The sequence below is a fragment of the Haemaphysalis longicornis genome, unplaced genomic scaffold (genome assembly GCF_048455015.1).
Source record: "Haemaphysalis longicornis isolate Haplotype H1 unplaced genomic scaffold, Haemaphysalis longicornis Haplotype H1 scaffold_9, whole genome shotgun sequence".
Classification (NCBI taxonomy): domain Eukaryota; kingdom Metazoa; phylum Arthropoda; class Arachnida; order Ixodida; family Ixodidae; genus Haemaphysalis; species Haemaphysalis longicornis.
Window position 1 is genome coordinate 122,717,995 of NW_027526460.1, and position 144,179 is coordinate 122,862,173.

Sequence of the window (144,179 nt, forward strand, 5' to 3'; positions counted from 1 at the left end):
TTCGCGGGAGCGGTATCCCGAACGAAGCAGCAGCGCCGGCCACGCCCGGGCTAGAGTGGCGGACACCGCCGCTAGAGCTCGGGCGTGAGTGCGGAGATAGAAACAGAGAGGAGCGTCTTTCGAAGGATGATTCAGCAGAACCTAGCCATCCCGTATAATAAAGTAACAATAAAGTAAACATGTCTATCGATATCCGAAAGGAAGAACGAGCAGAATTAGAAATAAAAAGCGCCTGGAATACCCTTTTCGGCGTGTTTGGGGGAACTTCTCGCGAGAACTGCGTCGAGACGGAGGTAGGTTTAGCGCACCCGCGGGATGTCGGGACGATAGTGTTAGCGATATGATAACGCCTGAGCGTGCACTAAAGGTGTTTTTCGTTAGATTAGCAACAAAAAGAAATAAAAGAAATTAGTAAGTGGAGGATGCCGCTTTCCGGCGGCGCAAAGTAAGCGTATTCTGTTATAAACGATGCCGCGGCGAGTTTTACCGTATCCCGACGTGCGCTTCCTTGTGGGCAGGTTATCATCTGTAGGTGAACAGTTTTTGGGGGGATAAGTGATCGTACTATGCACACAGTGTAGTCGTGACATGATATGAGTACATTAATTCGAAAACGTGGTTACCCCACTTCGCAAAGCGAGTGCGTGTTTCAAGAACAGTGGTTAGTTTGGCTACCAGCCCCTTCGTTGCAACTCATTAGGCGCGATGTGAATCACCTGGAATTGGTTTACTTTTACAAATGAAGCAGTAAGATAACCAAAACAACTTTCACAGCTTTAGTGCACGATCGGCACCTCAGCCCTGGTCGTCAACGGGTGTCGGCGCGCTCAACAAACTCAAGGCCATTCAGCGGGTCATCGAGGGGTTAGCCAGGCAGGGAGTCGGCGAGCGTGAAAAGGCGAGTCGAGACAGTTGCAGGCGTTCCAAGAAGACGACGGAGGGCGCGTTTAAAGCGCGCGCCCTTTACTGCAGGTCAAATAAACGTTTTTCCAATCCGATCCAATGCAAGGACTTTCTGGCTTTTGCTTTCGTTTATTTTTTCTGCGAAGTAACATTTCTATACAATGAATTTCACAATTTTCCCCTCAAGTGACTTCAGCAGACTTTGTATGCTTGTGTTTGAATGAAACTGCACTTGTTGTGAAACTTCAACTGTGATTTTCTCTGCTTCACGTTTTTGCATATGTTCCTACCATTACAGACGTTTTTGGGTTCTTTTGTTTTCAAAGTATTTTTATAAACGTTATACCATTGAATTCGAAATGAAATGAACTTCATGTTGAGGCTTTTTTTATTGGGTCGATGTGTCTCCAAAAAATGTTATAATTATGTTATCACCTCATTAAGCTTTTAAAACACTGCACTAGGCCTGATTAGAGTAATTTCACTTACTACACTCTCTTGACGGGAATATGAATAGCGTCAGCGTGCATGGCAGGTCTTACGCTACAAATCTGCACAATGTATTTTAAAAAGTTTGGTATACAACGCCTATGAATGGCCTTTTGAAATTACCTAATTAGGGTTCAGTATTTTCTTTAAAGCTCAGGAAATATATATGCCTCATGAAAATAATTGCACATTTACAACGAGGAAGACAAAACAAATATGGACAACAATCCCCAATATGATAGATGAACAGTTCATTTTGTGCTCCTCTAATTTGTATTCTCCTAACAACTCGAAGAATACACAGGCGGCGAAGCAGCAGTCAACAAATTGGTGTGCGCCGGCGAGCGTTGGCGAGTCGAACGCCACGGTGTCTGCTCTGTAGGCTTTCATATTTCGGCGCAAGTGTTTCTTGGACCGTCGATTCGCATCCACAACATTGTAGATCTAAGTAGATTACTGTGGGCTTGTGAAGTTAGTGCGAAAAAGTTTTCTTATCAGAAAGAGATAATCTGTGCGGCATAAGAGGCGCTTTGCTTGGGACACAGAAAGAACAGCCAGGCGCGGCCGGGTGGTAAAAACCAAACATAAACAAACCCAATACAGTGTTCCCCGCAATATATTCTGGAACAGTGTAGCGAGGTGCTGATACGAAAGTCAACGGGCATCTGAAGAAAACTGCTGTAAATAAAGCGCACATCGAGCCATTGCGGAATTTTCGGCGGGCCGGAACCTGCTGAAGATATCACCTGAATTCTCAAACAAGGCAAAACGGAAATGAGGAAGAACCTTGCTTCGTGTAGCCTGTAGCCATCCTTACCTCATTTTCGGCTATTGCATTCTGTCGTTAAACCTAGTCAGTGGAAACGGCCCGCAGGTCTCTATTGTTACTCATAGCGTCGACATTGTGCGCTACCACGAAGTGGAAACGCCACATTTCTGGTAATTTTGGGCAGCCTACACACGACTTTTGGAGGATATTAGCAGCACTGACTCCGAAGACAACGTTTATGCATCACATGTAGTAAGGAAAGCAAAAGTATATAAAACGAGCCTGGAACCTGATAATCTTTCCTCGACAGAACCCCAGAAAATGCAAAATTATTGAAGCTATAAATTGTGCTAAGCACAGAAAGAGGGGAGCAGGAAACCAATGTTGTCTGCATTGCATGTGGGCCCAACCTATTTTTCATAAGAGTGAAGAACCAGTTCACTCGCGGCATGGAAGCCACTGGGCCTAACTGGTTTTTTGTTACGCAGAAAATGTTGGAGTGAGGAATTTTATAATTGCAGGAGTTTTGCATTGCTACTGTGTGTACAATACGTGTGTATTCGATTTTTTGTTTTTGTGTGTGTGGAGCAACACCGACGCTTTGATTATTTTTGTGTTTGTTACAAAATCTTTCCATTCAGTTTTCCCCCATACCGTCGTAAATTTGCATAGCATGCCCTTTCTTGCGAGAGGGTAAGAATAAGGGACAGAGTACCTGATGAAGCGGTTGTATTGCGGCACTGCTGCAGGCGGTACTCGCGGATGGCCAGCCACTCTTGCAGGTTCCGCTCCTGCCAGAGCAGCCGCCGCAGATCCCCCTCTTCGGACCGGCACGCGTTCGGCTCTGCAAAGCAGCATTCCCGGACGGTCATTGGCCCTGTCAGGGCAGGGAGCTCACACTCCACAGGGTTACTCATCTCCTGCACCCTCCAGGACTGTGCGATCAAAGCCCAGGACTTTAAAATGCGGGTTTTGCTCCCCACCGCCCTTAGCGAAAAGTAATACGTTTGAAATACGTACGAGTACGCTTGAAGTACATTTCAAATATGCTTTGTATTTGTAAATGTATTTTAAGTGCATTAAAAATTGCATTTTCTCAATTTTTAGTAAATATTGAAAATACATTATTAAAAATGCGGGAAAAATAGAGTGCTTTTAAGTACCCTCCAAATAGATTAAAAATGCACTGAACCTCGCGAATGTGCGCTTAAGGCATTCAGAATATATTGAAAATGTATTTCTTACCGCCAAACGATCATGGTGCAAATGCACTGTAAATATTATAAAAACACACTTACCTAACTACATTTACAACAGCACTCTGAGTATACTTTAAAAGTGTGCTGAAGCATGGAAATATACTCCGAATATATTCGAAATATATTTCAAATGCCTTTTACGTTTGTGGAACGAACATGGTAGAAATACACTCTCAATGCATTAAAAATACTTATTGAAAATACATTTTAAATGTATTCATAAAGCTTTGCCGAAATACATTTCGAGTACACGGCAGGTGCTGCTTCAGTTGCTGAATTGTAAGATTCACGTAAAGCATATCTGAAGTGCCGGATAAAATACATCTCAAATGAATAAACGTACTGAGAATTTCTCCTCGATGTTTCCTTATAATAAAAGAAACTGACAGAGATACTTTCACTTACTGCGCTGTCTACATAACTCTGCGTATTAGAGAGAAACTCGGTGTACAAATATGTAAGCGGCGGTTTTCCAACGCAATCGGCAAAGCAAAAACATCGAATTCAACGAGTTGTACGAAAACATTTGCACTTTGCCAGCGTTGCTACGACGGTATCGCTCTGGAGGCTTGGAAAATTTTCTTTTTCTGAAAAATATTCGCCTTAGATGGACAACCCTGGCTATGCTTGCGAGGGCGAGCAGCTCGGCGCCTCTCACTGCAGCTCACTAACTCCTTCTCTGTGCCCGGCACCTGCGGCGCGAGTTGAGCGGCGCACCCCTCTTTCACGCTTCGTCTGCCTGCGCTGCGTTTCTTTAGCCTGTCCTGTGGTGTTTTGGGACTCCTCAACGCGCGGTCGTCGGGTGGACGCAGTCTCTGCTTGGACGGCGCGTTGCAGCGGCGTTGGCCGTCTAGCCAAGGTAAGCACGATATAGCGACTATTTGCGTGTACGGTGTCGCACTACAATTAATGTACGTATGTTTGCCTTGCAATCGAAGAGTGCTAATGCCCTTTATGAAATCCGCACGTGGTTGTTAAGCTTACCTCCACCTGCGAGCAAGATTTCCTACCGTAACTACGCCGTGCAAGGGGATGTACTCACAAATCAACGACAGCAAGAAGACGTAAAAAAAATGGATTTTAGTGCTTTCCTTTTAGCTCGGGCCCTGCTCAGTGGACGGGGGACTGTTGCTACGAGTTTCCTTGTAGATCGAGTTATTCCGTTCTTAACTTATTGAGGACTAAAACTTGCATTAAACACATAACAGCCAGGAACGTTTTTAGCACAGCCTGTTCACAGAAAGTCCGCCGTCCATGTTTACGCGCTTGAGAAATTTGCGAAGTGTATCCAGGGACGCAGCTTTCTTTCGTTTTCTGTTCGCAGCAGCCGCTCACAGCTGCGCATGTTCACAGCAGCCGCCGTACGGGGAAATAACCCAGTTTGGGGCATACATGCATCCGAATGATGCGCATTGCCGGGCCTACGAGAATCCGAGCAGCCTTCGCGATTTTTGTCGGTCGCATGTCGCCATTCTGTCAACTAAAGCCATGAAAGAGTTTATGCTGTCTGTTTCGAAGTGACCAAAAGTGTTAAAAGCGACCCACGTAATCTTCGGTGCAAGTGGCAGTAGCGAAAGTGTTTCATGCCCAGGGACTACAAATGATTTGTCCATCTAAGACAAACTGTATGAGAGTAGCCGCTAAGTTACAATCAGTTTCTGTTCCTACCGCCACCCAGAACCAAGAACCAGCAAAGGAAGGAAGGAGAAGGAAGGCGGGTGGGGAGGGGGACTTCGAGGGAGGCAACAAGTTCCCCCGCACGAGACCCCTCGGTTCTCGGAACGGGTCCCCGGGCGGGTTCGTCTCTTTTGTTCCTTGGATTGCTCCCCCAAAGCTTCGCGAAACGTCAGGACGTTGGACGCTTCCTCTTTTGTGTTTCCTAGCAACTTTTTCCCTCCTTGCTGTATTCATTTCGTAGCGCATTCACGAACACGTGTGCGCGTTCCGAGAGGCCCTTCGGCGCGCTCGTGGTCGAGTGACAGACACGCGGAACCCGACGCGCTACCGCTGGACCACGCCACCTGAGAATTTCAAAAATGTGCCCAAAGGCACCGAAAACAGCCTGGGCTGCTTGGCGGTTGTGTGTGTTTAGAAGCGGCAATTGCCCATTTGCGTCTAAAGGGTGTACTTAAACGAGTTTCTTATAGGTGTCACGAGTATTTATGAAGGAAATACTTTTTACTTGATGGTCCCTGACGCTAACAGGTGTTTATCTCTTTTTTGTATGTTAAAGACGCGAGCATTTACAATTATTTTCCGCGTTGCTTCCTAATTAAATGATGACGTTGTCTGTGTACAGCAAAAAGTATAAAATTACCTGCCGGTGATGTGCGGCGGAGAGCAAAAATTACATGTGTGTGCAAGCACAAATACACGTTTTCTGGCGTTGCTTATTTTAATCGCTTCGGTGAGGTGCCTACGATATGAGAGCTTGTGATTTTAAGGACGGCGTGAAATTTTTCTTGTTTTTCGAAATAACCTTGCTTTGCCGTTCCTTTGAAAGCATTGTTGAGGGCACACGCCAATCTAATGACATTTATGTAAGCTTTCTACTGCAATCCTGCCCATGCATTTTTAAATTGTTTCGCTGCGCACTATTTTTTTAGAACGTAATCTCCGAAGAAGGTGACGCTGAAATATGCAACACATAACAATAATTGTAGTTAATAAGATTACTGCTTATCTTATTTTATTAGCGTCCTGTGAGGTCACAGACCAGTTTTGTCCAAGTTTGTTTAAAAACTAGAATTGCCACCATTTCAAGTTAACTCAAGCGCCTAAGTAAGAGAAGTAGCATAACTTTAAGAACTCTGTTGCATGTTTGGTAACGTTGTTATCTTAGCTCTGTCTTTTTTTTTCCTAATTTTCGCTAATTTTTATCCGTAGACAATGTCCAAACATAAACCTCCACCCCCCCCCCCCCCCTTCCACCATTCTTTCTTAAAAATGGTATTGAAGATCCGATGCCCCATGACAATATAAACTATGCTTACCATTACATAAATTGTCTTACGTCCTTCAAAGGGGCATTGTTCTCACGGAGGGCTTTTTTTTCTCTGAAGGGGAAACTAAAAAATTCTTGCTCGCGAGGTACGTTGGCACGGCTAGAGAAAAGGCCTGATTGATTTGACATTTATTTGCCTCTAAAAAAAGTGTTTCACTAATATTTTCCCATTTTCTTTTCACTGCATGTGCTGGTGAAATTTCCCGCGTGGAGAATCCGAAGTACGAGGAATCTGATGCACAACGCTTCATCTGCGCTGGCTACCGAGGTGGCTGAACGGCATTCATTCCTGCTGCTTAGTAATGGTGAAATTGGCCGCTCGACTGAGGTGTACAATAAACAGCTTTCAAACTGCCAATTTGTGCGCATACATGCTGTTCTTTTCAGTCATTTGCTGGCCCGCATTCCGAGCATGGCCGGTTTACATTTTCACAATGGAGTATATCTTTAGCCTAGTGCCTATTAAACTTTTTTTGAAACTACAATATGATAGTTTCTAGTTGAACGGTAACAATTCCCACTAAGACACATTGCCATGGTATCTCTCAATGTATTTAGGTTTTATTTAGTATACACTAGTAACACATTTTGAGTATATTTGAAGCACTATTTATTGTGCATTTAAAATGCATTACTAATACATTTTGCACGTATTTAAAATTACATTTTCTGAGAATTTTAATGCATTTCAAATGCATTAAATATATATTTTTCATGCACTGCTTATGTATTTTTGAGGTACATTTTAAATACATTGTAAATGTATTCGAAATGCATTTCGAATGTGGACAAAATAATGCAGAATAAATACAAAGTTAATATCTGTATTAAATGCATTCAAAATACATTAAAAATACGGCATCTTTTCGCTAAGGGCGGCTTTTCTCCCATATATACTGTCAGAAGGTGTGGGCTTGAGGGTACGCCCACTGGAAAGGGCCACCTTGGCCCGTACAGAGCGCAATGGCCAGAAACACCTTCAGATCCCCGGCACACGTCACATAGTTTGTTGCTACGTTTCCTGTTGCCGGCCAACACAATAACAACACGCACCCCTTAAAACGCCCCAATACCTGTATTACCAGGGCAGGAGCTTAACAACGCCAGCATCAGTTCCAAATGCCCAGCGATGAGAAGTAACACATGTGTGGAGCGGTGCCAAACCCCAAGCTCCGAAATTTCAAATTAGACGTTTATATCCCAGCATGCAGCGCGACATAACAATGGCAGGATCCACGGAAACGGCGCAGTGCAAAGATACCTTTCTCGTCTATTTACGGCATCTTCCAGTTTCTGTGAAGCAACGGTATAGATGCCGAACCGGAAACTCAGTATTCCCGGGTTATATATTCGCCTAGCGGGATAGTGATCTTCTTTTTACAGCATCTGCTCGGGCTGAGGAGACCGTTTACGTGAACGGGTGACCAGTGTCAATCGAAAATGGAATCTTGACAACACCAAGACGGTTGGCGTCACTTACACAGAAAGGGGGCGCCCCGGTCGGTAAGCCTCACCCACTCGTTGACAGATGGCGCCACAGGAAACTGATGATGATAATATGCCGCGAACTGGTTTCAAATTTCCCCCGCAGGTCCCGGCATGCAGTGCGTGCGACCACAGTTTCAAATTTTCTGCGCACGTCCCGGCATTAGTGCGTGAGTTTGACGATGATGACTGCGATGGGGTAGAAAAAGCTGTGTCACGAGGTCACTTGTTAATCTGAAGCTACAATGCTCCCGAAGGTACCAACTTGAACTAATCACGAACATTAGGTAAGGGAAATTTTGATCCCGTTGAATCAGGTCAATCTTTTTTTAGCACGTGCACCACAATACAGAACGTCTCAACAATTTCGAAACTGAAACAAAACTGAGCTCCAGTTGCACTGATAGAACCTGCGTAATAATGTTCTAGGGCAGATGTCTGTGCTTTCAGATGCAAAGAATCTCGCCCGGGGTATGCCCGGCGTCCGTCCGTTGTCCGCACCGCTCCCCCTACACTATGAAAAGAAATAAATCGTTAGCGGCGCCCGGTTTCGATCCCATGACTCTCTGGCCGCCACTGGAGGTACGCGACGCTCTTCCCACTGCGCTACAAAAATGCTTTTTTTTAATGCATGGAAATTCTTGAAAACTTCAAAAGACAAGACACTTAACACACAATATAAACACTAACAGACAGCAAAAAGCAAGGACATCAGTCGAACAAAGATTAAAACTCAGGCAAGCAAACGCACGCATCCAAAAGAGGCCGCCACTCTGGTGGATCACTCTACGCAGCATTAACGAGACAGGAGCAAGTGCTACGAACGCGCCTGATGTCCTTGACTCATTCAAACTACATCAAGAAGCTTCTGATACAACGAAGGCACGCGAAGCTGAACGTCAATAGAAACGACGAACTGAAAATTTTAACGGAGGGTGTTAGCGTCTTTTGCTCGGGGGGACGCCCCGCGTCCGTGCCCCGTCCGCAGCGCCTCTGATGATGATTGTGGCAGGATGCCCCTAGGGGCTGGACAAGCAAAGAATCCATCACAAGATAGCTTCGCGTTCAACGACCGCTGTCATCTTCCCGTAAGGAAACCCCTGAAGACGAAGAAGGAGAAGAAGACAAAGCTGCGAAGACGAGGGCATGTACGTTGCTCTCAGCCGGTGCACCAACGTCAACAACCTTTACCTCACCAACGCTGACCGAGAGTACCGATTCTAACACAGAGACGACAACATCAACAAGAAATTGATTGGCGAGTTTTGGCGCCTCGAGCACCACCGCCTACTCACCGTAACACAACATTACTTGCGTGCCTTTGCCACCGGTGTGGGCGCGGACGTGGAATTCGCTTTGGCGCTACTAAACACCTGATCACTCAACATAACGGCAACACGCCAGCTGCGCGATAAGCGCGCATGCGCGTCTCCTCTCTCATATCATCCTCTCCACTCCATCTGCTCTATATAATAAACCCGGTCCGCGCGCCGCTTCATCAGTTGCTGCTTCGCTTGAGACACGCTGCACCGCCCGATGAGCTGAATGGACGACAACAATTCTGCTTTGCATCACCACATAGTTCCCTTCGGCGAGATGGTGTAATTTTTTTCAAGAAACTGGCGGAGCATAAACTACTCCTGCAAGGATCTGAAAACAGCAGAAGCGATGGCCTCTCTCTGTATGTCGGAGACTGGGCTGTTGCACACCACAAGTATTTCCGAACTAGCCACTGAATGCTCCCCTTGACTGGCAGGCTAAGATCGTTTTGTCCTCAGCCCAAAGCGAACATCTCTCCAAAAGTGAACCATTTCAGCACGCGCTAGACTTGTCAGCAACCGGTTTCGTGAACTCGGCGTCTCTACCCGTTCTCCGCCGAGGCGCGAGCGTACGAGATCTGTTAAGCAGAAGAACAGGCAAGAGATCATGCCAGAAACGGTGGTGGTGGTCATTTATTAGGAAGCCGGAAAGAGAAAACAACTGGGGATATTGTTGAAGTTAACCGGAAGTTTGCCCTCATACAACCTAGTCCAGTGAAGTGAAGGGGGGGTTTCAAATGATAGAGAAAGAGAAACACCGGGAAGAAGGAGGTGAGTGGGGGACAGTGAATGTCACGTTCGTCACTCCCAAAGCTCGACAGCTATAAACCCTGCACTAGTCCTGTCACATCCAGGAACTTGAGGAGGCGCTGGAACACCTCCAGCCGGAAGGCGTCTGATCCCGTGGAGAACAGAAAATATTCCAGCTTGTGTATTGGTGTACCGCGTCGCCGGAGTGCGCCCCGGATTTCCTCCATCGTGGGGTCTTGCTGGCGGCAAGACCACAGTAAATGCTTGAGTGCTTCGGGCTATGGGCAGTCGGTGCAGGTGGGGGGCGCGGGGCACTCCTGGTGGTGCAGGCGGGCTCCCACGTCGCAGCAATCAAGCCGCAGGCGAAGAAGGAGCGACCGGACGTCTCTGCTGATGCGTGCGGGCAGGACCAGTGGGGCCTAACCACTGACCACTCCGGAATCTGGATGCAGGGCCTCCACTTCTCGGGCAAAGACAGTCCTTGCCGTGCCGAATGGCACCCCATCCTGGGAGTCTGGGACGCCTACCTGGCGAGCAAGTATTGACCAGGGTGTCTGGAACATCGTTTCCTACATTGCCCACGTGCGATGGCAGCCAGAGAATTCGCAGTGAACACCCCTCGGTCTTCACCGCACGAAGCTTGTCCGCCAGCGACTGCACTACATAGCCGCAGAAGCTGGCCGGGTGGTCGGCAGCTTGCAGACAAAGGAGGGCAGACCGGGAGTCAGTGAGGATGACAGCCCCCCGGACCTGGTTCCCCTGCACTAGAAGAAGATCGCACCCAACTAGAGTCCATGCAGCTCGGCGTGGGCGGATGAGGCCAGGAAGGGCAGGCTGCACACCTGGCTGGTGCCACGTTCCAGGGCTGTGCGGGCGTCTCCGGCTCTGCCCGTGGACTATTACGCGGAGCCGTCCGTGTACACTAGCAGAAGCCTAGTAGCGCATCCTGCAGCAGGGTGGCACCTCTTGGTAGATGGACTTGGGGTGGAATGGACATATTGCAACGGACCCCCGGCAATGTTGTGGCGATGCGTAAAGCCTGCCCCGTGGCTAGGGGTGGTGGCTTCAGGCGGGGCCGCTCCGGAAACACTATGCGGCTCTCGTGTGTAGTGAGCAGCATGACCATCCTAGAGTTGGGCCGGCTGCAGTAGCGCTAAAGGAGTGCCGCACCATCCGTTGTGCCCTGGAGGCGGTGGATGTGGTGGAGCCCCACCTGCAGGGCCCACACCATGATAGGCCAGGAGCCTGCCTCCATGTATGTCGCCGCACCGGAGATGTACCCGGATGGCCCAGGCAAAGGCGGATAGCCCGGCGCTGATCCACCTCTTGCTCCTCCCCCGGGGCGGCTTGAGTTGCACCATAGGCAAAGAAGAGAACGGCGGACGACGCCATCCCGTGGAGCACCCGCCGGTCCATGGTTTGCGTGCAGCCCTGGCCACGCGACAGCAACCTCCGAAACCCCTGGTGGACCCTCGTCTTGCGTTGCCAGAGCGCCTTCACTGCAGGTAGCCAGGACAACTGGCACTCGACCAGGACCCCCTATACTTGCACTAATGCACCACCGAAGGGATTGGTCATTCAAAGTGAGGGGCGGTGTCGCCTTTCAACCCGCCTGTGTTACCGGGGTTACGATTAAAGCTACTGCTGAAATAACTGAGCAGTCGGCATCCTCTACGTCGACCACAGCTTCGAGGAAACAGGTTTCGTGCTCTAACAGGTTGCCATGGCAACCAAAGCTGCCAGACAGCATCAAAATACAGCAGCAAGAGATCGCCTTCCAGCGACGCTAGCTGAACTCTCTTCAGAAACAACTTGACCTAGCCCTTGCTGACGAGAAGATGGGAAGCGAAGACCAAACGAGCCAGACGTTACAGGAGCGCTGACCCTCTCGAACACAGAGGACACGCTATGCTGCAGCCTCGAACTTTTCGTGCAATGACCTTCCCATGCTGGTGAGATCCATATTACGGGAACTTATCCAGTATCCAAACCGAAAAGAAGTTACTGCTATTAAAACAGAGCGAAGGTCGAAGTTACATAATGGGGCGAACAACAATGTCTAACAGCGATAAACTGTTGCTACTGAGGTGGAACTGTCGTGGCGGCCACGCGGCGGCACCCGAACTAAATGAGCGCATCAAAAGCACGGATACGAAACCATTGGCTATTTTTCTCCAACAAACACAGGGAACAGGGCACAGTTTGTATGGCTACAGAGCGTGCAGGGCACCCCGTATAATACGTTCATTCCGGTGAGACCCATCAGAGTCTGTCATCGAATGCCAGACAACCATTTGCGTTTTGAAGACTGTAGCCCACTGCCAGATTTTAAACTGCCACTTTTGGTACAGACGCCCAAAAGGTGGCGGCTGTTCGGCTCCGCGTTGGACGCTGCAACTTCACTTTTGCGTCTATACACGTGCGCCTACGCACTGCCCAACATGCTTCAATGAGGGTGAACTTCTCCTCGATGGGGAGCCTTCACCCGTTTTACCCTCATGATGCAGCGGTATTCGTTGGTGATTTCAATGCCGAGCACAAGGCTTTGCTGTATCAAAATTTGCGAAGTCGAGGATTATGACTTTTTGAAGAGGCTTATGAGGCGGAGCTATACCTTGTTAATGACCTTAGTCAGGCAAATGGACGAACTCATAACCCTGGACAACGTGGTACCGTCCCAGACTTGACATGGGCAACAGCAAATGCTGTGGCCACCTGGTCTAGCGAGCCGACACCGTGTAGCAGCGATCACTACCCCATCTCGCTCCACCTCTCCGGAATAGAGAAGAAGTGTTGGAAACGCGTGCTCTACACGAACTGGCAGTGTTTCAGAAACATACATATCGAGCCCATAGGAGATGACTGATCAGACAAACCCTGCCCACAATTCGTAGATCGCATTCTGAGGGCTGTGGAATCCGCAACTAGCACTTCAGAGTTTTGAAGGAGACTAGCCACCACCGGTTCGTCACCTGGTAAACTTTTGGAAGTACAGGAATGAACTGATGGAGAAGTACTTCGCCGGTGGCCGCACGTACCACGACTTGGGGAGAATTCAGCAACAAACCTCGAAGATCCGCCGCCACGCAAAACTACTCGCTCGGCAGCGCTGGCAAGAGTTTTTAGAAACTTTTTCAAGACAGTCTATCGAGTCTTTGTTAACGATTGCCGTACTTGCGGCAGCTTTGAAACAAATCAATGTTCCTCGTGCACCAGGGAAGGACGATGTCACATGAACAATGCTTCAGAACCTTCTCGCGACTTTAAGGGAGGAGCTTCTTGAGAACATAAAGTAAATCTGGTTTCGCGGACAGCTGCCGCAACTCTAGAAGTTGCTATTAGAAGTCCCATTCATAAAAAAGGGAAAGACCCATCAGATATGGCCAATCTTCGTCCTATCTCACTTACGTTAGAACTCCCATTCTTAAACAAGGGAAAGACCCATCAAATATGGCCAATCTTCGACCTATCTGACTTACGTCTACCCTTTGTAAGATAATAGAACGGATGGCAGTGACCAAACTGAATTACCACATGGCGGAAGAAGCTGAGTATTTCGAACGCTGTCCAACTGGGTTCCGGCATAATCTGGCGACGCATGATTCCCTGTTTCTCCTGCGGCGTATTCTACGGAAAACAAAAAACAAGCGCCCGCACGTCATGACTGCGTCGGATCTACGCAAAGCCTTGCGTTGGATCTTCGCAAAGCCTATGACACACTCACTCTTGAGGCGATGGCGGACGCCTACCCGGGCAAGAGATTGAACCAACTTCTTCTTCATTATGGGCAGGTGAGAGGAGCAAGCCGCAGCTGCTCTCACCATGGCGGTTCAAACTCTTTAACGTGACCCAGAACGGTGAATCAGAGTGGTGGGCATTCCAGTCAACGATTCCCGAGGAGCTTCATAATGGCTTCGACAGTTGAAGGAGCAATGAACCTCTCTGCTAAGCTTAATCTGAAGGATTTCTAATACCTTCGGTGGAGCATTCCGAAAACGTCGCCCGCCGACTAGTTCAAGTCATCCCGGTGAGCAAAGGCTGCTGCGGGGCTCTGTGCTTCCGTCTCACGAAACGTGAGAGGGAGCAGCTCGAGACGCTTGACAGGTCAGCCCATCGTGTCATCACGGGGCTTCCCAGACACACGAAGGTCACTGAGCTGTAGCGCTACGCTGGCCTTCCTACTCTCGAAGAGATGTTCCTTGCCTGGTCCCGACGAGACAATGATCGCCACGAACTCACACCGTAAGGGAACCGATTACTGACCGCTGATGGCCACATTCCACCGCCGGACACGCCGCTTATACAGAAGCACAACCCGCCATGGGAGGACACGCTTGTTACAACGCAACCACCTGCACCCTCTAAACTCAGCGTCGGAGGCACACGTCGCTGTGGACCTCGCTGGTTGTCGCCGGTGCTACTTCTTGGAGCAGTACAACACTTAAGATTTCTGTGGACACGTCTTTGCGGGTCGAGTCCTGAATAGCGGCAGAGGCCGCTGTGACCAAACCCTGTGGCCAGAAAAGCATTCGACCTATTTCAATGGACACCAACCCCGATATTAAGGAACTTGAGCTTTTTGTTACAAAGGAAGGTATACACCTCGCACGCGTGGTTGTTCACAATCACCCAGAACGGCGTTACAACCGCGGTAAGTATTGACTGACTGCACTCAGGCACTCAAATGCCTAATTGGTCCATCGTGGAAAGATAGCCCCACCCGTGCAATCAAGTAGACATGCGAGGAACTCAGGGCTGACTCTGGGGTACTGGTAATGGTACGCTGGATTCCTGACAACCAAAGACACCCAGGAAACGAGAAGCCTCTTAGACTTGCGAGCGTGGCTTCTTTACACGGTTCCCAGTTTATGCTCATTGTAAGACCAATTACGCTGCTTACTGATCCAGATGTGGCGCGCTGCCGTCGACGTTATCGATGGAGGCAGGAATCGGCAACTGCTATTCCCCCATGGGACGACCCCACACCCCCTGGTCTACCCCGAGGTGCTCAGGTGTTCCTCAACCGAGCGCGGTCGGGGTACGCGTATACAAACTTCGTGGTTACTAGATAGCAGAAGTACCCTCCCGAACCTATATCCCACGATAGAAACATCTCTAACCGTGGTTCCGCTGCTGCGTTTCCTAGTCCAGTGCGATGCTTAGCCTGCAAAACAGAGGTGATTCACACAATCCGCCATCTCGTTTGTGACTCCAGTGCACTACATCGGCTTTGCGCAAAACATGGAATGGCGTGGGTCCTGTCCTATGAGGACTGAATCAGGCCACGGGATCGGCATCATGATACGTTGGCCATGTTCTGGCACTACGCTTGTGAGGCAACCATGGCTGGCCATTACTAACCGCCTCGTTCAAACCGGTGGCCTCGAGCCATCCCAAATCAAAATATTTGTCTGTGCCTGTGTGTCTCAACTAGCCGCTCTACCAAGGCCTCCTCGGTGATGCCAAGCAAAATGGCGGAGGCCCGCAGAATGCGCCGGTTGTTGATGGCAGGCTGGAGCAAGGCCCGGAAGACTCTGGAGACTTTGGCTGGATCACACGGGAGTCCATTATAGAGCACAGGAAGTCCCGGCTCGGCCTGCGCCACTGCTTGGCTCTCCTCCTGTACGGAGCATTCACCTGCCGGTACGCCGTCCAGTCTTCTGGACGCCTGCGCTGGATGGCCCACCGTTGCAGCTGGTTGCCCCTGACCCAGAGTCTCAGAAGCTCCAGGTACGTCAGTGCCGTACAGAGCCCTCTCCCCCCCGCGTACCTACCCCTGTATCTTCCGGTACAGTGGCCTTCTAGGCGCTTCGCACGACAGCTGCCAAGATTACCGGCTCTGGCTCCTCCAGACACCTTGACATCTCCTTGAGGTAGTTTCACTTTGTGACGGTGTAGACCCTGGCGTCTGCTCGCCTGCAGTCGCTTCTATGCATGACCAGGATAGGGTAGGGGTCCTACCAACCAGGGTGCTGGTGGCGGTTTCCCATGTGCAGGAACACCGCTGGGACACCTCTGTAACGTCAATATGGGACATTAGAGTTTCTGTTTGGGCTAGTTAGTAACGGAAATCCACGACTTCGTTTACCGCCAACAAAACGACAGAGGACAAAAAAGCGCTTGTGCCCGTCGCCTCCCTGTGTCCTCTGTCGTTTTGTTGGCGCTACACGAAGTCATGGAATATGGGACAGCTGAACCGCGCCCAAAGGACCAGTGCGGGTGAAAGTAAGGCTTCCTGTGTTGGCCACAAGCAGGCTGCAAGCTGTTGTAGCATCCTGCAGCTCTCGTCCCCTACAGGTTGTGTGGGGGCGTTCCCAGGCTTGGTTTGGCACGCTAAAATCTCCGAACGCTACGCAGAGTGTTATAGGTACGCGAGGCATGGCTCGGCCCTCGCGGCTAGGCAAAAGTGTACCGCGCCTCGCTCCGGAGGAGTTGTTTATTTTTTAGATGCAAAGCATCGCTTAGTCGACGCTCCATTGTCCAGTGTCCGCACCTCTCCTCCTCGTACCACTCTCCACGCCAGCGGTGATAACGCCAGTCTCCTCCTCGCCGCTCGGCTCGTCTCGTGCAGGCTCAGTAAGACACCGGCAACACTGTCGCTCCAGGAGCCCTAACCAGCTGTGATAACGCTGCTCTCCTCCTCGCCGCTCGGCTCGTCTCGTGCCTCCGAAGACAAGACAGCACACAGGAGAGCTCGCGACGCCGAACGTAAACGGCAGCGTCGAGCAGCGGATTCCTCGCTTCGAAAACAAAAAGCCGCTTTGAAACGCCAGCGGCGAGTAGCTGATCCAGATGGCGTCCGGCAACGTGACAACGCTTCGAAACGCCAGCGTTGAATAGCGGATTCCTCGCTTCGAGAACAAGAAGCCGCAAAACGTTGCCCACTACTCGATAAATAAAGAAGACATTTAATACGCTACTACAGGTGTCTTTACTCTAAAAACCAATTAACACGCTACTACTTCACGGCTTTGCATCCCCTCAGGGTTCCCACGTGGGAAGATGATATAATGTTTTGCTATTTTTCTGCAAACGCCAACTGACCAAGTTCAAGCATAAAAAGCTCTGATTTAAAATGGACAAGGAGCAGAAGTTCTTTTTATGCGTTTATTTACATTACTTGTATCTGCTTCCCTCATCTTTAATAATAGCGGTTTCCCGCGGCTCTTCCCCAATATCTTACTCTTTACACGTCTTAGTGGCACTTTTTATAGTATAACGAGCAGATTGCTGCCGTTTTGTACTCTATCAGCTCTTTTTGCTTGATGTTGGAACTCCTGCTGCCGCAAACGTTGGCAACAGTAGTCACGACGCGGTAGGCCACTGATAGAGCCGAACCTATAAACTTGGTGTGGCAGTGCCAACTTATTCCCAGCTTCCCTCTAAGCACCAGTATTTGCTTAAACAAGGATGCTTTAGTGCTTTTTGTAAGCGCTTTCACTCTTTCCTTCGAGTCCGGAAATATTATGATAGCTATGGTTATTGCTAACTCAGAGCGGCAGTTTTGTGATTTCTTCGTAGCAGGAGATCTGCTTTGGGTTTATGCTGTGGTTTTGGGAATTTGTTTTTTGTAAAGTGGCATCCCAATGCGCTGATTTCTGCAGGTAAGTGTAACCGGCTAATAACTGCTACACTGCTCTAATGATGCTATTCGAGCGCTCCGAGAAAGCCAAGTCTAAGAAACCAAAACAACATCTTTTGAGCAGGTTCAAAACGTATCTGGTGATGCCCACCAGATATATTTGGAGCAATTTTTGAAGCAGCAATTTTTGGCTGGGCCCCTATGTTAAGTAGTGAATGTGTATACAGGACTACGTTCTTAGATAATTTCAAAGATCTGAGCACTGATCAGATCATAACACTGAATAGCTTTCTTGACTACTACGACCCCGTGGCGAAGACCAAACCTGATCAGAAACAAAGAATCTACCACCATGCGACTGCTGCAATGAGCGTTATCTATATTCTGGATTTGATATGTTGAATTGTAAGGGCCGTTGCACGACCCCTACGTCACAGAATGAAAACGCACATGATTGGTGGGAAGAGAATATGACGTGTTATTACAGCGTCGCTACGCAAATCACGGTGCTGTCTCTAGTGCGCGGCGCAGCTCTACGGCGAAGAGCACGCGGCGTAGCCCGATTTAATGGTGTAGAAAGACGCCGTGAGTGGCGAAGGCTACAAGCGACCCAGGAAACAGGCGGTGGTACAGAGGAGTATAAAGTCCGTCTGTAACCTTAGCCTTTCCGTAGTTAGCCATTTTTTACTGCGCTACCAACAATTTGGGAAAGCAGCGTGACAAAGGCAATTCTTACACCCATACTGTTAAAGTGGCTTCACCTCTAACACAATGTCAGAGCAGGGACGATGTCTTTCCAGACGTAACATAGGCCATTTTATAGTAAAATGTTGAGGCTGCGAGACCTCCACATTTGTGCGCGTTATTAGGTGAGCCTTATCGGCGATTCTGTGGCCCACAGAAAAACGTCCACACATTGCGGTCCACACGTTGCGATTGCCTGGGGAAATAGATACGTATAGCTTCACTGTACAATACCCAGCCCCCAGTGGAAGCCTGCGGATCCTGGACTAGAGTGGCCGTCTACCAGCTGGGTGCCATAACATCAGCACCCACCGCTCGACTGATCAGTTAAGTGAGTATACCGTCTCTGCGCTCAAAGGTCGGCTGTGCTTAGTCACGCCAGCGCGGCGTGGCTGGGCACCCCGATGTGTCAGTATTGCTATATTTTGCCGTGTATCACAATAGGCTTCACCCGTGAACATATGCGCTGGTAAATATCTCGTCCTTGTGTGGCCACACGGGCGGAGCAGTCTGCAGTAGTTTTTGTTTTCTTTTTGGCGTGGCTTACTTTCCCTGGCGCACGTGACACTTAGTTCTTGTAACTATAGAGATTGCTGTTCGAGTCATGGTGCGTGCATAGTTTCGGCTTCGTGATGACATTGAGGGATACACTCTCCGGTGTGTTGCTGAAACCGATGGAGGTAAGCAGTTTAAACTTCCGTGATGCCGTATAGAGCCTCAACCTATTACTGGTTGCAGAAGTGCCTTCAAAATCATAGGATTTGCACAGAAAAGAAAATAGATTACCGCCTTTATACTTCTACGGAGCCTTTGTTCGATTAATTGTTTCGAAATGACAATAAGGTGTCTGTACTGCACGTGACGGGAATTTTGTCTTTTAACTTTGAAACATCTTATAACTGGTGTTACAATCACATTCGCTGCTTGAAGTGTCGTGTGGGAATGTCAGTACGTTTTCTTCTTTTCTGCTTTAGTCGATTCATAGGCTGAAAGTGTTGCCTTTTCCCGTTTACCGGGAATGCATTGCAATGGCAGAGTATGTTACTTAGTATTCAGTATTCCTATGGCCCGGCACAGGTTCCCCGAAATAGTGCGGAGGTTAATTTGCTGATACACCGGATCATAGGAGGCTAATTCTATGAAACAACGTTCCGCACAAACGAGAAATCCAACAGTTTAATGTAAGGGTTCATGTTGGAAGCTCTAGTGTCCAGTAGAAATCGAAGTTTCAATTTTTCACTAGTACATTCCTTTTCCGTTTCCGAGGTTTCCACGCGAACCCGTGTGTGTCACTGAGATAGGGCTAAATCGGTATTTACATTTGCCAAAAAAAAAAGATGACATCAGGTGGCTTTGTGCGTGAACTGCACAAATATTGCAAAGGCACTTGCTTCAGAAAAGTTTGGTATAAAGCTTCATACTAACTATTCGCAGTAATTGTATTAGGATGTAGCCTAAACCAGACTGTGATGCACTGGACGGCCAGAACTTCAACACCAAGTATATATTTGGCATTCAAGTTTGTAACAGCCTCAAAATGTGTAATGTCTGTAGGAATTTTTATGGGACTCAAAATTTTATTTCGAGTTGTGATAATGAATAAAATTGAAAATCAAAAATGAATACATTTATTCACAATGATAGGTTGAAAGATGTCTTGTACTACCCTTTCGGTTGCTTCGCCACACTTGTGACTTGAAGCTGTATACATGAGGATTTAGGCGTATCGATGCCCTCAGAAAAACAAAAAGAAAAATATGACAACATGTGCAGCAAAAAAAGTCGCATGGTTGCTGCCAACAAAGAAAGTGGGAGGAAGTGGCCTCTGTGGAAATTGACGAGTGGTATCGCAGAAACTTGTACCACAGGATCGAGGAACCGTAGAAGGCGTAATTGACAACCGCTTCTAGCGCGGGAGTAGACGTATGCTATACCGATCATGCTAGATCGTTTGTAATTCAAATGTTCCGATGAGAGGGAGTGTGTTTGCGTCTAAAGTATGTTGGCCGATAGCGCTAGTTTAATCGAGAAAATGCGGTAAACTTTTATGGTATCGAGAATATTGGGGAGGTTAAAATGAAGATGACAGAAATTGGCTGTAGGTAGCGGGAAGTTTCATGCGAATTGGATTTACTGATTAGAAATTTGTCGACGAAACCTTCGGCGTATTGTGGAGGGCATGAAGGCACTGTAAGTATACAGGCGGGGGGATGATGAAACCCCACCAGATTAAGAGAGATTAGGATGAAGAGGGGGAAGAGTCGCTCACGGGGCGTTGTTTTTTCTTTAAATACTGCAAGTATTTTTAATTGCTCTTTTCAAGTGCTTTAAAATTCGGCCGCGGACGTAAGCCTTTGCAGACAAATAATTAGATATTGTTCTTCTTGCTCTAATTAGTATGTAGAAAGTAGACTCCTTCCGGAAGAATCAAACTGTTCAATTTTAAATTTGATCAGTTGTAATTTATTAGAGCAGCGTTTTGCTAGAGCCCTTACTGAAATTTGTCACCCCTTACATATATGCCCAGCATTTTTGGTGCTTTGTAAGATTTGAACTAGCGGATTGGGGCGGCTGTTGACCTAAACGGGGAGTCAAGGGAAGGTCACTAAGGTATAAGCTTGGGCGTGCTGGTACGACATTCTTTTGAACAGCACAAGTACACGAGGACGAGAAGTGGACAGGACACAGCGCAGACTAACAAGAGGCGATTTATTGCACGAAAAAACCTAAATACATATCTCCGTTGCAACAAAGGAAGAGAAGGGGGTGGGGGAACATACACATGGGGGAAAGGGGGTAGAGGAAAGATACACATCCATTTTTTTCGAGCCAACTCGGCGGATTACGTTCCCTAACAAGATAAAAAGGCGATTTCCTTGTCGGTTAGCATGACAGAAGGGCGGCTGACTCCACACGTCTTTGTTGGAGAGGATTTCGTAGGCTTCAACTATCTCTCTCGTCAGTTGATTATTGCTTTTATAAATTATGAAGAATTTTTTCAGGTCAGGGTAGCAACCACATTCTTTACAGTGCGCGCCTAGATGTCCTTTATCTTCTTTCTTCACATTATTGCAATGCTCGCGTAATCTACCATTTAGACATCGTCGTGTTTGCCCTATATACTTCTTCTTGCACGTATCTAATGGTATTGAATACACCACGCCTGCCGAACAATCCACAAACTGCATGCGATGCTTTGTGGTGCAAGTATCGGTGAACACGGAGCACTCATTCACTTTTTCGCAAAGTTTTGATAGCTTTTTAGGGGCCGAGAAGAGCACGTTTACGTCAACGCGCTTCCCAATCTTTTTCAGATTATGTGAGATCGCGTGAGTGTAAGGGATAGTGGTGCATTTCCTTTGTTCTGTATCTCTTGGAGCATCCTGCCTGCGTCGTTCATTCAGCATCTGTTTCAAAACATTCTCGGCTACAGAAGTCTGTAAAAGCAACGGATATCCGGCGGCAGTAAGCCGAGCCGTCTGTACTTCGAGGCTGGCTCCCATCAGGTGAACCCACGATTTGTTAAGCGGATTTGACACACAGAGCTTTACGATTCCACGCTTTACTAATTTAGAATGCGCGGAATCATATGGGAGGACGGGTTTCAAGCACCGAGGCTCTTAGGCCCAGCATACATGGCCATCAGAAAATTGCAAACGAAGATCAAGAAATCTGATGCTATCATGATTCAAGGTTTCATGCGTCAACAAAGTGGATGGAAATGATTCTGGAAGACACTCAGGATATCAGAAACTGCACTTTCTAAACATTCTTTCGTAGTGTCAATAAGGAGAAGATAGTCATCAACGTACCTGAACGTTTTAACCACTTTACATTGGGGGAGGCGGTTAGCGACAACCCTGTCAAGGGAGGCTGAATACAGACCGCTCAGTCCGGGTGCTACGCAGGAGCGTATACATATACCATTATTCTGAAGATATACGTTGCCTTCCCAAGTTGAGAAGGTAGACCGGAGGTACAAGGCGAGCAGTTCTAAGAACTTGTCAACGGGAATGCCTGAACTATTTTGAAACAGAGTGGCCCCGTAACCATCTATGCACGCTTCAACACAGGAGAGTAGCTCGTTGTGGGGAATAGAATAATACGGGTCTTTTATGTCTACGGAGCAGGCCGACAGGCTGCTATTACTGTTGTCCTGAAGATGAACCACGACTTCAGAGGAACTTCTAATTAGAAAGGCATCACCAATCGGAAGTAAGTCAAGGTTGCATTTTAGGTACAACGCTACGGACTTTTGCCAAGACCCATTCTCTGAGACTATGACGCGAAGTGGGTTGTCAATTTTGTGAGTCTTAAAAGTGAAAAACATTCAGAGGCTGTAACTAACACTCTTTTCTATACCCTTTACCACACTACACAGTTCCAAATCTTTACACAGCCTCATCGCTTTCAATCTGACGTCGGACAACCTCACGAAGAATCAGTGGCCTCACGTGCTTTCCCATGGAACAGCTCTTTCGGTAAGACGGTGAATCCACCTTCCTTATCCGCCACCAGTAAAGTCAGAGACTGTTCTTTTAGGTAGGACACTATGCGTTTCAGAGGCAACTTGGACGTACCAGACTTCCACCGAGTGAGGACGTCCATACCTTCGGAAATGCAGCGCTCTTGCTCAGATTCCGGAGCAAACCGGGAGACCTGCCTCACTAAAGACACAAGTTCCGGTGCAGTCTTAGTCGGTGCCACTGCGAACTTCGGGCCAAGACCCAACATGCGAAGCACATCAGGTGGAAGCGGGTTCTCACCTAGAACGTGAACTTTGCTGCTCGAGGGTGGAAGCCTTCTCGGTAGCATGTCCCGAAGTTGAGTTATAGTCTGTTGCCACACAAACTCCGTAGTCCTGTCGGCGATGGCGCTGAATTCCCGGTACCTTTGTGAGGCGCCTTGAACTCCTCCTAGGTTGTGCAGCTGTAGGTACAGCCCTTCCCGGTACAGGCGTGCTTGATGCTGCCATTCCGAGCGGAGAATCCGAAGTATTCTATTCCTGTGCCCATCAGACGGTGTGAATATGCCAAACAGTAAGCGGACGTCGGGAGGGACGATCCGATGGCGCAAGCAGAAGCCCAGGGAGCGGGCACGGCAGGTCGCAATTACGATGAGGGCAACCAGGGAACAAGGCTGAAGGGAGGAACATTGAAAAGGGCCCTTTGTAGAGGAAATGAAGTTCACTAAGGTTTAAGCTTGGGCGTGCCGACAAAGAAATCGCCTTTTTATCTTGTTAGTGAACGTGATCCACCATGTTGGCTCGAAAAAAATGGATGTGTATCTTTCTCTACCCCCTTCCCTTCCTTTGTTGAAACGGAGATATGTATTTAAGTATTTTCGTGCAATAAATCGCGTGTTGTTGGGTCTGGGCTGTGTCTTGTCCACTTTTCGTCCTCGTCTACTTGCGCTGTTCAAAAGAATCAAGGGAAGGGTCCAGTTATGAGGAAGGCTTGAATGCTTGGTTCAGAGCTACCAAGTACTCCCTCCCACTGTTGGTGAGAAATTAAAAAGCTAAGGGGTCACTAGGGCTGTCCCACATACAATTGGATATACGGCCCGTTCGTAATGTCGCATTTCGTAATGCGCGGCTTGGTAATATAGGCCGGCTCGTAACAGCGGTGCATTCGTCATAGGCAGGTTCGTCGAATGATGAAGTACGGCACATGTGGGACAATACAAATGCCCACGTGTTTATTTTTTTTTGAAGGCCATATAAGCCTCAGCGAAGTAGATAGGATGGCAAACAATTCAAACGAAGGAACCACAGGAGGCAGGTAGCACAACTAAGGAAAAATCCAGGAATAAGAAAACTCTCCGCGCCTTATTGACTGCTGTGCCCGCTTTGTACATCCTCGAGTCCGAGAGTAGGACGCAAAGGTATACCACGAGGTTTTTAACACTATACATTACGTAGAAAGGATTGTGAGAGTCACGTGGCTTCAGCCCAACCTTTTTTTTCTCCTTCCGGCTGTATACCGGCGCACTTCAGCAATGAATGGCTGTCGCTAAGTACAAGTACGCCACGTGGTTGACACCAAAATGTCGATACAACGTTAACGACCCTAAAGTGGCAAGGAGTCACGGACCTACTGCAAAATCTAAGGGCAAAACCTGCAAAACCCGCAAAACCTGCAAAACCCGCGCCCCTTTTTTATAGTTGCGGACGGCATGTTTGCTGGTGATCGTTGGTTTGAGCTCATGCCTTCACCTTGTAGGGGCCACTTCGTCATCGACCGCAAGCGCCCACTATCATCACCCTGGGCCGCTGTGCCAGCTTCAGCAGCGCGTGGCCGCTGCACGCAGGACGAGCCATGCGCCAGAACAACAGCCAGGCTTCTGCTCTGCTCGGCTGCATTCTACGGGTGCTCCCCGACTCGCGGACTCATGCTGCCTATCGAATCTCCTCTGCAAATTAATGTAGGCCCTGCCGCACGACTAAATCAGCTCCTACCACTTCACATTACGACTTAAAGATGCAGTACATCATCGGAAAAGATAAGCAACGCGGAAAAAATCAGGCTCACTGCATCAGGGCTTCAAACTATGATCAAGCGCTACAACAAAGCCAATAGGTCAGCGACGTTGCGAGAAGCCGCCATAATTATTGCTTTTTTAGTTGCAAAAGTTGGAATAATGAATGTTTTTTTAAGTGTAATTATGGGTCTTTTCGTTGTGACTCCTTATTGGTTTATTACAAGCGTTGTGGGTAAATATTACTAACCATTGAGGAAATTCCTTCTCATTACCAACTTTTCTATGGAGCATATACATGGAAAAACGAGTGATGTGTTATCACCGCTTTTACACTTCTCGAAAACACCAAGAACACAATTCTTGCCTTGTTAAGAACTTTCCTCAATGACAAACTGGCGTGACATATGATTCTATGATACCAAGCAGCCTATCGCAAACCAAGCTATGACGAAACGCCATGCCGCCAGCGGTCCCACACCTATAGGATTGCTGGATTTGGACACAATGAGTGAGTACTTGAGGGCTTTCCACGAGCGTATTACGCACCTTGTTACCATCTGGACAAGGCAATTATAATCTTTTGTGTTGTGATGTCACGGATGTTGACGTGTCAGTAAAGGGATTTGTTCAGAGCGTATAAGCTGTGTTTTTGTGAGTTTTTCCGTCCTCTTGATGGAGCACTGACCGGGCTGAGAGCTTAAAAAATGTTTGAAAATCGGGTTTGAGCTTGATAAGGTCGCACAAGTTTTGCAGCGTGAATGTTGTTGTTGTTGTTGTGTCTGTTTGTTTTAGACAATTCAAGGCAAACTGTCTTAAATGGCCAGAGTCAAGGCAAACAAAACTGCCCGACGTGGCCCTGTCACTCGTAACAATCAGATGAGCAGCGGGATTACAAGGACCACCAGCTAAAGAAAGAAGATAACAAAAAAAAACAAAAAACATAAAATGCAAAAAGCGAGCTACACACATCCACAAAAAAATTCACACTGGCGTTATCGTAACTGAACAGAAATTTGAACACACATATGATATCGGAACCAACAAAACAAGAAACAAAAAAATGTCAATGCACACATCCTTCAGGCACTGGACAGTGACAACCATTAAAAAGCTCACAACTGCGGTCACCGGTAATTTTCAATGGCCTCAACAATTTTTTAGATACGAAGCTTCTCTTGCTCGGGGGGGTGTCCCGCGTCCGTGCCCCGTCCACAGCACCTCTGATGATGATTGTGGCAGGATGCATCTAGGGATTGGCCAACCAAAGAATACATCACGATATAGCTTCGCGTTCAACCAACGTCGTCATCTTCCCGTAGGGGAACTGCTGAAGAAGAAGAAGGAGAAGAAGACATAGCTGCGAAGAGGAGCGCGTGTACGTTGCTCTCAGCCGGTGCACCTACGTCAAGCAACCTTTACCTCACCAACGCTGAAGGGGACTACCGATTCTACCACAGAGACGACAACACCTACAAGAACATGATGGACGAGTTTCGGCGCCTCGACAACCACCGCCTACTCACCGCAACGCAACAGTACATCCGTGACTTTGCCACCGGTGTGGACCCCGACGCGGAATTCCCTGTGGCGCTACTAAACAACAGACCCCTCAACATAATGTCAACACAATGGAACCACACGTAACCGTCATGATGCTTCGCATCCTCATCGGGGTTCCCCACGGGAAGATAGTGTAATTTTTTCTTTCATAACTTCTGACACTTTGTTTGAGCTACGACATTGAATGGTATGCAGAATATCCGGGCACTGATTGAGGATGTAAAGATACCGCCATTTTACCCTTTGATCCCCATAGCCTGTCGGACAACGGCATTTTTCTACCAAGCACGTTATCAGTTCATACCGGGCTTCTATGACCATAATATTCAAGTCAAACAACGTTTGCTTAGTATTACAGTGGCGCAGTACTTATGGAGATAATTTTCGGGTGTAAAGTTTCCGAACTGGTAATATTTTATGTTGGTATAGTATTCTTTGCAGCCAGCAGAATGGTGTAGGTTTGCAATAGCTAGTATGGCTCGTTTTTGAGTAACGTACGGTTATTTAGGCTTGCTTGTGTTTTATTAGACCATACTACAACGCAGAAATTAATTCGCGAATGAAAAAGCGCGTAATAAACTTTACGTTTTGTACTCCTAGGCAGGGGAATCTCAGCCTGTTTAATGCACCCTCAGCTCGACAAGTGTTTTTTCTAAGGGAAGCTATGTGTGGTGTCCATGAAAGGTTTTTATGAAATGTTACACCAAGAAAACGAATTATCTCAGACTGTAAGATAAACATGCCAAAAAGCTTAAAATCAGGTTTGTAGAAATTTGTGTCTATTTTGACCTGAATAAGAGGTATTTAGTTTTATCTACATATAATTTTAGCCCATGTGATCTAAGCCAAACACGTGAATTTACCAACGAATCATCCAGGCGCGATTTCTAGAAATGTCCGTGGTGGCGAAGAAATTGTACATCTTTTGAAATACCTTATGTAAGGTAGGATTTCATAGCGCAAAAAACTGCTCAGAACGTTTTAAGCAGGCCAAACACAACTTACAAAATTTTGTTGGGTTTTGTTATGAATGTGACGACTAAAACAAACATTACTTACCTTCAACGGTCTCCGTGGAAAGCTCGCCCTGATGTCGTGGTCGCAAAGAAGAACGGTTCTCAACAGAGGACGGGGATGTTTTTTCAAAATGCTCACTATTCGCTGCGATAACCAGAGGTGACATGACCAAAAATACCGTTATTCCTAAACCGGCCTGAATTATCATATTGAAAATTCAGCCGATGTGAGAAAGTGTACGAGCCTATTCTTAAAACGCTTGAATATGTTTGCGTGGAAATTTAGATTTGAATTCACACTGGAGCTGTTTACGCCGACTTATTTGAGAAAACTAGGCTTTTTCTTTGGTTAACAATAACCCAAATCAAGCCTTTTTAACTCAAACCTGCATAAAGAGAGCCTTCTTTTTCACCTCTTAGTCATTACTAGCGTTATTACCTATTTCAAAATGATATGTAGCATTATTGGGGTCTTGGTATTATTGCTGTTGCACGGACCGTTCGCCGAAAGAAAATTCGTAATTGGGCGTTTTGTATTAGTGCTATTCGCCCAAGGGCAGTTGGTAACGTAGGGCAGTTCGACATTGGGCTGCTCGGTAAAACACTGTTTTTTTTTTATTTAAATCACAATGAAATTTTCAAAAAAGAGCATCGAATGTGTTCTTGGAAAAGACAAGGTTCAGACGCCTTCCAGAAAAAAATTGATTCACCACTGATCGGATGGCTGCGTGTTCACTTGGCAAACGTTTCGAACAAGGCCAGAAATTAGTGGTTAAGTGACTCCGCAGCTTCTAGAAAAAACTTTAGAGACTAACAATATGAAGCTAACCAGCCAAATGGTAAAAATTTAGTCATCCACGCCTGTCCTCACGGAGGCTATGGAAGTCACTAGGACTGAACGATGCGAGAAAATGCTTGATCTCGAAGGATTTGTATTTTACTTGAAGCAGAGGACTGAACAAAACATCTTCAGGATATTTCGAAGTAGAGGGACTTAAAATACAAAGATTACGACTGACATCTCTAATCTGCACTTTGTGTCACTCGGACAAAATGGCAGTCATGCTCAAAACCCAACCGAGGTAACCTGGTGGAAAATACGTTCAGAAATGAAGGCGACCGCAAGTAGAAATGCACGAACATTTGTTCATGTGTTTTCGCACGAGAGCACAACAAATAAATGCGCGCTGAGGAAGCGCCTTTGCATTAGATGGGCTGACGATCGCCTGTGGACGTCAGTATTCCCCTCTTTGACGCTTGGATATTTTTGAGTTTCTGCGGAGCACAAATTCACACCAATAAATTTTGTTTCTGAAAACACCCTGCGTTATCCTTGGGTACGGGGCAATAACAGCGCGATAGCTCTTCTTGATCTTGGACAACAGAAATAAGAGTGCTTCGTGAGATGCTTGCACCAACGCAGGATATATGTCGTCTCCTTCTGTTTCTCGGGAATTAAAACGCACGACGCGTTCATTCTGGGAAGGCGCCAGGCATTGGACTGCTTTTATAGAATGTTTGCTCCTCGGTAAAAGTGGGCTTTAGTCTGTACTGTGCCGTCGTTGTGTCTGCCTCAGTATGTCGTTTCTAGCAACTGTAGAATGAACTAGTTCCTATTCGCGAAGTTAACAGTGTTTTGAACGCGGACGTGTTTTATGCCCGGCTGCAACCATACAACCAAGATCTGGGCGGCCTCATATCCAGACGGTAATGACGTCGCCAGAAAAGTTCAACTGACGCGGCTACGCCCGGATTACAGCCACGAACTCTCCCGCCGGAACGGGAAGTGCACAGCGCTATGGCCACTGCACTAAGAATTCAAGCGCAAGTAGGTTTACGAACTCGCCTTATATCTTTCACCCTATTTTCTTCATTCACAAGCCGCCTAGAAGATGCTCCCGTCTAGGAGAATTGAAACGAAGTAGTTCATCATGACACTAATGAGCGCGGACAGTTGACGTCTCGATGCGTGTACGTGGGACGCGGGTGAATTGCGGCACCCTCCACCACGTACTGCTTTGCATTTCGGTTTCAGTTTAGTTTCCTTCGCACGTATTTCAAGGGCCTGTGATTTCAGTCGGATTTACGCAATGTTCGGGCGTGTGCAATCCACTGTTTAACGCTGATCCGTCTAACGGTGCCATACCGACGTAATATAAATAGCGACGTGCAAGTTCATATGGATGCACAATAAATGCTTTCCTGAGGGTACATTTCACTTTCGTGTTTTACCGATTCCTGTGAAAGAGTGATCAACCACATTTTTGGCAATTTAACATATTCGCCGGAGCGACGAATCGTCATTGCGTTGCACTATTACGTAGTGCCCTCAGCGACGAATTTCCCTGTTGCGAGTTCCCCTATTACAAACGTCATTTCGACGAATAGTCCTGTAGTCGTTATTCGTCATAATCAAACAAATCCTGTTTTTTAGCGTCGTTTCTTTTTTTTTTTGAATAACGTTTTCTTGCACTCTTTGTAAAAATAAAATGGGAGCTGTATTTCTGCCGGGTACGCGACAATTCCTCGAACAACGTTTCGTCGAACATGGTTTCATCGAAGGGATGCCTGTTTTATCGAAACATGTTCATCGAAATAGCGACGCCCGTTTTATGGAATGCTCTTTCGAAGTTGCGATCAGGATTGGAATTGCTGCTCAAAACGTGCGCCTTTTTCTTCGAGAGTTTAAAAGACCTGCGCAGCCTTGTTCTCCTCAATGGCAACCAGAGCAGCTTTCAGCGCAGTATGGCCTACATGAGTCGCCTATTTGAGGAGCAGGTGGGTAGCCAATCTTGTTTATACGCTCAGCGTGGGAATTCTAGAGGTATACTGCTGCTCCCGCGCCGATGGGTTCTTTAAAGTACTCTCCGAGATTGTGTGAATGTAGCCCTTTTGTTGCTACATCGAGGCCAACCCTGATCCCCCCAAACCTCGATGCCTCACTGGATCTGCCTGATTGTCTTTCGTCTAATGTTCAACTGTTTACTGGAGATTGCGGTATTTTTGCGAAATAATAACGATAACGACACTAACATGCTTCGGAGGGATAGCGACATGGTATCCGCATGGGTTAGGACGTGGCGCATGGAACTAAAAACTACTAAGTGTAGAGCTATGCACGTCTCGCGGGTTTCAACTTCCCGCGCCCTTTATCATCTCTACAATGTTCGCACGAAGCCGTAACTTCACACCGCTACATAGGGTTTCACATATCTTCGTCGCTTTCATGGTCACTGCGCATTGAATATATAATTAACAACACCAGCCGCATGCTTGGATATCTTCGTCGTAACTTTTCATCTGCTCCTATTTTCGTGAAAACTCTTTTGCAGACAAATTTAGTATAGTATAAATTAGAATAGGTAGCACCAATATAGGATCCTGGCACTTGAATTTTGATCAAATGTCTTAAACTTGTTCCAAACAACGCTACACGATTTATTTCAGGCAACTACAGTAGAGCATCCAGTGTAACATTCGTAAAAACGTCTTCGCACTTGCTTCAGCAGACCCATCAACTTCATTATTTTCGTCTTTGTATATTTCGTAGAGTATAATGTTACAATCCTTACTCGCATTCCATCATGGTTTATGCGCCTTCATATGTTTCTGCCCGCGTTGATCACGGTCATAAAGTTGCAATTATACCCTGTGGAACAAAATCTGGTTCTCAGCCTTTAATTCCTCGCACAGCGCACGACTGGAACCACCTTTACGGACCAATCGCCGCCATTGAAAACCTTCACCTGTTGCGCATAACGTTAGCTAATGTTGTTTTTTTAGGGTAGATATAAAGTTGTCATACAGTACCTTTTTGCTGATTTGTATGACCTGTTTTTTGCCTGTGTAACCCACTCCCCTATGTAACGCCTCTTGCTTTGAGAGTAAAATAAATAAACGAAATAAAATGAGGCTTATTCAAGCTTTATTAAAGTGAGGGTAGACAGTGAGAGATTGACGGCAACATGTTACTGCAACAGAAAAAAAAAGGTTGTAAAAGACTGACAGCGCCTCCCGGTAAAGCCGTATACGACGACAGGAAAGCGGGAGCTGTCACCGTCTGCTTATGGTAGAGCCTGCCATTGCGTGTACTGGTTCTCTATATGTGTTCAATGCCTGCTTGCTATAGGTGTATTGAATGACCCTTTTCAAGTACAGTGAAGTCTCGTCGGTACGTTTTTCACAGGAACCGTAAAATAAAACGTATATCCGAAAATGATATTATCCAGAGAGGTTAAAAACCGGAGGAAAATATGCATACTCTGGCAGAAAGTCATTTTTACTGAGTAACGGTGAAGTTGCTGGAAAATTTGTGCGGCGTTTTCTTCTTTTCAGCGTCCACGACTACATTCATGCGCAGCGTAAAACAAAAGTTAACGGTATATATCGCTTCGCCGGGTGCTGTTTTGTACGGCAATTCGTGTCGCACCTTAAATCGTTGAATCCAGCCGGCAGACGTTTGGAAATCTTCAGTGTGCATGACGAGCGTGGATATGTCGACGTCAACTTTTTCGCGTAGAGCTGAGACTTCGACGTTCACTCCTGGCGCTGTAACTTCCTTGAAGCATGTAAGAGGACGTCTTCCGGTGCGATTATCATGTGTTTCAGAAGATGGCCCAGTGTATCGCCTGACGTATTATCATCATTGCACGGCGTGGCAAGACCCGGTAGGGATGTTTTCGCCGCACAACCGGCACTGCTGTGGCCCCACCGGCTGCTCAACGTACAGTTCGTGCCTTTTTGCAAAGTGGTTCGAGCTGGTATAGTGAATAATAAATGTAAGATCTCGAGAAATGTCGGTTCAGATCCACTTTGGCGACCGTATTATTCAATTATTGGCCAGAATGTGATCGTATGAACCGCACAAAGACGCATTATTTAAAAGTGACATTGGCCGGGAATAAAAAGCCGAACCTATTCAGCCGACAAACTTATTATGCCTAATCGTACCAACGAGATTCCACTGTAATACTTATAATAGCCTAATGGAGATAATTGGTTGGATAAATTTCCCCAAAAATGCTCACGCTACACGAAAAATGTACCTCTTATTCAGTTCACCCATAACTGAAGAGTAAACAAAAAAGTTCGAGAGGAACTTTGAAAACACAAATAAACATTTCAACATGGCGACCCCCATTTCCACAAAAATGCAGATCTGGCGGGAGTAACCCCTTCAATGCCTAAGAAAACGTGAATGGAGAATTAGTAGTAAAAATTTAAAAAGACTAACAGGAAAAAACTCCCCAAATTCTCACAGAAATCATCCGTGAAAATTGAAAATTCGCAAAGTGTGGTATTGGGCTAGTTGGTGATTCATCTTAACAATACAGCGCAACAGAAACAAAGACTTAAGCGAGGTACACAGCGCTCGTCCTGTGAGCCTCGCTTAAGTCTTTGTTTCTGTTGCGAGGTATTGTTATGATGAAAATTCGCACCTTACATGTCTCTCTACCGAACCAAAAAATTACCCAAAAAGTCCGCAAGACCACGTTGGAATAGCGAATATTCATCACCAGCCCACTCAGGTCCACTTCAGGTGAAAAGGCTCTCCACTGACATACAACCGCTCCTGCCTGCGCTGCTACAGTCCACAGCTTACGCCCGAAGTTGCGTACCTCATCCATCCATCAGTTTAATGACCTTCCCCGGTTTCTATACACACCTCTTGGTTCCCTAATTGCCCACCAATTGTCGGTTCTTCTCACCGAATGGCCAGCCCTAGTCCATTTCTTTTTCCTTATTTGAACGATGATATCGTCAGCTGTAGTTTGTTCTCTGATCCAGGTAGCCCGTTTCTTCAGCCTGAGTATTACTCCACACATTTTTCGTTCCACGGCTCGTAGAGCCGACATAACTTTGCATTCTAGTATTTAGTAAGGCACCAAGTTTTGACTACGTATATTATCGCAGTCAGTATGCACTGGTTGTATTTGTTTAAGTGACTAAGGTAGCTTATTTTTCATTATTGAGTGTGAGTTGTCGGTGTTCCCCGGCCCATACCTCTACTGTGCCGGATTTCTTTCTCGTAGTTGCGGTCAGCCCTCACCATCTGTACGAGGTAGTTATCTGCTTTTACTTTTTTGTGTTTCGTTTCCTGACTGGAAGAAGACGTTTGTGGCGCGCTATTTCGTGTTACTTTACGTTTATTCATATTACGTTTAGCCCCGCGGCCGTGCTTCCTGATCGTAGTTCCTGAAGCATTATTTCAGTGTGTTCTGCAGTGTGACTCTGCGAGACTGCTTCGATCGCAAACCTTAAATGGCTAAAGTAGTCCCCGTGTGTCCTTAATTCTGTGTCTTCCCAGTCAAGCTTTCTAAATACCCACTCCACATATGCTGTGAAACGATTTGGAGATCACCCTGTTCTACTCCTTTCGAATCGCAAAATTATCGCTTTGTCTGTGGATGGTTATAATTACCGTGCATTTATGAAACGTGTTCTCTAGAAGTCTTATGTAGGCTTCCTGTATGTCCTGGTTTTTTATTCTTCGAAAACGGCTGCGGTGATAACAGAATCAAATGCTTTGTTTTAGTCTATGAATGCCATGTGAAGGGGTTTAGTGTGCCCTGTAGATTTTCTTATCACTTGGTTGACGACATGGATCGATCTGATCCATGGTTCAGTACCCTTTCCGAAACCCAGCCTGCTTTCTGCGTTGTTAGGAATTATTGCTGTCACCTAGGCGTCTAACTATACCTTTCGTAAGCAGCTTGTAAACAACTGAGAGTAGGACGATGTGTCCTTCTGATGAATCAGAATAATGTTGGGGTTTTCACAGGCTATGGGTACTTTTTCAGTCTACAAGCATTCCGAAAATAGTACAGCAACATTTTGCAGTACAAAATCTCCTCCCTCGTTCAAAGAATATACGCTAATTGCCGTCGTCACCTGCATCTTTTCTTATTTTCATGCCTTTGAGAGCCTTTTTAACTTCCTTTTTATTTACTCGTGGGACATCGCAAGTTAAGCTTGTGATCTCACTCTTTTTGCCTGGTCTAACGTGGCCGGTATACAGCCTGATGTATAATCGTTCTGCTCCCTTCATCATCCCGTCCCCGTTCTGCGTAATGTTTGCCTCCTCATCTCTCAGTGCGTACATGCAGTCTTTGCATTTGGCTGGCTTTCTCTTATTGCGGTAAAGCTTCCCCCTATTTTCAGCGTTTCCTGCATCAATTCCATGTTGTGGTTTGTGTCGTTTGTTTCCAAATGTCGTTTGTGTTACTTCTGTTCATCAGTTTTAGCAGATCGGCTAATTATTCGTATCCCCCGTTTTCATGATGTTACGTTTTCATGTTGTTTTCATGACATTTTCATGTTGTTAGGATGGCAATTAGTTCCTTCGTTTTCTTACTTATATTTCCAGTTTCTTCAATACATGTTGTTTCTACCACATATTCTGCTGATTCACTTACTGCCGATGTTAGGTTCTTATTTAGCCTATCTACACGTACCTCGTTGTTCAAGTTGAAAAACGGTAGTTTTTGCTTGAAGAGTTATATTGAACTCCTGCTATCTGGCTATCACTGATTCTATGCGGTGTTCTTAGTTTTCACGAGTTTCCTTCTTTGTCTTCAGAAATTCAGCCTTCGCTTGCATCTAACCATCATATAATCGCTTCTCCGAATCTTACTCGGCACCTCTATGTCTTGCACGATAACCGCTTTGTCACTTAAAATGAAGTCAATTTCGTTTTTTTACAGTGTGGATTTTACTTGTCCATTTCCTATAATTCAGTTAGTAGAAGAATGTGCTCATTAGCCTCAGCTTATTTCTCTCTGCAAATCCAACCAGTGTATATCCCAGACTTTTGCGATTGACTATACCGAAGATTCCCCCAGACCTTTGTCCCGTCTGCTTCTTACTAACCTTTGCGTTAAAATCTCCCATTACAATTGTGAACAGCGTTGCTGCCTTCTTCATTGCTGATTCGACGTCCTCGCAGAAGCTATGTAAGTACGGCTTCATCATCATAGTTGGCGTGTTAACGTGCAGGCCTCTACTATGTTTAACCTGTATCGCTCGTTTAGTCTGATCACAACAGCCGCGACTCTCTCGCTAACGCTGAAAAATTCCTCCACATTCCGTCTTTTTCTTTTGTGTATTAAAAATCCTGCCCCGTGGTTTCCTTCTCTTGGGGTACAGTAAATTTAGCATAGTATATGCCCGCTGGTGAGCCGCATGAAGCCTTCTCCGGTCTTTCCAACGTAACTTAAGCCTCTAATACACCACTTAATGTCCGAAAGCTCGTCTAGTAGCATAGCTAAGCTTCCCTCACTAGGCAAAGTGCGTGAGTTGAACGTTGCCAGGGTAAATTTCCCAAGGCCTGGAGGTTCTTAGCAGCCTCCGCTGTATCGCTGTTCTGACTGCCGCCGTGAACAGGTGCTCGACAGCTGCTGCGGGCTCAGGGCTGTGAGTTAAATACACATAAATATACGTGAAAAAAGTTATTGAAAGTAAAAATAAAGGTGTAATACAACATTAAAATAAAAACTGCAGATAAAAAATAGAGTAAACAGGCCAACTGTGCACTATGCCACGCTTCTTAAAAAACACTATGTGCGAATAAAGGCACCTCATCTCTATTATGGTAAAAATTTACACTATTCTCGAAAAGAAACAAAATACAGCTATAAAAGAATAAAATAATCCAACGCCTTTCGCTACGCATATTCATACTACGCCGTAAAAAAATTCAGACGCTATATCAGACAATTCTTTGCATTTCTGCAGATTTTTTTTTTTCACCTTGGGTGCGTTCGAAAAGAATCGTGGTTTTGGCTTGTGACTGCTGAAACAACGCTTTCGTTCGTTCTTTTTCTTTGCGACTTTTATTTGTACTGCGAGGGCAAAGTTTATAAAGATAATGTAGTTTAACACATACGTAATATCAATATGGTCACGTGTCAGCAGACCAGAAGGGACAGAAGCCGTTGTTGATGATGAGAGATTCATTTGAAGGCTATTTACATTCGTCCGTAAAGGAGCTCGCTCAGGCTGCGCCAACATCTATCTTTTTTGTCAATAGTGGGCACAGCACTGCCACTGATTTCTTTATCGTCTCCCTGTGACATTATACAGTTAAATAATCCGCCCGATCTGGGAACCAACCGAGAGAACAGGAGGGTAAGGCCGTAAACGGAACGCAGGACGTAATTAAGATTTTTTAATGACAACAGAAGCCAATTGAAATCCTTACATCGTCAGATATGATGATCCGCTCTCAAACAATTTCCTTCGATACACAGGGCCCATAAAACTCGCGCAGGTCTAAAACCAATAATATACTGTCAAAAAACTAACGCAATTCCCCATAGACCGGGTTGTCTATCGAAAAGCTCTGATGATATCTCTGGACATATGGCGAGCGTGTGAAACAGGGCTTTCATTGTGTCAAAACCTTTACTTGAAAATCTTAAAAAGTTAAGGGTACACAAAAAATTCACGCATCAATCATGAAGAAGGAGTGCAATCTATATATATATATACATTTATCTGACACTCTATGCACAATCGGTATAGATTTAAATTGTTGGTAGAGGAGTTTACTTAGTGCGGGAACAATCAACGCATGGGTGCCATCTTGCTTCGGAATTTGGGTCTTTGAAGTTTCGACGAGCGGCTGGACGCACATTCAGCGAAGGTTTTGACACACTTTTGAGACAATTTTGATGTGAGAAAGCTTTCACACTTCTCTCAAGTTGCTTTAGGAAGGAAAGGTAATGTTTTTTGGACGCAGTACTCACCGCTGAAACTGTCCTCTTTTCTGTGATGAGGGGCTTTTAATGCTTCGCGTCGAAGGTTGCTGGCTATAAAACTATGGGGCTTGTATTTCTTTCTGCCGGCAGTTCTCTCCGATGCCGCCTGAGCTGTGTCTCACGCATCAGCTCGCGGCGCACTCGCTGTGCTGAGAGGAAGACTGTTTTCGGCTCACTCAGAATGGGAGTACCCCATTTACCGGCGCCGGTAGATGAGAAACGGTAGCAACTACATTATTATCCCAGCCACTCTCCTTCTCCTTTCTTGTAGCTCCTTTGCAACCGTTTTTAACAGCAGAAATCATTAGGCCAAGCTTTGTCTGTCTGTTGCACCCGGAAACATCAAAGCCTCAAGCCATATTGTGGTTTGGGAGGTCCCGGGAACCAAACCAGAAACCCTTACGCCGTGAAACCAGGACCCTAAGCACTGAGATACCATAAAGGCCCGAGAAGTATGGCATTAACAGCGGCGCAGAACAATAATGTGAGCAGCTAATTGAAATAAAAACGGTTCCCCTTGTCGGAATGGCACGTTCGTCCTTTCCGTTACGGAACTGCCGGCTATCCGATCGAGATATCATCGCATTCCATACGCGCATTCCCGCGTTAGGAACCTTCCGGTTCGTAACGCGGGTGTTATCTTTGGACTCGCTCTTGGGCTCTAACGCGTGGTAACGCGGTAGGCCTGCGTACGAAGCGATCCGCGCCTGCCAGTCGTGGATAACTCCCAGCTGCAAGTTAGTAAATAAAGGTGTAGTGCAACAGCCGGGTCTCCGACGAAGGGAGAAGGGCTACCAGCTCTGCTGGTAGCCCTTCTCCCTTCAGCGCTCGTGTCTGTGTAACCTCTCTACGTCCGTGTTTTTGCGCTGTTTTTCCAGGTGTCAGCTCTGCTGTATCTCCAGCCTAGCCCAATTAGGGCAAGCGGCGCCATTTTTTATTCATTTCCCTTAAAGGACCGGAAAGCTGCTACATAAGGGTGAAGGTGACTAAAGAAAGTAGCGCTGTAGGAGCTTTCAGCGTAACCCCGGCCACCGGAGATTTATTTCACCTACCCATATAAAGCTTCGCTTTAAAAGAGTTCTCTTCTGGCGTGTTGTGTTGTCCCGTCGCCCGTCGCTTCCCAAAACATCTTTTTGTAACGGTTCGCACATGGACGTGTCATAACAATGACTGCTCATTATTCAACCAAGTTGGTGACACTCGCACTGCTTGAATTTTATGAACAGAGACAGTGACAAGCACGCAGTGTTATCTACAAATTTGTTTGGCCTTGATGAATGATTGCCATCAGGGGGCCGAGCTGATCGAACTTTTTTCCCATGATCTCCGTAAGCTTTTTATTCCTGCGGCCTACCTTGCATGCGTAGACTCAATAGAGGTATTCAACGGTATTCCTCATGGCCAACGCGCCCGAAAGACACCAAATACTCAGCGGAAGGACCATGGCCAGACATTTCACGGTGTTATTCTGCTTCCGACCGGGCGAGGCCTGCTAACCCAAATGCGGTTACGACGGCTACGGTTCCCACGCTGAGGCGAACGCTCTGTTCTCGCACCCTCTGGCACGTGCTGCGATCAGAGCCCTTGCACGCTCTGGTACGCTGGCATGTTCTGTGGCTGTGCGCTGGCACGCTCTGCCGGAGACTTTTCCATCGCGGTGTGCAGTCTGAATCACCGCTTCATCGACGCCCAGCGAGGCATATAGGAAGTCGTGGAGGCAGAAGAGTCAATTTCACGCGAAGACTACGGAAACTTCCGGCCTGGATATGTACCAACTTACAAATAACGAGAGGGGAAAAGGTTTGTCTCACTGATTGAGACTCTCCAAGCCAGGATGGCTCCCGCTGAGAGCAGGCCCACAAGATTGATAACCAGACGGGTGTGCGCAGGCCGCGTCTGCCGCCCATCTAAGAGCAGACGTGAGGATACGTATTCGACCGCGTTACGGCTTGAACGCGCCGCGTGTGAGTTACGCCGAACTCCATGACGACGTGTTACCCGCCGCTGTAGTGTTGACGCTGAAGGAGGCTGACGATGTCTTTCGGCTCCACTGCGGACAGAATATCATGGTCGGGAGACACTTAGTTTCCTTCGTGGTTTACAACGATAAAAAATACGGAGAAGCACTGTAGCATTAAATAAATTTATATAGGAAGCCGGGCCTACCCTTCGACGACGTACGTGACGCCAAGCGACAACACATCGAAAGGCGTGATTAAGAGCGTCTGCCAATATTACACCCAGAAAGACATAAATAAAGGCTAATCAACTTGAAAAAACTGCGATTCTTCAGGAGAAGCAAAGCGGAAACACAAGCTCAGTTATTATCGTCTTCAAAGGAGGCAAGGTTCCGCACTATGTGTACTCCCGTGGTGCGGAATATTGATTCTTCCTCCACAAGTAGACGGTTGAAGTCTGCAAGACCTGCGTTCATCTCTCGTATCCAAAGAAAGTCTGCGCCCGTTTTGACAAAAGACACTGCAGGGCTGCGGAATTATGGTGCCACAAGAAAATCACAAGTACGATCCAGCATAAACCCATTTGCGGCAAAGCGCGCGTCACAGGTGACAACAAATGTCGCAACCGTTTCAAGACACCGTTCTTGCTCAAGCAACGACAGTAAAAGGCACAGCATGGGTCAAGGCAAGAAGAAAGAATTGGCTCCAGAATGGGCCGCGGGAAAAATCACCGGAGCCGCGGCACAAGCACGCAACATATCGCCAGACACGGGATACGAGCGAAGAGAGCGCTTCAGCTCATTTCCCCGATTCACACCCCCAGAAGACGCAGAAAAGCAGAACGCCAAGCATCACCGCTTTCACTGGAAAGCAAATACCAGAAGTAATTCAAGGCGGACTCAGTCGCGGTCCAGCTCTAGCTCCATGACCCAGTCCAGGAGGCGTCACACGCAGTCCTCGGACATGAAGAAAGGAGAGAGTGCATATAAGGTGAGCGTGGGGGATGCGGTCCCTCATAATGCCCCTAGCAGAGACAACAAAAAGCCAGGGCCTTCCCCCTGGTACAAGAACTAGCGAGTCAGGCAAAATGCTTTAGCAAGTAAACAATAAAAACAGAATCCTAAACGAAGAAATAGTGCGGCTGAAACGGGATAACTAAATGTATGCGCAAACCGCTGCACCACCAATAGAAACGGGAGTCCCAGACACTCAAGCCGCACGGGTCGTAGTAACGATGTAAAGTTAGAGTGATTCTTCTCCTTCTTTCATAAGGAAGGTCAGTGAAAAAGCGAAAACATACGACAGTTCCGAATATCTAAAAACACTAAGCAGCAGCATTGGCTTTAGTTTGAAGCTATGGACAGAAATATCAACGCTGCGGTCTGTAAACTAACTAACGCCAATAAAGATCACATTGCCAAGCCGTAAACCCAGCTACAGCACTACAGGTTGCCTATAGAAACTTCGGCAAGGCATAAATGAGGCAGATTAAATCCTCACAATCGTTGAAGAGAACCGCTTTGGCGGATGCTCCCGAATTTAACATGGAGGAATCGAATTAGAACAATGACCCGGAGTAACGCAAAATACGTTACCTGGCAAGGGAAATGCCGTTGGTTTCGCGGTAAACAAAGGAACCTGCAGTATTTCATAGGCACTAAAATGCAAGAGGCGCCGGACGTAATGACGCTGCCGGAGGCGGGTGGAGAGGCAAGACTATAGGGACCGGGCAGCTGGACGGGTGGCGGCACCACTCGGCGCTCCCCTCGTCAGTGGAATGAGCCGGTGCATTGGCTACACAGCCTCCCGTTGTTTTTGTCGTGTTTGCTTCGGTGCTTTGAACGTTTTGGTGGTGTTGTGAGCGGACATGCGAGATGAAACGAAGTCTAGATAGATGTGTTGGGTTCTTAGATGCAGTAACGAATACGTAAACTTGTCGGACGCTTCTAAAGTTGGGTATCGGCTGCAATGGCATGAGCGCTTGTTGCAGCGGTTTGCGCTTGGCTCCACCCGTTCTGAGTAGGAATAAAACTACTATTATTAGTATTCATTTCTTCTTAAATGCACTAACGGCTACGCAAACTTATTGGATGCTTCTAAGGTTGGGAACGGGCTACATTGACATGAGCGCTTTTTGTAGCGCCCTGCGCCTGGCTCCGCGCGATCTGAGTAGGAATAAAACTATTAGGAATATTAGTATTTATTTCTACCACTTTAAATTATCTTCACTGGTTTCAATGACTACGCTTTCCACGCCAGCCTTAGCGCTGGGATACCTCGATACGTGCGCTTTGAAGAGAAAGGCACTTGCGTACGAGATGGATTACCGTGTAGCCGTAGAAATGTTGCGGTAGTTTACACTTTCTGTAACCGTGAGCTTTGTGCCTTCGGTTTTGGTGAGCGACACTGTGACAGCACGGGAGCCTGAAGGCCGACGTGGAGCTCCCATGTTTGTGGTGGTCATTTTATCAAGAGCCAAAGTTATTCACCCACCCAACAGCCCAAGCTACAAACCATCCCTCCTCCTCTTCCCGTTTTACAACCTGCGTGGAATAAAGTCTGGCACTGATAGTTAAAAATTTTGGCAGTGTTAACGCCAGCCGGGGTTTTTTAATGTTTGCGTATTCTTTACGGAGTACATAAAAAAAATAGTGTAATGCCTTGAGAAGACACCAAAAACGCGCGATTAGTTGCCTCAAATATGGGTGCATCAGCCCTAGTTCTCCTGCACAGACACATTTCCGACACGCTGGAAAAAGTTTAGATTTGGAGAGGGGTGCATGGAAGTTGAAAATTAAACAGCAAAATCATCTAGCGTCTAATTATTACGATGGTTGAACGCCAAGCTTTCTTCGTGCGAAATCGAATGAGAAATGGTCAAAGCCAAGGACGCTGCAATCAAAACACCAAACTGCGTGCTGGCCAAATTCGAAGCTCACCGAGTCAAAGTTTAAATCCAAAAGGAAACCAAGCAAACCAATACGAGAAAGCTTTGCGATAAATCATCATAGTCGTTAGACGGAGGGGTGCATGATTTTTCAAGCGCAGGTGGCAGCTTGTAAACCGACCGCAGCATTCAGTTGTGAAGCTGAGTACAGGTTTCGGGCACCCTCCAGTCTCGCGTACTTGAGCCACGCACGAATTGGTTTTTGAAAAACCATTTACCAACTAGCCAGCAACCATTGCAATTCTAGTAAAGCAGTGCTTCTCCACGACAAGCAATAATGTTCTACTATCATGCGGTATTTATTCTATTATCGATTCCAGATTACTGTGACAAGAGCATTTCTGTGAACTTAAACACCTTTCAGCCGTAGGTAATGAAGTTACGGAAGCGTCGTCCATCACAATTTCTGTTTTGAGGTAAATCTTAGAAGAAACCCCCCCCCCCCCTTTGTCTTTCGCTTGTGCACGACGTCGACGCCGTTTCGTCATCAACTGCGAAAGGCCACCGCCGCAGCATTCTTGGATCGGTTGCACACACCAGCTTTGTGGGAGCATGTAGCTGCAATATACTCCTAGATACGCGAAACTACATGCAGACATGAAAAAATTGCATGAAGGAACGGACTTTCATTTCCAGCTTGACTTTTGGCGCATTGAGCGTCGTCTGCTATTTGTAAATACTGAGTATGGGCGTAAACCACACACATGGCATGCCTCGTAAAGGTCACATCCACGCTCAAGATTTATCGATCTGAAAAACGTCCTTGTGGTTATGTACGCTTTGCAAGCCGCACCGCAGCAGAACGAAAGAAAGCCATGCACAATAACGCTGCGCTGACCGCCACCCGCATTCCACTGACGAGCGGTTCGCCACGGGCGGCGCTGTGCGCTGAAGCGACGGTGGTGCCATACAACGGCCGCCCGGTCCCTATCCGGGTGCAAAACTTACGATAAAGCCTAGGAGATTAGGACAACCGTCGCCACTCTAGTAAGACGCAAGTTACCGGTCATCCAACACGCGAAATTATTCTTACTAAAAATGGAAGCAAATGCAGCATTTTGGTTCCATATGTGTACAGCAGTCTGAGGAAAGGGCACACGTTCGGAACCCTATTCCGTACAGTCTTTGACATGGTCAAATGACAACCACTTGTAGTTGTGGGCGACTATAACGCGCCTCACCCAGCCTAGAGGTACGCCAGGGAGGTCACTAAAGGACGAAACATATGGATGGACGCAAAGAGAGAGATCGCACTCTGGTAACCGATCTCGATAATCCCACTACGGTGGCTAACAGCGTGTGCCGCGACACCACTCCCGACCTGACCCCCATCAAGAACGCACCGGATCCCGATGGGCTAAACACTCAATAAAACTTGGCAAGCCATCACTTTATTATAGCCACCGCTCTGACGGGCGGTCCTTCAAAACCAAAGAATAAACAAGATCAGTATAACATAACGGGGTGGTTTTCTTGATATCAGTACAGCAGAGAACTGAAGCAGTGAAATTCAGTACGTGGAGTCCTGGACTGAGGATATACACAAATGTGTAGAAAGCAACTAAACCAATCCACGGGGACTCCGCACAGACAACGGCTGACAGCGGGCTCCTGCACATATGAGAATCCAATAATGGCAATGTAATAACATAATTACATTGCAGATTGGAACGGCTCAGGTATACCACGCCCACCCTGCTCTCAACAAACGGCAGTCTGTTGAATGACGCCTCTTACAGGCAAATGCACTCCCGCTCCCGTCATGTACAGTCACTGTTAACGCGGGGTCTACTCCACCGATGGTAAGCTATATACAGGCCGGGCAGACCTACGCCAGATTGTTTGTCAACGTCCCCAGATGAATAATCAGTTTGGGGCTTCGTTATTATTAAGGCACTGGAGGAGTGGGGGGCCGTTCAGCGGAGCTTCAAACCGGTCGTACAGATTCGTGTTGCCCAAACGGCCGATGACGCCACCGGACCCCGATGATATCTCGCCGCCGGCGGAGGGCCGTGAAGAGGCTTCGCTTCCTTCGCCTAAAAACCATGTTGGACAAATAAATGATTTTTTTTCTCTCTCTCTGCCCATGATAAAAAATGGCGAGTCAAACAGCGCTGCGGCTCTGTCAGCAGCCATCAGCTTGACATGCCTAAATGCTCGAATCCGGGGTGTAGCGGCCTTCAACAAAAAAAGCAGGTGGTGTGTTGAGATTGAAGCCACGTATGTCGGGGTTTTTATGCCTTTCTTTTCAATTTTAATCCACGCACACGGTGTATAAGCAGCAGCTGAAGGCACACAAACGCTTCGAAATTCTTTCAGCAGCTTGCACCCCTCAGTGCAGCATCCCCTGCGGCGAGATAAAGGTAACGTCAGGTACGCGTTTCCTTTTTGTGGCGGTTCTAGTGTGTGGCTTGTTTAACGTCGACATTGCGAAAACACTAGCTGACCTTACACATGAGCAGAAGCTTTTGGATATATGAGGCAAACTATATGTCTAATCGCATCAAGCCTCTGTGTCTCAATTCAGAGTGACTGCATTTAGAAACAGCAAAACATTATAAACAGCTGATCAGAACTTTCGTCTTTATTTAATATCTCCAAAAGATTCATAGGAAGTTTCTGCGATTATGCTTGTAGGGCCAGCTTACGCCAAGAGAGTACTATGGTAGCCTAAAGTGCATGTGTATATTGTGCGGTCGACACTCGTGCTGTGTGGATGGAACAAGGTGAGGAGAATCCGAAATCCGAGAATTTAAAATGGCAATATACGAGCACGCTGCAGTTCGGCCGTACAAGGTATAATTACAGTCTATGGCCTAGTGTTCAAATGTTTCTAAAACAAAACATTTGTTTCTAAACAAAACAGCGCATGCCTGAATTGAAATTTGTTCCTGTTGGGCAGCCTGCATTCAAGGTTTTCATTGTAATTGCCATACTAGGTTACATTATTATGTTATTAGGCCAATATTAAACCAATGCTGTAATTTCGAATACCTGGCCACATCTTTCTGAGACTGAGTCCAGTGAAATTCTCTTAGAATTACCCAAGTCTGACCAAGGCGTCCCGTACTTTAAATGTAGCAGGTTTATTTTCAGTCTTTTGCGGCTTACAATGCTTGCTAAATCGTGCCTCGCTGGGAACACCCTACCGATGTGTGTTAAAGGGACTCTGGGACACTTCTGATAAGCGCTTTCATTCTTTTGTTCGTGACTGGAAGCATTGTGAAAGCTATAGTTATCGCCACACGCAGCGACAGTGGTTGTTTTGTTTGTCGCTAGAGACCCGCCTTCCATTCGTAAAAGAGAAAAATATTAGAAAAACGAAAGCAAAAATACTGCCTTTTAGGTGGTTAAACAGCACCAGGAAACTGAATAAAAGGGAAAGCGTTTTGGGGTTAACGTTTTTTATACCCGTCAAAAAATGCTTTCAATTGCTTTTTTTTATTAAATACATTTGGCAGTTTCTAGAAAAGTTCTTGTACCAGCTGTTGTCAAACAATGAGGCCACAGGCGCTCAACATACTCCGGCACCTCCGCTTTTCTTCCCAAAAGAACAGTTTATAACGGCTTGTTTTTATTTATTTATTTATTTATTTATTTATTTATTTATTTATTTATTTATTTATTTATTTATTTATTTATTTATTTATTTATTTATTTATTTATTTATTTATTTATTTATTTATTTATTTATTTATTTATTTATTTACAGATACTGCCAATCCCATTTGGGATTTTAGCAGGAAGGGCATTTCATAGAAGGTGAACAATAATAAAAAAAAACAAATCATTTGGGCTTTCAAGTTATAACACATACATACACGAGGAGAATACATGTTGAGAGCTAGTCACTTTTTAGCACAGGTTAATTGTTTGAAAAAGGAATGAACAGTAAAGGAGTAACATAATTTGCATCGTACCTAGTATGACGTAGCATGACAAACAAGTCCTGCAGTATATAGAATAAAACAACAATCAATGTTCGTACTTGTACCCATGACAACCTGACAACAACTACCTTCTTTTATTGATTTAACAAAAGCACAAAATTCGTACAGAACACGAGTAATTCAGAGAATCTGTAATGTAGTCGGGTTATTCGTTGTCGCCTTGTAAATGCTCTTTTACTGCCGCGGTAAAATTATCCAGTGAAGTACAGTGTATTATAGAAGGGCTCAGCCGGTTCCATTCCCTTGTTGCCAATGGAAGAATGAATATTTAAATGAATCTGTGTGAAATCAGCACTCGTCAAGCATTTCGGAATGTGTATGACGTGTCAGTCTTGTTTGTGCAATAGAAATGTATTTGGATTTGTTAATCTTTATCTCTCCATGTATGAGTTGGTACATGAACCGTAGTCGTGCTAGTGTGGCTCTGTTTTGAAGAGTTAGGATTCCAGCTTTTTTAGTAAGTTCAGTGGGTGAGTCAGATAATCGATACTTATTGTATATAAACCTGATTGCTTTCCTCTGAATTCCTTCTAACTTGTTAATTTTAGTGACAGAAAATGGGAACCAAACAATATTGGCATACTCTAACACAGGTCTGACGAAAGTTTTGTACGCAATTAGTTTTGTTTCTGCAGGAGCTAACCGAAGGCGTCGTCTGAGGAACATCAAGCGCCGTAACGCAGCTGAGGTTACTATGGATATGTGGGAGTCCCACCTGAGATCCTGGGTTATTGTTAGGCCGAGGTATTTATGTTCGTAAACTCGTGGCAGTGGAATGTTATTAATGGTGTAGGGGAAATTAGACCTGTTTTTTCTAGTTATTGTCAGCAGAGCGGATTTTTTGGCGTTAATTGTCATTTGCCAATCAGCGCACCATTTTGACACGGTTTCTAGGGCATTGTTTAGCGCTATATGATCTTCGTGGGAGTTAATTTCATTGTACAGTATGCAATCGTCGGCGAAAAGCTTTACGGTAACAGGAATATTCAGGGGTAAGTCATAATTAAATATAAGAAACAGCAAAGGTGCTAGGACGCTGCCTTGAGGTACTCCGGAAGTTACTGTTGCTATAGAGGAAGTTTCATTATTTATCTCGGCCTACTGTGTCCTATCAGATAGGTAATTTTTAATCCAGCGAACAACCGAGCAATTTCCTATAGCTGACTGAAGTTTCTGAATTAATTTTTTTTGTGAGACACGATCGAAAGTTTTTGAAAAGTCTAGTAGGATGAGGTCTACTTGTTTTTGGTTATCAATGCTCGAAGACAAGTCGTGTATCAGTTCAGCTAGCTGAGTTACTGTCGATAGCCCTCTACGAAACCCATGTTGGGAAGGTGACAAAAAGCGTTTTAGCTCGAGGTAAGTGGTCAAATGTTTAAGAATTTTGTGTTCCAAAATTTTGCATACTGTGCATGTTAAAGAAATTGGTCTGTAGTTTGATTCATCATTTGTGTTATCGCATTTAGGTATATGGATTATTTTTGCCTTCTTCCATTCTTTTGGAACAGTACCTGTCAGGAGGGATTTGTTGAAGATGACATATAAATACTTTGCTATCCATTCGGCATACCTTCTTAGGAATTGGTTAGGAATCTTGTCAGGGCCAGGGCTTTTTTTTATGTCAAGACTTAGCAAAAGGTTGAGTACGCCTGCTTCAGTTGCAGAGACTGGTTCGAGGTTATTTTCATCACATGAGTCAATGTGCGGTAGGTTACCATCATCGATAGTGAAAACAGATGTAAAGTACGTGTTTAAGGACTCTGCTCTGTTGTGCGGTTTGTTCCCGTGGTCGGTTTGTCAGTACGTTTTGTAGGCTTAAGATAATCCCAGAATTTCTTTGGCGCGTTTTGAATAAAGCTCGGCAGAACGTTTTTAAAATAGTGACATTTCGCCATCTTAATTCTAGATTTCATTTCAACTATGGCAGTGCAAAGTGAATTCCTAGAAGGATTAGGTTTATCCTTCAGGGATTTCCTAATTCTTTTAACCCTGCGTTTGGCATGAATAACGTCTCGCGTTATCCATGGATTATGCTTATTAGTTCTTTTTGTTTTTACTGGTACGTAATTGTGAAGGCAGTGTAGTACAATGTTTTTATATAATTGCCACACTGTATGTATATCGGCGGAGGGATGATCTGAAGCATTTACGAACGACTCTAACTGAAAGGAAAGATAATCAATTATAGTTGTATCGTCAGCGTTTTCGAAGTCCGCAAATGTGGTCCGTGATACTGAATCAGTTTTACTTCTTTGAATGTGGGAGGTACATAGAACTAGTTTGTGGTCTGATATACCGGTCATTATTTCAATTTTAGAGTCATGTGTTGGGAAATGGTTGCTTGTAAAAATCAGGTCAAGTATGTTTGATTTCATTCCTTGAACACGTGTTGGCTCTTTCACGATCTGGCTGAGGTTAAAGGACAACATTAAATCAAAAAGTATTTCCGAGCGTGCGCACTGGAATCGTAATGTTTCCCAGTTAATAGTCGGGAGATTGAAATCCCCCAACAAGATAACCCTTGCACCAGCAACATGTCGTTGCATGTAGCCATGCAGGGCTTGCAAGCTATCTGTTCCGGAATTGGGGCTTAGATAAACACATCCTACAATAACGTTACATGAACCAAACATCAGTTTACAAAATATTGCCTCCACATCGAAAGCTTCAGGCATAAGAGTATAAGGTATTTTTTTGTTAATAAGGATGGCCACGCCTCCTCCACGTGTTGTTCTATCTTTCCGTACGATAACATAACCGGGCGGTGTAATTTCAAAATTCATAACGTCGTGTGTGAGCCATGTTTCGGTTATTGCTAAGGAGTCGGGTTTTATGCAAAGCTGTAACGATTCAACAGCCTCGGATGTATTTAGAATGCTTCGTGCGTTCACATTGGCAAAGACTATGGTTTGGCAGGTTGATTTGGGCGCCGAGGGTGTAGTGCCGGTGCTTCGACTTGCTGCTTTTTTCCAATTGAAGAAGCACTCGAGTCGGTACGTACAGCAACTTTGTCTTTTTTTGATTCATCCCATTGATACCAGACTTTGTTTATTCGGAGTTTATCATAGGCTAGTGAAACTTTGTCCCTTGACTCTTTATTAGCCTTTGCACAGTTCCACAAGTTTCTTCTTATGTCCCGTACCCGCACCGAGAAATCTTCGCTAACCGATAAGTCTGTTCCTTTTAACTTGTGGCAGTTTTTGAACACTCGCGTTTTGTCTCGAAAGTCGTGCAGCTTCAGAATTAAGGGCCTAGTTTTATTTGCGGCTGGCTTCCCTAGTCTGTGTATTCGATCAATACCGACACCATCAATTTCAAGCTTCTCTTTAAACACCGTTTCAGTTACAGCTAGGGTGGAATTATCCTCATTTTAGTTCTCAGGTATTCCGTATATTATTAAGTTGCACCTCCGTGAACGGTTTTCTAAATCGTCTACCTTCAGTTCGAGGGCAGACACAACTTCCTGTAAATGTGCAACTTGTTCAACACAGCTCGAAATTTTCGTGGCCAAAACATCAAGATTTTCTAGTTTTTTGTCAATTGAAGTCAGTCTATCTTCTTTAATTTCCTTGATGTCGCCAGCAATCAGTTCTAACTTTTGTAGCAGCTCGTCCGTTTTAGGTCCGGGGTTGGTTTCGACATCGCCAGCCAGCAATAGTAATTCGGTAAGGCACGACGCTAGTTCATAAACACACGAGCACAGCAGCCTTGGGCACGGCAGCACAATTATGCAGGGATTATCGGAATGAAAGCATTTACAGTAATGTTTTCTCACCTGCATGAAAAATACGAAGGGGCTATCCACCCGCATGCCAAGAGTGCCGCCGTGCCCTTTGCTGCGCAGATGATCGTGGATGGCCTTTGTACTTTGCAGAGCGGACACCGCCAGGGCGCCACATATTTTCGCGCCGCCGCAGAATGTCTCCGACGACGAGTGGTAGTGACGATTCCAGTTGCTATCCAAGATCGGGGGAGTGGGACACAAAATGGGGCCTGCGCCGTTGACCATGATCGTCGCCTCCGCTTGCTGGTGTTCTGCGTTGCTCCTTGCCGGTATCAGCAGCAAGGCAACGATTAGCTGCATGAAAAATACGAAGGGGTTATCCACCCGCATGCCAAGAGTGCCACCGTGCCCTTTCAAACGACCTCAGTGACAAACCTTCCACAAAAAAATGACAAAGACGGTCAAGTACGCACGTAGCAGCTGGAAGGACCAAAAAACGTTCTACACTGTATTAAGGTTAACAGCTGGTCCCTTTCTCTCCTTGAGTGCCTTTGGGGATGGTGGCTTATGACACGATAGATTTAATGAGCCGGCATCCATCACCTGCACTGTTGTTGGTGGCTGACTACACTAAATGTAACTACAGAATGCAGATTTCCACGCTCACGATAAGCCACTTATCCGTCGTTTTAATTTAGTTTCCATTTACAACCTGTACTCCTATTTTTTGGCGATAAGATATTAAAAAGCCTTAACACTACTCAGTGTTTGCTGGCATTCCTCGCTGATCTGTCAATCGAATGCAGACATTTCAAACTCGTAACAGTGAATTTTGGCAAATACCTTTTCGATGTCATCATTCGGGAACAAATGTACCCCTGTTCCCCCACAATGGTCCTAAACTGACTTTACAAATGAACGTTACTTACAAAAAACATTGGCAGGCCAATAGTACGCAATGTTTTGTACATACCAAACAATATGGTTTAAAAAAAACTTACTTTGTCCTATCATGTTTTTTTCTCATATTTTTTTCTTATTTTTATGTCCGTGTTATTGGGAAATGCCCATCTCGCTCTGTATACTTGATAGAGTTGGTAGTCTCTTTATTTGTCAACCCCGTCAATTGGACGAGCTTCGACTTTGTGTGTTGGTCTCCATGTAAATGTTGTTTCGAAAAATAAAATGATTTGATCTGATTTTATTTGAAGTACACGCTGTTGCGTCTTGTAGCGAGTTGTAGCGACCGCAGTCTGCTGGTAGCGGGGCCGGTCGCCGTCGCTCCGTCGAGCCAGGACTAGGGGAGAGCTTAGAGCAAACTCAACGGGTTTATTTACATTTTTACAGTGAGTTGTCGAGATGAAGACAGAAGACGGGTCTTGGCGGGCCGCAGCACGCCCTTTTTGTTGACCCCCGATCCCTAGTTCCCTAGGTTAGGGATCCCCATACAAAACAATGCGGACCAATGGTGATGTGTACGTTCCTCGCTGTGAAGCACCGCCCTCGGGTAGGGACACGCCTTTCAGGTATGTCGGCAGATGCACAGCACACGCACACACACACACCCTTGCCACTCGTCAGGACCCGCGCGGGCGCCGCGTACTCTTTTGGTGTCTGCCGCGCGCTGCGTTCCCAGGGAGCCTAACAGCACAAATTAACAAGGTTCGTGGAATCACTCCGGGAAGGGTTAATGGCTTGACCATTGCCACGGCCTTCTTCGCTGTGCTGCCGCCGCCACGGGGTCCCATTGTCCGGTCGTCGCCGTCTGGGCTTTCACGCGCACACGCGTTCAGTTGCTTAGGCCGGGGGACGAGCGGCGGCTCCTTAATCCCTTTTGGGCAACAACACTCAACACCGCTCAAAAGCCGCTGTCAATCAGTGGCCGCCGCCGCGTTGTCGGCCTCCTTTCGTTTCCGTCGACAAGCGGTGGGGAGGTCGACCGGCGGGTGACTGACCCGCGCAAACATGGCGCCAGTGAGTCATAACAACGCACATTGCAGAGGGTTATCTGCCCACCAGTTGGTTATCAGCCGAGTGCTAGAAAACAGTGGGTGTGGACTCGAGCTGCAAAAATAAGGACGGTAGTAGAGTCCCAGAATTACTCAATAAAAAGAAAAAAAAAACAGGCTATCTTACAAAACCGGTTTTCCTGTTGCAGAAAATCCGAAAGAGTGGCGAACTTCGAGACCTGGAATGACGCTGCAAACAGAATATGCAGTGTTTGGAACTTTGGTCGCCCTCAACATTACACTCGGGCTCTACTTCTCCCTCCGACGCAAGGCCCGTTCGGCACACACCACGGCTGATGTGTTTCTGGGGAACAGAGCCCTGCGTGTGATCCCGCTGGCCGCCTCTGTTGTGGCAAGCCTGTTCTCTTCGATGGGCATGGTGGGATTGGCGGGCCACTCCTACGCATTCGGCTTCCATCTCATGTGGAATGGTCTGACCACGCTGTTCATGGCTCCTATTGCGGCTCACCTGTTTCTTCCGGTGTTTTATCATTTACGCATCACGTCAGTGTTTGAGGTAAGAAAGCATATACGTTCCCTGAAACAAGTAAATTAAAAGAGGTATTGAAAATATTGGTATTGTAACCTAAACGTCATGGTAAATTTAGCGTATGTGCTGAATTTCTCATCAAGCAAACGCCTCCAAATTGGTGCTGTTAAGTCCAGATGGTTTGCAAACCCTTCCTGTCATGGTAAAACTATTACGCATTTTTTGTCTCCCCGAAGCGTTAGTTCGAAATCTGTCCCTGCCTTAACAATGTCGTTGTTTGGGTGGGTTCAACACAATGTATGGTTCCTAAAGCACACAAACATAAAATAAACCTTTTCACTTATTATAAATCCAGCTTTACGTGCAGAAGGTATGTTACTAAGAATTGTTTAATTAGCAGGGTATATAAACCTGTGAAACTCACTTTACAACAAATAAAAACAATTTTGAGAAAGCAGCGTTAATCCCGGCATGTTTAAATGAGTATGCAGTGCACTTCCGAGGACGTGCTAGCTATTCCGAAGCTGCGAAGCTGAATGCCGAAGCTTCGTGAAAAATTGTAGGCCCGCTTAGAAAATTATACAGCCCTCCGTCAAATGACGACAACAGTTAAAGGCGAGGCTTCCTGTTAACGGATTCTTTGGTTGTACAAGTTCTCCAAACCGCTGCCACCACGTCAAAAGGGAGCTATCAGATAGACGCCGGCTTCATAACGCGACGGCACCAAGGTTCATTTTCGGCCACCTGAAGCGTTTTTTCTTTCACTTCGGTGTTTTCCTATTACACACGCCATCAGTGAGAACAGTAAACTTTCGCTTTAATAAATATCAACCTCCTTGTCCCTGCTGTGCTATGTATGAAGGAACTAAAATGAAGCGAATTTTTAAACGTCAATTCTACATCAATCACTCACGCCACAAAATGCCCTCATCGAGTTTGGCATGCACGCATTGCCGGACAAATGAAGCTTGGATTTTTTTTTGCTTTTAGTGTTCTAAATGAGCGTGTCCGGATTTATTGGCTGGTTGTATGGACACATACTGCCTCTGGAAGAACAATAATTAAAAATGGACCATTGTAGCAAAGGCAGGGCAAGCGAATCGTATAGAAAGCAAAATATCCCCGGTTTCTTCATACAGTAGTTACAACACCACATTCGAGGAGGGCTTTCTAGGTAAGTCTGATAATTAGGGTGCGATTGGCAAACACGTGGGTGGTTGTTGGTCTGATATAATGGTGAGTTTTTTTTTTGTCTTTCGTGCGCTGGTTATCGCACGGACGGCTGAATGCAAGGAAGCGAGGGGCCTTATATTTTGATAGTCGCAAAGACTTGCGTTACGCGTGTTGTGCTTAAACAATCCTAGCGGTGGGAAAGCACAAAAGTGGCCCCGGGAATTTTATTTTCATAATATCCACCATCTTAAAAACAATTCCCGCATGTGCAGTTACGTGTGAGCAGGCGTAAGCTTTGCCCCTTTCTATTGACATATTTTTATTATTGTTTGGTTTATGGGGAGGTTCAGTGTTCTTTAAAATATCGACAGTTTTTTTGTTATCTTTGCGCAAATTCGGAAATTCCTATATTCACTTCTTCCCGCGATGCAACTTTCAATATTCATTGTAGTAGTTACAGAAACACCTCCACTGAGAGAGAAGGGCGTCGATTTAGCCAAATTGGAATGAGGAAGAAGGGTAAATGAGGGGAGGAATATCTTTATGGAGAGGTATATGGTTGCTTCAGAGGTTAGCGACCTTGATCAGTGGCAAAATGTTGTATTAACTCCATCTACACCTCCTATGGCTGTCTACATTCTTCCCCATAAACAGCACAGTGTGAAGCACTTTTTTAATCGCCAATCGGTGGTGAATCGTATTTTCAGTAATTAACAGGGAGCGAGACAGCGGGCTAGGTTGTGTTCAATATGTGGACAGTCTTAAATCACGTAGACCGACACGTGGACTCGGCTGACATCAATGGTCGAGTGGTAAAACTCCCGTCTCGTGAGCGGGAGATACCAGGTTAGAATCATGAACCGCAGGATATCCACTCGTTCATGAGGAGGGTAAATGGTGTGGCGACCTCCACTGTTCACTGGACTAGGACTTAGGAAACTGGGCTTCGAGCTTAATCACTAGCAGCCAAGGGTGGCCATGTTGGTGGACCTTGGAACCCTTTCTGGTGGGTCTGGCACCGCTGCGGATCAACCAGTCGAAAGGGCTGAAGTGCTCCCTCTCCTGGACAGGGATGGCGTGCTTGGAAATGCCTTACCACTTCGACAGACATGAGAGGTTTCTCGATCCTTTCGGGGTGGTGTCGTGTGCCGCTGAATATCCACCAGAATAGAAACGGTACCGCTACCCTTTTTGGAGGATCGAGCGCACGGGAAACAGTTTCACACCATCTGTTTCTACCATGGAGGAAAAATGTGGCAGGTACTTTGGTAGTACTGGGCAATGACCGCTAAAATCGGTTCAGGAACTTCGAGTACAGGGGAAACTTGGGAAGTTTCATGACTTCGGAGGGAGATACCGCAGTGAAAGGGGTCATACCCAGCGGCGGCAGTGCCTATGACTCTCTTTTGCCGGATCTCATCAAAATTACACGCCCCTTTGATCCAGCGTGAGAGGTGGCATTGATGCGAGTCTTCTTACAATCTCCGACTTTACAAGAGGGTTTTCTTATGCCTGGGGGTAGGTGGCGCTCCCCTGTCATCTAGCGAGAAGGGAAGCCGGGTATTTGTAACGGACGATCCAAAGGTCGGCGCTTGTAACCAAGCTTTGTAATTCAGAGAGGGAGCATTTCGTGGTGTCAATTATGTGAGAAATGACACTCTTGAGGGTCGTCATTGTAGGTCTCATGATTGCTCAGGGGCGCATTTCAGCTGGGGAACCCGGTGACTCCCTGTAATCGAGCTGCTGCGAGGCAAGATTGTCAATGGGCGGGTGTGTCGACCTTGACATGGTCCCGCCGCGGAAACTCTAGCGCATCTACCAAGTCTGCTTTGGTACACCAGCGTGAGGAAGCAGGATCATACCAACAGGAGTGGGGTTTTTTTGGGTGGAGAATCAGGGGAAAAATAAGATCTGTCCCCTGGATGTTGGATTTCTGCGCTCTGTACAACTTCGCAGAAAGCAGGAAAGCACAGACATTTTGATTGTGAGAGGAAAAAGGCAGGCTCTGTCCACTTCAGGTTTCTTCACCATTCTCTTAGCGCAGTGCAACTGCAGACTACCATTCGATGAAAGTAAAATATTTTTAAATCCAATATAAAGGGAGTATTTTTTTTACATTTCGTAATTTCTAATGCATCTAAACATAACACATGATTAGTGGCATGTAAATTTTGATGTTTAGGGAAAGGTAGCTCTCACGTCGTTGGATTTAGACCACAACGCATCTACACATAACACATGATTCGTAGCATGTAAATTTCGATGTTTAAGGAAAGGTAGCTCTCACGTCGTTGAATTTAGACCGCAACAAAGAGGAACGATGACAGGACGAAAAATACAGGTTACTCTCAACTTTTTTATTGCTGTGGCGTTTTGCATCAAAAATGAAGGCAGCTCATACTAACGCTTACGACTTGAACCTAGCGAAGCTGTACGTAACATTCACGCTTATCAGAAAGGGTTACGTTCGCTACGGCAGCCGATTTGCTTCTTTATCACCACCGCAACGACCTTTACTTTATCATTGTCACTACAAATGTAAACTTCCTTTATTTTGTTCGGTGTGATAATCATTGAACATCACCTTGGAGGGTCGTGCGCCATGACGTGTCTTTCTCGTTCCGAGCAAGGGTGGCCGCAATTACGGCAAACGCTTGAGTCTTTCTCGTTCCGACTAAGTGTTGCCACGATTACGGCGAAGGCTGCCATTTTTTGGGCTAAACTTGACCAATCTACCTAAGTGACTATGCTTGGCTTGACAAACGAGCGCGAGGACACGGCGCGGTCGGCGTGAGGCACGCATACACGAGCGCTGGTCATTTTTTTTTGTTTTGTTTACTTCCGGGCAGTCGTCGCCAGGCCCGCGTTCAGGTGCGCATGCTGGGCAATTTCTCCATATTTTGAAATGGGGACTGGAAAAATTATGCTTTGCTGAACCGCTTCGCTGTTAACATACGGCAGATGTGAGAGCAACGCAGCAAGCAGAATGAATCGTAGTGCTCTAAAACAAGTCTATAAAACTCTAATAGCGGCTTTGCCACCACTGCTCCCACATCGTGTGTATATGCGATTTCTTTGATTGATAGCAAAGATATTTTTATTCTTGCTCTCTTTAGGGGCTTCAGTAATCACTCTCCTTGGTTGTTATTTATTGTTAATTAGTATTCCTGTGCAAAACGTGCAAGCCAGGCAACATACCAGTCTCTTTTGTGACAAAAGCAGTACACACATCCGCGTTTTCGAATGCTGATCAAACGCAGCCCAGTTAAGAATATTAATTCTGAGTATATTTCATCCCTTTCCTACCTGCTCGCAACGTCAAAAAGCTGTTAGAAAATCCTCGTTTTCTAGTAATTTATTACAAAGTATGAATGACTGTTTACCGGCCAGCTTGTCTAAAAGTGTACTATTTCTCTGTGTGTACTCTTTAGCGAGAAACGAAGAATTACAAGGATCGTTGGGACAGCCTTCTGTGTACGTTCCTAATGGAGTGACCAAACACAGTGATTCAAAATTCAGGAATTTATTTTGCCCAGTTTGAATGGGTAGGGTATAGAAAGAAGGGCTGCCCACCTAGCTTTACAGGTCTTCGACCCTTACTGTGCAAGGCGGCACCATGAGGAAGTGACATCACAGGTATAAATTTTGAAGCTCTAATACAAATGTGATATGCATGCACCGCAAGCATAGATGTTGAAACATTGGTTAGTCTATAGAACTAAATAAGGTTAGCCAGGAAGAGCAGAACACAAAGGTCTATTTGTGAAAGTAATGAAAACAATAAAGAAGCTCCCAATTGCTCCACACATTACACAGCGCGGCTTGAGGTCCTTCCGAGATAAATCAAACAGCAAAGTGGGGCTTTAAATTGAATTGAACAAATGTGTATCAAGGTAGCAAAATTTATACAGATGGGAAATCCACAAACCTTAAGGCAATGAGGTATAGCCCATTCATCGGTACCTCTGAGCATTGTGGATAAGAGTGTCGAAACTACCGCTCTAGGCAGTCAATGAACAATGTAAACAGGCGTCTTTGCGGAAATATAAAGAAAAACAAATATTTGTTGCTACTATGTGACGCAGATTACCGGCAGCAGATTGCTGCACTTTAATAATTAGGTTATTTTTTAAGGACGAGATGACAAACTAGGGTAGACGGAAAACACTGCTGGAAAGTAAGCCACAAAGGCAATAAGTTGGAAACATCAAGAACAGAAGTGCTTGGAATTCTGCAGATGAGTTCTTTGCACTAAAACAGAAAACACTTGTTTATGATAATGATTGTTGAGTTTTTTTGGCGCAAGGCCGGCTAGGGCAAAGAGCTTCAAACAAAAGTGATTACGACAAAAACATAGGTATTAGAACATGTAAGTTAAGAACTAGTCAAATACATTAAAGACGATGGTGATGACTGGGGTGTAGCGCCAGTTTTGATAACTCATGTCAGGAAATGAGGTTTACAGACTTAACGTATGAAAAATACTTGAAAACGCGTTTCACAGAAACCGTGGTATCGTCACACAAAAAGACTGATGGGTGTAGTGGAATGTGTTGTCGGTACAGTTCTATGAAATGTATGTGTCATGTTGTGTCAAGCCCCTTGCGCGAGATTTATAAATGGACTACAGATACGCCCTCCCCGCACCTGCTACACGCGGGTCATGGAAACCCAATGGAGAGGTGTGGCCTCGCATAAGTGTGGCCTATCTGTAACTTGGCCAAGTCGAATGCCGTGTATCTGTTTCGTGTGTCCCTACTGTATGGTCCAAAGTGCGGTTTTATTATGTAACTTGTTGTCTGACTCTGTATTCCATACGGTTTTCCTTGTATTGAGAATGTATTTTCTGATGTTTGGCTTGAGGTCTGTGTAGGGTACTGTTGGTATGTGCAGTGCATTCGCAAATACAGCAGCAGCGGCCATCTGAACCACGGTCTCACTACCGGCTATCCCATACTAGCCAGGGACCCAACAAACAGTTAGTTCATATTTTGAGGCATATGCAGAGATGATGGTTTTCAGGACGACATTGATCACGTGGTTTTTCGATGACTTTGTGGATTCTGGATGCCAATGCTTGTAGCACAGTCAATGAGTCGGTATAAATTAGAGACTTAGGGATATTATGTTCCTTTATACGACTACCAACAATAAAAATGGTATATGCTTCCCCCGTAATGATACTGGCGTTTATATTGATAGTTCGAGTTGCTGTAAAATCGGGACCGTGCCTAGCGCAAGACACGGTGAAGGATGTTTTGGACGCATCGCTGTAAAATTCTCACAGTCATACTTATCCTGTAAAAACAAGAGGTGCTACAGAATTGCACTTCTTGGCACTCGATTTTTTAATTTTTAATAATGGCAAGTCGCATAGCACAGGGTCAACTTGCATGGAGGTAAAACGGTCCACAAGATGTTTCATAGGGTTCTAAAAAGGAGACAGCCAGTACAAACACGTGCTTTTTGACACTAAGTGAGAAAAGCGTAGAAATTGTTGGGCGATTTTAAAAGATCGCAGATGTGGGTGTATCAATTAAAGCAGGTTTAAAGGAATGGTTACTGATGGATGTAATTTGGAAGGCGCATAACAAGTCAACACACGTTCGCTGGTGCGATAAGCACTATTTGTCACACTCTGAGGAAAGACTCTGGACAGGTTTACTACGGAATGCGCCTAAGAAAGGCGAATTCCCAAAGTGCAACACTGGGTCGAGCATTTTGGGTGCTGGTTTTGTTGCTGACCCATCGAAAACAGCACCGCCATAGTCGAAAGAAGATCCCACTAAGCTGGTAAAGACATGCAGGAGTAGCTTATCCACCCCACAGGATTTGTTTGTGAGTACCGTTGAAATGTTCATCGTTGTGAGGCATTTATGCTTGAGTTGTATAATGCGTGAAATGAATGTGCGTTTTTCCTCTAAGCCTATACCTAAAACGTTTGTTCAATTTTTGCGGGTATTGAGTCCCCATGGAAATTAATGTGTGGGTCAGCTTGCAATACGCACTGCTTTGAAAATAAAACGCACTTAATTTTAGCAGGATTAAATTCACCCATTTTCGTCTGCACATCGAGCAAGCTTGTTGACCCCAAGCTAGACCTGATGTTCATATGTACACATGTTACAAGATTTAAACGATATTTCATTGTGATATACATACATCAGGCAGAAGGTGGTTGGTGGCAATGACTTTAGGAGAGAGTTCTACTTAACTGTAAACAAGTGCCCCTCAAAACGCCCCTTGAGGCACGCTATTCTCCTGCACATGCACGTTTGAAAGTGTTGAACCAGCTCTGACGCGAAATGTTCGTTCAGACAGGAAACTTGTAAGAGTGTTGAGCCTGTTCAGCACATCTACACTCAGCATGAGTGTCTGGGTGTAGGTGTTGTATCCTTGTGTATGTAATTTTATCTGCGCCTAGATCCGAAGGTTTACATGTGCTCTGGGCATCCCTACACTCATAGACTGTGAATTCAGAGTTGTAAGCAGTTTTTGATTTGTCTCTTTCTTGTAAGGGCTTTTTTCTGCAGATCTTTTGTGTGGCATGAAAGTGTGTGTAGTGTGCTGAACTGGAAACGTGTTGCAAGTGTTGTGCGAGGGCGTTAGCCTGGTTTTCCAGTGTGTTTCCTGTTGCAGTAACCAGTGGCAGGCTGTGTGTTCGTTCTCGTTGGAGTTTTTGTATACGTGTCCAGACTTTGCGAGTGTCGGTGCATGAGATAATGGATAGGAAGAGGCTGCGGAAACTGTCCCTTTTTGCCTCACGGCACACGCCTTTCTCAAGCGCTTTTGTCTGTTTGAAAGATACAACGGTGTTGGACTTGAGGTACCGGCGAAGGACGCCCCACGCCCTGTTCTGGGCCTCTCGTGCTCACCTGCAGTCCTCGTTCCACCAGGGCCTCCTTGGGTCGCGCGGGGCACCGGATGCCTGGGGAATCGACTTTCTGGCAGCATCGAGGATGCGCGCCATGACAGATTGGGCGGCGTCGTCTACGTGTAAATGTGATATGGCTGTCTGCTCCAGTTTAGATGCATCTGCAAATGTACTCCAATTTGCATTTGATTCATTAGAGCTGTCATTGGAAGATGGACGGCTTGGGCCTTTACCTAAACATGTCAGTGCTGTATGGAAGTAGTCACTGCTATATGGGTTAGTGCCAACACCCCACTAAAGAGATGGAAACACTACTGTAGAGCCAATAGGCAATTCAAGGTGTGAGTAAGTGTTGTGTCCTAGAATATGGTATGCAGGCTTCTCTGTGTTGAATGGGCGCGATCCTAAGGATTTTGGGAATTTTTCGATAAGGCGACCTCAGGCATCCATGCAGGAGGAGCCCCAAAGAGAGCTATGAGTATTCAGTTCTCCTATAAGAATGGAGGGCTCGGGTAGCTGATCTACAAAACCATCGAAATCAGAGCTCAAGAGCTGGTAGTCAGGAGAGATGTAGAGGGAGCATATCGTTATCAACCTATTCAATATTATCGTATGGTCAGCTACAGCCTCAAGGGTAGTGTTTTAAGGGAGAAGGTGGCATGCTAATAATTTCCGCAAGACAATGGCTACGCCGCCCGAAGAGTGTGTGCAGCGAACCCGGCCCTTTCTTAATACCATGAACCTATTTAAGATTTTTGCTTCGAATTCATTGTGTTTCTTGGAGACACACGACACTTGGATGATTAGCATGCAGCATCTCAATCACATCACCAGATATTAAGTAGTCCTCTGCACTTCCATGAACTAATGTTTTCTGTTCCCATTATTTCCATTTAGGAATGACGAGTGCGTCTGTTCATGTTCACGTGTTGTCTCTTGAGGCTTGTACTCTCGGAAGGGGCTTTTTAGGCCTTTCTGTTGGCTTGGACCTCGGAGGTCGCTGCTTGCGCTTCGTTGCAGGCAGGAACGGCCAGACATCTATCCCCTCGTCGGGTGTCAGAAGAATACCCGACGGACCGGGCCCCCTGGACTTGGCGCCTTTTCGGGTGCCCTTCGTTTGAGCCGCAACCGCCGAGGGCGTCAGGAGCATCACAGGAGGCACGGGCAGTGTGGCGGGGGTTGGATCCGATGCGGGACCCCCGGTGTCCATCCCCTCGGCACCTTCCAACGTACTGAGGGATGGGAAGGCAAGGGCAGAAGCGGCGTCTGTCCCGACAGAGGCGGTTGGCACTACAACCGCTGCTGCCTCAGCAAGCAGTGTGGTGACGGGTTGGGCTGAATGAGGCAACCCAGCTGTGGGCGGGGGCGGGACCAGGTCAGACTCACTGAAATATGTCGCTGTTTAAACCAGACGCAGCTCCGCCCCTCGGAGTGCTGCGTTAGCGTACCTCACCAGGGGGAAAGAAGCGAACCCCTTCAGCGCCTCTGGTAGGGTGATGTTTTCTGTGACCTTCCCATTCATCACATCCTTCTCCAGTTTAAACTTCTCGCATTTTCAAAAGTAGGTGGCGTGGGGTCCCTAGCAGTTGGCGCAGTAGAGGGTTTGTGATGGACGCATTTCAGATGGGTGATCATGCTGGGCGAACTTTGCGCAGGTCAGTCGACCACTGCATGAGTTGGTTCCGTGCCCGAACCGCTGTCACTGAAAGCAGCGGCCCAGGATTGTAATGTCGGGTCGGACATTGCAATGTATAAAACTTGCATTTACTTTGGTAGTGTGAACCGGTCGACAGTATAGGTAATGTGCTTGGGAGGGCCTGTTTTGTCTTCCCTCTTCATAGTTATGCGCCTCACACCTCTCACACCCTGATTTCTCAGGCCCTCCAGCAGGTCAGCATCGTCTTATTCATCAGGTTTAGTTCAGAGATGACACCTTGACAACTGTTCAGGCTCCGGTTGGGTGTCACCCTGATTTCAAGATTGGATATCCGAGTTTGAGCAAGGAGGATTGTGGCTTGGTGTTGGTGGTGTACTTCAACAAGGATTTCTCTGGTTCTTTGTTTTTTGGCCTTATATGAGTCACCAAAAATGCCCTCCAGAAATTTTGATATCGAGAACACGGGCTGTGATGCAAGAGGCTATTCTTGTTCAGTGGATTTCATTGCCAAAAAACGGGGACAGCTGGCTCTGGAAAACTGAGGGCAGCGAGTGGCAGGCAATATACCTTCGGTGCGGCCCCTTTACACGAGCCGATCATGTTTTGGGGGGTGTTAGGATTTGCCACATGGCATGTAAAAGAAGCAGGGGTCGGGGGTACTGTCATCGTCAGCCTTCGGAGCTCCCTGCCTGGTAAACAGACAGGGAGCCCATTCGCCAGAGCTTGACCTTGGCTCCGACGGCCACCTTTCGTGGTTCTTAACACTCCATCTCTAAACACACCGTCACGGTGGCTAACAACTTATGTTTGGGGGCTCGGTGTCCGCGGTGTCGCCAATACCGTCATTAGATGTATCAAGGTGCCCCGTACGGGGCAGAAAACACTTCTTTGCTGGTGCAGCTGAATACAGTGGACGTGGCTGGAAACCTTTACTCCAGGTGATTTTGTTTTAAGGCGACTTGAGGGCCTACTTCAGGAGATGTTCAGTTGGGGCGGCCCGACTGGCGAGGGCGTCTTACTTTAGAGGCTGTACTGTGAAAGGAGATTGGAGAACAGTTCGAAAAGGAGGTGATGTGAATAAAAGATTTCACGAATAATAGGCTGTACACGTTCTAGCTTCAATTGCATAATTTACCATCGCACGGCTGGCTTCTGTTAAGCGCAACCTTCTAGTTTGGTTACACTCCGTCAAACTTATGCAGCGCCTCAAATAATTTACTCCATATATAATATTGCGCGCATAGGTGTAGGAACAAGAAAAACACCTGTATGTATTGCCCCTGTACTTTGATAAGCGTGCTATCATATGTATGTCTGCCTCTTGCTTGCAATTTCTAGAACAACATAGTAACCTGTACTTGCGCGTCTGGCAACAAATATTACTCTATCTGTTCATGCTTATGGTGAGTGATTATTAGTTTAACTTTGCATGCTCACTAAGGTGCGGTTACCAATTTCCAGAGGCGAGTTCAGTACAGGCGCCTCCTTTTTTTATCAATGCACAGGGCCAAACTACGGTAGAAAACGTATATCATTTTGGCGTCTGCCACTGTAGCCACCCAACCGTTTTACTGTTTTCTTTTCTCTAGTATGTTCGAGGGCGGTTCAACTGGGCCATCTCATTAACAGCCTGCGTCTGCTACCTCTTTGTCACGGTAACTTTAGTACATTCTACTACGTTTTGATGCGTTTTTTTAGGAAATTTTTATTACCACCTAGTCCTTTATTGTGTTGGACATAAGCATGCACTGGGAAGATTTACTAAAAGCAGAATATGCTATCCATCTGTCGAAAAATGCATTGTGGTGATAACACTTAGCAGAACTAAAAAAAAACTTTTTAACAACCGAACAATGTCACGTGGATGACAGCACAGGCCACATTAAAAAAATAGGAACTTTGACAGGTTATCTAATGCGGAGAAAGTACAACAGGTTAGTCATAGAGTGAACATAGAGGCTATGTGGAGACAGATGCCGAAGCAGGGAAGAGAATGTGCTTTATGCGAAGATGAAGGAAGATGAAGATGCGGGGCGTAACGACCTTTAGGTCATTGCGAGATTAGATGTCTATGGGAGAAGCAGTCGTCCAGCTGTGGACATAAACATGCTGCTGATTATGAAGAAATTGGTACTTTTCATAAAAAATGTCCTCGTCGGTGACCTTTTTGACGATTTTGGTAAATAAGGGAAGTCAGTTTACTGCTCGTGATAAAGCGAGTCAGAAATTCTGCACCCTCAAATAATGCCAAAATGACCGATTAAAGCGGATTACACCATACGTCAGCCGTCAGCAACCCGCACCTGAGGTGGCCCACCATGTTTCCCGGAAATGTTCAAAGTCCGGCTCCGGACATTTTGAGAAAAGACTATTGCACCATCTATGCAGAACTCAGCCCCGCTCCCCTGAAACCCCACCGAATGTGTGTGACTAGTTCGCGTTCCTCATCGCTCAGATAAAGAACACTGAAACGGAAGCAAAGGAATATGACCCAGAGACCACTGTCGCGAAACATGAGAGCTCGAGTCCTATTGGAGAACATCAGCGAGCATGACTTGAACCCAGCGGTGCCACGAAGTAAGCAAAGTTGGGTGACGCACAATAAAAGCAAAAGATACAAGGAAGAAGTCACACACATGCCCCCGCTGGATTGAGAGCGAGGGAAGTCCCAATAAAAACACCCGCATTGTACATCTTTTCGGAAGATTTTTTTCAACAATAGTTGACACCGGTAACTGCTGAGTAAAAGTTCCCTTGCCAACATTTATTGTTTCTGCCAAAGGAAAACATGAACGCCGAGGAAACCTTCTACACACACGTGAACATAATATGTTAATACAGCAGAATGCGCGAAAGCAACTACCCACGGCAGCGGTAGAAACGGGTCTCAGCGAATTTAATAAAATGACTCTGCCTATGCAGTTAGGCCAGTATTAGGCAGAAAAGCAGTATTTGTAAAATTCTACAGTAGCTCCACTCTACTGCGAAAACATGTGAGACCAGAACGTAGAAATCTGCACAAAAGAATACCTTTGTCCTACGTGAGAAAGAAAGCCGACAGCAGCCAGGGAATATCAGCCCACTGGTATTTATTTACGTGCCCACAAGTAAAGATCGCAGAGTATACGACAAGAAACTGCCGCCTGACTCATTACATATGAAAAAATGCTTTTCAAAATTTGACCATAACTGTTGTCGTTGTCGCTTTTGCCCACTTTAGGTTGGTTCAAAAATTGACACTGTTACTTCACTGCCCCCGCTGACTACTGTTCTTCCCTCTCTTTAAAGCTTTGCACAATTACCGAACAGTAATCTTGAGCGAAATGAAGGGTGTCCATACTGAAGTAGTTCTGTGTCTCCCATCCAGTACATTCTGATACCAGTGAACATCGGTCGAAAAATAAGGGACACGGTATTTAGGCAGTAGATTCGGATAAGACAGGTCGCCGCCGATGAGCGGGTGTAGGCTGCACACTAGACTTTATTGCACCTTTATGGCCGGCAAGGGTGTAAAACCTTGTCTCATGGCGCACACCTTTACGCCTGTGGCGAGCTAGTGCATACTAAGTGAGGAATAGATTTGGTCTTCTTGCTTTTATAACCGGCAGAGGTAAGTCTTCCGATAGAGTAGGTGGGCATCCCGCAAAAATCAGATAGTTTAGCGCTAATTTTTGACATGCATTTTAATGTGGGCGTATGTAGGCCAGCATGCGGATTTGCAAAATTGTTTTATCATGATGTAGTTATTATGTTAAGGTATAGGATTTTAATAAATATTAAGAATGATTTCCACACCATTTCTACATCAACCAAAAAGGGTGTTCAATAGTTGAACACCTTTTTTCCTACATGGGTGTATGGCTGCAAATTAGGGTGTAGGAAACTAAGAGAAAGGGTGTGAAAGATCGCCAACTAAGAAAAAGGGCGTAAAAGACCTCCAACTCCAGAAGTAATTTATACCGGTTTACATTTTCTACAAGCGGAGGAATGTTCTGTACCTCACGAGTTTTAAAGCAATATGAATTGCCATAACTTTTAGCAGAGGAGCTGCTTCAGCTTGAGCTGGATTCCGCGGTGTAAGCAAGAAAATACAAGGAAAAAACTGCGCCGCCTCTAACGGGTGCACCCCCACAGATGGGGCATTATAACTGACGATGGCTTTCGAGCTTGTTCGAGTGTGAGCAGAATGAGCACATCCGCATGCGCACCTGTTACTATACCATTTTACTTCTGTTTTTGGGCTACTAAAACGCGACAAAAATTGTCGCGGCATGCAGTGGTGGTGCAACGCTGCAGAAAGAACGAAGGTGGTGCTTTACCGGGCTTGTTTCCACCTTGGATTCACTGTCAGTGTGGGGGAAACGCTTGAACGTCCTTGTAAAGTCCGGCTCATCTTGGCCTTTCCCCTCAGCATTCAGTCTAGCCTAGCAAGAACATCACAAAACCTAGCAAAACTTGGCGAAGCCCAGAATAACCAAGCAAAACTTAGCAACACCGGAAGAATCTAGGTCCACCCCTAGCACCTCTGAACTGCAACTGAACACCTATTTCACGACCTTTCAACACCGTACAAAAACCAAGGGTTTGCAGTTGGTCAACACCCTTTTTGCAACACAAAAAGAGCGTGACGCTACAAACTTGGTTATTGAAACCTATGAAAAACGGCGCACTGACTTTTCCCTCACTTCAATTGTACTACAGCTTTTAAGGCCATAGCGGCGTAAAGCGTTTATGCGTATGCAGAGTTCTCTTTATACGTAAAGTTTCAAAATTACGTTTCACGTGCCAAAGTTGAACTTGACTCATGAGGCGAATCGCATATGGAAACGAGCGCTCATTGCAGATGAACAATTCTTTTGTTTGCTTTTGAACAGCTGCTACGACGTGAGAGGAGGGTATGAGGAGATGGCTGGAATTCCTTAGTGCAACTATATATGTATTCGTGGCCTTCATGAATCAGTAGCTAAAAACTTTTTCTACACCCTTTCAGCACCCCACCAAGAACCAAGGGTGTTGAAGTTGCTGAACACCTTTTTTTTCACATAGAAAGGGCGTAGAGCGACGAATAAGGGTGCTAAGATCCAAAAAAAAGGTTGTAATGGCCTCCAAACAGCCTTTGTCTTTTTAAGCTGCACCCTTGGCCAAAACCGGTGTAAAAAAGTTTAGTCTATAGAGTAACGTTTTGGCTAAAACAAAAGGTGATTTGCATACAAGTTTTCCGGTTGTCCTTACCCACGGCGTGCATCCATAGCCTAAGAGTACTTTCTGCGCCTAAGACCTCCACAATTAAAGTTTGAATAATACGGCATGATCTAGCAGGATGGAGCAGAACAGACCACAAGGCAGTGTCTCGCGGCCAAGACACACGTGTGCGCTCGCGTACTTACAGGCGTAGAGATACTTCATTGGTTCAGCCATAGATGAGGTATTTATTGTCCAAGAGGCGCTTCTAATTGCAGCATAATAGTGTCGTTCACTGCGGACTTAGTAGATAGCTAAATTGCGAGGGGCCTCCAACTAGTTGGTCGCAACATTTTGGCTATTGCAACCTTGTTGCCCTTGCTAAAAGGGCTGGCCGCTTCTACTGCAAAGTGTCCGCGCTATCTTCGCGCCGTTACGCACTTTGGTTCAGACGCCATGTCTTCGTGGGAGGGGCAGGAGAGGGAGACCAAGAAAAGGCCGCGCTGCCGCGTCCTTTTTTGCTGGTCAAGTGAACGAGCGGGCGATAGTGCAACGTTTTCGTGCCACAAGAAAAAGTCACGCACATTTTCTCACTGTTGAAAAGAATAGCCTTCCCTACGAACCGGGGTACGCCAAACCCCGTGTGCAAAGGAGCAAGAAAGAAAATAGCTTCCCCACAGTGCAACAGCCAAAATTGTGAACACAATCAAAACGTTATGTTGTACGTTTCATTACTGAGATTCAACTGGAAAACTTTTGTTAAACATTGTTGCCTTAATGTACTTCTGATGTGCTAATAAGGAATAAAAGTCGTTTAGAACCTGTTATACCCTGTTTTGCAACACTTGCAGGTAGGAAACGTTGCTACACCACAAATTCTACCGATTAGGTTAGTTGTAATTGCTTGGGTTCATGATAGCCGACTGGATCATGAACGGCTTCTTCTTCACAATACATGGTTAAAAATATTAAAAAAAATGTTTTTTGATTTCCCTGCAGATTGCCTGTGCAAAGGTAATCTACTTTGGTTTACAATATGCGCGTTATTAGCGATGACTTGCGGCTGGTAATTGATGCGTCAAGAAACAAACAATTTGTGGCGTACGTTCCTGTTTTCCCATTTCAGCAAAGCATAGGCGCACTGTCGATCCTTGCTGCAAGTTTAGCGATCGTCATGGGTAAGTAAATGTTTTGAAGAGGACAAAATGTCTTCCCTGGCAGATTCTGCGACCCGGTTTAGGCAGTTAATCTAAACGAATAACGTTTAAAGCTGATAGGCACGTTTCTGTAAATTAGTATAACTGTTCTCACACCCGTTTAAAAATGTTGCCTGGCCGGAAATTCTGTATCACAAAATCCGTGAAGATGTCATTACTATTCCTGAAATAGCATGATCGTTTCAAAAGTAATTCCGAGGAATCCTGCTTTTCAGCGCCCCCTAGTAAGTTTGGGTGCCCCGTCGGCAGGGCACTGCACTGCTTCGCAGTGTTGTGTGGTGTGCTGTGCATGGTTATTCAGTTTTAACTGCTTATGACGCATTGCACCAACACAATGATCTAGATAGAATACCACTTTTCCTCGTAGCGGCCTAAACGGTTCTCCCTGAAAAGAGCCTTACTCTTTGTAGGCGGACCATTGTAATTAGGTTCCTCTTTGCGCTCCCAGTGGACGGGACACGGAGGATGAACTGCTGCTGCACTTTCCCCTAGCATTGGAAGTTCAAACTTACAAAAATAAAAACGCGGTGTAGTAACACGAATTTGCAGCGGTGTTCCTCGCATCGCTGATAGGTTCCTATAGCGTAAAGTTTTGTTGCAGCCTCCTCTTGCAAGGTACGCATAAGCAAATGTCACTGGTATACCAACTGCCTGCCCCCTGTTGTGATAAGGAAGTTTCTCATTGCAATTATAAAAAAAGGCTCCAAGAATTGTTAACGAAGAAAGTCGGACATCATTTATCACTTTACGATTTTTTCAGAACAGCTCTTCGTTTCATTTATTATCACTGCTGATGACATACCGTTTCACGCCTCCTTTGTTATTTCAGTATTTCTGTCGCCTTCCAGAGCTGCATTAAAACTAGGCATTCTGTAAAATAGTAAACACCGCTGTGATGCTTACTTTTACTTCTTGTTTTATTAAATGTCGTGTACACTACACAGCGTTCGTTTAAAGGTAACTAAGCAGTAGAACCAAGCTTTTCCATTCCTCAATGCTGCGTTTTCTCGGCTTCTATGTTGCTTTTGTCATTGCTGCGTTGCTGCTCACATGGAGTGCCGAGTTTTAAAATACTCACTGTTACATCGTGGCCCAGAGTACGTTCACAGATCATGCTCGCAACCTGACCCTCCGAAGCCGCCCGGGCAGCATGCGCATACCGCCATTTTGACGTTTGACGAGCTTTCGCTAGGCTTGGCTACGGAACTGACAGCATGAAGACGCACGCGGGTGCGATTCGTCACCGCTAGATGGTCCTATTTTCTTCTTTGCCATCACCATCATCACTGCGCTTACAATGGAGGTTTCACTTCGGAATGCCTTAAGTGTGTGTTTGCCTTCGAGCTTAAACGCGGAGCTCAGGAATACAAACCAGGAACTGTGAAAAGCGCTCCATGCAAACAAACAAGACATCAGGCACATACCTAATAACCAGATCAAAACCCCGTCATCCAATATCGATACGCAAGTAGACATAATATTACTACGCCAACATGAAACCCTCATACAGCAGAAGATGTTGGCTATAAGGACACCCTTACTAGGTTAAGCACGACGGTGGAGCGGATCCACAACATGGATATTACGACCCCGACCTCTACCCCAGTGCGCAATGAGAAGCGTGAAAAGCCATACGCATGACGTACCCTAAACCCCGCCACCTCTGCTTCGCAGCAGAATGGCTAGTATTCTAAATCGATATTAAAAACTCCTCACGCTTTGGCATTGGACTTGTCGGAGCTACTCGAAGAAACAAGGCGCGCTCATGCAGTGCATAAGCACTTGCACCACGAAACCCGATATGATAGCACTACAGGAGACAGGATGTACACCACACCAACAGGCTACGCCATGCACCCCTCCGGGAGCATTCCACCTAGGTTTGTCACCATATAGTCAGGAACCATCACTTCCGTACAACATCAAACTGATGGCTGCAGTATTGAGCATGTACTCATAGAAGGCGTACCTCATACCAGGGGATAACCGAGTGTATCTGTATTAAACATCTACAGCCTGCCAAACCACGCCGCGATACCTTCGAATACCTAATAATGAAATCAGAGAGTGCGGTGGGCATAAACGGCCTGGTAATAGTACGAGACTTTAACATGGCGCATCCGGTGTGGGGCTACAATCACGCCACGCCAAAGGGCAACAAGCGCCACACTACCATTCAGCAACATCGTCTGACAGCCCTTACTGACCCAACAAATCCAGCTCGTATCGGGAACAGCGTCCCAAGAGATAGCAGTCCTGACATAACACTGATCAAAAACGTTCTGCAAGCAGAGTGGCAAAATCTGGAAGAGTCAGTGGGCAGGGATCACTATATTGTCCAGACTATCGTCCCGACCGCTCCTTTACGCCGAATACTCAAGTCCACGAAAATGGCTGACTGGACGACCTTTCGCAAGCATAGAGCCCAAATCGACACAACCGCCATAAGCTCACTTGAGCAATGGATCGTGGACCTGCACCACGATGTAAAGAAACACTCGAAAGAGATCGCACTCACAACAGAAGCACCCGCAGTGGACGCCCACCTCCTCCATTTCTGGGAAGCACGCAAAGGCCTCCAACTAAGATGGAAGAGGCAGAAACATAACAGAAAGGGAAAATGCAGGATAGCAGAGACTTCGCGGCAAGCAGCGGAGTACGTGGCCGAGCTCACGAGACAAAACTGGCGTCAGCTCTGCGAGAGCTCAAAGGGTACTCTGCGAACGGCAAAGACATGGAAGGTCGTCCGCCAATTGCTGAACCCCGCGTATAGCAAGCTGGAGACTCAGAACGTAATCCAACGCTTTCTACACTCTCATCCTGGCAGGGACGACGAGGTACTGGATAAGCTTAAAAACAAGAACATTGGCACACCTTTACCTCACGTGCCTCCTCGCACGTACGCTGGCCGTCCCAACCCGGAGCTGGACAAACCAATAACGACACACGAGGACTGTCAAGCACTTCAAGCCATGACCCGCAACACCACTCCGGGTAAACACAAGGTCACTAGCAAGGTACTCCGGAACCTCGACGACACAAGCATCCAAGCTTTAATGCGTACTTCAATGAGCACTGGAAAAGGGGAACAATGGAACAATGAGCACTGAATTGGGGAGCTCAAAAGAAACATGCGGAAATGGTGCTCATTCCGAAGCCAGGCAAACCAGCGAAGCTCGACACATTGCTCCCCATATCGCTACCGTCGTGCGCAGGGAAGCTTTTTGAGCGTGTAATCCTCGCCCGCCTACAGCCATACATAGAAGCACAAGACATTTATCCGCATAAAATGTTCGGCTTCCGGCCCCACCTGTCAACTCACGTTATCCTCCTTCAACTTAAGGAAGACGTCTTGGCGCACATTTCTCCTCACTCCGTCAGGGCTATCCTTACTCCCGATTTAAAAGAAGCGTTTAATAATGTGAGCCACAACGCCATCCTCGAAACCCCAAGTGACACGAACTGTGGAAAACGTATGTTCGAGTATATCCAGGCATTCCTCATGGATCGCACAGCGACAGTGGGCATCGGACCACTACGAACGGCCCTTAGAAACATGCCCAACAAAGGAACGCCACAAAGAGCGGTGCTTTCTCCAATATTATTTTTATCATGATCAAGCTCCCACAACACCTTAACATCATCCTGGGGATTGAACATGCACTCTACGCAGACAATACCACGACTTGGACTACTGGTGGGTCAGAAGGCGACATAGAGGATGTGCTCCAGCAACCCGCCGACGCAGTCCAACAGTACGCCAGTATGCGCGGTCTTAATGCTCCCCAGAGACGTCCGAGCTCATCATTTTCAGGCGCAAGCCACGTTGCAAGCCACTGGAACCCTCCACAATACAAATAAAGCTTCAGGGTAGCGACATCCCAGTAGTCTAAACAATCCGCCTACTGGGACTCTACATCTAGCAAGACGGAGGAGGAACGCTAACCATCCAGCGCCTCAACCACACTACCTCGCAAATTAGCGTATGGTACGCCAAATCACAAACCGGCACCAGGGTATAAAAGAGGATGTCATCAAGTTTCTGCAAGCACTGGTTGTCAGCCGCGTGGTGCACTCTACGCCTCACCAACCACTGAAACCGATGGAAATGGACCATCTTGACATACTCCTGCCAAAGGCGTACAAGCAAGCGCTAGGCCTCCCTCCTCATACCGCCACTAGCATGCTAGAGGCGCTCGGGGTGCACAGAACGTGCGGAAGATCATTGACGCCCACCTTGTCATCCAACTCAAGCGGTTCAGGCAAACTTCGACCAGTCGCACGGTGCTTCGGCAGTTAGGCTACCGGATAGCGGACGCCAGCCACCCTAGTCCGGAAACTGTGCCTAAGGACATCCGCATGCTCATCCTGTTTGCTCCGCTCCCGCAAAACAAACACCCTCAGCGTCACGCTCAGCGCAGACAAGCACGGGTACAATTCCTGCAAGGGAAGTACTCTGACCACCCGTATGTGCCATTCACGGACGCGGCCCACTACATATCCCATCCAGCTACAGCACTAAGCGTCATTGACGGCTCAGGCGATGTAGTTTTTGCAGGGCGACCGCCGAAACCAAAAACATTGTTGAAGCCGAAGAAACGGCCATTGCACTGACAATGACGTCTCCAACTTCGAATAAACCACTTGACATAATTACAGACAGCCAACCGGCGTGCAGAAACTACTGCAATGGTCGCATGTCAATATGCGCCCTCCGACTACTAAAAAAGCACAAGGACACCCTAAAGCCAACTGTACTACTATGGACCCAAGGTCTCGCAGGGCTCGACGAAAACGAGCGACCACACCCTATAGTCCCAGCATGCACCGTCCAGGCACCGCACCAGTCGCTCCGTGACCCAGAGCCTATCCAGCAGCACTACCGTGCACTTCCGCAGCCACACCGCCTTGCCAGATGTGCCTATCCCCCACCGCACCAGAAGCTCACCCGAGAGGAGGCTGTAGCCTGGCGGCAACTACAGACAAACACATACCTCCACCTCAGCTTGCTGCAAATCATACACCCCAAAATATATCCACCAACATGACCACACTGCAGAGAACATCCAACAATGTACCACACCACGTGGGCTTGACAAAACACACCAGCAGCCCCCATTATTCGAAACCCTGCCCTCGAGCACTGGGAGGCAGCGCTGTGCAGTTCGGACCCTGAGGACGAGCGAGTGTTGGTGGACCGGGCACGCAGGACCGCAGCCACCGCAGGGGCCCTGGACTGAGGGCTTCTCCCGCTTTCTAGCGCGAACCTCTTCTACTTGAATAAATGTTTCGCCACTACCACCACCACCACCATAAGGCACCACCGGAAGAATAGTGTTTGCTCTCGTTGTCATCGTGCCCTTCAAGCTTTGAGAACACCGTTGAATTTGCAACGGCAAACTTTGTCGTGCTTAATGCGGTCGGGCAAACGGGAGGCGCTTTCACTTCAGGAAAAGCTTGTCGTACTAAACGATGTAGACATCCTGCCAGCGCCGAAGAGAGTGGATATCGCTAAGGACCTTACAAGCGTGGTGTTTTCGAGCGAACACAAAAAACGCCAATCCTACATTCTCTTGTTTTTCCTGGTTCAAAAGCCGAAGTTGCAGAAATGCATGGTTGCAAGTCAGAGCTACGCGATTTTCGTTCATTTTCGAAGGTTTCCTAGCTGCTCCATTACCCTGTGTTACGTTTTGTTTTTCGGATCCAGTGAAAAACGTATAAAGGGGGTTTGACTGCATGTGCTTTTAGCAGTTTTTTTTCTGAAGTGGTCGAGGGACATTTGGAGAATACCTACCGTCCCCGTGTTCATAGAGCACGCATTGACCTTGTTCTGACAATTCCTGCGAGTACACGTTTATTAAACATGTCTTCGTTTCAGTCTTCGAAGTTCCTCTTCTTTGGTGCAACGTCTTCATTGGACTGGGTGGCACCGTCTATACGGCGTTTGTAAGTACTCTTGATGAGGAAAGAAGAGCGCAGTGTGATCGTACGGTTTCCCTAAGAAAATGCGCGTGAGCTGGCAAAACCCGTTTAAAAATGTGTATGGATAAATCACCTTCAAAATGATTAGGAGGACGAGAGGAGAAGCGGGGATGCTTCTCACTGGCGCAAGCAGGCACACACACACAAATTACGCACGGACATACGCATGAACACATGCACATACGCACAGACATTTGCCCGCAGACGCGCACGCACGCGTGCACACACATGCACGCGGGCTGCACTTATACACACACATGCACGTACGGGCACACGTACTGAAAGCCCATCCTTACCAGAACACAACCTGAGTTCACAGACATACTATGATTTGCTGCGCAATGAAAAAACCCGGACGGTGAAAACAAACTAGGCAAGACAAGACAGACAGGAGACAAGCGGGTGTCTTGTGTGTTTTGTGCTCACCGTCCAATTTTTTTTTGTTGCGCTTGAAATCATGCCAACTATTCGCCCACTAACAAAGCAAGACGTTCTCTTCAACCCCATACGTATGTAGCGCCTCGCTAACTGTGCGCTAATTATTTGCAGAAAAATTACACGAATGGTTTAAAGTATGTTAAACGAAAATATGTGGTGATTGCCTTTCAAACACTCCTCGGCATTACAGCGAAATACTATTGCCCCATTCAGCGAGCGAAACATCACCGTAGTTGCACTTGATTTCTGATAGAAAAAATGGCCTCCTCTCTAAATTCAGTAAAAAGACACGTGAATTCGCGAGATTTGGATCGGGTCTCCACAACAGGAGCCGAGTGCTTTACCCCCGTTCTAGCAACACGCGTTGGCTTTGGTGCAATGAAGTTTGGGATACTGCGTGCCGCGTGTCTCGTGGACCAGACCACCCGTAAATAGAACACATGCACCTTATCCGCGCAGACAACTCCTTCTTAGGAAACAGTGGAGTGCGCTGTTATTGTACTTATTAAATCATTTCTTGGAGGAAGAGGAAGAAAAGGCACACAAAACAAACTGGCGCAGCTTGAACTAGTGGTGCAAGGATGGAGAAACCACCGAAGTGGGAGTACACTCTGCTCGCCACTATGACAAATGTTCCCAGGAGAGAGGGAGCGGTCGGACTCCGGCAGTGCAAAGCCGTTTTGGGCTGCACTGTAAAGCAAATACCAATAAAATGTACAGTGTTTTTTCAATTGCAATCGTGGCCAACCCGTGGCGCGCTGGTCGCTACACGGCGACGACTACAACGAAGGCGGGAGCACCTTCTGTAGTGTAAGCCCACGTGCTAGGTTGGGTCACCCAAGCCCTGCAGTAGTGTATAAATGAAATAAATAAATAAATATCCTTCACTACGCTGACCGGCTAAGGCGAGGCACGGGCTGACGTGCGCTCCGGGAGTTCGGCTTCTGCTCGACGGGTTTGTGTTGCCCTACAGATCCCTGCGGTTAAACAGACGCGCAAACACGTCGAAGCAGTAAAACAGTAATGCGTTTAAAAAAACTGAGGGAGGGTGAAAAACAAGACCAAATACAATGTACGAAAGAAGCCTTTTTTAAGTGTCACGAAGTGTTCGCCTTCAAAGCGTATAAACGGACATGAGTGCTCCCAGAACGTTTTCGTGTATTCAGTATACACCGCCCAGTGAACCAATGGCAATACAACTAGGCGTATTTGAAAAAAATGACGCGAATTATAGTGCAAGGACAAATGAAACGATACCTTTTAAAAGTAGCACTATCTCACCAATTAACATTGTTGCGCACATTATTTTATTCATGACGCATCTGTTTGAACCGGCAGCTAGAGGTCTGGGCAGTGGAGAATTACATTAAAATGACCGCCTTGATCATAGCCTAATAGGTCTTGCCTGAATTTTTTTTTACTGCGACAAGGGAGGACTTAGGGGCGTCGTTTGGACAGACTGCTTGCAGCTGCTCATGATTTTGCTCGGACCGGGAGCTGTGATTACGAAGATTGTGATTGATTTAAGGAATTCCAGTAGTACTTCCCAGAATTTCTACAGCCTCGATGGCCGGAAATACTTTTTCAAGTAAGTATAATTTGGGAGCCTCTATACTAATAGTAAAATATTGTCACGGGAGGTGGCGAAAATTCCCCTTGCCCTGATGTTTACTGTAAACAACGATTACAAGCAGGAACAATGTGTTTGAGGGGCGCAGCATGCGCAGGGTCCTTTATGGCCTGTTGTGAACGATACAACTTGTCCGCCATAAGTATTTTAGTTAATCAAGTTAAGCAAAAACACAGCTTCAAGAACACCTGTGACCGGATTCTAACCTGGAATGCTGATTAGAAACTTTTTGCACGGCCGACTTAGCTCAGAGGAAAAAGTGGCTATCACAACTACCATTTAGAAATATTGACCGTAACTTACCATAATTTAGGTTATATAGCGCTGATATCCACGAACACACATTCCCAATCACCTATAGCATCGTGATCATGCAAAGAAGAGGTTGAATCGCTCATATTATACATAACTCCCGGCCCTAACAAAAGGCACTAGCGGATTAAGTAGAATAAAAGCCTAAGCTGAGCCCACTGCCTACCTGAATTGTAGCCTTGACTTCCGCATCGATCAGGTTTCCGGACCTTACCCTACTTTATTTCCGCCTCAAGCTTGTGCCGGAAGTTACCGCTTAGGCCAGAGGCGAAGCACTTTTTGCCAGTATATTTTTGGAGGCCTGCCTGGCCTGGTATCCATTGGTTTATTCCTATTCCGTTTGCCTGTCTCTGGTACTCCACGGAGTGACTCGTTCCAACCAACCCAGCTACCTTGCTCTAGCTGGAATGTTCATCGGGACAAGCCGCTATTAACCTTTCAATAGCTATATCGCTGTCGCCGCTTTCTCAGAGAAAGAACCACTAAAGTCATTGCGCCAATCAACTCCTCTCTTCAGGACTGAATCCTACCAGAGCCCGGTTTTTGCGCTTGGGTCGACCTTGTCCTGGACAAGCAGATCATGCCTTGACTAATAAAAATATAACGGCCGCGCAGATTCTACATTGCGAAACGTTCTACTTACGAACTTGCGCATAACTTCGAAGTAGGCGAAGGTATCACGCATTTGATGTTCGAGGCCGCCATCCATGCCGACTGGGTGAATATAAAGCAACAGTGCAATTATTTTTCGTAGGCCCAATAGGCGCCCTCGTCGCCACTGGCCAAAAGGTTGAAACCGAAACGGTCGAGAACTGTGTGAAGCCTACATCGTCGAGAAAAATGGTGCAAGCATTTTCCTGCCATCTATGATGTAGACCAATGTTCCTGTTAGCAGAGCTGCCGGCGATGTGTCTCCACCCATGCAAGCACTCACCGAGCAACAGGCAAGAGGTAGATCATTGCGAACCACGAATACGTTTGCAACATGATCCGCCTTGCATATAGGCCCTTCTTGGCGACTGCGGCATGGTAGGTGAACGCGCTCACTCCTACCATAGCGACGACAAAACGTACGTGTTTGTGTGGCACATTAACTTTGCTCGCGAGAAGCCTCCACGCGATAACCATAAAGAAGTAAAAAATACGAGGTAAATAAACAAAGAGAAAGGCGCACACAAACGACATATACAGTCCTGTATAGGTTTCTTGTGTCTACTTGCGTCGCTCTCAGTTGGGCGCCCTACTCTATTTACCAAGAAATGAACCGACGAGCTCCACAAATGTTCTTAGCCAGTAAACAAGCCCCACGATCTCCAAATACCGAAACAAAACCGGAAGCCTCGTGGATAGCTATGGATTTTTGGCCGGCCGTCATTATTCCTCTGGAACACTTCCGGCGCCTCTACAATACCGCAACATCTACCACGTTCAGCCATGCCGAGAAACGTTGGCTAGTCACGCGTGGAGTGACTTGGTTTCTTCAATACGTGGTTCCCTCGAGTTACGTGGTTCAGGAATGGCATCTCTGCGAGACGGCATCCCTTTCAGAAGAAACTACGCGGCGATTTTGCAGAATCTGCTGTATCTCGGCTACAAAATGGCCACCTACTTTTTAGGCTTGAAATCTCGCCTAGCCAGAAAGTGCCGTCAGATGAGGCCGGCGAAGCAAACAACTGGACGGCTCACGAGTATTCAGAATCCGGCTAGATGTCTTTTGTACGCCACAGTTGCTGCCTTCCGAATAACAATAGCGTTGTACTTCACTCCAAATGTGCTCGATGTGAAGACAAGTATGCGGCCACTGTAGCTAAGAAATTCGCACACGGGCCTGGCACTGCCTCATCACAAACGAAGTGAATCGCGCGATCCAATTGCGTACAGCAAACGGGTTATGGAAGATAGTGTAAGAATGATTCTTTCAATCATGGGCACCCGCCAAAAAACGGAGCATCTGTCAGTATATGCTTGCCTACACCCACGGTATAGCTCAGAAAGGCTGTGTATAAAGCAGAAAACTGCTTCAGCAGAGAAAAAAAAAATTGCCAGACCGCGCATTAAGTCGTTGATGTGGACGTGTATGGATTTAACTGTGCAGGGGCAAGAGTTACCAAGTTCAAAAACCATGGTTTTCAGTCTGCACTATCTAAAAACACTGCGCCACCAAAAAGGCCACATTTAGATTGTCTCAAGGGCAGCATCTCGCTGGGATCACCGTACACTACAAAAAACTCAACGAAGTCAGCAGCGTGCAAAGTGTCACCTATTAGGTTGTAACAAATTACAATCTTTAATTGGTTTCATGGGAAGTAGCGCTCTCTGAATGGCTGCCTCTCCTGGTGTTAGCTTAAAATAAATCTTTTGTTTCTGGCAAATCATCGTGTTGCAAATAGACGTGTTTGTACTAAAAGGCGCTTCCTTCAATACTGCTTGGACCGATCAAAAGAAGCCGGTGGCTTACTAACAAGTCTTCGTCGCGCAACATTTTAGGAAAGCATAAATGAACAATTTTGAAGTTACTTCTCAGAAAAATTCATATTTTATTATTAGAATCTACATTCAGATCAATATTTTAAAGTAGCCCCAACGTGCATCGTTTCCCTGGTTTCTCGATAAAATTTCAAGGCGGCTATTTCTGGCGTTATGAAATACTCGCTTTTTGAAAATTATTGTTTCATTGTGTCGCTTTGTGTTTTTGATAACGTGTTAAGTGGCTGATTGTTTTATTCCCTAGCTGCCGATATTTACCATACAAACAATGACCCCAATGCCTGCTCTATTCTCTGTAAAGTGTTTTTATTTTTATGCATAACCATCTACTCCTCGCTTTTTATCCCCAACGGACGGAGAATAATAAATAACTAAATAAATAAACAATCGCAACGGTGGCGACAATATCCAAATAGCAGCATTGTTTTTGGAAAGGCGTAGTATATAAACGTTAATTATTTCAAGGTGCGCAAGCAGCTCTGTGCGCATAAAAAACGGCTTGGGAACAAGACGATTACCCGGAACTCAATCATGGGAATACAGTCAGTGCTTTTTTTTTATACATACTGCAACCCGTAAGGGCTATGGCAGGAGTGGGGAACAGGCCGGTACAACACAAACATGGTGTAATACTTTGCGAAGGAAAGTAAAATACAAAGTGGCAAGACATGGCATCACATGGTGGCATAATGAAGACATGGTGGCAAGGAACAGAACACAGCAAACATACTGTGCAAAACTGTGCATACGGTGCATATTTTGGATACTGTGCACAGCAAACATAAACAGCAAAAAAAAACTGTCAAAGGATATTAATGGATAACAAGAATTCGTTTAAGGGCAAATAACGTATGTCACCGGATAAGTTATGCCAAAGTTCAACAGTTCATGGAAAGAAGCTAAATTTAAACGTGTTAGTATGGGCGTAGAACGGTGTCATATTCAAAGGATGGTAGTGGCGTGTTGAAGAAGGTCTGGAACATGTTAAGGACAGATCTTTTGAAAGTTTGCACGTCGAAAAAATTATAGAATGTAATAACTTGAGAGACTCAATTTTCCTTCGCGATGAAAGTAGAGATAGGTTCAAAGATGGTAATGCTGACGTCGGTGAAAAAGCAGAGTCATATCGCCTGAAGATGAATCTAATGGCCTTTTTCTGTACCGATTCTATTTGTTTTACTTTGCACTGATTGTAGGGGTTCCATACAGGTGACGCGTATTTAAGCACTGGGTGGATAAGGGTCTTGTAAACAGTTAGTTTTGTATCGCTAGGGGCCGCAGATAGTGTACGCCGGAGGTAACCAAGTTTTTTAGGGCTTTAGAAGTAATGTAATCAATATGGAGGGACCAGGACAGGTTAGGAGTAAAAAGCACGCAAGGAGTAAAAGCACGGTAAACTCTCAGCAGGGACACTCCATTAAATGAGTAGTTGAAATCTGAAAGAACTAATTTATTAGTAAAGGACATGAACACAGTTATTTTGTAGTTAATATTCATTTGCCAGGTACGGCACCAGTTGCAGAAAGATGCAAATGAATCGTTCAGAAGGATGTGATCATTGGGCGAGTGAATTACATGATATAAAGCACAATCATCAGCGTACAAACGAATCTTAGAGTGAACAATATCAGGCAAGTCATTAACATAAAGCAAAAATAACAGAGGCCCGAGGACGGAGCCCTGCGGAACACCAGAAGTGATTTTGGCCGGGGAAGGAGCAACGGAATCAAAGTACACAAATTGAGATCGGTTCGAAAGAAAGCAAGAAATCCAGTGAACTAATTGTGGGTTATTGATGATCTTATTTATTTTTTGTGCAAGAGTTTTGAATGAATAACAGTGTCAAAGGCTTTAGAAAAATCGATAAAGATGGCGTCAATCTGATGTCCTGCGTCAAGGTTCATGGAAATGTTATGTGCAAACGCAATAACTTGTGTCACCATGCTGAACCCGCGTCGAAACCCATGTTGAAAATTGGACAGAATATTATTAGACTCGAGGAAGTTCATAATATGTTTAAAGATTAAGTGTTCAAGCATTTTACAAGAGTATCAGCTTAATGAAATAGGTCTATAATTGGAAAAAGAGTGCTTATCGCCGGATTTGAACAGTGGAAGAACTTTACCTATTTTCCAGGACGAGGGAACGGTACCGGTGCGGATGGATGTGTTAAAAATAATTTCAAGCTACCGAGCACACCACTGGGAATACCGGAGTATAAATGCATTGGGAATACAATCAGGACCACTGCATTTTTTTGCGTCCAGATTCAATATACGGTTCAGAATGCCCTCTGCGGTAATTGTAATATTCCCAATGGAGATATTAGAAAGGCGATTTCGGAAGGGAGGGACAACTTTATTGTCAACAGAAAAATTGGAACTAAAATAGTCATTGAAGGCATTTGATATGTCAGCTGCGCCACATAATGTTTCGCCATCAGAAGTGAATGAAGACGGTAAAGTGGATTTGGGAAGGATAGAACGCCAAAACTTTTTGGGATTACTTTTAAGCAAAGTTTGAAGCTGTACACGATAATAAAAATCCCTAGCCGAGTTTGTTATCCGTCGAAGTTCTCCTTTCGCGAGTTTGAACTTGGTGATAGTTTTAGGGTTATCATTACGTTTAGATCGCCTGAGGCGATTCACACGGCGTGATAAGTGTAGAATGTCGCGATTCATCCATGGAACACTGGGATTAGTCTTCTACGTCTTTAGTGGGATAAACTGCCGTATGCAGGAGTTAACAAGCCGCTGGAAGAATTCTACAAGGGCGTTAGTGTCACCACTGAGACTGAGCTCGTTGAACGCCTCAAAGCTATCGAACAATTCCTCGATAATAGAATTATCATCAGCGTTATTGAAGTCAGGGAAAGTTGTGAACAGCGAACCAGGTTTAAGCAATGAAGAAGGAAGGTTAACAACAACTGCACTGTTGTCAGATATTCCTTTAATTATCTCATGAGTGAAGCCATTCTGCGTAGCACGAGCACTAAGAAAGACTAAATCCAGTAGGGTGTTGGACCTTGTGGTGCCGGTAACGATCTGGACAAGCCCAGCGGAGAGTGAGAAATTTAGGAGTGCTTTGTTAATAATGGTATCGCGACCGCTGCAGGTCATTGCCGACCAGTTAACCCCAGGTGCATTGAAATCACCCATGCAAACGAAATGTGCCGCAGAAAAGTTATGTTCAAGAATGAATTGGCTGAGGGAGTGAATGCTTTCAACCGAACACCCAGGAGGGCGATAAAATACACCGATTACAATTGACTTTTTAGGAAGATGCAGTTTGCACCATACTGATTCAGTCGCAGCTGGAGAAGGCAGCACCGAAAACTTAAGGTCAGCACGCAGTAGCAAAGCAACACCACCACCTTTCATATTAGAGCGATCAGACCTAACTGCGATGAATCCTGGTGGGGTAAATTCTGAATCAAGTATGCCATCATGTAACCATGTTTCGGTGATCCCAATCACATGGGGGGAATACGAGGAGACAAGAGCAAGAAGGTCTGGAAATTTATTAGTGATACTTCTGGCGTTTAGATTAAGGAGGGTGAGGTTATCTGGTAGCTTACGTGCAGGTCAGGAAGGCGACGAACAACTAGACTGAACGGATGCAGGCACAGAAGGGGGACGGTTTACTTTAACCCGACTTTTAACTTGCATATTGAGGTTAGTGTCCCAGTCATGACGAGTGTCGTCAATGTAAACATGGTCGAAACGTATTTTAACTGTGGAACCATTGCTACGATGAGATGAGGTGTGCTAAAGTAACTAGTGCTAAAGTAACTATGAACTTAGAGTGCTAAAGTAAATTAGAGTGCTAAAGTAGAGTGCTAAAGATGAGAGAACTTAGAGTGCTAAAGTCAAGATGAGTGCTAAAGTAACTATGAACTTAGTAAAGATTTATGCGGTCAGTTTACCCTCACAGTGAAGTGACCAGGTATTCTGGATCAAATTCACAGGTTTGAGGCTAATTTGGAAGGAAAGAAATAACGCAGTTTTATGCTGCGACGATGGGGTATTGTTGCTGATTCCCTGTTTTTTTTGGTCGTGCTTTGTTTTCACAAGACAGAATATTGAAGATAAAGATCTTTAATTGGGATTTTTTGCACAATAATAGGCCGCTAACATTTTTTTTGTTTGCAGTACTGCGTTTGATATCACTCATGACGAAAACATCTGGGGCCCTCTGGTTGCCACCTCAGCGCAATGTCTGTACCGGTTGTGCCTAGACCAGGTCGTGGTCCAGAGGTACATGGCTTGTAGGACGCTATCCAGCGCGAAGAGGTATAACATCAAATTGTTATTGATTGTAGAAGAAGAACTACCTTTGCTTTATTTGAAAACGTGCAGAATATTTTCGGAATGAGGGCAAAACAGATTTCAACCTATGGCAGCAGTGCCGCCATGACGTACACATGTACGGCATGTAGGATAAAAGCAACACGCGGCTAGCGCCACATTCATAATGCGTGACTATTACTCAAGCGTTATCTAGCTCACTTGGCGTAAAACTTGCATTTCTAGATTACCATAGCTGCAGGTGTCGCTTAAATCATAGCAGGCCTCCCAAACAAAAAATAGCATTTGCATTTTACTGCCACATGTGCAAGCAAAATTATTATTCAGTGCATTTAACCAAAAGTTACCATAAAATCTCTAACAGAAAGCTCATTCCATGAAAAGCGTATTGCCACCCTTTTACAGCATACTCTATACGCGTGATTCAATAGTACGTATTTTGTTATGACTGCATAGAAAGACACACGAATGAATTTTTATTGTGTAGTCCTCCCTTCTGCATCCATTTTCGAGGATTCGATATGGGCCCCAAAAATATCGCCACAAAGCGCTGGCTTTTGAAACATGGTCATTATTTATAAAGAACACAAGCTGATAGCGCTGTTGCAGTGAACAGTAAGTTTTTTTGTCTTTTTGCATTGCCTGCAGAACCTTATATATAGGAGCATCCATGCTTCTCATCATTTATATATTCAGCGTGGCCATGACCTTGGCGCTTATAGTGTGGTTCAAAGGATGCGATCCCCAGCTATCTGGGGCAATCAGAAGATACGATCAGGCGAGTATCCCAAGATTTTGTAAGTAACCGCACCAGAAAAGTAAGCGGTATCGCAGCGAGTCCTCTGGGGAAAAGCCGCTGGGCATGTTTTAATTTAGCACGGGGCGAGTATTTTCGGGTAGGCCTGGTTTGCGAATCTATGGATCAGCAAGTGCGGGAAAATATTTCGACACATTTATTCACGTTGAGCGGCACTTTCCCGGTAAATGAGAGGTTACGGAACTGGGGTATTTTATAAGATTTCAGAGTTGACTTTAAATAAAAGCTCGATTTGAGGTGTGTGCACACTTTTCGAAGAAGAACACAGAAATTCCTGTTTTCGTACTCTAAAGCTTGCTTCATGCAGCAAAGAGAAGTAAGGGCAGTGAAGGGGGTTGCTAACTCTTGAAACTAGCTGAAACCCAGCTGAAGCCGACGGAAAGCTATTTCGTGCGCAGACAGAAGACGCTGGCATTGCTCAATAGTGATGTGCTTCCCAACTAAGCGGATATTTATTGAGTAGTTCCCTTAGCGTCACGGCCAGCCTCCACGCACCACTCAACACGCCACCGTGTTCTCGTAAATTATGGTAGGACATGTGCTAGTGATGTTATATAATTTGCATATCAAACGTATATGGCAGGAAAAAGCAACCTATGGCACACCAAATGTGTGAAGAACACGCATGAAGTAAAAACAAGTCTGGCATACCAGGCTGCTGTACACAACAAAAGGCTGCAAAACAACTCGTTCGACAGAAATGTCATTTCATGGTCGATGCAGGATACACCTTCTTCTTCTGTTATCACGATGAGGCAGAGAAAAGAGAGTAAATTCGGCTTGTGTATTCAAGCTGACAAAAAGCAAATACTGACTAATGCTCTAAGGTTGTGCTAACTGCATCTGCAGCTGTATTTTTCTATAACCGTTCTCAATCCAACAGAGTGCGGATTAAATTTGAAGCAAGCCTGGTGGCGGGAAGTTCAAATTATTAGATTTATTTTTTACAGATACTGCCGTTCTACGTGAAACACTATCTTGTGCAGTTCAAGGGATTGAGCGGAATTTTCTTGGCAGCGCTTGTTTGTGCTGCAACAAGGTAGGTTCAAAACAACCTCAAAGGTAATATTTCATACATGCCATAATTACTAAAAATCTATAAAATGGGCCGCTGATATTGCTTAAGAAACCATTCAGACGCATTTTCAAAAGGCCGCGATCTTCATTAGCCAGCAGTGCATGCGTAAGAAGCCCGATACTAATTGCCAAGTTTCTAATCCGAGAAACGGGAGTTGAGTTTTTACTTCAATTAAATTTCATGTGTTTTATGAAATAATACCAGTTTCTGTTGTTAGTTACTCAGTGACTCAGATATTCTATTTGAATAAATTGTTTTCCGTGCGTTCTCAGCACAACATCTTCAATAATCAACTCCCAAGCAGCCGTTATCTACGTGGACGTGTTGTCCCGGCACTTCAAGAACATCGATTCTCACTTGCAATCGGTTACACGCAGCCTTGGTGGGTATATTACATTTCCTTAGTTCATTGAAACTCCATTTAAAATGCCCTGATCTCCAAACAGGATAAGCAGTTTTAAAAGGAGCTGAAATTGAGTTGGCTGTTGTTTGTTTTTCGGTGTTTCTAATCACTTTGCATATTTAAAAAAAAGTATTTCCCAGTTCTTTCCACTGCTATAGTCACCAGATTGCTGACAACCAGCAGTGCGAGACGCACTGTCTGAAGTTCCGATAGTTCCCAAACGTGCTTAAAATTTTACCCTTCCACGATAATATGGACATTTATATTGGTGCCCTAAAGGCTTTACGGTGCGAGATCGTAATCAAATTTTGAGCAGTGTAAAGCAGCAACGCATGTTCTTAGGGTAATTGCGTTATGCGCATGGTGTTAATTCCAACTGTACTTGCAAATGCAGTTGGGCAAGATAAATTTAACGCAGGATAATGAAATAAAACTAGAAGACACACATGGAAAGGTGTGAGCAATAAAACCTTGACAGCTTCTTTTGAGTCATTTTTAAGTTCCCCTGACAAGGAACTGGAGGTGGCTTCTTTTGATGCGAATAAATAGAGGCTTAAAATGGAACGGACCCGTTATAAATGAATTGTAAATTGGGGAAAAATAACCTAGGGATATTTAGTTTGTGTTAATGTGTAGTACTTGGCGAGAAAACAATTCCTCTCTCTTGAAGCCTTCTTTCTCGGTTGCGTGATGACGCTGTACAGCTGCGTGTGCATCTACCTGGGATCCATCGCAAGGGTAAGATCACGTGGCTGCACTTTTCCCCTCCTTCCGATATGATCTTTTCTTTCATGTCAGTGGTGCTTGGTTTCCCGGCTTCGCAGTTTTGTGGCACAGTGATGTGATTTAAAACAAAGACATGGTGGATTCTTCTTTCATAGGAATTAGTAAAACATGAAAGTGAATAATTTCGTCGGCATGGCACGTTAGACACAAAATTGGGCGCTGGATTACACGCGCCGGTGCATTGCGTAAATACTATTGAAACCCCAAGCACTCGCAAACCTTGCGACCGAAACCGAACGGTTTGTAGCGAATCGTTTGGTGAAGTCGCGGTCGGCTGCAGCTAAAGGAGCATAATTTGCGCGTCGGCAGCAGCCTTGTGGGTGTGCTTGGCGAGCGATGTCCTGCCGCCGGGTCGCTTCCGCAAAGCTGCGACCACAACGGTTCTGTTCCGTGGCGTGTATGCCAGGCGCTTGCGTTGTGACGAGCTCAGCTTGTGGAACAGGGTGGCGGCTTTCCAAAAGCTGAGTGGCGTTCCACATAGGCGGTGGACGGATACACACAGCAGCTTCCACTGCTATACACTGCCCTATCGAGGCGCCAGCTATCAGCGCTGATTAGCGTCATGTCGCACTACATCGCTTCACCTCTCCTAGACGGCAGCACCATCTGAATGGAAAATTTAGATGGAAGGGCATAAGGCGCGTTCGTACAGCTATCCGAGTATGACTTCATGGCTCAGTCGGAAGAGCGTTACACACCTCTCGTTGCGGCTAGACTGACCGTGGTTTCGAAACCTAGTGCTGCCGTGCCAATGGATCTTTTTCTGGTGGTGTCATTGCCGTGATGGATATGACGTCGGTGAGGTATGTGTACCCCGGCATAAAACACTTTCGTGTTTAAAAATGTTAAAAAATGAGAAATCTTAATTTCTGGTAGTTTTAAAAAGTACGCTCCAGTTTTAAAAAATAAATATACATTATCCAGCTTGATCCTTCTATTATTAGCCGCTAAACCTTTTCCACCTATATCGTGCACAAAAATTCTAGTTGCGCAAAATCACTATCCTCGTGTCCGTGAGGGGAGCAAGCCGCGACTTTGGCCGCCCCTGGACGAGGATATATATTAAGGTCCTTTGGGGGCAAGTACCTTTACTGTTGCCACACATTTCATACATGCGCGGCCAGAAACTCATTTCGTGGAAGTTTTTTGCTGTTTATGTGGCGGAGGGCAAAATGAAATTGCTTATGGCATATGCACATTTTTTGGTCCGCTTAGGAATAATGAGGTGTCGTTGATAAGTTTGTAATTTTACTTGGCAGAAGAACTTTTAAATTACACGCCGCTCAATTTCTGAATATACATGTTGGTCTGAGTAACAATGTTTTCGACGATTTGTGGCCCAAAGTCCTGTTTTACCACGACGAATATCAAAATAAAAGCATAATTTTATTCATTTCTTTTTACTTATTTTACGCTCAAGGCCAGAGTCTTTTCAAATGGGATTGGGGTAGTTATACAAAGGATAGAAGAAAAGCAGCATGGTCGCTGCTATACATGGCTAGATCCTGTCGGGAAAAACATTGTCAACTACGTTTCTTCAGAAATTTGAGGGTTCTGTGATGGCAGCTGTTGGCCCGGGAAGGTGGCTCCAGTCAGGCGATTTCTTGGGTATAAACGACTGCGAACATCTCTTAGTGGTAATGCGTTATTCTGGCTTTGTAGTGATGGTCATTGCATGAGGAGACGTAGGATGGCGAAGGAATGAAAAAGGGACGAAGAACCGTAGTATGGCAAAACATCTTGTGGACGAAACAAAGACGAACGTACGGGTGACGAGTCGCTCATTCTGGTAAACACAGTGAGTTTTTCAGAGAAGTTACGCTCCATGTACGACATTACGGTAAATCAAAGCGGTGGCATTATTTTGAACTCGTTCAAGAGAGTTCACCAAAAGTACACAGCCGGGGTTCCGAATCGGAAAAGCGTATTCTACACGGATGTAAGGCGGGCAGTTGGTAAATATGTGAGTTACAAACGAAAGAGCGCGGGAAGCGAGAATACAGAAAGGGCACGCAGACACAGCGGTGACTAACAACTGAGTTTACTGTCGCTTAAAAGGAAATAAATAGAAACAAGTAAAGGACACCTGATATTCGTTTCGAACCTCGAAGAAGGGAAGGCATTCAACGCGATGAAGGAGCGGAATAAAAAAAATTGGGAGCTAAGAATTCACTAGAACAGCGCAAGACAGGAGCGTATGAAGGTCAATGGGTGGGATTTGTTTTTCTGCAGTGAATGTCAAAACACTGTTGATGATGACGATGCTGAGCTGCCCTAGAGGTAGATACCGAATACCAAACATCCGTCATTTGGCACTTCCAGTAAAAAGTTTATCGGGAGTTCCGTGTTTCACGTTTATGTCACACCCAATCTTTTACCTCAAGTGCAAGTTCACGGTGTTATAGACCATTAAACAATAGGCTATATATGAAGGAAAGTATGGAAATAGATGACACTGGGCTGTGTCGATCTAAACAAACGTCTTTCTCTCCAGCCCTCAACTTTTGAAAAATTAGACCCGAATGTAAAACAGAAGCGCAGGCCTTCTGAAAAGGCTGTTTTTCTGTTGCAGGTAATAATGATGGTGAAGTCTGCAGCCACAGGTCCCTTCACCGGTCTCTTGTGTCTTGCCGTAGGCTTCCCATTTGTACACTCAAAGGTATGTGGCAATTGCTTCATGAAAAACAATCCGCAGTGAAGAATTGAATTGTGCTGTATTTTTCTAAGTGGGAAGAAGATAACTATACATTGTTCATGATTAGATTTTAAATGCCGTCTTCTGTTATTTATCTTAATTAGGTGCCAAGCTTCTGACACACAACTTCTTTCGTGACGCTTTGGAACGGGCCAGTGAGAACAAAAGACACAACCCACTAATTTACAGAAGCCCTTCCCGCGTTAGAAATTACGTAAGTTTGTGTTTGCACCGATGAACAATGAACCGCGAGCACAAACTTTCAAGCAGCAGACACTGATAGCTGATCACGATTGGTTGAATTTTAAATGTCTGCGAACGAACTTGTTGTCCGTGCAAAATGTTTCTTGGTTTTGCAGTAATAAAAACTAGAACTTTATTGTGCACCATTACCATAAATCCGGCTGGCGTAGCCCGAAGCTAAAAACACATGCGTTCTGCCATCCCAAACTAAAATATTTTTGTCTTGAAGTACTATACCGTAATAAATACCACAAGATAACTTAAAACGTGAAAGATGGTGGAACCAGTGTCATGACGCTTTAATTAAGTCCTATTTGTAAACTCACTCTCTACAGGAGAGGAGGGCCGCCCCTTTAAAGTGCTTACCTAAAAACGGCTAACTTGGTTGTTTGTTGTGCATCTCACTTCACGAAATCTGCAACTCGTCAGTGCGTTCATCAATATTCATGACTTCACTGGCCTGTTGAAAAAGCGTGGTAGTGCGGGCTTGTTGGTACATACTTGACAGACAATGACAGCGCTTAAACGGGACGCACGAAAGATTGACAAGACAAGGCGCTGACTAGCAACAACAAGGTTTATTTCATCGTAACGGAATATATACCCTCGGAGAAGGAAAAGGCAGAGAGAAGGAACAGATAAAGATAAAGAGATTGTGAAGAACGCATATTCACATACATAGGCACGCGCGAAGAAAGTTGTCATCGGTCAAGATAATCAATAGATGGCTTGCTGACGGATGAATACTTTCGCGTGTGGATGACGTGCGCTCGAAGATCTCTCTGGCGCACTGATCTTTGTATTTTCGAAGCACATGTGTCTGGTCGAATTTTAGTGTGCACTTGCACTTGACGCAATGTACGTCGAGATTGCTGCCTGTTCCTTTCTTGAGTGTGCCCGCATGTTCCCGCAGCGGGTCATTCAAACAACGTCCTGTTTGACCCGTGTAGGACCTCGCGCACGGCCGCGGAATGTCATAAACGATGCCTGACTTGCACTCCACGAATGGCTTGTCATATTTTTTTGAGCAAGATCCCGCTGTAGTTCCTTGCCCGTTCACTATGCTGTAACGCCCACCTAATTTGTTTGGAGCGCTAAACACCACAGTGACTCCGGCTCGAGCAGCCACTTTTTTCAGTCGGTGAGAGACACCGTGAACGTACGGAATGACTGCTACCTTCCTTTTTTCTTTCCATTCGTGCTCTTCCGCAGGTTTGCGGGGGCGGGTTCCCTTCAGCAGTGACTCGCACAATTTGAAAAGCATATGTGTGAAGAATCCTGCCCTTGTCACCCTTTGAGCGTGAGCGCAAAAGCTGTCGCCCATTTGATGCAGGCATGACCAATGGAGAGCATTCCTGAGTGCTGAGATTGAAATGCCCCTCTTAACGATTTTCGGAAGGTTTGAAGTGAATGGCAACAAACTCTTCTTGGATCGGGGGGAATACTTCCAGCATACGTGCTCTGGATTCAACTTCCTGGAAACCTGAGGCGCTCGTCACAAGGCTCTTCGGTCATCAGCGTGAAGTCCCCAAGACTTGGTGTAAACACAATCAGAATGCGCTGAACGTGCTGCTGACTGTCTGTAGCTGTGGAGCACTGAAGAGAATTAAAAAGTTGTCCACGTAGCAAAATACTCGTAGAACGCTGGTTCCAGAAAGTTTCACTTCGAGTTCCCTGTCGTAGCGGACGAGCAACAGGTCGCTCCGCACCGGAGTGAGGCAAGCGCCAATGCAGACGCCCTTGTTTTGAACGTGGTGGTCTCCTTGGAAAATCATCACCGACGACTCCAGGTAGAACAGTAGAAGCTGTAGAAATTTTTATACGGACGTCACCGCTGCGTTCTGGAACCGAACACTTCCATACTTGTCGATACCCTCTTCAACGACGTTAAGGAGAGCTGCGTGAGGCAAGGAAAAATAAAGGTCCTTGACGTCGATTGAAAATGCGCTTACATTTGATGGGTTCCGCTGCTCACGAAAATCTGACACTTCCGCGGGCTTTGAAAGAGGAAAGGGTCATCGATAGGAATCAACGCTAGCGAAGTTTGCAGGAACCGTCCGATATTTCGCTGCCAAGTACCACGTTCGGTGATGATCAGACGAAAGGGAATGCGTTCTTTATGAGTCTTTGCAGTGTAGAATGGTTGCAGGCATAATTTGTCGGCCTTCTTAACAGACGCCGCAAGCGTGGTCAGTGGCGCATCTTCACATAACCTCACTGCTTCAGTCCTAATCTTCTGCGATGCTTTCTCCGCAGAGCGGAAATGAGCTTACACTGCTTGCATTGGTTTTTCATTGTAAGCGGTGGTGCTAGCTACCACGAAACCACCCTCCTCGTCCGACACCAACAACTTTTGGTCTGACTTCCAGAGTTCAGTGTCGACCTGTCCTAACGTAGTAGCTGGTTTCTTGGTAAGTCTTGTCGGGAGCCTGTCAACAGCTTCCAGAATGCATCTATCGGCCTCTTCAGCAGGGGCTTTTCTCGATACAGTCCGAACCAAGGACAGCAACTCAGTTTTCTCCAACTTCGATGGAAGGACGAGCTTTGAGCAAAGCTGCAACACTCGTTTAACGTCCTGAGGTACCACGGGAAGAGGATCACCCACTAGCGTCACGGAATTACACTAAGGAGGGCGTGGCCTCTACCTGGGGAGGTGCACGAAGATGCTCTGCCAGGCGAAGTCCGATACCTGGTGAGCTATCTGAAGTTCCTGGATGAACCGGTTATGGTGGCTTCCGATGGGACACTCACGAAGACAGGCTTATAACAGTGCTTCTTTTAGCAAAATGATTTGCCTGTGCGTTTCTACGCGAAACAGACGACAGAGTCGCATTCCGTGCTCTTGTGACAGGGGAAAGGGGCCCCCTGAGAAGGCGACATCAGGTGGCACCAAACCTTGCTTGATGGAAACGGCCAGAAGACGGGCTCTGCAACTTGCAGCGGCGAGCAGGGTAGTGCATGAAAAAGGTTGAGTGAGAGCACGAACAAATAAAGGGCCCACCGAGCGAGACATGAACTGAAAAAGCGTTGTAGTGGGGGCTTGTTGGTACATACTTGACAGACAATAACAGCTCTTAAACGGGACGCAAGAAAGATTGACATGACAAGGCGCTCACTAGCAACAACAAGGTTTATTTCATCGTAACGAAATCTATACCCTCGGAGAAGGAAAACGCCGAGAGAAGGAACAGATAAAGATAATGTGATTGTGAGGAACTCATATCACATACATAGGCACGCGCGAAGAAAGTTGTCATCGGTCCAAATAATCATGCTCCTTTTGTATCAAATCAATAGATTGCCTGCTGACGGATAAATCCTTTCGCGTGTGGATGACGAGCGCCTCGAAGATCTCTCTGGCGCGTTGATCTTTCTATTTTCGAAGCACACGTGTCTGGTCGAATTTCGGTGTGCACTTGCACTTGACGCAATGTGCGGCGAGATTGCTGCCTGTTCATTTCTTGTAAGCGCCCGCATGTTCCCGCAGCCGGTCATTGGAATAACGTACTGTTTGACCCGTGTAGGGCCTCCCGCACGGCAGCGGAATGTCATAAACGACGCCTGACTTGCACTCCACGAATGTCTTGTCATGTTTTTTTGAACAAGATCTCGCTGTAGTTGGATAGGCATATAAAAAAGCACTGACGGTTACTACACTCCCTAATACGAAATTTGTGCGCAGGGCGACCTGCAGCCTTTTCGGCCACGCCGCATATGTGCTGCGTCTAGGGAGGTGATTGCGTGATCAGCGAACGCACGCCGGCGCGCGCTACTCTGCCGTTATCCCGCACCGCTTAGACGCCACCGAGCATGTCGTCACATATAGTGTTAAAACCTCCATCCCGAATGTCACGTGATTGGAATGAGTCACGAGCGGAGAAGGGCCGTCTGGCGAAAGGGTGAGGGGGAAGGCGCCGGGCGGTGGCTACGCATAACGAAAGTTTGAGGGGAGGCAGTGACAGAGTTGACGCCATTCCAGCGCACGCCGCCGTCGTCCTCACACTTTAGCCGCACTTTCCCCCAGCGGTTTCTTTTTTTGTTTCACAACGCCGTCGCCGTCACTGTCACCACCGCCAAACTACAATAGCGGCCGTCAAACTGCTGTGCTGTAAAAAAGCATATAGAAGACAAAGGTCACTTTAACAAAAGAGTACGAAGTTTGGTACGTCATTCGGGCCCCTCCCTGGACGGAATGTTGACAGATGTTTTTGATGATGACCACTATTAAATGCAATCATCGTTATCTGGTGCGATACCTCAGAAAGCAATCAACATTGCTTTCACGTGCGTAAACACCTAAACCTTATTCTGGAGGGCATACCACATTATCCTATGTTCGTTGCATCCTTCTCCTAGGGAGCTGGAATTGCCACACTGTTGATGCTCGCCGTTCAAATGTTTGTCATGTGGGAAGATATTCACTATGGAGCAAGGGCACCACGCATGGCGGCAACGATTGACTACTGTCCACAAAACACCACTTACACCAGACTAAACACCAACTATTCTGCAGCTGGTTCGCCTAAAAGGTATTTACTAAAATGCTGATGTGAATACCCAGCCGCTGTGTCAGTTCACTGCGAGACATAGTCCGCACTTACTATATGCGAAAAAATATAAGGTTAAAATGTTGTAAACCATATGTAGGTAATGTTCAGATATAAATTGGGATTCTATAGGATATTGTCACGTGTTTTGTGTACTGCTGTCACTGTAAAAAACGGAATTTCTAGGCATGTAACAAGAGTACTTCATTGCACAGATTTATAATTACATAATTTCGATTGTGAGTACTATGTAGACTACAAGAATTGATATAAAGGGGGCATAGTGATCGTCATGTTATTTTATGGTTACGCGTAGAATTGTATAGGTTGTGAATTAGAGGTGTGTGCCAATTTCGTTTGTGTAGTGCAACAAACGGTTGTTGGTGTGTTTCTGCTGCCTGTGGCAAAGGTTTAGTCACACGAATTTAAATGTCGCCTTTTGACATAGCCGCACGGCAATATTTTGTGCTTCCGGAATTAATAAGCCATGCAATTTAATTCAAGCCATGGTTGAAGGTAGTGTGAGGTACTTACAAAGGGTTGGTCATGAGGGAACCCATGCCGTTATCGGCGTCAGCCAGGTTCGTCTTCGTCGCAGGCAGGGCCCACTGCGCTACGCTGCACCACTATCTTCCCTCAAGTTGCTCACTTAGCCCCGCGCGAACGGCGGCCGTCCGGTTCGAGGCTTCAGTACATGGACGTGTGCGGGGAGGATGCCAGATAAAAGGACAACAAATAATGTAGTCCTTGTCGCAATGGATGATAATGATGAAATCGAAGAACAGTGGCGCAGGAACAGCCGCTACCACAAGGAGTAAAGAACTTTTGAGGCTGCTTGGAACCACGTCGGACCACACGTCGCCACTACGTCGGAACCACGTCGGACCACACGGCATTTTCAGATGGTCTCGACTGTGCATTATCGACTAGGTCGGCTGACATAATTCCTGGCGCTCGGGGTTGTGACACTGGTCTGGGAACATCATCGGTTCTAGAAGCGGCTGCTCTTGGCTTGAAGACACGGCTCACACACCCTTCATGACTGCCGCCACGCCCATTTGATGCAATGATGGGACCAGGATGAGGATGAACCCGCACACTCCTCCGAAACTATTACGGGGGCAGGGCGAAAAATGCAGTCCATGCTCAAATGTTTGCAAATATTTGAAAGCGTTTGAGCATGAGAAAGCCCTCGCTGGCTGCGGCTCTTCAAACTTTGCCTTGGTCGGAGGCAGAGCCCTAAGCGCGATGCAGTGCTGGTATGTTCGCCCTCATCATGAGACATATTTTACGACTGCACCAAAAGCCAATAATGATACTGCATATAAGCCAGCAACTGTCAATTTTAATGACGCTGAAGGGAGGACCATAGCCCTTCTTGTCAGTCCAAGCTAATTTACAATGCAAGGTATAAGTATCGTGTGGATCCAAAGCTAGAGACTCCTGGTAGATTGATGGTAACATAAAAAACGGTACCCACAACATAAAGGATGTTCAAGGGCTAAAGACCAAATATTTTTTCAGAGATACAAAACAGAAAATATGCGATGAGGGTATCTAAACACACCGCGGTTCGTAGTCACATTGAAAAACTAGAAGCAGGTTCTGAATTCCCACTTGCAATGTTTTACTGTAAGGGGTACATTTCTGAGCTTACTCCAAGAAATGCGAACAAAGAAATTGAAGCTTTGAAAAACACGGGAGAAAGGGATTTGTTTGTGAAACATAAAGTTGCTTATCAATGGTTTTTTCGCGCTACACATTCGTAATATAAAGAAGCCAAAAGTTTTTTCCGATGTGTAATATGTAGCCATCGATGGCGGCACCGACAAGTATTCACCAAAAAAAAGCACTGGACCAAGTTCCCTATTATTTCCACATCGCCACGACCCAAGTAAACGTAGCTGAGGAGTGTAGTCATCAAAGGAATAGACTTGCGTCAGGCTATTATTCGTGATTTCATAAGTCGGAAAATTCTGTGCAAAATTCATAAGCCATCCCTCTCTGTAAATCTGGACTACCACTGGAGCTTTTTAGCGCAGAATGCAGAGGCCTTACAAAATGCAAGCGAAAAACAGTGAGGAAATTTTATTTTTTTTCATCATTTGCGGCGGCCATCATTAACAAGGACACATATATGCAATAATAAAATAATATTTTGACTTTACCGATGGTTGATTGTGGGGTTTGACGCGCCTACGCTACACAGGTGATGAGGCCCGCCGTAGGGGAGGGCTCCGGAATAATTTTGACTGCCTGGGTATTTTTAACGTCTGCCGAAATCTCGAACAGACATGTTTAACTTTACTGATCCTAAAAAGGTGCCAATTGATAGCTAATGTTTTCAAGATGAATAGGCAACTGATGCGCCTTATATATACAGCGTTAGTATGTACCACCAGGTAAGTATGCTTTAATTCCGGAAATGCTGCCTGTTGACGAGACGCATATCCAAGTAAAGAGGACAGGCTTGAGGTTCAAATGCTGTTTTCAACCGTATACGCGTATGCTGGTGAACGCGTGGTAATAGCGCACACAGCGCCAAGCTAAATTTCCAACACCTTGCGCTGCCGAATACTATGCGCTTCAAAGCGTTAAGATGGCATGTTCAAATACATATACATTACATGGCGCTATTGCCATAAACGCTTGCATTCAAATTTTTGATTGTGCACATACATTTCAGATTGTGCGCGCAAGCAATTATGAGAATGTTTACTGAACGCAGACACTTCGGGTATTCGTGTTCCATTCGGCATTTGAATAGTATACACAGAACCGCATCATCAAGTGCCGTAAAATGATGTACTCAACATCACCCCTGTAGATGTCCTCCACGAAGATGGAAAACACCGAAGTGTAGGGTACTTTCCAAGATGCAACGAAAAACTGAAAGTGGTTTAAATGAAATATGAAACAAGTGAAATAAAAAGGCTTCTCCTTTCGGCACTTTGTAGGGGTGTTTACACAAGAAGTAAACACTTTGAGTTGAACGCTGCCATAATTTTGAATGGCGAATGTATAGGGATGGATCTAGATAGGGATGGATCTAGATAGGGATGGATCTAGAAAACACTGCTATCACACTGTTGATGAAAATCACGATTTGAATATTGGTTTGAATGATGATGATTTCAGGAGGATTTCATGGCACCATCATAAAAGATATTTATAACTGTGGTCGCATTAGGCAATACATTTTTGTTGTAATCCGGAATATTCAGAATAAACAAAATCATAATAAGGCCTCATCATCGACCGATTCAGCGCCAACATTGTGTATGCCGAACACAGGGGCCGTTAGTGTGTTACAGTTTTTCAGAAGAGGTTTTTGTAGAGAAGTACCGCGCATTGTGATGAATATCACTTGTGGAGTTGGCCAACTCATGTTGAAAGTCACAGAAGTTTATTGCTAATTAGCGATTCCTGACTCACACGAGAAATCAGCGGGATTAAAGCCACGCAAAAGACTAAGCATATGTTGGACACGTAGCGATACCGACGAGGTTATTGTTAATGAAGGAAGGGCTGACACACTGAAACACGTTTACAGGATAATTGTACTAGAGTGGTGAAATAAATTTATGTAACAGCAATCCCACTCTCCGGGCGATCTCTCATTGAGGGGTTCCCTCACAGTTTAGGATACCATGATGCATGCTGGCGATTTAGGCTCTCGCCGCCACCATGCGGTAGGCGGAAAGGTCGACCAGCCCAACAGCAACACCCACTCCTGTAGTATAATCAGTGAAAGACTAAGAAGTTGGTTCTAACCAGTGGCGAGCAATTTATCAATGGCCAATAGAGATACACGACACAAACACTAGCAAGTGTTCCGTTTCTTCTTGTAGTGAAGGATTGTTTATTGATATCTATACCAATAAATTACAAGTAGCCGACGCTTGGACCACTTCATTGCCACAACTTTTTTGAGTCATATTACACCCATGCACAAGGGCTGAGAAAAAAATAGACTTTTTTTAAAAAGGGAAAACCTGGCTTTTGAAGAAGTGTGGGGTAGTTTCCGTCATTATAGAGACATCAAAAAAGACTCCATACACAAGGTGGGCGCTTCGGGATGAACCCCTAGAGGAATATTTTATTATTTAAGGAAAACAGAGAAACCATTCTTTTCCGGGCTCATTCGGGGCCGGTTGGTTCACTCTTAGTTGAAAACCCTCTAGTTTGATTGAGTCCTTAGCATCTCCGAGCGCGTACGTGGAATATGCAAAACTCATAACGTTCGCAACAACAGGCGTGGTTTTGTTCCTTTCACAACGGCAACTGACGTGACAAACCCTCCCCTATTCCACAAAATATTAAGTGCCTCGACCCAAAAAAGTGCCACATTCTAGTATCGTTGCATGCTTTCTTGAGGTTAGACGCGATATGGACTGCGAAAAAACACAAATCCTCTTATGGATACAGAGGGTTAGCATGAATGCCCCTCCAGCGAGCTGAAAAGTTTCTACTACAAACTCAGCGAAATCGCCAACCCTGTTTCAGGTATTATTCTTTTTTTGCTAACGTCTGGTGGCGTAAAGACCGATTTGTTGATAGCGGCGTTACCGTGCTGCTTTTTTGATCCATACTACATTCGTTAAAACTTGTATAGGCACGTAAAGCATCTAAACGTTATGACTTTGGTGTGTAAACTACGTGTAATTACTACCTAAACTTCAAGAGAATGCTTTGTATGTATTGCAGGTCGCAGATTGGTGCCCCTTTGTTGGGGATATCACCGTTTTGGAGTTCCTTCTTCAGTACTTTTTTGACAGTTTTTCTTGGAATCCTCATTAGCCTAGCATCAGGTATGTACACTGCTGTTCGAGAACATGCTTACAACAGTTTTATTATATGCATTTCTCGTTTTCAGCTTTTTATAAATCGTGGTGCGAAGGAGATTGATAAGCGCTTGCGATGTAACCTAGACAAAAGAACATGGGTGACTCTTGGAACTGAATCTAGGGAACGAGAAAAAAAAAGATGAGGGCTACAAAGTTAAGGTGTGCTCAGAGCACACAAATAAGTTTACTTCTTTTTGATTTTGTTATGCTTGTCATCCGTGTGAATACCATTGTTGGCCGCCTCCTGTAAGACAAGGGCTTGTGGCACGGCATTTCAAGGTCACCAGGCACCTTTGGTATTCTGGTTTTATGTGGAAGCCAGCCACTCAGGATGATTTGTGTATGCTTCGTGTAGTATATGTGCTTGGTTAGGAGTAGCATTTTAATGTTTCCCTTAGGAGCACCGACAAGTGGGCAAGTTGGTATGGAGACATACTAAATAAAAGCGCAGAAAAATGCGGGACAAAGAGAAGAACTACACAGGACGAGCGCTTCCCCTTGTTTCCCCTTGGAAGTACGGGCTGCAAGGGTAGCCACTACGGGGTTCGTCTTGTGTTGGTTTCCGCTTGCCGTTGTAGTGTTTCGTTTTGTTAGCAAAGGTTGTGGTGATGGGCACTCTGTCCTGTCGTTTAGATGCAGTGACAGTTTTGTACTTACGAAAACAGCATTAGTTTGATCCTCACCAAGACTGTGTTCGAAGTTACCCCTTAAATTGTCTTGTATTTACTGTGACTAGTAATGCATGCGGCGTCGGCCTGTGCCTGCAAATGAATGACGGGTCTTTCTGAGTCAATGTATATGTTATTAAACATTTTGCCGGCGTTTCGCGGTGTATTGCATGTGCTAAGGTTAATACGGTAGCTGTTTTTGTTGTGGTAAGGTTAGTGATTTCCTATCATCCGTTTCTCGGACGGGTGTTTGTTTCTGCACAAACTGGCCCTTGCTTTGCGTTTGCAGCGACTGTTTATCTGGTTGATATCTCTTACGGCTCACTTGGATTAACATTCCGCTGCAATTTGTCGCAGAAAGGCATTCCGCTCTTTTGAAATCGACAGTTCAACGGAAGGCCGTGGGGTCATTACGACACAAACATTGGTATAATTGTGAAAAAACTTAATAAAGCTCTTGTGTTGGAGCCGAAACGTAGAAGTTTCATTACACTTTTGGGGTAAGAACGAGTTATTTCTCTGGTTTTGTTTATGTGAATTGGTGTAGAGAAGGCAACTTGAGGACATTTTGCTTCATAGTTTTGTAGTAGTCGCGTTTTGGTTTGGATTTAGCCAAGGTCTGCACCTATGGCTTGCCGGACGGAGTGCTCTTTAGCTAGTTAGTTGTTAGTTAGTAGACTTTACTAGTAGTCTTTAGTAGTCTTTACTAGTAGTCTTTAATCGTTAGTTGTGTCAGTGCTCGATTTTGATTTCTTCGGTACTACAACGGCTTCCTATGTATTGTAGCTTCGTCGGGCTACGGCTGACTGATATTTGTACGGCAAGCGTCGTGGCTCTACAGATTAGGTAGTCCGCCCCGTTTTCCGCAGTTTTGTTGTGGTTTGTGTAAGGACCGTGGTATTTGGTGCGCGTCGTGACGACGAGGCCTATAAAATGTGTAAATTCGACTCCTTGATCCCTTTTCTTCTATTTCCACCTCATGATCGTCCGTGAGAGTTGCTCACACTTGTGCATAATTTGATTTAAATCTATCTGTGCTCTGCGGTTGCTCCATATGTCGAGGTAACAGTTACTATTGAGTACTTAAGATGCATGTCGTTGTGCCTGCGGGGTAGGTGTGTGGTGTGGCGTTTTCTTTCAAAATTGTTCCGTTTAACCACGTTGCATTTTCTGTGGACCACTGCAGCCTCATGTTGCGTGGCGTTCTACTGCATTCTGCTGTAGTGGAAAAGTGTGTTGGATGTGGCAGGATTTTCTATCGATAAAAACAGGTATAACTTCGGCGTGGCGAAAGACATTGAGTTCTAAAATTATACCTAATTCTCAGAAGACCATGACCGAGGCAAGGGGTATGGCGCTGCCAAAATTATTGTTCTCTGGTGTGTAGGCCGGTTTGTATGTTTGTGGGGAAGGGGGGCAAGGATTATCATGGTCTGAATTTCTGAAATGTCATGTCTGAGTTTCCTGCAATGAAAAAAGGTTCTTTATAATAGCACATTCTAGGCTTCCTAGGTCGGCTACAGATGTCTGGTAGGGACCTGGCGCTGCTTCCTGTACATTTAGTGCTTGCCTTTTTTACGTCCGCCCATGCTCAAGTCACCATCCCAATCTTTACTGTTCGCAATGTTATAGTTTCTCTTGTACAATTGAGTTGGAGAAAGAATGTGAAGATTTTACATTTCAGCATTGCTTCAAGCTCAAATTTGTTGTGTAACTTGAACAGAGTTTGAAATTTATTTGTGGTTATGGTGTTATTAACAATTGCATCGGTGAGGACTGTTATGATTTTCGATGTCTTCCAAAAATTGGGTTTCCGAAAATTTCTTGTGCGGTGCCTTCTAACGTCCCCTTGTGATGCTGTAGCAATAGATGGATGGCTGGGGAGCTGAGCACAATACCCGCGAGAAGAGAAGGAGGATGAAACAAAAACGAAACATCCAATGACTTTACAATTATTATTTCTTCAATACACGCTATTTTGATGTACACATTTATTTTCTGATCGCCAAGCGTTCAAATCATGCAAGCACATCCATTCCTCCAGTTAGCCATCGGGAGTGAGAAGAGCTGGATATTTCATTTCATACAGCTTTTGTTTTGTCGCGATTTTAGTTAATTTGCAGTCTTTTTGGGGTATTATAAGTGGAGTAGTATACCTACGCTTCTAGCCAGTTAATCTAACAAACAACAAGCGGAACGAGCCAGACCAAAAGCACCGCTGTGCTTGGGCGGCAAGAGCGACGAGCACGCAACCGGTTGCAAACTACAAGACATTCAACCTATCGTATCTTCGAGCAACTTGCATGTCGGCAAGGCAGAAGAAGAAGAAGCCTTCACAACACAACAAGCAATATTCTCTGTTAGGCAGCCAGCCCGCCGCCTATATACGCACACGTATAGCAGAAAATTATATCAAGATACACACCCAAATCACGGTACATCTTTTTTGACAACTCAAGGGTACCGACCCTCTATGTCAAATTCCAGGTCACCCAGGCGCTGTAGGGAACCAAACCAATAACGCATTTCCTGACAAGCATAGTAAGATGGCGTCAGCAACGTCAGGCAATGTGCCAGCTCGAACATAACCAGTCTAACAAAAGCTTCACTTAAGAGTCTTCAGAAAGGCGAGACACGATATACCGCCGCCGCGCTTAATGCTGGTGTAAAAGAAACACACTACATTCAAACAAGTGTGAAATGATGCGCTACACATACGAGCTAGCAGCATTCCTGCTGACGAAACAAACACCATCCATTTAGCAAGCTGCTCCTGCAAATTCAAGCCTTCGCAAATAACAGCTCATTGTGCAGAATGCCACGTTACAACCAACTTCTACAACCCTGCACGCTACAGTGGCAGTCCATCCACAAGACCATGAAAGAGCAAGAAGTCCTCGTGTACGTCAACATACTCACATCGCTCTTGAAACTGATAAGGTTGCTTAGTTCTGCGAAGCTGTTTGACATGGCCATGTTGAACCTGCTACTTTTATGAAGGCATTTTCTTACTCTCTTCCCACCAATTTCTAAGGTGTTGGTTCATGAAATCTTTCTTTTTTCTTTGTTTTGCACGGTCTTGTTCTGATTCAGTAGCGTCTTGATAACATCTTGCATGCAAGTGTAGAGTGAAAAACGACTTTGCCCTATTTTGGTTTTCCCTACTTTTCTCATTCCAGTATTTCTTTTTTCTCTATCTCAATCTTCTTGGTTTTGTGAAAATCGAGATAAATTCCTTCGTATGGATCCAGCTAATGCGAGTTCTTCCTGTGGCTATTGTAAAATATGTTGCTCTTTCGTTTTTCGGAGTTTCCTAGTGTAGGGAATTGCTGGGTAACAATAAGAATGGTATATCCTGCTGCTTTAAGGGCAGACAGAAGCTTGACGTCTCATGTTGCTGTTCTTGTGTCCGCAGGCCGTGTGATAGGCATTCAAATTCGGACACCACGCCACATTTTTCTGCTAATAAGTTTATTCCGTCTCCCTCACTCTGCTCGGCTTTAAGGAATCCGAACGCGCTTCGCGTAGATTTAGTGTAAAGGTTTATTTGCGGTATGATGGGTTACTTTTGGATGGCTGTATGCACTTTGATCTGCAGCAGACCGCAGGTTTCTTTTTAAATTGATGCCCTGATGCTGTTGCCTGTACGCGTTCTTTGTTTGTGTGGAATGTCTTGAGAAAAGGGCGGATGCAGAGGGCATAGTTACCTCTAGATTACAGCGTCATTTAAGTTCCGTGCTTTCCATTTTTCTGCTGAATCATTACGTCCGGCTTTCGTATTTGCTCTGAATTAGCTTATGTTGAGTGTTTCTAGTGGCTCCGAAAGAAAGCCTTGTGGTCTACCGTATAAAAATTAGTCTTAAATGTTGCGGCTTTTCTTCTTCGGCGGTTTGTTGACTGGATGCTTTGAGGAAGTCACTAAAGCCCTCTTCAAAACGCGGGAATAAGAAGTCAGTAGGATGCGCTGTCCTTCTTTCAAAGAAGGGGCCGGGAGCTTTGTCTATCACGGCTGGAATTTTTCTTCCAGTGTTAGGATAAAGGCGTCGAGTTTCATTTCACTTCTTGACGCCTTTACCAGTGTACTCGAACTCAAACTGGCTGCGAGTGGCCGAAAGGCCTCACCGATGACGTTTCCTTTGTGGTGGTGGAGAGGTTTATGGGTGGACGCCTCACTGCCCAAACGACGCGGCTTCACTCCTCCGTGGTCGAGCGGATTGGGTGGTAGTGTTTCACAAATAGTAAGAGAGCCGCGACGCATTAGGGTCACGGACAGCCCCATGTGTGTTCGCCATTAATAAAGTCGATTCTTTCCAATACTTATTCAGGTAATTTTCAGGCATTATGCTGAATTGGAAATTATAAACAAACGTGTTTTCTTGGTTGTTTTAAAGAGGAACGTAACCAAAACACGAACGGCGTGTGCCATTAGAAAATTTGAGTCATGTTCGTTTTAAAGGGCGGCAAAAGAGAGGGGGAAAGCAATGTCGCTTGACATTAGAGAATTAGCGCCTGGTTTGATTCAAAGGGATAGGAGAGGGGGACAGCGGAAAAGGCAAAGGCGGGTGCTATTAGAGAATGTCCGCCTGGTTCGTTTTAAAAGGGGCAAGGGAGAGGTGGAGGAGGGAAAAAAGCAAGGGTGCGTGTCGTCAAAAACATTGCTCCCGGTTTGGTTTAAAGGAGGGCCAGGGAGAGGGGGAAAAGCAAGGGCGCGTGCCATCAGAAAATCTGCGCCTCGTTCCCCTCAAAGAGAAGTGGTTGATAAGGGGAAAAAGCACGGCGCGCGCAATTAGAGAATTTGCGCCTGGCTCATTTGAAAGGCGAGGAGAGGGGAATAGGGGGAAAAGGCGAGGGCACGTATCATCAGAAAACATGCGCCTGCTTCATCTTAAGCGGAGTGCGTAGAGGGGTGTCCATAAGAAAAGCAAGGGCCGCGTGCTATCAGAAAATGCACGCCTGCTCCATTTTAACGGGAGTGCAGATTAAGGGGAGTGTATTAGTGGGAAAAGCAAGGAGCGCGGGTCATGCGCGTATTCCGCCTGGTTCTTTCCAAATATCCCGAAAAATGGGTTAGGTGAAAAGAGAAACCTTGCGTACCATCAGAGAATTAGCGCCCGGTTCTCTTCAAGGGGCGCGCAGAGGGGGCAGGTGGATAGAGCAAGGGGCACGTGCCATCATAGTGGCACGTGCGCCTGGCTAAATATGCCCCAAAATATGCGCCTGGCTCGTTTCAAGGACGGTGGTTGAAGAAAGGGGCACAGAGAGGAAGATCAAGGGGCTTGTGCCAACAGGAAATGGAGGTGGGAATTGTGGAAAGGGTGTTTCGAAGAGGGCTACAAGGGGGAAAATGAAGGGTAGGGAGGAGAGGCAGCCAAAAGGGAAAGCCATTCGCACTTGGGTAGGCACGCAGAGCTGCCTATTCTCTTTGAGCCTAAAGATTTCATTTTAAATAGAATTGTTCACTCACTGGGAAAACATCAATGCAGTGATTTTCTTGAAAATCTTTATATCATAAAATTTGTATAGGTGAGATATTCTATTATTGAAAGAACGTTCCCAGCCTGAGATTTCTCAAGAAGTTTCTCACAAACTTTCTTCAAAATACGGTGTACACAACTGTCTTTATATCGTAAAAGACTGGTAACATTTTACAGCAGAGGGTATCTATCATTGCCCTTACTGGTAATGTTTTGCCACGTGCAGGTGAACATAAACTACGGAAAGCACCTGTAAAGCATCTGAACAGCTTGTTCGTGCGAATATGGCGAAAGCTAGGAATACTTGAAAGTTCTAACGCAGTCGAGGTAAGTTTTTACGTGGTTTTCTTTAAACTTTTTTCTTACGCAAACATTATATATCCTGACATATATATACGGCGCTTAAAACGAATCTAAACGGTACTGGTTCTGAAAGTGCTTCTAAACGGTATAAGCTCTTTTTTCAATTTCATGATAATTTATTCCGAGCATATTTCATTATGCAGATTTTAAACTAGTGCTTTCTGAGGAGAAACACCTTGAGACGTTTCTATTTTCTGGTCACGCATCGCTAAATAACGCGTCTGCATACGTTTCTTTTCCTATGGTTCCCACTTAGAGATCACTACCGGGGAAAGGGTTCTATTGTTACGATAAGTGGAGAAACCAGTCACAGATTTTCTCGTGGACAGTATGTAACTTAGGTCGTTGAAGGCCTTCTCCTCTCGCAGTGTTTTTTGTCTGCATGGCCCTAGAAGGCTTGGGGCCGGAAATATGGTGGCCAGGAATGCGATCCTGACTCTAGAATTTTGCAAGCAGCTTGAATAAGTAATTCATATAAAAAACCTCCACCAAAGCGAGACACAAGCACATGACATCAAAAAAGCCAAATTCGCTTTACAATCACGTACAACGAGCCAAACAGTGTAGTCCAGCCAATGCCCTATGGAGGCTCTACGATTTGGGCTTTTGATCATGGCGTTGGCTAGTAATGAAGTAATTAAAATTGTTTAAAAAATAGTTTACACAATTGCAAGAAAATAATACTCTACCCCCATATATTTTCACTTGTTCCCTTAATCGAAAAAAATATAGCGTTTTTTGCTATATTGAATCACGACCCATAACTCTCAGCTTACGCGGGGGAAGGAGGGTGCGTGGGTGGGAGTGACATTGTTACAAAAATCTATCAAGTTCAATGACGAGAGTATTGGACCAGGTGTATTGGGTATGACGCTCATTGCTGACCTCGCCATTGCTTCTTAAGCCTGGTTCAGCTCGCTTCCAGGACACCAGCCAACTGCCACGGCCGTATCTTCGAGGTTGAGAGCGTGGGCGAAACACAACTATTAAATGGCTGCGTCACGCAATGGGCAATACAGCAGCCCCTACGGCTGGAATAAAACGAACACCACAGCATGAAATAAACTGCTTGTAAGCAAAAATGAAACATTGTGACAAAAGATTAAGCGTCGTTGGGTTTGTCCCGAATATTTATTTGTCCCGATGCTTTAAAATAAATAATTAAGCGGTTATAGCCAAATAAAACACTACAAACGCCCAACAACAACACTTTACTGTACTCTTAGGCGGCGAACGCGAAGGTGAAGGTATATTTACAAGGCGTATTTACAATTATAGAGACGTGATGGGCAACCATAAAAGTAGTCTACGTACTTTTCCAATTCCTCCCCAGTTTTACCAGCCTCCGCAATGTCTTCTCTTTGTCTGTTGCCTCGTATATGCTAGCAGGTGAGCCCAAATAGTTGGATGGGTAGCCGAAGTCGATGAGCAAAGCGATGTTCCGATGAAACAAGGGCTCGTTGTCGATGGCACGTGGCAGACAATCAGCTACTCCAAGCAATTGTACAATGTGTACAATTTATTTACACTACGGATTTACAACTCTGAAGGATCATGGTCAAACAAAAGAGGTCGGGCAAGGCCCGGGGCAAACGGGGTTGCCACTCTCTCCACCGCCCCCCTTTCCTCTCCAAAACATCAAACTCCTCGTCTTGACCACCAGAACCCGCCCACCACATGAATGTCAAAATTTGAGAATGAGAATGGCTCATTAATTAGCCCACACTAGGCCACTGGCTGGCCCCCGTGACAAATAAAGCTAGGTGGGTTCGACATATTTCCGTAACCCACCTCTCCCTCTCGAACAGAAACCAGGAGGTCTTCCGCAAAACACAAATATAACACACATTAAAATCACCAAATTAAAGCAAACCTAGCTCTGGCCGTCGGTTGTCGGGCGGATTGTCTTAAAGTATTGACCATACCGTGCGCGCCTATAATTATGCCCCGTGCCGCTCAAATTCCTTTCCTTTCCCTTCCTTTGTAAACACGTTGAGCACCTAACAAAGCCTGGTCACCTGCCTGTTGACGCATCCATGCCGCCGAGTCGCCAGGAACAGACGTGTGATGAACGAAAACTTCAGCCAGTGGCTTTCAGCAGTGCAACTGCCTAAAGACAGAACGTCCGGTGCCCTTTTCCTATGTTTGGCACCTTGACTGACTTCCATCTCCCGTCCGGTTCGAGCATTCTCATGGCTGTAACCGCGGTCGCTAAAATGTAATCAGTCTCCCTCCTCCAGTTTTCCAAACGAATGAAAGGAAATCCTCCTTCGAAAGCTAACATCGTTTTCAACTATTCTGGGTTGACGGACGCATTAGTATAAGTCCTGTCGTGGCCCGCTCGTCGGTGAAACACAATAGCGCGGCAATCAAAAAGGGAGCTTCCGTGGTTTCTCCCCACGCCCCTCGCGCCCAAGTGTGCTAGGCCGACTGGAAAACAAACACAATACAGGTACATACGCTCTACCCACAGAGCGATACCTAGTTGCCAGGCAATCAATTAACTGAGGCTGTGCACAAGGGCTGTGCACTTAACAAGGGCTGTGAACAAGCGTCTGCTTTTCAGATTTGTAAAGACACTGTAACACAGCCCCCTCACGGCGGAAAGTGCCGTCGCGGTGTTTCTTATGGTGAAGATGGACGCAGCCCGTTGTACGGCTTGAGGCACGCAACACAACAATATCAGCGATTTAATGGCGAAAACTTGTAATACACGAAGTTAACAAAGTGACGAACAGTTGTCGGTGATTTTAACACGCATAAATTAAATATTTGTAATACTTTCTCAAAGTTCGCCACCACTTCTGGAACCATATCTGGAACAAAGCTTGGCCGAACAATTCATGTACTGCGTAAAGTCACTAAGGACTTCTGCGCTTGTCAGTTGTTCATCATTTGCATGACATCAAAACGAAAAAATACTGTGTAATTACCCACTATAGCGATTGTGATGCGTACTTCTTGTGATGAGTAAGTGTATAAGCAGGACTTTTTCTATAAAGTGCATTGCTTTCTTTCACGTAGTGACGATTTAGCTCTCTGGTTCCTACATATACGCATTTTTGGTGGTGTAAATGCTACCCTATCTTGTATTTATATTTTGGATTGTTTATTCTGCTTCAAAAAGGTAAAACGTATGTCCTCTCTGTGAGAGTGTATGTAGTGTTCCTCAAACTCTCCAAGAGCAGCGCTCTTGCTTCAATAGACCGCTGACCACTGCCTTACTGTTGTGCTCATGAAGCTTAATCCCCTTCATCATAGCGGATACAGAATCTGAGAAGTTTGGTGTGATCGTCTTCAGATCTTGAACCTTTAATGAACTCGTACACAAAACCTTCTTCCTTTTCCTGAACAACTTTGTTAGTACCATCCTGAATTTCTGCACGGCATCAGGGGTGGTTCCACGTAGAAATTTTCGATCTCCTTTAGGCCGCAACAGATTTAGTTGTCTCGCCCGGATGGATAGCCACCTTTTCGGTTACACAATTTCCCATCTATTTCATTACTGCAGTTTCATACCTGGCCACGTTTCACTGCCACGCAAAGTAATGTTATCGATCAAGAGATCCGCCTTCCTTACAACCGTGTTTACGCAGTGTTGATGTTTGCCTTCGTTGGCACTTCGGTGTAGTGGCGGCCACCCCTTACTTTGCTTACGTATGCACCTTCTATAGAAGGCTCAGGTTTGTCATGTGGGCCAGGCCTATTCGTGTTTATCTGGTGCGACTATCTTTCATATCATCTCTAGGGTTGTTTCCTGCTTTGCACCCATTCCTTTTGTAACGGTCTTCAGCTTTCCAATGCATTCAGCAGTAGAAACATCGTACCTTTGCCCTGTCTTGTCCCGGCGCGACAATGCCAAAGCAAAGTGCTTTTAAAGGTTACGATTTGCCTTTTGCGTCTCACGTAAATTCCGCCGTCTCTACTTTTCGCGCACACGTAAGGCCTTTGGCCCAATACGGTGTCACCTCCGGCAAAATACACTTTTGCGAGAGACAAAAAACACGAAGGTAATCATTGGGATTTTAACCTCTACGTATGTTCATCCACACCCACCAATTTATTTCATCTCAGCGCCCTCTGTTTCTTCGGCATCCACAATATTTAGTTGCGCTTTTCAATTTTTTGCCTTTTTCCTATGTTTGCTCTATTCGGATTTCTAGTGACCAGGTTAAACGCAAAATGGCGGTAAAGCCACAAGCCTGAGTCAGGCTGTGGCCGATTTGCAGCATCAGCGTCAGTTTGCCGTCTCATGTTTTCGCAACGAAAATATTCAACTTGCCTTTATTAAGGTCGTACAAGCGAGAGCTGCCTGCTATGTCGTTTCAGAAAATATAATTGAGCTATTTTGGTGTTGTCCAGCCAAGAGGGGCAAGCCGTGCCCCGCACGAAAGCGAGCCATCACACTGTCGCGGATCAACTCAAGAAAAAGAGCAGAGTGGACAAATAGGTTACTCGTCTAGCCGTAGCATTTCGTCTTAACTGTGGTTGTGTTCAGCTGATTGAGCAGAATTTGAATTGACTATTCGCCATCTGATATCCGTAGGACGACCAGAGCGCAGCAACTCCGGAATGACAGGGCAAGTTCATGGCTCATAGCGATTTTGCCCTGTAATCGTTCGATGCAGGGATATTTCATCTCTTCTCAAGCGTCCCCTTTGATCTAATAGTCGCACATCAGTACTTCAATATCCACGTTTGAAAAAAGAAGACTCCGTATGATGATACCGTCACTGAATTCATGGTACCTTAGAGCAAATTCCATGTGTCTAGTTGACAGTGTTGTAATGCTTTATGTAGCATTTTCTAAACTTACACTAGACAGTGCCAGGGCATTCGTATACCCAATATTGCATCCCTGCTGGGATTTAACTCATATCATCTGTATCCCCGCTCACCGCAGCGCTTTTGAAGTGGCAAGTTATTGAAGAAAAGACGAAACGTCCAAGGCGAAACGTCTTTCCTGAAGGAGTACAAAGTGTTCGACGAAACACAAACCATATGCAAAGCACGGGACAAAAACTCACTCCTTATTACGCCGCATCACAATGGCCAGGACGCCGAATAACGCATGCTATAAAACAAACGATTGCAGTTTAATTAACACAGATAGGAATGTCTGACTGTTTTGCGGAAAACCAAATGCTCAAACGGAGAGCGGTCTTCAAACCGTATAATAACTGTTTTGCGATGTACTGCATCTGAGGTGTTTGTGCCAGCATCTCTTGCTAAAGAGGCCTACCTACCTTTCTGCCCTTGAGCTCGCAATCGGAAGACATGACCCGCGCTTCGAGATACAAAATCACTACGGGAGCTGCCTCTTCTGTTACGCTGTTCATATATTTTTGAAACGTGCCAGCGCCTTACCAGCCTGTTGGGAGTATATTCAATTATTACCTGCAACCAACACGCCCCCACGTATGCCTCTCACTGCTTCAATGATGACACTTCTGTTGCAGGTGACAGCCGAAGTAGATAATCTTGTCCAGACAACATCGTCTTTGTGGAAAGAAGGAGAGAATCGAGAAACAGTTCTTTAGGAAACCCAACAAGACTACGTACAAATAAATAGTGTGTATTCCAGTCACTTCGCGATTGCAGTATCTGCTCATGGCTATCCTGCTGAATAAAATCCCCAGCAAATATTTAACCAACGTGCAGAAGAATACACTTCGGGCTTATAACTTACAGCACAAGTAAACATTTTTTGTACTGCAAAGTCACGCTTATATACTTACGCATGTATTCAGTTACTGAACATTTCTGATGGGGCATGGCACCTTCTTTCCAGCATCTCGGCTAAAAATGTTCATTCTTTACGGTTTAGTACGATGTAATGAAGGCTTCATTTTGACAGAAGCTCTTCTTTTGCGTCATTTGTGCCCTAGAAGAGCGCGACTCAGCAATATAAGACATTCGGAATATTTTCACTGTATAGTGCTCAGATACTGACAAAAATACGGAGAGGTAGCAAATAACTTTCTACCGGTGGAAATCGAAATATCAGCGTAGAAAGGAACAAGAATAAGAGCACTAGGCAACTTAAAGGAACGCATTTACCTTGATTTGCAGATTCTGAAATTGTACGCTTCTCTAAACATTACTTTAGGAGGCCACATTCGTGTTCAGTTTAACGTGTTTTTAGCCAACAGAACCAGTGAAGGGGTGCTGACACAATCGGCACGTTCCTTGCAAAAATTGATAAGTTACAAAGGTATTGCTGCTTTGAGTAATAAAGTTTTTTGTCACCTCAATCTTTAAATTCTGCAATACACGTGAAGCAGCTTCAGTCATCCGTCAAATGTCCTGCCGCCGTAATTTATTAATTCCGCAGCATAGCTGGAGAGGCCGAATTGCGTCATTGGAATCGCGTTCGATCATACCTAACAGGTTTATGTATTCCGTATGAACTTTTTTTTGCACGTTTCACAGGGGGGTTAAAAGACTGCTATGGACCATCTTCCCCCCCCCCTTTTTCCAGTGTCCCAGAACAGGTCATATTGGCCTTCTGCTTAAGTCTAGATTCCCTCCCATCTTAGTTTCGTATAGGTCAGGATTTGTTGTGGAGGGTGAACGCGGAAACCCCTGTGTTTTCGATATTTTGGTGCACGTTTAAGATCCCCAGGTTGTCAAAATTAATCCGCAGACATCCACAACGGCATAAATAAACCTCATAAACAATCAATGAGGGTTTGTAGTGTGGTGCGCAGGCTGAATTTGATAGGCACATCCCTGAATATATATAAAAATAATCTCCGCGTTCCGACACGCAAGGCCGCAAATGAAGAAGAAATAAAGTGAAGCATACATTTTCATAATTATTGAATGTTGAAAAATTCAGTTACAAAGGCAAAGTCGGAAACTTTGGTGAGCCGGTCTTGAATCTTCTTATGTGGAGCGTGCTATTAATATCCGAGCACGTCACAAAATATGACATTGAGCGCCCGCGGAGGCAACCTATTGTAACATAGATGAATTTACCCGGACAATGCCAAGGTGTTATGCACAACAAGGCTTCGTTCAAACACTGCCACCAGAGTTTAACATAAGAAGGGCTGGAGCACTCATGAACAACTTATTGTGCGAACCAATATGATTACACTTTGAACACACTAAAAAAGAAGATAGGAGCACCTCATGCCGTTAAAATGCAAAACGGATTCACTAGGGTGGTCAACAATAGCAGCCGCGTGCGAGTATGTAGATAACGATGTACGAGTGCTAAGTATGAGCAAAAGAGCAGCTCAAAAACGTACGAGTTCTATGAGCGTGAACCGAGAATAGAGCGCTGAAAAACTACGTTTTAAGTGACTTGGGTAGTGCTTCCGGTAACTGAGGTCGCAGCAGAGGGTGCAACCGGCCGGGAACAATTCCACGACAAAATAGTACATGTTTCGCGGGTAAAACGCGTAAGATGACTCCGCCGGATTGTATGAAATGTTCCCGGAAGCCAGATATATTACGTAAAGCGGTTGGTGCAGATGTGCTGTGCAAGAATGAAAGCGTATGTCTCAACTTCAGAGGAGGGTTTAGCGTTGCAGAAAATGTTATAAACAGGCGTTTAGATTCATTCTTTGAGCTTGACAGCCGCAGGTGTTTACCATATTGACCGGCAGAGAAAATATAGAGCGAGTAAGCAGTCCAGGTTGAAAAAGAAGGCGACACGCGTTCGGTTCTAATGAAGTTGGAAAGCTTAATTTCAAAGGAGCATTTTAACACTACATCTAAAAAGTTACAATGTCATAAAGAAGTAAATGAACCATGCAGTTCGTGAATGAGTTGCCACACAGAGCTTCAATAGCATCTTAAGTCCGAAGGGCCAGTTCATGTATGTCAAGCACGAAGGCGTAATCTGGGGCGTTTGTGGGTTAGGCATTTAAAGCCGTGACAGTTCTCTTTACCTTCTTCCGCGAGCATTTAATTCCCAGTTATCAACGAAAAAGTGATCGTCACAAAAATTTGCCCAAGAAATATGGGTGTAGTCGAAGTGCGGTCCAACGGATGAAGTGCGGCTAAACCCACGGGTCCTTGGAGTTTGAGAAAATCCAGGTAAAAAAATCGCCCCGTATCTGCTGCCCTCGTCGCAAATGTCGATAAAAGACGATAGCCGACTGGCACCCCTGCCAAGTGAATGCATCCTTTCTCTTTCCCGCTAACCCCTCGTGCTGCTCCTCTCCCGTCTTGTTCTTTACAAGATAACACGCTAGAGGTCTGCTCAAGCCAATTTAAATTTACTGCGTTCCACTGCTCCAGGTCGGGTGCCTCGATGCCAGCGCTGCCATGTGGAGGAGACGCGCGTGAATCGGGTTACCCTACTATAACGTTTATATAACCACGTTGCCCTAATTCACGAGCGTTCCAAGCGTAAAGTGGAACCTATCTAGTGGAACCAGTCGTTTCTGTTGCCGTTTGATTTCTTAAAAGCCGCCAGGACCTAAAGTAGCGAGGGGCACAGCAGGCGACGGTGTTTTGCAGTTGATTCAGTATTTCATTTTCTATCCCAAAAATCAAGCATTCATGACATTTTAAAAAAGCAGCACTGCAAAAATCAATTATGTATTCATTTTCTGCCTTATATTACCGCACGTTTTTGTTCTTGTTCAACAATGTTGACAAGTATGAACATTAACACGGGACTTAAACGTTTCGATTTGGCTGTGGGCCTTTGACACTATTTCGCAGCTTGCGTTTCTCTTTGACCGGGTGGCTGAATCGCGTCCCAGACAGAAAAAGAAAGACAGACATACAGACGGATCAAAATTTCTGCGTTTAGGTAGCCCAAGAAATATATCGTCTTTCATAAAAATGAATGATGCCTGTGAAATGAGCTGAAACAGTGGAGCTGACTTCGGCATTGTGGCGGTTACCTCGAGTAGATGCGGGGGCCGCTCACAACGCCACTCGCCGTGGTATGTACGTACTCGAAACCGACCGACGGATGTCTAGCAGTCTATCGGTGCTTATACAGAGTGGTGATAGAGCGCACCGTGCCCCGGCGCGAGAAATAAAAGGAAAGCCCAGAGTGGGCGGGGGCGTAAAGAAAGGACACAAACACTAGGAAAGAAGGTTTCAAACATATTTTAACAGTGTGGCACTAGCCGAGTCGCGCACTGAAAGGCTGTCGCATGACCTCGGGAGCACTTCTGGGACAGTGGTAAGGACTTGACTGTGAAAGGCCGGCGGTGGGAGCGCACGGCCAGAGGCGTACGTTGCATAATTCTCGTACGGCCACTTTTTAGGTGCGAAGCAGCTTATGGTCGAGCCTGTTCCCTAAGCCGTTGTGTGGGCGCCGTTGTGCGGCGTCCACACCCCCACTGCGCATGCCTGGCCTGGCACCACTGATGATCATTGTCGGAGGATGCGTCTAGGGATTGGCCAACCAAAGAATCCATCACGAGATAGCTTCGTGTTCAACCACCGTCGTCATCTTACCGTAGGGGAACCCTGAGTACCACACCCCCACTGCGCATGCCTGGCCTGGCACCACTGATGATGATTGTGGCAGGATGCCCCTAGGGATTGGCCAACCAAAGAATGCATCAAGAGATAGCTTCGCCTTGAACCACCGTCATCATCTTCCCGTAGAAGAACCCTGAGTAGTATGCCAGGCATCCCTCCTCTCCTCTCCGACGCTCCTCTCCTCTCCGGCATTCCTCCTCACCTCTCCGAAGCTCCTCTCCTTTCCTGGATTGAGCAAAAAATGGCAACACCTGCGGCTCCGCGCGCGATCGTGCGAAGCAGCTCAGGGTTAAAGACGCGACGGTAGCCGCTGCATACTCCGCTGGTGGCGCCACTGTAGCTCCGCGGTATAAATGACGCACGCGCGGGATCCGCTTCCCTCATTCTCCACCCGCAGTGCCGCGATCGAACTGAAAACTAATGGGAACTTGAGTCGACCCCTTGGCTAATTCGCATACTACTCAGGGTTACATTACGGGAAAGTGGTGAAATTTTTTGTTTCACTGCAGCAGTATTATTTTGATGCTTGTGCACGCTTGCGGCCACCCCCAGAAGAGGTAGGGCCGCTCACAACGCTACTAGCCGCGATCTGTACATACTCGAGTGTAGCGCGTTACCCGGCCAAAGATCCGATATCGCGCAATGGACGTCCTTTTATGTGATGGCCCCATCTATCGGTCAAGCTGGGTACATTCGCCAGGCATGACGAGCATCAACGGACATTGCGAGCCTCTAAACAGCTTTGTTGTTTAAACCTTCCTCGTAGCATTTTTAACACACGTGTTGGAGAGCCCTGTCATTAGCCACGTTCAGTGTGTGGTCGGTTGCAAATTGAGTGGTCAAGGCATCGCTGGGAAATATTGTTACGGCATTGGTGGTACGACTGGTTCAATTATTGCACCACTGATATTGCCACGAACCATGTATGCGGTTGTTTATTTATTTTTTGTTTTTACTGCCCGGCCACACCCGCCTCTGCTATCTGTGTCCCAAGCGAAGCGCGCCTTTCATTCTTTATATTTATGCCGTACGGGCTATCTCATTCAGATAAGCAGACTGGTTTGCCCTAACGCCACTAGCCCAGAATAATCTTCGCTGACCTACAATGTCCTGGATGTAAATCGACGGTTCAAGAAACACTCGCGCCGACAGATAAAAGCCTGTATAGCAGACGCCGCGGCATTCGAAGCGCCGACGCTCGCTTGAGCAGGTCACTATGTTTACTGCTGCTTCGCCGCCTGTGTATTCCTTCAGTTGTTAGGGGAGTACAAGCTTGCTTCAATAAACTTCCGTCATTCTGCGTCGACGCCCCGCGCCCCCGACCCGGCCAGTGCCCTACAGAGTTCGAAGAAACCACTCAAACATCAACCGAGGACCAGCCCGCTTCAACCGTTCACCGTCGCCCTACCCGTACCAGTCGCCGAACCTCCGTAGCACTTCTGACTTCTCACGCGGAAGGTCCCCCAGCCCACGCGGGGGAAACTAAAAGCAGCAACTTCTGGAGGTAAAGTTGCACGACCGCTGAAAAATGAAAACCCTCCAACGACGCAGCGACTCGCTGAAGACCATGATTCACGGCATGCCCTCAGCGCGACGACACGATCTAACCATGACGTGACTACCAAACACGACGACAGCAATACGGCGCAACGCGTACCAGACATGACTGATCCTGCCGCTGCGAATACGACGAAGACGACGACTCATAGTGCCCGACCGTCAACACATACAAGCAGAGATACGCCGCCACGACGTACCCAAACCTCGAGGAAGGCGGCCTTCGACATTCAGCTGTCCATCGACGGCTTTAATGTAGTCGCGCGAATAGACACGGGAGCCGATTACTCAGTAATGAGCGGACCATTTGTGTCTAAGCTGAAGAATGCTATGACCATATGGGACGATCCGCACATACGCCGAGCAGGAGGCCACCTCGTGGTGCCAAGTGGAACGTGCACATCGGGCGTCACTATAGACGGCACAACGTACCCAGCGACGTTCGTCATTTTGCTTAACTGCTCCCGGAACGTAAATCTCGGAATGTACTTTTTGACGGACAACGGTGCAATAATTGATGTAGAGGCCAAGTCTATATCATTTTCCTCCGATCACTGCATGACGCCGGAACTGAACCCCGAAAACAGTGCTGTTGTGAGGATCCCCAACGGTCATGTCACACAGCCACCCCGCGAAAGCTTGATGATAAGCGTCTATTGTGAGGATGCTGCTCCTAACTTCGACGCTATCGTAGAGAGTGACAAAAGTTTGCTTCTCGACCGAGGTGTCTCCGTCGCAAAAGGCATTGGGCGCTTTAAGCAATACAAATTTGACGTTTTGGTCACTAATTTCAGGGAGGAGTACCAGCAGCTAAACAAGGGCGCTGCAATTGCGTTCCTCAAAGAAACTCAAGAAACAAGTCAAATGATCGCGGAGCCGACTTTGAACGCGCACGCGCACGCGCTTTCAAGCTGCCGAACCCTTTCGACACGAACCCAGCGTTCCCGCAAGAAAACTGGGACAAATTATTGGATTTGCTGCGTCGCTACAGCGAGTGTTTTTCGCCAAACTCAAAATTACGTCAGACACTTCTAGCGAAACACCGAATTATAACCAAAAATGGTGCACGACCTACCCGACAGTCACCGTACCGCATGTCTTCGCACGAGCGGGAATCCATCCGAATACAAGTCGACGACATAATACAGCCATCGAAAAACCCCTGGGCTGCGCCGGTCGTACCGGTGAAGAAAAAAGACGGCACGTTAAGGTTTTCCGTTGACTACTGGCGACTGAACGAAATCATCTAAAAGGTTGTGTACTCCCTGCCACGAATTGACGACGCCCTCGACCACCACGTCCATGCGAAGTACTTGTCATTGATGGATCTGAAGCCCTGCTACTGGCAAATTGAAGTGGACGAGAGACACCGAGAGAAGACCGCATTTATAACCCCGGACAGCCTATAGGAGTTCAAGGCGATGCCGTTCGGGTTGTGCACGGCGCCAGCAACGTTTCAGCGCGTCTTGGACACAGTGCTAGCTGGCCTGAAGTGGCACACCTGCCTCGTATACCTCGACGACGTTGTGGTATTCGCCCGTAGTTTCGACGAACACCTTGCAAGATTGGAGTCTGTACTCGAGGCCATTCGTACGTCGGTGTTAACGCTGAAGCCTGAAAAATGCCGTTTCACCTAAGAGGAGCTCACGTTTTTCGGCACGTCGTAAACGCCGCGGGAATCCTACCTGACCCGGCAAAAACTTCAGCCATTGCGAACTTCCCAAGGCCGAAAGACAAGAATGGCGTGCGAATAATTCTAAGACTGTGCGTATACTACCGGCGCTTTGTCAAAAACGTCGCAGGCATTGCAGAGCCACTCACACGCTTTACGAAAGATAGCACCCCTTTTAGCTGGGAAAACGACCGAGAAAAAGCATTCTGCGAGCTGGAAAAACGCCTGCAAAGCCCGACTGTGCTCGCTCATTTCGACGAAGACGCCGAAACGGAAATGCACACGGACGCCAGCGATATAGGCTTGGGTGCCGTCCTCGTCCAAGAACAAAGCGGTTGTGAAAAACTAATCGCCTTTGCCAGCCGTGGTCTGTCGAAGCAGGAGAAAAACTACTCAGCGTATGAAAAAGAGTGCCTCGCTATTATATGGGCGATTTCAAATTTTCGCCCATACGTGTATGGTAGACCATTGAAGGTTGTAACAGACCACCATGCGCTGTGTTGGCTCGCCAATTTCAAGAACCCCTCCGACCGTCTTGGGCGGTGGAGCTTGCGCCTGCAGTAGTTCGACGTTAAATCGTCTATACATCCGGCAGGAAACACGCCGACGCCGACTACCTGTCCGGCGCTCCCGTCGACCCACCAGCAGAAGACTCTGATGAAGACGGCTGATTCTTTGCAGTCGTGATGGAGAGCAAACTAGCCGCCCAGCAGCGTACCGACCCAGACTTACGCGTAATTATCGACTACCTCGATGGATGCAACGCCGCCGTGCCTAGGACCTTCAAACACAACCTACAAGCATTCAGCTTGGAAAACGCTGTTCTCGTGAAGAAGTTCAGCCCCAGAACGAGAAAGAATTGTATTCTTGTCATCCCCGAAGACTTTTGTGACGAAATTTTGGAAGCTTGGCATGATGACCCGTCGTCCGGACATCTCGGCACAGCCCGCACAATTGAAAAAAATGAAGGCGAAGTACTACTGGCCTAGCCTTACATCCGACGGCACCCACTACGTCCGGAGCTGCCGTGACTGCCTGCGACGAAAAATGCCACCGACGAGACCCGCCAAACTTCTGCAGCCGATCGCTGTCCCATTGAGGCCCTTCCACCAGATTGGAATGGACCTTGTAGGCCCGTTCCTTACATCTTAATCCGAGAACAAGTGGATTGTACATGCTCGTGCGAGGTGCGCCGAGCGAAAGCCATCGTTGGCGCTTGGCTAACTAGCCACCTGGGAGGCGGCACTACGAACACAGCCTCCAGCCCGGGTCAAGTCATCACAGGTCGGCACTTCTGAACCTGTAAGCAGCGGAAGTCGGCGCGGGGCGAACCGCTGTGGCTGGTGACCGCCTGGGAGCAGCCTGCTGTCTGGGCCCTGTCCTAAAACGGTCCAGCCTACTTCACCGGTGGGGCCTGCGGACCATGGGCCGGCCGACAGTGGACGCAGCCAGCCTTGTGTGCACATTGAAGAATTCAGGTCTACCAGCGGATTGTGGCGAACTATGTGGTCATTGTGGCAAACTATGTGGCGGTGATGTGTGGTGCAACGTGGACTCTGGCACAGTGGAGCATATTCTGGATTGGACTTTTGGACCTGCTCGAGAAGTGTGCCAGGCAGTGAAACAAACGGTGAGGTCATCCTTGGCTGGAGGCCCTCGAGGTCGAGCGGCTTCGGTCAAAGGGGGGAGGGTTGTGGGAATTGAAGAGGTCCGCCATCTTCCCTGTCAGTCTCGGCTCGCCGCGGATGCGAGAGGGGGAAGGTCCCTCTCTCTCCCTGCGGCCGCGCATTTCCCCGGCGCGGGAGGCTGATGGCGGGGGGCGCTGCCAAACCCATCACGTGACGGGTGTCCGGAAGCTCCGGGCGAGCTGGTCCGGTGGCCACGGCAAAGGAAGGGCCTCTTTGGATACCAGCCATAATCTGGAGCGGCCGTAAGTACGACTTGCTCCTTTTTGGCCTTCCTTTGTCCGCCCTCGCACCTGTTTCTCCCGTCCTGGCCAAGGTGGTCTTGGCCGTGTAGAGCGACACACCTGACGTCCGCTTATTGCAGTACAATAAACGTCCGAGTGGGCGATTTCTGTGTTCTGTGTTCCTTGCTGTAAGCTGCCGATACGCCAAGTTGGTGGTCCGTGGAGTGTTCAGTGGAGCTAGCCTTGCGGGCGAATCTCGAGGATCGAGTTAGGCCGCCGTAAGAACCCTGGTCCCTACAAACTTCAGCAAAGATTTTCACATGTTGGTATTCGTTCTGACTCCTTCTGTGTGTTCCTCATTAACATCCGAAAAAGATTATTCAATTATCCGCACATTCCGGTCATTTGTTCCTTATCAGCTTTGTGAGGGTAGGCTAGGGTAGGTTCCAGGACATGCAGGAATCTCATACAACGAAGTGGCTCATCGATTAGACAGTATGTCTCTTGGTGGCCCTGTGGTCGTGTAATGTCCAAATGATAGCTTTCTATTGGGTCGAGATTTAGAAGTTTACATCTACTCTATACTTATCGGCAAGATGCCATTCTCTCTTCTTGAGATTATATCCACCGTCGTCATGCATGGAAGCCGATGTTTTGCGAATCAAGGCGATGCGAGGTCATCATCATCATCTCCAGCCTATCTACGCCCAATGCAGGGCAAAGGCCTCTCCCATTATTCTTCAATTACCCCGCTCCTGTGCCAACTGTGACCAATTTTCCCCCGCGAACCTCTTGACCTAATCTGCCCATCTAACTTACTGCCGCCCCCTGCAACTCTTGCTTTCTCTAGGGATCCACTCTGTTACTCTTAATGCCCAACGGTTGTCTTGCCCTCACATTATATGCCCTGCCCACGTCCATTTCGTCTTCTTAATTTCTAGTAATATGTCCTTAACACGCGTTTGTTCCCTGACCCACTTCACTCACTTCTTGTCTCTTAAATATACACCTATCATTTTCCGCTCCATTTCCCGCTGAGTCATTCTCAATTTAAGTTCAACCCTCTTTGTGAGCCTCCAAGTTTCTGCCCCGTAGGTGAGGACCGGTAAGATGCAGCTGTCTTACACTTTCTTCTTCAGGGACAATGGCACGCTGCCATTCATTATCTGAGAATGTCTGCCGTATGCACTCCACCCCATTCTGATCCTCATCTCATCTCTGCCTCATAGTTGGAATCCGGGGTCCCAACTGTGCCTAAAAAGATATATTCACTTACCCCTTCCACTGCCTCGCCCCCTATCCCAAACTGCTGTGCCGTCCCGAGGTTATTGATAATTACTTTGCTTTTCTGCATATTAATTTTCAGACCCACGGTTCTACTGTGCTCGCCCAGTGCGAAAGCCAAGTTTTGGCAATTCGTCCCCCGAATTACTTAGCAAGGCAACGTTATCAGCAAATCTGACGTTACTGAGGTATTCTCCACTTTCCCTTATTCGAACCTATTCCCAATCCAACGTTCTGAATTATTCTTGTAAACATGCTGTGAATAACATTGGAGAGATTGTGTCTCCTTGTCTGACGCCCTTCCTTATAGGTATTTTACTGCTCTCCTTATGGAGAATGATGGTAGCTATGGACCCATTGTAGACATCCACTGGTATTCTTACATAATGCTCATCTGCCCCCTGGTTCCGTATTCCTGAATAACTGCTAGGGTTTCAACCGAGTCAAATGCTTTCTCATACTCTATGAAGGCAATATATAGGGGTTCAGTATACTCAGCGCACTTCTCTATCACCTGATTGATCGTGTGAATAGGGCCTATTGTTGAATAGCCTTAACGGAACCCTTCTTGTTCTTTAGGTTGACTGAAATATAAGGTTGCAGAAATTCTGTTAGCGATTACGTTGGTAAGAACCTTGTAGACGAGTTATAGTAAGATGATCATCCTGTAATTGTTCAAGTCCTTAAAGTCGCCTTTCTTATGGGCTAGGATGATGTTCGCGTTCTCCCAAGATTTCGGTACACTTGCAGTCATTAGGCATTGCGTATACAGGTTTTCCAGTTTTTCAAGTACCATTTCTTCACCACCCTTCAAGAGGTCTGCTGTTATCTGATCCTCACCAGATGCTTTGCCCGCTTTCATTTCTTTCAAAGCCTTCCTTAGTTCTTCGGTCGTTACTGGTGGGATGTCTATCTCCTCTGAAATACTTTCTCGTTCGGCATTACCCAGGATGTCCCGGCTACTGTACAGATTCCTTTAGAACTCCTCGGCCATTGTGACTATTTTATCCCTATTTGTGATGACGTTGCCTTTCTTATCTTTGAGTGCATACATCTTATTTTTCTCCACGCCAAGACGCCTCTTCACTACTTTCAGGCTACCTCCGTTCTTTACAGCGTATTCGATCCTCTCCATAGTATACTTCAAAAGCTCCGCTTGATCTATTCTGTCAGCTGGGTTGGAGATTGTCATGGTTTGCCGTTTCATCTTTCGTCTCCTGGGAAAGTTTACCAGTATCCGGACTAGCCATCGTGCCCCGGACTGTTACTATGCGATCAAGTATATGCGAGGTAGCAGTCATTAAACTTCGGTGCAAAATGCCATTATTAAATTTTTATCTTTATAAGACTGGTCTTGCTCCTCCGCAATGGCCTTCCTGCGATGAACTGGAAAGTATAGAACATTTCCTGTTTACTTGCCGCAGCTTTTCGCCAACGCGACGCAAGTATCTGGAGTCATCCTTTAGGCACCTCCCCATTCCGCTATCCGCTGCCGAGGTTTTGTCACCAGGCGCTTCCCCCCTAGGAGTCTGCCACAGAGATGTGACCGCCCTTCACTTTTATGTTGCGGCGGCAGGCCGGTTTTTCTGCTAGCCAGCTGAGCGTTCACTTTTATTTAGTTTTTCTTCCTGACTGTACTTTCATATTATACATATTTAAAAGTCAGTTCTGCATTTCGTTTTCTAAATTTTGAGGTTTAAAATAAATTAGGTCACATCCTGAATAGGTAGAAAGCTTCTTGGCCAATCCCCCGCGTGGGTATGTGCCATGGTTTGAGGCAACCAACCACCCATGCACACGTGGAGGCAACCACTTGGCCAGCTGATGGCGAAGTCAAAGCCTACCAAGGCGAGGGTTGGTTACAAGAGGATTTACCCTACGCGGCTGTTCCGCCGGAAGGCGACGACGAAAAGGTTGATGTTGATTGGCACTGTACATAGTTGAATGGTCTTCGCTTTACAGGGCAGTCTAAAACAGATTTGCACGGCTGAGGCACGGCTGCTTTCTCTCTCTCCTTGAATCTGCTGTCAGTGTGGAAACTACAGAAAACCCCAGCTGTGCTGTTTCTCTGGAATTGAGCCACTATTTGATGCTGCGCCATTTTTCACTGCATAATTTCTTTAAAGATTAGCGCAATATTCGATGGTGCTGGCGGTGCCGTTTTGGTGTAGTTGGCCTGCTTGAAGTTCGTCGAACCGCTGCGCGAGTGTGAGGAAGGTCCTCTTCTCCGGCAAAGCCCCCATCTCCTTCGTCATGGAGGATCTTGGCCAAACTACCTTGAAAGAAAATTTCTACTACTTCGACTGCTTAAAGAGTATAAAATTACTGAATACTCCTAACCTAATGCAGGGTTCTAGTGACGGCTACGATGCGGTACTGCCCCACAATGACACCCCGAAATGCAAGACCCGAAAACTCATTCAGAAGATTGCCCAAAGGGTTTTGGCACCTTCATAACAACGCGGTTGTTTTAACTAGCATACATCCGTCAGGCGTATAGTGACAGGCTAGAGAAAGAAGGTATAACTCCCATACTATCTTATTGGCACATACGTGTTATTACAGGGAGTCAGGGCCTTCGTTTGGTATGTGAGGTGTCGTTATCACCTTTAATGACATCGATTTTGGTGTCTTCTAAGCAAACAGAATTGCGACGCGTTCCCGTAATCTTACGGCGTAAGGAGAAAATAGCCGTGAGACAATATCTCTACCATTGAACGTTTGTCAAAGCTGCAAACGTCAACGGTAATGTTGGCCTATTAAATCAACCTAGGTGCAAATAAGCGCCTCGGCCTTCGCACGTCTTTATCCGCGTGATCAACCTCATTAACTAGTGTTCAATTGAGAATAGTGAGGTGCCCATCTCAAAGCGTTTCGCTTCAATTGCAGCGATTTTGATCCTCAGGCGGTAATTGAGCCTGACATTTTGGCGGATTTTAGGGGACGCGAGCGGTGACCATGTGCTGTTTGCGCCTCAGTAATGGTCGTGCCATAGCTTTTACAGTGTATGAAACAGTATAATTCGTAATATGATTTAAAGGACACTGAAGTGATATGTAAACGTTGCGGGATTACTAGCGCAAATTGTAGTCCGGAGTCCCCAGGCCATGTTTCGACCACTCTGGGCGCGTTTACGCGATTTTATTTAGTAGAAAAATTAATTCGAAAATGCTGCCCTCCTCTCTTGACGCTCGCCCATTTTCTGTGTGTTTTCGTGTGACGTCGGGAGGAGCCGAGCTCGCAATTGGCTGCGCTACTGCACGGCTCCCCGGCCGTCATAGAGTCAGTCGGCCCATCGTTTCGTCCGCCGGCCGCCGACGGGTCGTCGCAATTCGTTCGCTCAGTTGAAACGAAGCCAGGACACGTTTGTGAATGAAAGAATGTGCCTTTCTTTACTTTGTTAGTTTGTTCACTGTATCTAGCTCCAAGTCGAGTCAAGGTCGCCTGACTCGCCTCACACACGCGCTGCACAAGGACACATGCGGCGCTTCGCTGACTTTACGCTAGTAGGAAAATCTAAGGCCACTTGAAGGCGGGAGAAGAGTCAACGCAGTCAATATTGGTACTAAGAAAATAAAATCAGCTGAAACTTTTACTGTACAGCGCAAAACTAGAGAGCAGGAAGCACTTTTTTGCGCTGGGTGAACAAGCGCAGCGGTCAGCAGCACGACCGCACATCTGCGAACGCTTTTCCGTCCAAGAAATGCAATTGCTAGACGTGAGATATTCTGGAAGTTTGGGGGGACGCTTATTGCACGGGCGCTATACGATAAATAGTCACCTAAAGTACTTCAAATGATAAGGCTAAATAAAAGTGTAAACTGGTTATACATTATATATCGTATATATCCAACCTGGGAAGATCCTGCCTGAGGCTGAGTGGTCTAAGGCGCTAGGTTATCGTTTTGCAAGTCGCAAGTTCGAATCCCCGAGTGTGCATCGTCTTTTTTTTGCCAGTTGATTTTTTCGTTTTCGGCCGATGTTTTCTAAACTGAGTTCACCATTTTTGGACCGTAACCTTCACTGTTCCACGAGCGAGTTTGCAGAACGCGCGCAGACTGCCAGTGACGCTCTAGCGAGTTCTCGTTAGCGTGCTGCTGCTTGCGGGCAGTGGGCACAGGCCTGAATCAGCACACCCTTGGCCTGGTGCAAACACGCTTTTTACGATACAGGCATGAGTGAGGTAAGCTACGAATATGAGGGAAAAGCGCATGGCATTTGAGCGTCAGCGGTGACGCGGAGGGCGTCATCCACTGCGTAGGCCTCGGCTAGTGATTTCTACGATTCCAAGCCATCCTGGGAGGCTTATCTCAGGCATTTTACAGACGACAATATGGCAGAAGGGCGGTACGGCGATTACTGAGATATCGAGAAGGCCCATCCAACAATTCAGTCGGATGTCAAACATGTTTTACAGAACCGAAACCGAAACTTGTTTGAATGCTAACCTCGGACATCGTCCAATCACGGTGCCATCTCCTCGCGACGTCACAGCTTTAGTTGGTGCGGCCGCCACAGACCGCGCATGGTAGTTTTTCTTCTTTCCCGCTTTATAAAATAATTAACGACTTATCAACCGGATAAACGATGAAAAGTGTGCTAATTTGAGCCAGTCTACGCAGTGCAAGCCAAAACGGGAGCTTGACAAATTCACTTCAGTGTCCCTTTAAATAGGAACAGCAACCGCGAAGGAACGTTAGAGTAATATATTCACAGCAAGTTGTTTTGTACCCTGAAATGGTTTGTAGACCAATTTTACTAAACATATACGTAATTTGTTTGTGTATATTCATCTACACTGATGTCGCTTTAATGTGTTGCGAGCTCCCTATCTTGTTGTTTTGCTATTTAAATTATATTTCCCTTCTTTTTGTAGTAAATTTAAGCACTGGAAATTAGAAATTTCGATTTCGGAAACGCCATATACGGTCGACGACTGCTAATTCGGACTTCGCAGAGAAAGAATATATATATTTCCGAACGATTTATTCTGCGGAAAAGCGGATGGTCGAAAAAATAACTTTGTTTATACATTAGGTCCTATGGGATGAAAGAAGTTGTCGATGCGTTTCTGCACGCACTCCCGCTTACGGGCAACCAAGTCTGCCTGGATCTCCGCTGGTGTGGCATGGTCGGTCTACGCTGATGAAAGTACCACGAAGACTCGAGTTAGGTTCGCATACGACGGTTCCGGAGCACACGGCGCATCGTCATCCGAGTCACAGCAGCTGCTTAGCAGTTTCAAAACCTCCTTTATTATGTCATCGTCGTCCGATTGGGCTCACGAAGAAACCGCACTGTCGAGATCTGCGAAGCCTTCAAACATGAATGTTTCCAGGATCAGGGCTAAAAGCCGTTGCAGATCATTAATGGTATTCTCATTTGAGTCCGTTGCGGTGAGTGGCAGTTTAGGCTCTTCCGTTGCAGAGTCGGGCTCATTGCCGAGTGTAAATCTCGCGTGTCGGAAAGAGTTACCGATTGTTACTGCTGACACCGCCTTCCAGGCATTGGCAAGTATGCTCAGGGTGGACATCAGGTCAACGTTGTAGTTATTTGACCCTCCAATCACCGTAACACGCGCTACAGCAGGCTAGAAGGGTACTTGTTGTGTTCGGCGGGAAGAATTCTAGATCAATCGCTCTCAGACAGCTTATCGGAGCGTGGGCACTGCAGTTGTCCACGATGAGAAGAATCCTGCTCTTGGGCGACCCAAACTTCCGATCCAGTTTTCGCACGCGCGCTTTGAACAGGTGTCGCGAGATCGACGCCTTCTTGTTGGCTTCATACAAGACGGGTAGAGTTTGTTCCCGTTTAAACATCCAGGATTTTTGGATTTTCCAATCACCAGCAGGTGTAGCTTTTCTGTCCTCTAAGTGTTGCTGCCTACAACGACAATGACTCGTTCCTTGCTGAGCCTCCCTCTGTGGCAAGGCTCCCCAGACCGGGCAAGTGTCTTGTCTGGTAGCAGCTATAAAAAAAGCCCGGTTACATCGAGGTGGAAGGTGCCGCCTGGAGAGTATTGCCGGAGTATCTAAACAAGTTTTATTGTGCTGTAGTTCACTACCAGTGTGCTATCAGTTCAACCACTTTCACCTTACATTTTTTTGAAGGCGAGATCGTAGTGCCTTTTAAAGCTCTCCAGCCAACCTTCCCTGAATTTAACTTTTTATGCCGAATAGATTAAACAGCGTACTCATGGTAGGTTGAGGCCAGTGCTACACCAGGGTGGCCATCTAGCTCTGGTGAAAGAGTTCGTTACCGGTAATGTTCACCGGGATCATCTAGCACCACAAGCTTTATTCTGAAATTCAATCAACACGCGGACTTTTTTAATCCGGTGGGAATTGTGCGGCACTGGGATTTGAACCACGGTCCTTCTGCAACAGAGGCGGATTCTCTACTTCTACGGCAATGCTAATGACAGAAGAAGTAAACAAGGCTTTCAGAAAAATGCATGTGGGCAAAACACCTGGTGCGTATCAGAAAACTGCAGTCCTCTTAAAGAATGGTGGCCAAATTGTACTAGGAAAACTGTCAAACCTGCATACACAGTGCAGGTTTGCAGAGCTCCCTAAGGTGGCTCCTACTGGAAAAGGCTCTGGCAGCTAACAAGCTGAGCCTGTCTTTAGTAACAAACGTCTCAATACTAGCAATGGCTTTTTGTAGTGTACTGCAGTGGAACTGCAGGGGGCTTCTGAAAAACTTGGGTGATGTTAAAGAGCTGCTCTGGGAGCATGTAACTCTGGCAGTGTGTCTCCAAGAAACCCACTTAAGCAGCAAACACACAGACCTTTTACCCCAGTACATCACATACAGAAAGGACGGGCAAAACACCAACCAACCATCGGGTGGTGTGGCCATTATCCTTCAAAGGTCAACCACGGATAAGGAAGTTAAACTCAGGACTGAACTAGAGGCTGTAGCTGTGAGAGTTATATGGTTGCAGCGACTAATAACAATTTGCTCCATTTAGATTCCCCCAGACAAGCGACTACATAAATCTGAAGTTGAAAATCTAATGGACCAGCTCCCAGAGCCGTACATAATAGCAGGAGACTACAATGCCCATCATCCTCTCTGGGGCTGTGAAAACTACGATTCAAGAGGGCGAATGATAGAAAAATTACTAGTCTCCACTGTAGCTTGCATATTGAACAAAAAGAAGCTCACATACAGGGTGTTGCAACGATAACTGGAACACTTTAAAAATTTTTCCTGAGCGATCCGCCGCTCTGTTCGCGCTCAACTTCACACAAAGGTCGCATTTTGTGGTCTATTTTGTTTGACACCGGGAACAGCAACGGTACTTACCTGTTTATTCTGAAAATAAATAAAAACGATTTTCGCCTATGAGAAAATGGCCGCTGATTTGAACGTGCGAGCCAGCGCAAGTTGATGTTGGAACGACGGAACCACCTGCAGAGTGAAACGCACGTTTGGGATTCACGTACGGAGCCAAATGGTGCAGCAGACGATCAGAAAATGCACCTAGAAATGAGCTAACAGACGATCAGAAAACCCGGTTTTCGGGCTCGCACGTCCAAATCGCCGCCATTTTCCCATAGGCGAAAATAGTTTTTATTTATTTTCAGAATAAACAGGTAAGTAAAGTTGTTGTTCCCGGTGTCAAACAAAATAGACAACAAAATGCGACCTTTGTGTGAAGTTTGAGCGTGAACAGAGCGGCGGATCGCTCAGGAAAAATTTTTAAAGTGTTCCAGTTATCGTTGCAACACACTGTACTTTAGTCCCACGCACAAAACATCCTCATCAGTTGACTTATCTCTCTGCACTGCTACTCTCTTCCCTCTACTGGACTGGCACGTCCTGGATGACCCTTATGGAAGCGACCACTTTCCAATTGTGCTGAAAGAAAAGGTAATGTCGACACATGGGCAGAACAGTGTACCACGATGGAGGATGGGGTCTGCTGACTGGAAAAAGTTTCGACAGCTCACCTGTCTTCCACGTGACTATCTAGATTCACTGGACATCGACAGCGCACTCTCCTTTATCGAAAAGCACATAATTGAAGCCGCTAGTGAATGTATCCCACAAAGTTCTGGTAACCCAAAAAGAAAGCCGATTCCTTGGTGGAATGAGGACTGCCAAAGTGCTAGGAAAAAACAAAATGCAGCATAGCGCCTTTTTCGTAACTCTCCCACAACTGAAAACTACATAAACTTTAAACGCATCAAATCCCAATCGAGAAGAGTGAGACGGATAGCAAAAAGTGAGAGTTGGGAGAAGTACATAGAGGGCATTAACTCTTACACCGACCAAAATAAAGTATGGAATAGGATACGCAAGTTGCAAGGGCTGCAGACTTGCCCCCGCCCTCTAGTTGATAATGCTGGTGGCACTCTGGAAAATCAGGCGGGTGCACTGGGAGCATACTTTGAGTTGGTTTCAAGCGCAGCGCACTACTCAGCCAAGTTTCTTAAATTGAAACGTAGAGAAGAAAAACTGCAACTTCATCGTAAATCACCTCCAAGTGAGGCATATAATGCTGAGTTTTCTATTGCTGATTTCGAAGCTTGCCTAAACACACTTGGTAAAGCAGCACCTGGAACTGATAATATTCACTACGAAATGATCAAGAACTTGCACCCAGAAACTCAACTTGCATTACTATCACTTTTTGATAGGATCTGGAACAATGAATACATCCCTCCAAGGCTGAAAGAGGCCATTGTTGTTCCAGTATTGAAGGAAGGGAAGGACCCAGCATTTGCATCGAGCTACAGACGTATAGCTCCGACTAGCTGTTTGTGCAAAGTATTTGAAAAAATGATCAACCGAAGATTAATGCATTTTCTAGAAGCAAACAGGCTCCTGGATCCATGCCAGTGTGGCTTTCGAGAACAAAAATCCACGCTTGACCAGCTTGTGCACTTGGAGTCCGAAATAAGATATGCATTCGCGCATAAACAGTACTTTCTGTCTGTATTATTTGACCTTGAAAAGGCCTATGATACTACTTGGCGGTTTGGTATATTGAGAGATCTTTGTGCCCTTGGGATACAAGGAAATATGCTAAAAACAATTGAAAGCTACCTCTCTGATCAGACATTTCGTGTAAGGATAGGCAATACTCTGTCTAAACCAATCACACAAGAGACAGGGGTGCCGCAGGGAGGTGTGCTCAGCTGCACACTTTTCATTGTAAAAATGAATTCCCTACGCACTGTACTTCCGCCAACCATGTTTTACTCAGTGTATGTTGACGATGTGCAGATCGGCTTCAAGTCCTGCAATCTCTCCTTTTGTGAACGCCAAATTCAGCTGTCAGTGAATAAGCTCTCCAAATGGGCAGATGAGAATGGCTTCAAGTTTAACCCTTCAAAAAGTGCCTGTGTACTTTTCTCGAAAAAAAGGGCATTGCCCCTGCACCAGAAATCTACTTAAATGGACAGCTGCTTCCTGTTAAAACAGAACATAAGTTCTCGGATTGATTTTCGACTCGAGACTCTCGTTCACCCCCCACCTGAAGCATTTGAAACTGAAGTGTTTGAAGGCAATGAATGTGCTTAAGATACTAGCACACATGAAATGGGGCACTGAGAAGAAGTGTTTACTACACCTGTACAAAAGTCTTGTTTTGTCCCGCCTAGATTATGGATGTGTAGTTTATGGGTCAGCCTCTAGCACAGCACTGAAAATGCTTGATCCTATCCACAATCTGGGCATCAGGTTGGCCACAGGGGCCTTCCGCACTATCCCAGTACTGAGCCTCTATGCTGAATCAGACTGTTGGTCTTTGGAGTACCAGCGAACTTTTATTGGTATTATTTATGCCCTGAAGGTTACGTCACAGCCCGAGCACCCGTGTGACTCCCTGATTAGAGATAACTCAAGAATGCTGCTCTTTTCAAATCGACCTTCCTTAGCTCAACCGTTTCCACTGCTGATAAAGTCCATGTCTACAAAACTATCCATCTCGTTTGATGACACCCTCAAAATGACCCCAGATGAATGCGTGGCACCCTGGGATACAAGCACCATATCATGCGACACCTCATTTAGACAAGTAGACAGGAAAGGCTCACTATTGGAAGTCAAACAGCACTTCGCATACCTCCAAGACAAGTACAAGGCTGCTCAGTTTTTCACTGATGCATCGAAAACCAAATCGGCTGCGGCCTGTGCAGTTGTTGGACAGCATCTTTCAATAGCAAAAACAATGCATAAAAACACAACCATATTTACAGCAGAAGCACACGGAGTATATCTGGCTGTGGACCAAATTATCACAAGCAAAACACAAAAGCCTGTTATCTTCACAGACTCACTCAGCGTTGTCACGGCCCTGCCCACAGGAAAGGGCACCAAGAATCCCACATTTACTGCCCTTCTTAAAGCTCTGTACCAAGCACACCAGCTAAATTTAGAAATTATAGTGTGCTGGGTTCCTGGCCATTGTGGCATAGCTGGCAACGAGGAAGCCGACCAGGCTGCCGCCAGAGCAGCTGAAAGAACCAGTATTGACATCACGCAAGCACCTTACCTGGATATGAAACCAGCAGTAAAGCACATACACCTTCAGCTCTGGCAGAAAGAATGGGACGGAGAAGTAAACAACAAGCTTCACTTGGTACAGCCTATAATTTGCCGATCAGCTGCCAGGGAAAAAAACAGGGCCTTTGAGGTCTGGCGATGCAGACTACGAATAGGACACACACATGGTACGCACTCCTACCTCCTGACTGGTGACCAGCAGCCAAACTGTGCCAGATGTGGCGAGGGTCTTTCAGTCCTCCATGTTTTGTTTGAGTGCTCGGCCATGGAACCAGAAAGAAGACGCTATTTCCCGGAAATGTACCGTAAGAATATGCCACGTCACATTGCAATGTTTTAATCACACTGTCCTGTGTTCGAGTTCAGCAGAGTTTTAGAATACCTTGATGATATCGGTTTTTTAAAGCAGGTTTGTTTTAGAAAGTAGCATTCTCGTCGACCTCATTACCTTGTTCATTTGTAGGGTTCTATTTACCATGGCCCTATACACCGTTAGCTCAATCCATGCCTCATCACGCTCCTCACTCATCTTTTGGATCCGGCCCTTTACACCGAAGTAATTTTATGCACTATTTGCACTCATTTCATCACCACAGTTTTACCTCATCATAGCAATGGCGCTCTTGGCCTTAGATGTAATGCGAAGGAAAGATAACCGTTGGTCAATAAGCGTAACAGATAGGATCCCTAGAGACTGAAAGCGTGGCGGGGGCGGCAGAAAGTTACATATTCAGACGAGATAAAGACGTTCACGGGGATGAATTGGTCGCAGTTAGCGCAGGACAGGGATAATTGGAGATTCATGGGAGAGGCCTTTGCCCTGCAGTGGGCGCAGAGGGGCTGATGATGACGATGCCTATTCGAAGTGCAAGGGTATCGGCATTTTCCTTCAAAAAGTGTCCGGAACGGCAGCACATTGAGCGACGGTAGCGGGGGGCCTGATGTTGAACACTTCCTCTAACTTCGGATAAAAGCTTTACCGCCCCGCTTTAGCTTCACTTGCAGAGCATTTATGCCACGCGCATAAAATATTTTCATTCTTTATCATAAAATCCTATAAGGTGTGTTTATAAGCACCGAATTCTCGGGCAACTTCGACCTGTGAACGGCCACTCATCATTTAGGAGAAGTGTGGTGCATAGCATGCCCGTTTTGGTGGGCGGCGCAGATAGGCTGTATATCTGAGGCGAGTATCCAGGAACTGAAAGGGCGGCGCATACTCCGAACACCGCAAATTCTAGCGTTGAAGATAATCGTCTTGAAAAGTTTTTTGCAACAACATTTGTTCGTAAAAATCAAACGCGTAATTGTTTACGAGAAGCAAGAGCGTGCTAAATTTATCCTCGTACACCGACAAGCTCTCACCCAAAATTATTTCAACTGAATGTAGTAACTTCAAAATCAACTTCAACTGAGTGTAGTATAAACACAGATATAATTTACTTTCTTCGTTCATTCGGGCCCGTATTTGTTGATAACTGTGATCATTGAAGAAGCTCTTTCAACATGTGCATTTATAATTAGCATCTTGGCGCGGCCAACGGGTACGGAAGCTGGTGCAGGCGTTCTAATAAATTGAGTGTCAAAAAAGAATTGATGGCCGCGTGGCAAGTGCTGCATAATTCGTGTACTCCCTATAAATGTTTCAAAAACCTAAATCTCGTGATTTGCCTTCGCAAAGAGTTTGATGAAGTCCTTACACGTTAAAAAATGGTCATACAAATAAAAACTAAGAACTGACCATTTTCGGTAAAAGCGTCATTTCTAAAAAAAATAAGTATCTTTTTTTCAGAATAAATATATCACACTACCTCCGAGGTGTATATAGCGATAAAAGGGAAACGGGGAATCGTAATGGGGAAAAAAAGGAAGCGTAACGGGGGTGAGCGTTTTGTTAGTAGACCCTTATTAGAAGCTGCCCTCTTCGCTATTGGAAGTTTTTAATATCTGTTGCGTTTCGTCAACATTATCTTTGGCGGGGACTGTGAAGGCAACGTTGGCGCCATTTGAGGTAGACTTCTCGGAGACAGCAAGCTTGTGCCTACCCCGCCGAATCGATCGAACAAACACAGAGCAACAGGACGATGTAAAGAATGCCAGAAAGCAAACCAGCCAATGACGATAGGGCGTCAGCGGCCCATGTGTGGGGAGCCCAAAACGGCAAGTCATTATCGCGATTTTGGCATCACCTCGCAGTTGAGGCCGTGCCTCCAAGACCGGCGCTTGCAGTTAGAAATCTCTGAAGCCTCACAAAAGCAGGCCTCGTAGATTAGTAAGCGTTTTTTTCTGAAGTTGAACCTCGTATCGTCGAGGTGCCAGACGAGATAATGGCGGCCGGTTCGGCATGCGCGAACATTAGGAACGGGGTCCGGATTAATAAATTTAAAAGTAGTGGCTGTCGCAAATATAGGCCCGCTTTATACGTTAACTCTATGGGGCCATCGGCGGAGCCGCGCAGCAGCCCCAATAACCGAGCCTGTACGGTTTATCGGTGTCCGATTAATCGGTCGTCGACTGTAATTGCCTCCTTGCTCGCCCACTAATGTTCAGACTATTTTGATGTATGCATTTGTCCCCCGCTGATTGTTGACGCCCTGTTCCCCCGATGCTCTTGCGTTGATCTCAGTTTCATGACCGACCCTGAGAAAAACGACTTCTCTCTCACAAAATGATCACGTCGCGTTATTCTGTTTTCACATTTCGAGTTGTGCTTTCAAGGGTGTTCGTGTGTTTATTCGCGTGCGCGAGAATTAAAAGTTAATTATAACTACACCCTAATTGTGTGATAATTTGGGGGAAAACAGAAAAAAACTACGATTTATTTTTTCCTCCCAATTCACAGATAAACATAAATCATCCGGCTACCAATAGGTTAATTGCCCAGTGGCAGAACTTTATCCAAAAAAAAATTCTGGGTTGGCCTTAGCTAACCGGTTCAGATGAACCGTCCGCGGGTCAAACCCAAGCACTTTGTTATGAAAGCTCTGCAGACGGCTTCCTTTGCAGCAAATTGTCGATGTTTCCTTGAAAACGTGCGCTTTTTCTCCACCTTTTTTGGAGCAGTGTTCTTTTTAGCCCGTTGAAATCACAATTTCTAGGAGCGACAGGAGCCTGCCAGCTTTATCAAGCAACATTCATCGGTACTCCCTGAGACGACCTTTGGTGAAATTTTGTTTGCGGCTTATGCACTTCATTCGCTGTGTGGCGAAACTTCAGTGTGTCCGTACTTATACAGAGGTAGAAACCCGCATGTTCTGCTGGTTGCACATCCCCTGTCGAATAACTTTGGTGCACCTGTGTTAACACAGCAGCTGTCAGACGCATGCCACGTATGTGCAGGTGGTTGCCAGAAGTAATGGCATCATTCGGATCCGCCAAGCTTTAGGTCGGGTCGGTGCTGTCTTTGATTCTGTCGCGTCCCATATAGATGCTCCTAAAAAGCACTACGTTTTCACAAACCTGATACCTGTAATGTGGAAGGACGAGCTTCCCGGTAATGTTAGCTGCCTTTTGGGTGTCGCTTCGTTAGCTTCATTCGCATACCCTTTCTGAATGCTTTATATCTCATTTAAAACTTGCGTGCGCGTAGAGCATTGTCTAAACGTGTCGCACAAACTTATCACGGTATTATATTTCATTGGCGAATTTAGAAGAAATAAAAATGTGTTTAGTGGAAAACACTTTTGCTTTGCCAACCACTATTTTCGGCATTAGTTTTTCAACAAAAAAAAACTATTAGGAACCAAGTTTTCATTGTAAAGAAGCTAATCTGCTGCAGTTACAGTGCTTCAAACTTCGAGGTGGATACGAATGTACCAGATCTCTTTCCTCGTGCGGTAATGTTATTTTGCCGGGCTATCATGAATATGTCCCTGGTAAAGGCAATGAAGACGTGAAATTTATGGAAGACTCACCGCAACGGCTTTAGAGTCACATTGCTGACCACAAAGAAAGTGTACGATATCGTGACCGTGACGGTGACAGCATTACTGACCGTGCTGCAATGGCTAATATTTACAATGCCTCTTTTCATTCCGTGTTCACTCTCAAACGTATACTCTCTATTCTTGTCGACATTGATAAGAAAATCTGCCTGCATCCTTAGCATAAGAAGGTTGTTGAAACATTACAACCACTTGGTGGCAATGTATCCATTTTCATTCTCCCGTTCTTCAGCCAAATGTTTTAAAACTGCATTGTTCGGCGTTTAAACAAGTACTTATCAAAATTCAACACCCTATCTAAACACCAATTCGGCTTCGGCACCGGCAACTCCACCAATCTTGCTTTATTATCTTTCACTGACAAAATTAAATATGCAATTGATTCGGAAAATTATGCTGTAGGCCTCTTCATTGACCTAACAAAAGCTTTCGATTCGATAATTCACAGCATTCTCTTTATAAACTAACTGCAGTAGGCATTGTTGGACCTGCTGTGTCACTTATTCAAAGGTACTTATCTGATAAAAGACAAGCAGTCTGTGTTTCACAAAATCTTTGAAACTTAAAAACCACACACAAAGGCGTGCCCCAAAGCTCAATACTGGGTCCTCTCCTCTTCTTAATTTACATAAATGACCTGCCTAATTGTGTTTCCAATTCCGAACCTTTCTTGTACGCCGACGATACTACAAAATTAGCTACTGACAAATCCCTTCATTGTCTGACAGAAAACTTACCTATGACATTAACAACATTTTGCTATGGTATCGCAAAAACTGTTTGCGTATCAACGCATCTAAAACAATGTTCATGATCTTCCATTCGAGTCAGCGTCACCTTACACATGAACAAATAATAAGTATTAACAATCATACCATTCAAGTAGTTACCAATGCATGTTTCTTTGAGTTGTTCTTCATAGCCATTTAAAATATACTAAGCACATTTCATATTTAAGGACAAAAGCTGCTCATGGCATACGGATATTACTCAAAGCACGCCATTTCTTTAGTGTATCATCTTTACTTTCCCTTTACTATGCTTTTATTCATAGCCATTTTACGTACTGCTTATCTTCATGGGGTAACACGTACCCCAGTCACTTGATACCATTGCAACATATCCAAACTCAGGCCATTCGCATATTAACATTCAGCCCATTCCTCTCCCATGCTTCTTCACTGCTGCAGCAGTTGAGTACATTATCTATCAATGAATTATTCAAATACACCCTAACAATCCTGTTGTTTAAGTCCTTACATAACATGGTACCACTGAATTTTTTCACCCGGTGAAGTCTTGTTAACGTAAATTTTGTTGTTTTCTGTAACAAAAATATCCTTATGCCATGAGCAGCTCTGTCCTTACGAGAGCGAAATTACCAGTGCGGGGAATGACGTGCGAAAGCAATGGAAGGTTATCAACTGCTTCCTAAATAAAGCATCGGCGAATCTTTCTAAAACAAAAATAAATTCAGACAACAGTAAATTTGACAACCCATCTGACATTGCAAACGCTTTTCTAGATTCTTTCACACCCAACCAACCAGTTCCGCCTGAATCGCTCAACACCAATTTTCAGCGTTTGCCTCGCAGTTATTTTCTTTTACCCACTTTGCCAGAAGAAGTGTATAGGGTTATTGACAATTTCAATGACACGGACCCTGGATTAGACAACTTTGAGCCTTCATATAACAAGTTGATATCGCACCTCGTCTCTGGAGCATTCGCCCACATTGTAAATCTTATCTTTAACACCGCGATATTCCCATCCGTTTTGAAAAACGCCAAGCTAACACCAGGGTTTAAGAAAGGTGTCAGACTTCTCATATCAAACTACCGCCCGATAGCCGTATTATCTTTCTTTAGCAAAATTATTGAAAAGCTACTTGTTGTGAGGCTCACAAGTTATATGTCAAAATTAAGCATTCTATCGCCGAACGAGTTCAGGTTCAGGGCTGGGTATTCAACTGAACTTGCCTTAATATTTCTAATTGATAAATTTAAAGAAGCCATTTATGCGGGATATCTGGCTGGTGCGCTGTTTATTGACCTGTATAGGGCTTTCGACTCTGTGAACCATCACATATTGTTTAAAAAATTAAATGCAATTGGAATTACCGGCCCTGCTCTAACCCTAATAAAAAGTTATTTATTCGATAGGAAACAAATTGTATGCATCTCTGGTGCTTACTGCGAATTCAAATTAACGAATATAGGCGTACCACAGGGATCTCTTCTTGGTCCCCTTCTTTTTTTAATCTTTATCAATGATCTCCCGCAATGCTTTAAATTTTCAACTGGTCTACTTTATGCTGACGATACCACTATTTTTACAACTGATATGAATTCAGAATCGCTAATTGTGAAGCTTAATGATGATAATAATAATTTAGCTGCGTGGTGTCGGGAAAACATGTTAGCCATTAACTCGTGCGAATCTCGATTTAATATTTTTAGATCTCAACACAAAATAATCCCGGAAAATTCTTCCATCTGCCTAAATGGTACTCAACGTCTTTGCTCGGACTACGCCACTTTTTTAGGTGTTGAGCTTGATAAACACCTCAAATTCCAAAAACACATCTCTTTGTTAACTAAAAAAGAAGCATATGGAATGCGAATATTAATCAAGGTTCGTCCTTATTTTTGGTTGAAGACTAATTTTATTGTACTATGCTTTCATACATAGTCACAATAATTATGGCGTATCGTCATGCGGCAATACATACCCGACACACCTGTCCGCCTTGCAACATATTCAGAATCAAGCCATACGGATCATTACCCATAGTCATTTCTGCTGCAGTTCTTTACCGCTGCTTCGTGGTCATAACATTTTATCGGTTTCTAATTTGGTTAAGTATTCTCTTTGCATCATAGTATTTAAATTCTTCAGCGGTAGGCTTCCTATCGAAATTATCACTGCTAACCAGCTTCCACTTCAGAGCTGCACTCGTTTTTGCCCTGAATAACAATGTTTTACTTCCTAAAGCTCAAACTAATTATGGTAAACAAGGTGTTCATTTTTCAGCTGCTTACAAATGGAACTATTTGCCTCACTTCACAAAAAGTGCTTCAAATATTTTTTTCCTTCAAGAATACCTTACGTACTTATCTTCAGTCAATTTCAGTTCATTTTGTTCGCTTTTATCCCGTACTTTGTTTGCTTTTTTTACTTTCAATGTGCAATCTCAGTTTTGTAACATCTGTTTTTTTTGTTTCAACATTGTACTGTAACCACTGTTTGTTAAAACATTTACTTGTTGATGCTTGTATTATAGGAGGTCCCCCTGCAGTCTTTGACTTCGGGACCTCCTCCTGTATATACCCAATTTATGTACTACCTTGTGTTGAATAAAGCACCATCGAATCTACTAGGTTTGCATCTAATCATAATTCCCTGTTACCCATTGCACGCTGTAATTATGGAAAAGAAGCTGCCAACTTTGCCGCTATCGTGTTTTGGAATTCCCTGCCAACTAACGTTCAACTCTCTTCGTCGTTGCATGTATTTAAAAGAGGTCCTATTGAATTTTTTCTACAGCCGTAACCACATTGTCTCTTTTTATTGTCGATATGCAACTACCTGTCATCAGTTACCCTTGACTATGTGTTAATTTTGTTGATTTGTTTGATCTACTGCCAATATTTTACGTACCATTGACTATGCGCTTACTCACGGGAGGTCCCCCTTCAGCCCTTGGCTCTGGGACCTCCTCCTGTATTGCCGCTCATATATACATAATCAAGGAATAAATGAACTCTTTTTATGATTCTAATTCTGATTAAATCTGTGCGATTGGCGGTCACCGACCTAAGCCATCGCCTAGAAAAATAAGTAAAAGATTGCATTGGGGTCCATAGATTCCGTTTGTCGTATCAACTAAATGCTAACGTGCAGGTAACGCCGTCATGATATGTGTGTTCCCTGCTTGCTCACATTACTTCCCTTGTGGCCATATTACGTCAGTGTAGCACAAAATTTAAACGTATTTTAAGATTTCTGTCGTGTGTTGGTAAAAACATACGACTGGCGACAGTAGATATGAGTGAGTTACTAAACGCAAGCTATTTGCAACCTAAACAACATTGTATTTTGCGTTTATGACATCGATAGTCGTTGTCGGGCTACCTGAAAGCAAACAGTTTGTCCGGCTGTTCGTTTGTCTGTCTGTTCAGGAATTCAACAGCCCGGCCAAAAGTTCAGAGTGTTTTGTACAGATATTATATATAGCAGCGACTATTACAGAGCACTGAAACTGATGGCGTATGGTACATGTGCGAACGTTGTTCAGCAACGCATATTTGTGGCAGAGCAGAAAAAATTACTAATAGTGGCAACGTTCTTTTAAGTAACAATAGACGTGTGATTGGTTAACAAGGCTTTAAGGGCAGGGCCGAAGAGCGCGTGATAAAGGTTACAACATAAAAAGGATCTCGTTGCGCGCTAAAAGCGGTGAAAACTACCCGAAGATGGCGAGCGAGCATTGAAAACGCGTGAATATTGAATTGAATTGACCAACCTATCATTGCATTCATTATGGATTAGAAGCAGACGAGAACCATGTGATGGTTGGGTGAAGTGGAGAAATTGTTAGATAGGCGCGGAAAACTATGGCTCTCGCCTTTCGGCGACATTTGTAGGCAGGAAGTCGATTCGCGGTTCATTTTTACCTTGAGGGTGATTTGAATTTGCAATGGCGCTACAGCTAAGGTCAGCACATGAAACCACCGCGTTACAAAAAGGAAGGTACGGATCATCATTGTCTTCATCTCTAGCATCACCAACAACATAAACAACTTGATCTTCATCATAAGCAGGGCGCTCCCAATCGGGGCTGATGCGTTATCAGATAGGTGGGACTGCCATACTGGTTCTATTGAAAACGCTGTCGCGTTCTGCAATACAGTCAAACGACGTTCTCCCGTGCTCCCACGCCTTTTGAGATGCTTGGTTGGAAAACCGAATAGCAGCGTACGCTCGTCCTATTGCGCACTTTGGAACAGAAAAGAATGCGGCGCAACAACTCGTCGAATCCATTCTCTGCTATCATTCAGGTTATGCACCGTACATCTTGGGCTATATTGGCTTTCCAATGACAGTGCATAATGGAAGAGAAATATACATTTTCTTTCCACATGACAGAAGGCACCAGTACTGAACTAATGTTGAAGCGAAGCTTTCTGTGTCTTACTGATGGTGTTTGATCTCGCCACAGAACCCACTACAAAAAGCCAACTTTCCACAATGGGTTTCGCAAAGTGACGATGGTGATCAGCGAAGGCGCATCAAGCGCCTAAATAAAACAAAAAAAAACGTTTCGCGTGATTAGATTTGAACTAGCGACGCTCTCTCTTTCAAGCCAACGTTCGTTCTATTTTTTGCGCCAAGGCTGCACGTCCGAAGCAGTTTGGATTTTGCATTTTGACTTTGATTCAGGTTGCATAGCGGAGATATTCATGTTTTACCATCTCTCTCTTAGGAGATTGGCTTTGAATGTTTGTTCGGCAAGTTAACAGTCGCAATTGTTGTTACATTACCGAAAACCTTTTTTGAGCAAGGTTATTTGGTATTGGTAATTCGAAAAAGCTGACTCCAATGTTGTGGCAGTTTGTTCTGTGGCAGGTGCACGAAGCGAGAGGGGCCCGGGCGACCCACCGCGCACCCTCATCATCGGATGCGCAAGCGATAGCCGGCGCTTCGCTGAAGTAATTCATAAAAAATAAAAAGAAGAGCCATCGGCGCAAGAAAATAATTTCACGTATTTCCGCAGTGTGGCAGAACATGCCAAGCAAGAGAAGTTGGCGAGAAAGGCGCGCTTTTTAAACGTACAAGTGGTGACGTACTTATACGCTATTGACCATATTGAACGTGTTTGCAGGGGACGTATATGTACGTCCGTGACCCTGAAAGGGCTAAAACTTAGTTTTCTTTTGAAACAGATTTTGCCGCTCTACGCGAAAACCTACCTTGTTCAGTTCAAAGGATTTGTAGAATATTCTTGGCTGCCGTTGTTTGCGCCGCAACGAGGTAAGCTAGGAACAAGCTTCTATTTGTATATGCCTTTATGACTCCCCATTTGCTAAAAATGTATAAAAACAACCAGTGTTTTATGTGCTTGTAGCATCACTTGTTATTAGAACATTTAAATCGCCAGCAGCTGATGCAGTAATAAACTTTTTGCGGGCAGTAAGTTGGGCGAACCACCTTGAATGCGTAAGCTTCATTTCAATCAGAATGAGTGAATCGGTAATGAACATTTCGAAGCAGCTGTCATCTTCACTGGTCAATACCCTGAGTTAGGCCTGCTGTAATTGTTTGTGGTATGTTTATGTCGCAGCCAAATAGGAATTGAACTCAAATTGCGACACCCACATGTCGTTATTGTGAACAATTACCCCTAGACCTACTCGAAATCTGATTTGGTAATGCTTAAAATTCTCGCTATTCAGAAACTTCCTTTCCTTTGCTAAAATCCCAATACCTTCTCTTCCAGAACGCTCCCCAAAAACTGCACATTATATTGTAAAGGTTAACGCAAAATGAAAAGTTGTGTCACAAGTTCAACGAAGCACGCTAGGGTATTGTGATGTTTTCCATACGCACTCCACATCTCGGGATTTTCCAAACTCAACAATGAACTCTCATAATAACCGAGAACGAGGCCTTTGACAATTTAATCTCACCCTACCTTAGGAATACATCGTGGTACGAACGTTAACACAGCGATAAAACTTCTAAAGAGACGAAAAACAGGCTTGACTTTCCTCTTTAGCCAACCTACCTCACCTTCTCCCGTCCTTCCTGCACCGCCTTAAGCATTTCTAGTTTTGAATAATGGGCATACCGATGAAACTTGTATCCAATGTGATCTCACACGGCCGCTCTCAAGGTCCTTGGGAAATCCGGTTAACTGATAATGTGAGTAGCCCGGAGAACTTTCAGAACTTTGTATTGAGAAGACGCAAATCGATATTTTGGCCATTTCATGAGAGCAGCATGACACACAAAACCGGCGTAAGAGTAAAATATCCCAAAGGGGCTCAATAACGTCTTGGCATTCAAAGATCCCAAGTATACTAAATGTTTTTCGAAATCCGTAAGTCGTGGGGTGATGGTGTTGAACAGTGGTTGAGTGACTTACCTGTCACCCAACTACCGTGGATTTGATCTCCGTATTTTGGCTACTGACGGCAGTTGATTGCCATTAACCACACTCTCTAGCGAGAGCACGTACCGGGTCCAAACACAGAAAAAGCTGCTCAATGAAGATTAGGAATCTGAAATATGGTAGCGTCTTAGGCACATCCGCGATGTGACGGTTCGGTATGGCATGAGTAAGGACTCAAGCGTTCTCTTTAAGAGTACCTATGAAGGCTGAAGTGTCCCTCATAGGCCGCGTTTTTTTTCGCGTGCACGTACACTGAAGGCTTTGTAGAGCAATTCTTCAGCAGCTGTCTGTCCCTAAGTTTCATTTGAATTCCCGCCACGCTTTTTTATTTTTGAGTAGATGGCAAGTGGAACCTCTGTCACATGCCCTTCCTATAACACTGGAATTCTCTCTTCATGGAGTGCAGAATGCGTTCTCATGAAAATGAGCTTGCACAATACGGGCTTGCGGAAAAGATTATGTGCTGAGCGGCTGGGTACAAAGTATGGTTTTACATAGGTAGCCAATTAAACGGGATAAAAATTGAAAATATTTGATATGTTTATTTCAGTTCAAACATCCTTTGTTGTTCGTTACCTTGGTATACATAATTATTTGTAATAAATGTCCCTTTGATTTCAGCACAAATAACATCAATAATCAACTCCCAGGCTGCTGTGCTCTACGTGAATGTTTTTATCTCAGCCTTTCAAGAACATCAATTCACACTTATTGCCGGTGTTCATTGCTGGCCGGTGTTCATTCACATTATTGCTGGCTCTGATCATTCCATCTGTTCAACTTTTCCGCTCAGACCCGCTTTTAGGTAATCAACCATGTATTGCCAATGCTGGAGTCAGTACAGGGTCGGTATTCTCGAGTTTTGTCTCTTTTGCGTCCCTTTCAAAAGTGCTCTTGTGGGGAGCCCTGATTGGCTAAAAGCAAGCAACCGGAAGTGACGTAACGCAAGCGCAACAAACCTACTGTCAATGCCCACTGCATAACAGGATGTACGTCACGATGAAAGGGACTCAAAAGGGACGTTTTCAAAAGGGACAGTTACGAGAATACCGCCCCAGAACTCACCACCGTCCCTCCCAGGCGTATTCTCGCGTTGGTTTTTCCCGCATACCTATCGCATGGATTGAGCAGCCCTGAAACAAGCAGCCCAAGTGCTACCTTCAACGTGATGCCGACGATGATCCGTTCTTCCTGCGACCTCCCCTAAATCACTGGTTCTGAGCCTTTTGTTTTCCAACCCGCCACGGTGGCTCAGTGGCTAAGGCGTTGCGCTGCTGAGCAGGAGGT

General features: G+C 45.8%; 1 protein-coding gene across 1 annotated transcript; it reads left to right on the forward strand.

The window, feature by feature from the left end:
- The first annotated feature begins 51,866 nt into the window (after positions 1-51,866).
- LOC144153408 (sodium-coupled monocarboxylate transporter 1-like) lies at positions 51,867-118,734 on the forward strand. Its single transcript, XM_077685056.1, has 13 exons — positions 51,867-52,223; positions 63,490-63,555; positions 68,208-68,259; positions 74,177-74,244; positions 76,149-76,306; positions 83,299-83,439; positions 84,103-84,232; positions 85,222-85,310; positions 85,622-85,731; positions 86,423-86,490; positions 89,111-89,197; positions 93,833-94,005; positions 118,659-118,734. The coding sequence occupies exons 1-13, from the start codon at positions 51,891-51,893 to the stop codon at positions 118,732-118,734; spliced, it is 1,551 nt and encodes a 516-aa protein (XP_077541182.1). The 5' UTR covers positions 51,867-51,890.
- The last annotated feature ends 25,445 nt before the right edge of the window (positions 118,735-144,179 follow it).

Bases quoted from the DNA above. Each gene is read 5' to 3' on its own strand.
- LOC144153408 (XM_077685056.1), top strand. From the start codon at position 51,891: ATGACGCTGCAAACAGAATATGCAGTGTTTGGAACTTTGGTCGCCCTC. The intron at 76,307-83,298 runs GTAAGTATAATT...TTTTGTTTGCAG, and splicing joins GGCCGGAAATACTTTTTCAA to TACTGCGTTTGATATCACTC. The intron at 85,732-86,422 runs GTGGGTATATTA...TCTCTCTTGAAG, and splicing joins ATCGGTTACACGCAGCCTTG to CCTTCTTTCTCGGTTGCGTG.